The following is a 144179-nucleotide window of genomic DNA, read 5'->3' on the forward strand; positions in this document are numbered from 1 at the left end:
TGGGTATGTTCTGACCAAATGGGAATCTCTAGGAGACTGTATTGTTGATGATGTCCATTAAAGTTTGTTTTCTTGCTTGGTGCCATATTTCATGCCAGATGATACCACCTGTATAGTAATTTTGTCATTGCACATGATTGGTTCAGGAATAATGTCTCATGCTCTAGAATGGGAATATGAGAAACTGCCTTATACTGAGACAGACTGATGGTCCATCAATCTCAGGGCTGTTAACACTGATTTGCTTTTGCTCTTCAGCCTTTCAGACTGGAATCTTTCTCCGCCCTAACTAGAGAGGCAGAGATTCAACTAGGATCTGAGCTACAGCCTTTTCCTACATATTGGAAACACAGATGAGCAATATGTACATAAGCAATGTCTTTTGCAATAGGAAGGAAGGTAGAAAATGGATATATTGACCAGGGCTTGGAGTTTGTTTTTACTTTTCACTTTTTATTTATTAGAAAGTGTAAGCTAACTTTTGTCTTTTGTACTGTGCAAATGCTTTGTTTGTTTCCAAAACTATAGATTTCCTGTTGGCTGCCCACGTGATAATAATAATAATAATGACCTGGTAGCACCACAGAACACATTTACCATTTCTAGTTAGTTGTAATGACTGACGACCTGCTTTGCAGATTTAATGATATAACTAGGACTAAGAAAACAGTATACTAGATTTACCTCTTCTTTTTCAGTGGAGAAACCTGGAGTTCAGATACTTATAGTTAAAATCCTCAAGATTTGAAATCCAAGCTGTTCTTCTCTCAAAACACAGTCTGGTATCAGTTATGGATTGAGTGAAGGAAATTGAATTGATACATAGGACAGGCAAGACACAGATGTTCTCTGTCAGTGAAAAGACAGGTCAAGAAATGGCTAGTGGCCTCAAACACTGTTTTGGAGGGGGAAAAAATCCCTAATTTCCTTTGCCTACATAATGGCATTCTGTTTAGTTTGCAGATTTTATCTATGCTGTGCTCTTTAGATTACAGATAAGAGTCACTGGTGTCTTCAACAGAGTAATTTACATAACAGGAGAAAACACTGATTGCTGGACAGCTGCATGCCATGATGATTTAGTATCAAGGTTTGCTCTAAGAAAGGCAGAAACTCATAAAAATAAGTCCTTCAGAGTTAGGCAGCATAGAAGTTTAGTAAATTATTATTATTAAATTATAAAAAATAGCGATGTGAAACTTACGATATACCACACTTTTCCTAGTTTCCTAGGTTTCATTGCTACTAGATTCAACATCAATTAAATTTCCTTAAATATCATAATCATAACCATACACCAGAAAAAGGAAAGCCTGCACTTAGCTGACTTGGCTGATCTTGGACATTGAGCAGATAGCCTTCATACTCAGATAGGAAACAGCCAAGAAATTCCAGGGCTATAGGCTAGGCTGGGAAGTAGGAAATAACATCGCAGAAGAAAGCCATGGCAAGCAAATTCTGTAAAATTACCAAGAAAAGGGCATGGATGCAGTTACCAGGGATCAAACTTGAGGGCAGCTTTACTTTGTTGCTGTTGTTGTTTAGCTCAATGATATAAACTCACAGAGTTGGAAGAGGTAAGGTGAGGCATTAGTTGCAAGATTTGACCAGAGGTGTGTCTTAAGCATGTGAGAATACAGATCTCCCACCCATGCCTTAGGTCACTGGCCACTGGGATCCAGCAGACATTGAGAAGTGGGCTGGAGAAGCTCATCTAAGAACCTGCCAACAATTAGAGAGGATCTGGCAGTCATTTTATTACAGCTAGCAAGTGACAGTGAGTCACTGGACACTATTAAGAACAACAAACTGGTCAAGCAAGTTCTTATATAGGGTTGCAGAGACGGAAGATGAACATATGGATATTTTTGTCCATTTAATAAATAAATTAAATAAAATGTTTTACAACTGAGTACAGATAAAGGAATCTGGATATTGCTGTGTCCAGAGAGAGAACACTTTGTCATACGGGATATGTAGCCATTGAGAAGTGTCAGTCAACTGTTTGACACTGTGTCCCACTTTAAACAGAGGGACATGTACCCATACCCATTATCAGTATCCTTGAGAATGTTACAGTTCATGGAGACATGTGCTTGTGAATCAAAGGCCATTCATTGATGTAACCAAGGTTACAACTCTAGGAGAATATATGCCATGAGGAAATAGTTGTGGCATGAATTCAAGGAGATTGTTAGCAATTAAGGCTACAGTGGCTAGATATATTAATCTTTACATTAAGCAGGCAAGCAAGGACAGAGATATTCAAGGACCATCAGTGACCTAGGTATGACCACGTTGGAGCATACAGAACCATAAACATTCCCTCTATGCCAGTCATGAAGGTCTTCGTGGGATTGGCTTCCAACCCATATGAATGAGACAAATGGATAACAAGGATATAGAATACAGGTTGGAAGTCTCAGTTTGACAATCCAATTTAGAATGTCAGTTATTTTTACCAACCTAGCTCAAGCTGGGTGGTGGGTTAAATTCCAGTGAAGTTCAGCTTGTACTGTATATCTTCAGGGAACAAAAGTAATGTGTAGAACCAACATCATGCTCTTTTTAAATGATCGGCTTTGGGAAGTTTTTTCAGACTTAGAACATATTTGGCATGCCAACTTCTCCAGCTATGATGGTACCAACTATTGTCCTAAGATGTATGACTCTTGCAGCTCTCCCGACATTGCTGAATTAAAATTCCTGGTAACCCCTGCCAAAATGCTAGCATTGAAGAATGCTGCAAATTGGAGTTCATCAACATCTGTAAATCCACTAAAAGGACTGATCATTCTCTTCTTAGGATCATGATTTCCAAAGCAGCTTAAAGGATGCTGATTGTTACATGCACCAGCATTTCTAAGAACACTTCTAAGTGATGACAAAATAGTCACCTTAAAGGGTCTTACTGTGGGAAGGGATCATGTTTCACATGAGCCCTTCCTTCCTTCCTTCCTTCCTTCCTTCCTTCCTTCCTTCCTTCCTTCCTTCCTTCCTTCCTTCCTTCCTTCCTTCCTTCCTTCCTTCCTTCCTTCCTTCTAGAAACATAATTGAGTCTGTCCATTAGAGGGCACCATAGGCTTAACTATGTTCTTGTAAGAAATGCATGAGACAAACCAACCATTTATAATTAAAGGGAGAAAGCAGGAAATTCCACATCCCCCCACCCCAATGATAAACCTTACAGTGATGTTTGAGTAGTTCAGAGGCAGGAAAGATTTGTTTTGGTATATATTCTCTTGTATTTTTCTTACTGGTAATTCTGTGTGGGGGAAAACAGAGATGATGATGATGATGATGATGATGATGATGATGATGATGATGATGACAACGACCTAGCAGGGTAGCTCAAGAAAAATAATGAGAGACTAATTTTATCTCTGCATGCTCATGTGTTTTCCTAGGTAACTCTACTGGTAGACCATGGGTAGAACATTTTTCTCTCAGTAAAATCCCACCATTATAGCATTGTTGGCAAGCTGATAAAATGTGATTTAGATGATAACAGTGTTAATAGTATAATAGCACAGCTACACTGTGGGAGCAAGCTGAGGAATCAGACCACAGTCAAATAATGTTCATCAATAATATTTCATCAGCAAGTATAGCAGAGGCAAGTGGACTGCCTCCAAGCTCTGTCCTGGAAAATGCTTGGATGTAATCGGAATGGATAGAATATCAACCCGTCAATCATAAACAGTTGCATTATTTGGAACAGTGCATATGTTACAGCAATATCTCTAGCTGTCCCAGAACCTTGGGAACCGAATCCAGTCAGAGCAATCTGGTAAATGGTATAAATAGCAACAGCAGCAACAACAACTTCCACAGTCCCACTCTCCTGTCAGTTTTCATTCCCCAGTTCCTGTTTCCAGACTCTATGGTTTGTGTTACACTTGTTCAGCCTGCTGCTGGAGAGTTGTTAGGAACACAACTATCATTGTATTCAGTCAAATGTTGCCAATGGCTAAGCTGGGTGAAGGTGATGGGAAATGAAGTCCTATGTTTTTGCAGGGCCCAAAATTAGATTAAACTGATGCAGTGCAACCATACTTACATATCAAGGTCTTACAGAATGTTTAAGTAACCTGCAAGCCATACTTGTGGGTGAATAATCAGAATTATAAATGCGGATTTGTTTATTCTCCTGCACACTTCACCAAGTCTGTTGATTAGAGGTTTAAAGAAAGAAAACCTTTGGATTTTTCTTCTTCTTTTTGATCTGTGGTTAGCTCATATTATTCATGGTTGGGGACTTTGTTTTCACCACTTGAGTCTGGTTAGTACTTGGATGGGAGACTAACAAGGATTGTAAGAATTGAAAAACATCCTGGACAAAGTGCTTCCATGTAGTCAAAGCCATCTGCTGATGTCTTTGTAATTAGAAAAAAGTTTAACGTGACTCAAGTTTGATATTACTCTGTTAGTAACACTACATGAGAAGCATCACCATCATTATGTTAAAGCTACTATCCATAGTGAATGACAAAGATTGGAAGTGTAGTGCAACACATTTGGGGAGTACCAGATTGGAGAAGGCTGTGTTGTAAAATTATGCAAATATTTGAGATTTACCATGGTAGAAGTTTCAGAACTTCTGCAGAGGTATGTGGTAAATAGGAAGAAATAATTGTTTTTGTTAGAAGAATCAGCATCTTCTGGGCCTAGCTATACACACATTCTTCCTATTCCCAACATTTCCAGTTGACAATTCTGAAGCATAAAATTATTCCATCTCCAAGATGGGACCGTTGCAGAGCATAAAGGGACCTTGAACAATGGTGCCTTCCAGGCAATCTGATGCATGGAATAGACAGCTATTACTGCAATGCATTAGAGGTGGCTCTAAGCAATATGATTGGTAAGTACAAGTGATTATGCTCCAGGTCTAATGGCAAAGATGTATGGCTGATCAGGAAGCTGCAGAGTCAATGCCTAAACATGCAGACATGGAATAGTGTGGTGGACAACTGAATGGCCACAACACAGATCCCTGAATGTCCAGCAATTTTCACTGGAATTTTCTACATAGGCAGCAGCCTTGTTCAAGCAGTGGCACCTAAGAAAGGTAGAGAATTAGAATGATGGCTGTGCCATCTGGCATTGGTGGATTAAAAAAGGGGGGTGGGAGAAGTATTGGGGGGAACTTAATGAGGTCCCTGGAAAAGGATCCATACTTATCCCTTCTTGGCTATTGAACTTATTTATTTATTTGTCACATTTCTGTAGCTGCCCATCTCACACAAAGTGATTGGCATTTGTCCAAGAAAGTCATATGGTGATGCCAAAACAGTTTGAAAATAAATGCTATATGTTATTGTGAATACACTATTATTTGTCTCTCTGTGTGTGCACGCCTCTGCATGCTAAGAGAAGCTGGATAGCTTCCTTTAGAAGTACATTACAATAAATATGAATTCACCCTAACACAGCAAGCACACTTTAATTTAACAGGATTTTTTGTGCACAGTATAGAATTCTAACCAGCCAAAGTTCAGAGTAATATAATTTATATTAGAGCTGGGGAGGGGGAGGGGGAGGGGGAGGGGGAGGGATTGCTCAGTTTTTAGATTGTTTTCACTTTCAGGGCTCCACTTGAGTGTTTATTTTCTCTGTTAATGTTTGTTTTGATAGCATTTTTAATGTGTTTGAATTACATAGTTTGATTTGTAAACTGCTGGGAATATCATCCATTGGCAGAAAGGCAGGGCACAAATTCCCCAAATATATAATTAACAGGGTCATGCAACTTTGAGTGCACCTATTCTTGGGCTGTCGAACTACGCCAAAGCAGCACATCTGTGAAAATCAGTATCTTGATTATTCAAGACAAACTAAAATAAGTTCAAAATCTTTATTAGAATTAAATGCACCCACTCAGCTGAGGAGGTTGATAGATCAGAGGAAGTGGATCATACAGGAAATAAAATAAAATAAATATATATATAAAAAAGACAGTAATGCCACAAGATCCAGGGAAAGCAGTGAGCAGTTTGAGTCAAAATGCATCTGTGGCATTTCCGCAAAGGATGTGCATATGGATATTTGGGGGGAGGGAAGGGATTTAAGGAAAAAAGATGTCAAAATGGTGCCTATTATCAAATGAGGAGTTTTAGAAAGTGGAGCAGCTGAGAGTATAGAAAGGACTGCCCAACCTTTTGAGAGTGGTAAAAAGATAACATCTCCCTTGAATCAGTCTTGATGTTTGGTGACTGCATGGATCCATCCAAGTTGCTTCCTTGGCAGTAGTATGGAACAGGGGATGGATGGATGGATGGATGGATGGATGGATGGATGGATGGAGATGATGGAGATGATGGAGATGGAGATATACTTCCCAGTCTAATCTACAGACTGATATTTCCTGATAGTTTCCTATCCAAGTAGTAATGAAGAGATGGGGAAAAGAAAGACTGCCTCACTTTCTCCTAAGGGAAGACGTTGAGGAAACACTTTGACTGCAAGTTCAGTAGGGCTTGCAGATGCTCACTGTGCGTTAAAAGTATAAAAAAAAGATCAGAGGTGAATTGGCATGTGGATTAACAGAAAAAAACAACAACAAACCAGAGTTAGTGCTATAGCATTTCTGGATTTTTCTGCTGGCTTGGTACCGTGGAAGCTGGCGGACAGCAAGAGGTGAACTTTTTTTTTTTCTGGAAGGAAAGATCCTTCCTTCCCATATCCTGGGAGATTAAATTAAAATGAAACCAAACGGAGTCTTTGAGATGGCCCATTGAATGTGGGATGTCATTTGTAAAATGTTTGTCAGGAAGAAGGAAAATGCTGTTCCTTTCCTTTCCTAGGTTCATAGCGAAGAAGAAAGAGGTGATTTAGCCTGCAGATTCAGACAGTATTTACCCTTAGTATTTATAATACTAAATATTATATTATATTAAATATTATATTAAAAAATATATAATATTATAAATACAGTAAATACCCTTAGTATTTACCTTAATCAAAAGACTTTACAAAGGTAACTAGATAACTTCTAGAGTCATCCAAGCAATTGACTTCAAGGAGGACATATTTTTGGTAGCTTAGGGACAAAAGATTGGGGCAACTTGCATTCAAAGTTCCTCCTTTCTTAGAGCTTTCCAAACTCAGGATTTTCCAAAATCAGAACTAATTTTGAAGGATGGGAGAAATTTGGAGTAGAAACAGGCCATTACGTTTCTCTTCCCAAGTTACAAATCAGAAGGTAGCCCCTTTTCAGACCCACACATTTTATTAAAAGGCATAAGCTTTTGTGAGCTCTAGCCCACTTTATCCCTTTTAATAGAATGTTTTAGTTTGAAAAGGGGCTCCCAGACTCCTCCTGATGCTTGGCTTTTCTCCAAACATCTTTTTCCAAACTGAAATCCTATATCTGATTTTAGAATGGGAAAACTGAAAAATCCTGTGATATTACAACAAGATAGAACAGCCAAACGTAAAACAGTATTCAAAACCCAGAATAGTTGAGGTGATATTTTTATACAGCTTAATCATAAATACAGAAACAAGGGTACTAGTAATTTCAGGCTAATGAATCTACTGTTTTCAACAAACTAAGCAGAATATTATTTATTGACAGTCTTATAAGGCTTTTTGTTATGCTGTTGGCAATGATAATTGTATTTACATTTAATTTTTTCAACGGTATGGGTTGCTGTTATTTTAATTCTGATTGTCTCTGGGATTTAATTCAACGTGTTCATAATTGTCTGAAGGAAACTTAAAACAGGGTCACAATTTACAACTAAGAATAACATAATCCAAATTATAATGTGTGAAGTATTCTTTTTTTTAACTGATGGTCATACAGTGGTGGCATATCTAACTTGTTAGAGTGCAGAATAACTGGAGAGAACATTGTCCTTAGACCTACAAACCTTAGCTCTAAAATCCAATTTCTTAGTATGAAAATTACTGTGAAGAATTGGAACTTTTCATCTGCAAAATGACAACAAAAATATTAATTTACTAAATGTAGCAGGTATATAAGGCTGGCTTGTTCTCCTCTGTAACATCAGCGACCAGTTTAAAGGTTGTTGTAACAATAGCCAGGATTATGTATGGATTGTAAGTTTGTAACACCAACCAATGAATTTCTAATTACGTGAATTTGGCGATTGTGTTATAAGGTTCCTTAGACAGGCTAGAAAAGTATTGGGCTGCACTCAGACTAAGAATGTCATATGAAATTAAATTTAGAAGAACTAAGGCATTTCCATGTTACCCAGCCCAAGGTTATCTCCAAACTTTATAACCAGAGTACAAGGAACAAAAATCACTGTTCTCCTCTGAGCTGTTGCACTCACTGCAATAACAAAAATCTATTTTCCTCATTCAGTGCAAAAGAGCAATAAAATCAATGGTCCACATTCTCTCCCCCCACCATCCATGTCCATATTGCATGCATTTGTCAAAATAAATTAATTTATTAAAAATCCAAGAAGTTCCATGAGGGGATGGAGTTGCAAAGCCCTCAAGCCAAGACCCCAAATCCAGGACCTGGGAGATGTGATGAGGTGTGATGAGGATTTCCTGCAGATGCAGAAACAGGTCACGTGCAAGCTCCATTTTATTACAACATTTCAAAGAGAAGGCAAATTCAATGGTACTTCAGCTACACCACAGCTAAGCCAGAAATAAATTGATTAAACTCTTCAGCAAATATTCTGGGATTACTGAGAGCTCCTTTCAGATTGCAGCAGACTCCTTAAATGAAGTGTCCTAAATTCCAGGCAATTAAACAGAACTTTCTCCCAGATCATTGAGCACTGGAATAAAATCTGTGAGTCATCCTGTAATCAATCAGACAAGTAACAAGTAACTTGCCTATCTTGTCCAGTGGTCTCTAAATGCAGCTAGCTTACTCTGGATCCAATGGGGTTGATGAAGACCCTCTATTGTGTCTTTGAGATGCTCAACTCCCATCTATCTTGAAGACCTTCCTCCACTGATCTTCTCCACTTGTATTTCCTGTTTTACCATCTAATCTTATCCAAGGTTGCCTAGTGTGTTCTTGAGAGAGGAGAAATGAACTCACACAAACTTTCAGTTGCTATGCTACACCAACTTGCACTTGAATGCTTGGATTTGCAACTGTTTTGTGACCAGCTGGAATAATTTCTTAACTTCGTCAGTAAGGAAAACACTGGCCTTACCTGAGTCACTTTGACTTAAAAAGCTGGATGAATTCATGGGAGTTACTCTGGTTTTTCCCACACTGAGAGGTAAACATAATATCTGTACACTGTTTCCTGAATTCATTAGGCAGCTCTTATATTGTATATTGCAGGAGTCTCAACAGTTTGGCTTTCAGGATAGTGTCACTAAATGCTGTGTACAATGGCAGCAGTCAGGTGAACATATTCTAAACACATGTTCAGAAAAATCTATACACTTTTGGGTGGGGGAGAAAAGGAAGTTATAAAATCAAGATCTAGATAAGGAAAGTATAGTGGCAAAGAATCATCAGGGGCCTGAAAACAGAGTTGGGTGGCTAATTCAAATTATTGAGGAGCTTCAGCTTAGGGTTCCAGAAGTCCAGCTCTCCTTTCCATCCATTCTTTCTAATGTTGCTTCTTCCCTCTTGAATGTGCTTTCTCTTAGTCTTAGTCAATGGCTGCATACAACAACGGAGAATCTTGGCTGTAGTGTTCCAAGTTGCTATCAACTGTAAATGTGAATGTGACAGAGGGGGAACCCTATTAAATGCATGCTTGGAATGTAATAATTGTAGCTGTAATTATGTTTAAAAACAGCCCATAAAACCCTATTCACTCAATCTGGGATTCATCAATTTTTAGATGAGGGTGCATGGGAGATGTAAGAGTTGGTCTCCCAACTGGTAAAGTTTCAGAAAACCATTCTGTAAACAACCCGGTGCAAGTTTCCCAACTTTCAGTGAAGGGACCCACCTTTTGGGTGGTTCACTGGAAGGCTGTTAGAGAATCAGAAAGCCTGTGTCCAGATGTACAAGGGGTGTATTGGTTCTAAATAAAAAATAGTCCAGTTGCTGGGATTCTTGTAAAATCACCACATCCATCTCAATAAGCCTCATTAAAGAAAACCTATTTGGCAACTGCCTAAAACAAAACATTATTCTTTTCCAAAGAACATGCCCAAAATTGGCTTCAGAGTGCCGGTGGGCAAGGGGACCCAACGGGAAGATTTTAAAATGATTTAGTTGAAACAAGAATATTCCATCTTTTGTCAAATTTAGATTCAAGGGAAACATGTAACAGTATCAACAGTTCAATTCATTAAGAGCTAATGAAACGGAATAGTACTGTCCAACAGCCATAATATAGCAAATATATAAAACTGTGGGATTTCACAAATCAAAATGCCTGGAAAAATAAAACATCTTCACCTGGTACCCCCAAAGTTGTTAGGTAGGAACCAATTATTATCCCATTAGCGACAGCATCCAAAATTGTTAGATGCTGGCTGTGAGCAGATAAATCAATGCCTCTTGCATTATCCCAAGACTGCTTTTGCCAAAAATAAACTCTTGACCCACATTTGCAAGCAACGTTCCCTTTTCCTTTTCCTTAATAATGACAAACAAACCTCTGCTTCTTAAAATGGTTTTACGACATACCTGCTAACGGTGCAAAAGAATGGGGGAATAAGTATCTGCAAGTTGTTTCTGTCATGGAAAGTAGCTTTATCTTTGGCTGTCAACTATGGTAAGAAATGGTATCTGCACATCCTATGGAAATATGTAACATGCAGTGAAGAAATGTGGAGATGTGTAAGAATACTTGTCTTACAGCATACACTGCCTTTGGCAGATATACCGGCTAATTTATGTGCTCTTCAACAATAATTCTCGCTTTGCTCAGAACGGAGACAAGGTTTTTAGACAGTTGTTAGATAAGAAGTGGGAACTGCAACAATATCTTCCAATATATTCACCTTTAATTGCACAGGTAATTTTCCACGAGTTTCCACATTCCTGCGTTCAATTTCTGACAATGAAACTTCTATGGATCCTGTAAACAATCAATTTTCATTTGATAGTGTTTTCTTTTTTCCATTCAGGGGAGAGGCTGCCCGCTTTTTTAGTTCTGCTAACTTTAGGAAGTTTGCAACTTGATGACTAATATCTCCATCTTGGTTTTGAACAACTCTGTCTTATAGGGTGTGCAAAACTTTGAAATAATTCTGAAAAAGTGCTTCATGTTTGAAGATCACTCTGGGGAATGTCCAGTTCAGTTTGCAGCCATATACTCTCAATCAATCCCTATTCCAGATCTGTCAGCCCCACCAGGTAGATCAGACCAGGAAATCAACTCCACAGGAAGGCTAAAAATACTTTTATTGAGGTTGGCTCTAATCACAGGACCTTGCAAGTCTGTTTGTAGTGAACCTCCTCCTTCTTCTTCTTATATTTTGGTGAATCAGGGGAACATCTGCCTGAGCCACTTCCAAATGTTACTTAGGTAAAAAGTATTTCAGCCCCTTTTGCCCAGGGGCTGGGCCATTACATCATGGCCATTTTTCTTACTCTCTACAGGACTAGAGAAACCCACTCAGTTCAGCTAGAAAACTATATAGCTTGATGTTTATTTACCAAATATTAGCAAGGCCAAAAATAGTTAGCTGGCACATGTGTACACATTAACTACAGGAAAGAATTAATATTATCTGGATACCTCTACATCTCTGTAAAGTCACAGGACTTTTCAGAGCCACTGGAAACAATCCTGGGGGTCATTAGCAATGGAGAGTCCCAAAGTGAATGGCCTTTGGAGATTCCATCTTTAACCCTTTAATATAGATAGCAGTAGCAAAATAGAGATGGCCAGTAGGACACTAAGCGATCCTTCCTCTGTTCTGCACCATGAATGATGAAAATGCATCCAATAATTTGGAAGGCAAACAAATTTCTGTCTGCAGCTCTTTAAATGAGTTTCTTCTTTCCTGAAGATTGACCATGGCTGCCCCCTGCAATATGGCTGATTATGAAGAACGCCAAGCTTCTTTGCAAGCTCAGTGTTCTCCCTCTCTTTTAAACCCTACATTCATGCAAGCAAATGTCTGCATAAGGCTGTTATGAAAAACTATTTTGAATGGATGCTGGTATCATTTAAAGTACCTGATCAACTTTTAAAGTTATTATATATTCAAGAACCTTGGTGGCTTAGCTTCAGGTGGTTGTGTATATATCTAGGTGTTGTTTTTTTTAATGAAATTTGCTTGAATTGTAAGAAAAGAAAAGAAAAGAAAAGAAAAGAAAAGAAAAGAAAAGAAAAGAAAAGGATAGAGTCAAATTTAACTCCTGGATACTTTCACATTGTTTTCTTGGCAACAGTACAGAAGAAAAATTCCATTGTGTTCTTTCAGAAGGTTTTCTTCAACTTCCCAATCTAGTCTATGACTTTGGGTTTTCTTGGTAGCTTCCAGTTGAAATGCTAATCAGGATGATCCTGTTTAGCTTTGTTTGAGGATCATCAGTGATGGCCAAATGCCACTGCCTGCTGGGTCCCAGCTGAATGATAACATAGTCTAGTATCTGGATTTCAGTGCTGAAGGGAGATCTCGGCAAGATCTGGAGTTATCGTTAAGGAGGGAAAAGTGTTGCTTCTTTATCTTAGAATCCCATGTGTAACTTTAGAGGTGCATAAAAGGTGCAGTTTACTCAGTCTGCAATCGCCATCTTCAAATGGGATCTAAATGTAGCTTATGAAACAGGAAAAATCAGACTATTGTAGGTTTGTTTCCCCACTTTTTGCTTTTTCCATCAATTGGCCTGAGCGCTTGTGTCTGATTTCATGCCATTCTGACTGGGCTTAATAAAATTATTGGCTACCTGTAGGTTTTGGAATCTGAAATCTTGTGTTATGCTGCCTGACCTGGGGATTGTTGGAGACAAGAAATGGTGGCATCTGAGTTATTTTAACAGCGATCCTAAAGGGCTACTAATACTATTTCATTAAGAGCAAGAAAATGCCAGCAAACAAGCAAAGGTCACCATTTGCTTAAAAGGCAATCTTCTTTCTTCTCTCTTTCCGTGAAATGGAAAATACACTGATGGGCAAAAGGCTTAGCATGCTCTGAGCTGCCAAAGCCAGGCTTTTGCTAAATTAATATTAATTACCTACCCTATGAGTTTTGTAAGGCAGCCTTCCTCTGTCTTTCCATCCCTTTCCACAAGTCAAGAAATCCTTTTTAATTAGGGATTGCTGAATCACCGTACGTGTTGGCAGTAACTAAACATGACCTCAGACAGAGCAGGTGGTAGCGCGTGTTGTAGCGCCTGGCAAGCAGAGCCGCAGTGACTGGATCAAGGTGTTTAGCCTCTTCTCAGGGGAGATCAGCTCCCAAAGGGCACCGGAATGATATAGATATCCCTGGTGTAGTTGTTACTTTTACCCATGACATCACAGACTTAAAAATAAAGCAGAGGGATGTATACTCAGAGCAATGCATCGTATTGCACTGCACCCCGAGCAAGGACAATGCCATATTCTGATTTTAAAAAATTCTGAACTCTCCCCAGGCAAATCACAAAAGCAAACCTCTCGTATTTCTTTTCTGTCTTTTGGGCCAATTTAATAGCATCCACAACTCACACAAATCCCCTCTTTTGCTTTTCCCTCATTTGTTCTGAAAAGCTTCAGACTGTCATTTGGTTGGCTTGGGTGGAACTTAAGTTATTTTGAATTTAGCACCCTTTCTTCCTCCTTCCTTTTTCAGTCCTTTTTTGTAGCTCTACCTGTGGGGCAGCTTGGTTTCCCAGACTGCCATGCTGCAGCAAATTTTGCAAGATCTGTACATCGATCCTGAGCTTTTGGCTGAACTGAACGAAGAACAGAAGCACATCCTCTTCTACAAGATGAGGGAAGAGCAGGTCAGGCGATGGAAGGAGAGAGAGCGAGGAAGCCAGGAGGGAGAGGTTGGCCTGAAGAGGACAAGGAGATTACAACAGAGTAAGCTTGGCTAATTTTTTTCCCCCTGTTCTCCATGGGTCATTCCTTTACTGTGCAAAGTTGTATACAATCTATATATTCTCCTCCCTAGCAGTTGCCCTTGAATTCCGTGAATACAACGGAGGGAAATTAAACGTGTTTAATTTGCTTGCTTTGGACACATTTAATTCCCAAAGTTAAGGTTAGCATGTTGGTTGGTCGACATACTGTTAGTTGTGACAGTTTTCTCCTCCTTACTCCCCTCCCCTGTTTGACTTGCACACCTACTTCCTAGACTGATTATTTGTTTGTAAGACTAGATACATAATAGATCTAAAACTATAGGAAGCTAGTGAGCCTAAGCGTGTATGGATGAAATTACGGGGTCAACTGAGCTGCAATGGGGCTGAAAGATATTAAATAGTGTCACTTCATTGAGAGTGCATTTAGACATGAATATATGGAGGTTTGATCCTTACCTGGCAATAATTATAACACAGGCTATGCAAATATCAAATCTTACTGAAATGGGGGTGCGGGTGGGGGTCAGGAAGAATTATATACAAGGCAGAGAGGAGTTAAGACAGAAGTGATACTAAGGAACAGAGAGAAAAAGGTTCTGGGAAATGCTTGATGATGAATTTGATGGTGTCTCCTTCATCCTATCTTCTGTTTCTTGCCGTATTTAAATAGAATGGGAAGGGATTCAGCAAGATTCTTGCATTTTTGTAGGTACTCTCCACCCACCTACCCCGCAATTGCTGAAACAAAGCCCTATTCCGCTTTTTAGTTTCTTGGACAGAGTTAAAGCACTGTGAACAAAGCTCAGTTCTGTGCAGCAAAATGACATTTATAAGATCTTGGGCCAAAAATGAACTTAATGTACACCAATGCTGAAAAATGTTGTTGCAACGTTTTCATAGAGTCATTTGTTCTACTTTTGACTATCACCTTTCCATATATAAATGATACATTAAACCTATTCTGCTTTCTAATACACAGTACTGTTTCCTCGTTAATTCATTTTCTCATTTGCCAAAGATGGTGAAAAGGAAGGAAAGGATTTCAGGAAATGCTCTACTGACTGTCAGTTAATTTTCCAGGAGTTTATGACTATTTGCTCCTTCCAAAGAAATGATTCCATCCTTAGCTGTAGGTTTATTTAGGGAAAGGTAGTGACACCTAGCTGAATTTGACTGGTTCAGATGCTAAGCAGGGTTGGCCATGGTTAGTATATGGATGGGGGACCACCGGGGAACTTCAGGACTGTAGGCTAGACTGAAAAGTTGGAAAAACATCCTGAAGGGAGGCAATGGCAGAGGAAATGCTCTGCCTTCTTCTAATGCTGCCAGGAAAAGTGTATCAGAGCTGTCACCATTGCTTGGGCTTGATTCGAGGTTGTCTTTATCTTTGTTTGGGAGAAAAAAACCCCTGCAGAAATAGCTCTCTTCTACATAACAGACGGGTAGTGCTGTGTGCCTGTGTATGCATGTATTTCCAGTGTAGGAGGAACACAGCTTGGTGGGTTCTATGTGAAGCTGAGTCAAACCTTTATTGCCAACTTAACTGTATAGTGATGCCAAGAGAGTTGGATAGGTTACAAGATAGTTCTGTATTTGCACTATAGGCTATATGGTGAGAAGGTGTTTGTCCCAGTCACAAGGAGGCCAGCATTGTGTGATGATGACTAAGAGGCTTACTATGTAGCTCTTGTTATTATTACTGGATTACTATTAATGAGCAACGCCCTGTTCAGCCATGGCATTTATTGGATGACTTCTCACAGTTTGTTGTGAGGCTAGAGAGAAAGGTTCGGAAAAGCCTCTCTCTCTCTCTCTTTCTTTAACCTATGCAATTGTCCAATCTCCTATCCATCCATCCATCCATCCATCCATCCATCCATCCATCCATCCATCCATCCATCCATCCATCCATCCATCCATCCATCTATCTATCTATCTATCTATCTATCTATCTATCTATCTATCTATCTATCTATCTATCTCTACTTTCTCATAGTCCTCATCTCTGTGTTTTTATACGTATGTAAAGCTATGAAGGAGATTGTGTTGAATCACCTTTTAATACTTGGATGGGAGACTGTAGATTCTAACCACTGCAGGTTAGATTGAGAAACAGCAATTTAAAAAAATCCCCAAAGAAGAAAACTGCAAACTTCTTTTGTACTGTTGCCAGGAAAATTGTATGGACTGAAATCACCAGAAGTTGAATTCAACTCAAGGGAAATTGCTTATGCTATATAATCCTTTGCTACAGCTTGCTACATTTTATTAGAATGATCTTTCTATGGCACATCATTCTGTCTCTACTGTGCAATGCTATAAATAGGATAAAAAACCTCTAAAAGAATCAAGTTATCTCTGGGCAAAGAATCCAAATTCACATGCCAAACACTGGTAGAATCACAGATGCAAGTACCTGGTTCTTTTTTCTTTTTCTTTTGTATTTATATTTCACATTTGTCATTGCCCATTTCCCTAGAAGCAACATTTTAGTTGTGTGGCTACACCATATGCCCCTTTCCTTTATATACACCACTTTCATACACATGCTACTCACAGATTCTCTTTCTAACAGAAGTAATGGGATTATCCAATTTTATTTTCATGTTAACCCTATGAGAGAGATTAGATGAGGTAGGATAGGCTGCAAAAGAGTGGTTAGTTCCAGCCATCATGATAAGTATGTATGTATGTATATTAAACAAGGAGATAAAAACTAACACAAACTAATATAAAGTAAGGAAGAAAAAGGAAAAAGAAAGAAGTCAAAGAAAAAGCAAAAAGTACAAGAAAAGAAAAGAAAAAGTTAAGGAAAAATAGAAAAGAAAGAAAAAAAGATATAAAGAAGTGGATTCTGATATTCTTCACAGCAGTTATAAATATATTTTAACCTCTCTCTCTAATGTTATATCACATTACCTTTCTTTCTATAATTATCCTGTCTAATCATCAAAACCATAAATCATAAGTTCATTTTTTTCATTTTTATACAAAAAGCCCATAAGAGGTTTCCAGTCACCAGTAAATGTAGATAGTGTCTTTTCTCTAATCAAAGAAGTCAATTTATCCATTTCAGCAAAAATCTGTCAACTTCACCAACCATTCCTCCATAGTGGGTAGTGCTGAATCTTTCCATCTCTGTGCACATAGTAATCTCACTGCAGTAATCATATAATAATCTTCCATGGTTTTTTTCTGTTTGCCCATTAATTCTAAAAGGAAAAGTTCTTTAACTGATCTTTAAAATCCTCTATCAAAGTATGTATTTGAATCCATTTTTTTTAGCTTTTTTACATGTCCACCAAGCATGATAAAATGTCCCTTCATGCTGTTCACATTTCCAACATACATTTGAAGTACCTTTATACATTGTAGATAATTTCTCTGGTGTCATATACCAACGATACACCATTTTATAAAAATTCTCTTTGAAATCATAACACAATGTAAATTTCAACCCTTTTAACCACATATTTTCCCATTGATCCATCTGTATGTTATAACCAAAATTCTTAGCACTTTATCATACATTCTTTAACCTGTTCTTCCTCTGTTTCAAATTTCAACAAAAGTTTGTACATTTTAGCAATTATATGTTTATCATCAGTACAAAACTGTATTTCAAATTCTGACTTACTTTGCTCCATATCATAAGTCTTTTTATCCATTTTAAATCTTTCAAGTAACTGTGTATGGGAAAACCATTGACAACTATATCCTTCTGCTATCAATTGTTCTCTTGATTTGATTTTAAATTCCCCTTGATATTTTCCAATAAGTCCTGGTACGTCAACCATTTTTCTTTATCTGCCATTTATCTTCTATAATATGCTTCTTGAGCTGAGAAGTTCCAGCCACGGTGAGACTGATGGCTGAGCAAGCCATGGAATATTGCTGCAACTGAAGTCTAATGCTCAAGATGCTGCACGGTTCTCAAGACAAAAGTAATCATTTGAAATAAATATGTGAAAGATTCCTCAAATTAATTGCTGTGTGTGAGTGGGCAAGACTGGCAGCATGTTATGGGGCTCCCATTGTGGGGAGAAAAATACTGAATCTGGTAAAGAAGTTGCAACAAATACTATGTACTTTTTAGACAGAAACCAGAGCTGTGACTTAAAGTTGAGAACTCCCAATAGAAACAATACTTAGAACTGTCCAAGGTCCTGAAGGTCATTGTTGAGCCCTTCTGGTATAACCTGTGTTGGGACTTGTCCAGCATGCTGCAATCCACTGCTTGAGAGCCCCCAGTACTAACCAGTACTGAGAGCTGACCCAGTACTAACCAGTACTGAGAGCTGACCCATACCTGTCAGTAAGGTTTCTGTCAGGCCTTCTGTTCAAGTCTGAATTCTTAATCTCACATCTCAAGCTGACCATGCCCCCTACTTAGAACAGGTTAAATCCTCTCTTTGCCCTTGCTTGTCTGCTTTGAATGTCGGTGGACAAGAACTGCCCTTTGCTTGATCATTTAAAACAGCCAGAAAATGTCTCCCTGCTACATTTTTTTTTGTTAACACACTAAATAAATAGAAAGGTTTGAAAAACCTGAAATCTGAGAAATGTGTGAAGGATCTTGCTGGCAAAATGTCTTTAAAAAACCACAAGTCGCCATGCAGCAGCTGTACAGAGTTGTCCTGCTGGGTGATATACTTGGCCAGGGCTACTCACAATTTCTACTCTGAAAGTGCTTGCCAAATAAGAAACCAAATGTGTCATAGAGAAGACCAAGACAAGTAGAAAATCAGGACAGCAAAACAATGTGTGTCTTCCCTATTTGGACTGAACACAAAAGCAGAGAGACACAGTGGGGAATATGAGCAGATTTTTCTGAATGAAAGAAGGAAGACAGAACAAGTGGGGACATTTCCTTTCTGGAACTGCTGTTCTTTTGAAATGCTGGAAGCAAGTTAGGAGTCTTATTATTGTATTGCTCTGTGTGTGTGTGTGTGTAAGGGTCAGCTTAGTATTGCATTGCTAGGCTGCTGCTTACCTATCCTTTGTGTCTTCAAATCTCAGGAGCAAGATGCTAATACAATCACAGAGACATTGCCCTGTACTTCTCCTGTGTTTAGAAGGAATGCTATGCATAATGCTTGGTAAATCTGTGAACCTCACATCCTCTGGCTCTTTATTCTGAAATCCATTCTTAATTATGAATAGCATGCCATTATATGAAATGCAATATTTTCTGGGGAAATACTTGTAAGAACAATCTAATTCTTACTAGGAGCCTACTTACAGGTACTTCACCTGCAAGGGTCATAATTTATACATGTGTGAGCTATTCATCAATAATGTGGTGTGTATTGTATATGCAGAAATTGGCTCCTCAGTAGGGAAAATAAAACACAAATTGGCTCTAAGCCATCTCTTTTAAAATACAAGTCACTTAGGAACTCTAACTCCCAAAGTTCCAAATGCTCTAATTGAATAATTTTGTAGGTATTCACAAATGATTCCTACTGAAAATAATAACAACAACAACAACAACAATGATATACAGCCAAGATATTGCAATGGAGCTTGGACTGGACAAATGTGCCACCCTTATCAACAGGGGAAAAATAGTGAATTCTGAAAGAATCAAGATGCCCAATGGAAATAACATCAAGAGTCTGGATAAGAAGATCACTAAAAATACCTGGTCATCCTTCAGGCTGACAACATCAAGCACACTGAAGTCAATAAGATTAGTAGTGAATACATCAGAAGAGTGAAGAAGATCTTAAAGTTCAAATTCAGTGGTGGAAATACCATCAAGGCGATTAACACCTGGGCAATTCCAGTCATTAGACATACAGCTGGAATAGTGGACTGGACTCAGACAGAACTAGAAGCCCTGGATAGGAAGACCAGAAAAATAATGACGATGAATCATGCCCTTCATCCACACAGTGATGTTGACAGACTCATGCAGAATACAGTCTGGATATTGTTCTATCATGCAGTATTTTAAGATAGGAAGCTAAATACGTTTGATTTATAGAGGCAGCAGGAAATATCAGCTCTACTGCAGCTTCTTACTGTCCATATGTCCTCACTCATTGAATACTCTAATTCCTGGTTCTGGTGCTGGTAGGGAGAAAATGGGAAATCAGCAAAATTGGACAAGGAACAGTGGATAGCAAGATCCTCCTTTCCTTCAGAATGGAAGTACCTAAGCAGTGAGAATGTGTAAATTTCTGCTGCAGCATTTTTGGGCTTTTGTATCAGTTCATGGGGGAGAGCGGAGAAATGGCTGGATAGAAGGGCTGACTGGCTGGAAGAATGAAGACTTGTTTCAATCCTTCATTTTGCCTGAAGTATGACAGAGAGGCACGATTAGCTCTGTGCTAGATCACTGAGTGCTGATGGAGGGCATGTTAAATGCACAAACAGCTCTCACAGAATGTTACAGGGAAAAATGCTTGAAACATTTTAACAACATGAATGAAAACTTGGCTTTATTAATATGAGTTCAGGCTATTCTTATTATATGCTTATTCATGTGGATCCTTAGCCTAGCCACCTAGGGCTCAGAACAGCTTGCATTTTTAAAAAAATACATAGACTATCCAGATAAAACTTGTGCTAAATATATGGCATAATAAAAATGTATTTTCAGTTACAATGCCCCATACTTTAAAAAGTGCATTCATCTTATTTCAATACTAAATTGTTTGGGTTGATAGGAAAAAAAGATGAGGTACTGAACTCTGGAGAACTAGAATAATTTCAACTGGGATATCCTTGATCCTTTTCCCTAATAATTTTGTGCAGGAATAGGACTTTATCTTGGAAGAGGTAGGGGTCCAAGAAAAACTCCATATTCATTATAGTATTAACAGCTATTACCCACATTTCAACGCTCAGCTGGGAGTTTGTATCACCAACACAATTGAATTGTAGCACAACTTTGAGGATATTGTAAAGACACAGGAATGGACTAGAGCAGAATAGGGCAGAAGCAGTAGGGATCAAAGAAAAATGCGTCACCTGACTTGAAAGTGATGCAGCTGTCATATTTCCAAACAGCTACTCTCAGATCAGACCAAGGGTAGGAAGGCTACAGACCATACTCTCTGTGTGGCTCCTGGAATACAAACATTCATGACAAAGTAACCTATTTTTACTAGCATTTTTTTTTTCTTCCCCCTTTTGGTCCAAAATTATGCAAAATAGATTTTAAGGCTCTGCAAGTATAATGGAGGACAGGGCCTTCATTTTGTTAGTGACTCCATGCACTTTATAGCCTCCACAAGTCTCAGGTCTTCTTCCACTTGAAGGCAAGGATGGGATTTAAGCTGCAAGGGACAGCTAGAAGTTTCCCCCCCCCCCCATTCCAGTTTGGATGCAGGTCCTGAGAGAAGGAAGGACTGGAAGAACCTATTTTATGACCAGGCCTGTAGCTGAGGTTCTCTGCCCCAAAGCCCTGGGAAACTGGAACCAGGAGGGTAAAGCTGACATGGAATGAATAGGCAGAACTGTCAGCGAATGATCTATTTCTTTTCACGGCTGCTTTGCTCAGTTGTGTGGTTTTGAGTTATTTTCTGTCTCTCTGTTTCTTTGTTTGCCTGTCTAGTTCCTGAGTTATGAATGCTAGCCTGAATATGTAGATCTAGAGCTCCTGTATCTTAGTTAAGCTTCTTATTCCCCAAGTTCTCCCTTTGTTTATATATATATATATATATATATATATATATATATATATATAAATTTTTTTTAAAAAAAATGTTACTCCAGTATTGGGTTTGGACTAGAACCACACCTACCTACAATTTATTCAGCCCGATGACCCTGCCTAAAGGGAAAAACTGGAGCCATTTTTTTGATAAGCCTAGTCCTAGGCTTAGAAAGTCCTAGAAAGTCTCCTGTTCTGCCCCCCTCTTGCTTCCAGGAAAATGTGAGAAAAGGGACGCGGTGGCACAAGGGCTTAATAACGCTGGAGTTTGCCGGTCATAAATGGTCGGCACTCCAGCGGTTCGAGCCCGGCTCCGCGGGACGGGGTAAGCTCCTGTCCCTTGTCCTAGCTCCTGCCCACCCAGCAGTTCGAAAGCTATTCCATCTGCAAGTAGATAAATGGGGACTCCCGTTTAGATGGGAGGAACCGGCGGGGCTGCGCGGGGAGCAAAATACCGGTGCTGGCCGAACTTCGAATGCAGCCGGCACGAGCGACGATCGATGCGAGCGGTGAGGATGATCTACGGAGGAGGAAAAAAGCCCGGATGACCCCCTAGCGACCCCTGCTGGTCACATAGCATAATAGCACTAATTGTAAGATTTCTCACTGTTTCTCACTGTTAGGATTCTATATGTACTTTGTGAGCTGGCCAGAGTTCCCCATTGGGGGGAGATGGGCGGAGAATAAAATCGAATGTATAAAATAAATCTTTCCAATCCAATATGTGGTAGAAACTTAGCTACTTGCCTCAAGTGAAACTCTCTGAGTTGATGAGACAAATACCCTAGAACTTTGGTAAAGGGAGTGGGAATTTGGAGATTTCCAGTTGGGTTCTGGCAGGCTTGTGCTATGCATTTGTGACTGATCCCTCATAGTGAGTCTTCTCCTCCTCAAAAAAGTTGCAATATGTTTAGCTTTACAACTAGAGATGTCACCACATCATCAGATATAGTATTTCCTCTGGCTCTTAGAGGTCAAAATACTTCAGGTCATGGTCAAAAAAGCAAGCCTGTTTCATTCATTCATTCATTCATTCATTCATTCATTCATTCATTCATTCATTCATTCATTCATTCAAATTATATAGCCACCCATCTCAGACCAGTGACTCTTAACTAAGTACTACAAAGACAATCATCATCATCATCATCATCATCATCATCATCATCATCATCATCATTTTTAATGTGTCTCTAGAAGGAGGACATCCATAACTGTGGAACAAGTTTCAGATTGCTAATCTACACATTACAGAAAATTAGATCGTAGAATTTGTGACTGTACACTTAGGAAATAATTATACATGTTTATTCTATTTGTGATGGATTGTCCTTATTCATAGTAAAAGAAGCCCTCTGCGCTAACAATCCCCGCTAACCATTGGGGATGGGAGGTGGGGAGAAGCACCACATTATATGAGCTTCCTGCATCATTTTTATCAGGAAACTCTATTAAGTCTAGAAGTGCTTTAATTTCTCAGAGATTCCTAAGTCACAATCTAGTTAAGCTGTAATTAAATTAGCAATTAATCTGCCATACAATAGGTTGATGGAAAAGTATCTAAATGCTGCATTTGGCTAAGTGTTGCAACTTTGTCAAATGGGAGGTATGTTTCTGAGATGCGATATCCAGTTGGGCTTGCAATAGACTTTCTGCAAAAAGGAATCAATTTCTAGAGGCAGAGAAGATGGCTAACAATTGGGATTTGTCAGGGGTGCCATAATTGCTAAAAACAATGATAAATGAGCCTGCTTGCAATAAGCTGATTCCAGCAATATTTCATCAACTGCAGCTCCAGTTATTTTAGATAGCTTTTAATTAGCAGCAGGAATGCAGATGAATGTAGGCATCAAATGAGAGATGCATGTCTCTTGTAGCCACTTGACTTCTGTCAGGGCTAGAAATAGGCTCGCTCACGTTGTCTAAAAATGTCTAATTATACTGGTGTTTGCCACTTGCCCACTTCCTTCTTTAAACAGAGAAGCAAACCGGTTGTGGGGCACCCTGGGACTTTCAGACTTCTGCACTGACAACTAGATATCAACACTTTATGTTCTGCATATGCAACAATTTGCCAATTTGTTTTGGGCTTGCTGTTTGCCAAATACATATATCAACCATGGAAATGGCCAGAGGGCAGAGTATAAGGGGCCATTAGAAATGGATACAATCCTATATAGCTTCTGGTTCTGCTGCAGCTCTTATTTCTGAGTACTGGGGGTTCAGTCTTGGCTATCCTTCCCTTCCTAGGAATCTGCGTTCAGTACTGACTTGCACGTCCAGAGTGCCAACATTTATTATGGGTTGTCAAGGCACTTCTTCTCACTTGGAATCCTTCCACAGCGGTTTCCATCGCTTAGAGGAGCCCTCTGTGCATGTGCAGAGCAAACACAGAGTTTTCTTCCAGCTGATTGAACTGCCAGAGGAGGCAGGCAGGCAAAGCAGCAGAAGACAACTCTTGACTTGTAGAAAAGTATGTGTATGCATTTGTGTGCACTTCATAAGCATATGGTTTTCCATATGATGACCATACCATCAAGTAAGAATGATGAACTTCTTGGAAAAATTCAGCAAACCATGCTAACTTGTCACACAGAGGTCCTTCTATTGCTTTCCTGAGTGAATCAGAAAGGAGTTGGGCCAAGTGGAAGGCCCAGGATGTATCTCATGGACCACAGGCTAGCGTTGAGTTTGACTAGATTCTTGTACAATCAAAGCTCTCTCTCCAAACAGGGCTTTATTAGATTTTAGCACAAGCTCCTTTCCTTCTTCTACAGCTTGTTCTGCTATTTTAAGGTTGAAACATTTTATTAATAATCTGGGAACTGTTTCATTCCATTTACTTACAGATACCTCTGCAGCTTTTCTGCCTAAAATTTTCAGTTAGCTCCTTCTCCAATTTTCTTTGTGCTTAAAAGGTCACTGACCACATCTGGTGGAACAAGCAAGTAAGTTTTAGTAGAAGGTGCAAGGAGTTACTTCTTTTCCTTCAGTTGAAGGAGAATGCTTGGAAAAACAATAGTGATTTGGCACAAAGGTGACTCCTTCCAGATGTGTAAAGTTGCCACGTGACATATCTAGATGGTGCTAATGGAGCGTGCAGATTTCCAGAGATCTTCATAAGAAAATAATCTGAGCATGGTCCATTGTGCATTAACCTTTGTCTTTTGCAAGATCTGAGATTTTAAAAGAAATCTTGGGGTTTTGAGAACATGAGCTTGGAAAGAACAACCTCAGCTTCTGGTAGGCACTGTATTACGCAGGGCAGTTCATTGGAGATGAATGATTCTTAAAGAGCAGAATCTTGAACTTGGTATTGCTCTCTAAGGCCTTGTTTCTGGAGTTCATTGCTATGAATTTCAGCCAGAAGCAGTTTCTATTAATCTGTCATAGAAGGCACTGGAAAAGCACAGGCAAATATTATGGTTCCAGCGCTAGGATTCTGTACATTTACAAGCAATGCTAAGGGTGCATTTTCCGTGTTACATTAGTCATAGCCTTGGAAAGCTGGTGCTGCATTTGCCACAGTGTTATTTCTGTGATATGGGCTAAAATCATTGTCACTCAGAGCAATTCATCATTAAGCAGATAGTTCTCTGTTTCTTCATTTTCCTTTTTATCAGGAACTGAGGATGGTTTTTTCCTTTACTGGAAGGCTCTGTGTGTTACTAGGTTTGGATATTACATGGTTAAACCTTACACGCTTGGATTACTGCAACTTTTAATTAGTTAGCTGGATTCAAGGTATTGGCTGTGATACCTGGGACCAGAATACCTGCGAGATAGTGGAAGAGAGAATCAGCATCTAGGCTGGACTAACCCAAAGATTAAAACAGGTTTCATGTGATCTGAAATTGCCCGTCTGTGACTTTGCTAACACATATTGGCCTTTCTTCTTTATCTGGATTCAGGTATAATGCCAAACTCCACATACCACTCTAAATCATTCCCCTTGAGATCAATGGTATTTACTCCTTCATAAATAGACGTAGGATTCCAGCCATGGTGGGAAACATTTACAGGTTTTAAAAAATTTGGAGAATTATGATTGAAAGGGAACTTTGAATTCCTTAGCGTATTGATAGTAATGTTTGCAAACATCAATATATGATTTTTAAATCAATTGTGAGCAAAGGTTACTTTGGAATACTGTAATTCCGAAGTATTATGTATTTGTCTCCAGGTTTTCTTGGCTGTAAAAGGAAAGAACCATTTCTTGAAAACTGCCTTCTTTGTAATTTATTTCAAAGGCAGGGAGTTTCTGAGAATACTGTCTTCTGAAAGAAGAAGTATCCAGTTATCAATGGTTTTCCCTGAAATAATTTTGAGATCTAGACGATTATTGAATATATTCAGAACATACAGTCAAACTCTAAACATTAATCCATATCCATTGTGAATTCTTTCATAATGTTCCAATAAAGTTCTGTTTCTGCTTATCTGGAAGTATTCATTCAAAATAGTGAAAATTCAACAAGCTTACTGGTACAATTCACTTTTTTTGGTAATAGGTTTCACTTAGCTCCTCTGTTTTAGAAATTGCATTATTAATGTTGTCATTTTTCACAGCCAGAGTAGGAGATGTGGAATACACCAGGACAGATCTGAAATTTACTTTCATACTTCCAGTACTGCTTAATACTAATCTATCTATAGATATTGTTCATTTGCAAAGCCATCTATAATGGCAATAACTGCATTATGAATTTCTATAAAGAGTCTTGTTCTCACATTTACTCCACTGTATAGTTAAACTATTTCCAGTTCTGTAAGTTTGCTCAAACCTACCTATTGTGTGACCCCCACATATTCATTGATTAGCCATATGTTTCCCAGATGTCATTTATTTATTTGAATCCAAACATTTTCTTTTATTAAGCAAACAAACAAAATCTGACAGGTTAAATGATAGTTTGAATGCACAGAAGCAAAAATTTCATTTAACTGGGATGGAAGTCCTAACAAACATTTCCTCTCCCATGGAACACAGTGTGTATATATATATATATATATATATATATATATATACTATCAAATATCAAATATTTCACATAATTGGCCTTATTGTTTTCACAGAGCTACTATATAGAGACTTCAAAATGGCCCAAATTATTCAGTGCATTGAAGATTTGCAAGTTATGGATGAAATTACACATATTTACTCTACACTGATCTTTTGTGATCTAACTCCTGCAGCCTCAGTCACTACCACATGAACTGCGGCTCTGTTCTACAAATTTCATAGGGGTTCCTTTTAAGCTCTTTTGAAATTCTCAGGTCAGTAACCGGAGGTCACACATTGCACAAAATTGTAAAGTGGTTTATTTGATGCTGGACTAGTGTCTTGTGCAAACATAGCTATCATGGTTTGAAAAACAGTTCATAGTTTAGTGCACTATGGAACCCCGCCATTGAGGCTTATTCAACAATCTGTGGTTAATACAGTTTTGGTGTTCACCATGTACAAACCCATGTAGTTTCTTCTTATTCTCTTCTTTATCATTTCCTTTCCCCTTATAACCATAATGCATAAGAGTGAGTGTACAGAAATAGATTCATTATCAACAGAATTCTGAAAGTGTCCATTCCTGTATTTCTAAACATGTACAGAAGAATAAATCAGTTTAAGAGTAAAGGAAGGTACAATATGAGAGCAATATAATATAAAGGAAGATATGAGAATTGTAGGAATAAGGAAGAAAAAGATGAGTGTGTTTGGGGAAAGAAAGTTTGAGCAACGATTAGAAGTTTGGAGAAGTACTGCTTGATTCAACTGGCAAATGAATTTTAAACCATAGAGCTAACTGTAGCTAACACAATCTAGGTAGGAAAACAGCAATGATTAATAATAGTCATAAAATAAACAGAACATATGGAGGAATGAAATTTTCAAAAGGCAGCGGGAAGGAAAACTGAAGGCAGTTCCTATGTACTAGAAACAGATTAACTGCCCAATTCAAAGAATATAAAAGCATAATTAAGGCATGAAAAGGAGCTCACGAATCCACAAATATGTCTCATCAAAGATGAAAGCTAATGAATCCTAAAGGTATTGGAAAGGAAGTCAGAAGCTGAATAAAGTAGATACACATGAACAATAATTGAAAAAAACTTGACCTACAGTGACATTATTCTTGGAAAAAGACATAAGAGGATACATATAAACGAGTCTTTTCCAACCTGTTGGCCTCCAAAGGTATTGGATTTCAATTCTTATAAGCCTGAGCCAGTGCATCTATGGTGATTGATTGATTGATTGATTGATTGATTGATTATGTACCTTCAAGTCATTGTTGACTCTTAGCAGCCACATAAATAGAGTTTGTGATGATCTGGTCCTTCAGGTCTAAGGCCATGCTGACTGGCAAATAGAGAAGTTGGGGACACCACATTTGCATATGGCTCTTCCCAGCAAGGTTCATCTAATCCACAGATCAGAAAATAGAAGAAAGTATGTAACTTGAAAAAGATGGCAGAAATCACAAATTGGCAAGGTGTAACAAAGTGTTTATGTATCTCTACAAAGCCTGGATTAATATGAAAAAGAGTGATAACTGTGTTCTTTCTCTGGGAACCAATTTTAAAGCAACCACATTTTTATATACAGGAAGCAAGTTTATCATATCAGCCTATATCCAGAAAAAGATTAGCTTGTGACAGTAGAGACAGTGGGGAATTTTATTTTATAATTTAAGAATGCAGGAGATAGTCACTGTGAGTCCTTATCAAGAGCCACTGCATACTTGGTACCTTGTTAATCCAAGTAGTCAAGTAAATACACAGACATGCACAATTACATCACAAACTGAAGAAAGCAGGTATTTTTAAAACACATGGTGGCCCATACCCAATCAGCACATAGCAGGTTCATTGCAGACTCTAAGTACAACTTGTGTTTTATTTTTCCACCCTCATAAATATGGACATAAATTCAAATCTCCCATACTTTGGGAAAGGTATTTGCAAGAACCTGAATGTGCAAATCTGGCAAATTTGGAAAATTTTGCAGTACCTGCATTTCTTCTGGTTATCAATAGTTGTGGTCCAGTCCTTTAAAGTCTCTTCTGGGTTATTCCATGTTCACTGCCACATATAGTCACAACCTATCCAGATTTTCTTGAGGGAAGAAATGCTATATTTAGATTGGAAGTATATTTAACTTTTAACTGTATTCATGTTTTTTAGTATGTTGTAAGCCGCCCAGAGTCCCCCATTGTGGGGAGATGGGCGGGGACAAATTAAATAAATAAATAAATAAATAAATAAATAAATAAATAAATATTTACATTGAAAGAGGAAACAGAGAGATTACAAAAGGAGTGGGAATAACTCCCTTCCCAACTGTGTGGTTGTCTGAGTTGGTGGGACCTTCCCAAACCTTTCCACAACAAGTCTAAGTTGGACAAGACAGGACAGGACAGTCTGAGCATCTTACAACAAGAAGGAGGAAAACTAGTACTCTCCAAATATTGTAGAACACAATTCTGTTGATTTCCTGCCTTTGACCATTCAGACTAGAGCTGAGCGGTAATAAAATATGCTGAAGGCTACTGAGTGTGAAGAAGATCATTTTGGCTGGAAAAAAAGGAAGCCAACTGTTGGGGGTATGGACATGCCCATAGTTACCTGTAAAGACCCTCAGTATGCTCAGCTTCTGTAGATAAAGGTATCTGCCTTTCAAAAGCAACAGTTTTCCACTTAGCTTTCCTGGTGTCCTCTTGGCTGGTCAGAAACCAGCATAATGTAGCTTCAGAGAGGTTAGCTGCCTATGAGGCATTCTGATAGCAAACAACTTAAATGGGAGCCAGGAACAGGAGGGAGTAAAGCTGACAAAGAGAATTTGGGTGTGTCATTATCAAAAGGCAAATGCTAGCTCACAACACTGAAACATCAGAGTAAATTCCACAAGGCCTTCTGCTGACCCTAATGCTTATTCAGTAGCGGTGTGACACTTAAATGACACAGGCAAGCATTGAAGCTAGCATTCCCTTTTGAGGTCCTCTTTTTTTCTGTGAAGCAACTCATGTGCTCACAAGGGCTGTGTGAGAGGGCATAAGTTGCCACCAATTGGTACTTTTGGGCATGAAGGCAATGGGCTTTCCCTCACTGAAATGCAGAATGGGCTTTGTTTTTCTTAGTCACAATTTTGGCAAAGTGTTTGAATGACTCTTCCAGGTAACAGGAAACACGTACAGTGGCTTCAGGGAGCTGATGGTGAGGTCTGGGTTTGGATTATGGGAGAGGCTCCTGGAGACAAGCCATATGAACAAATTTCAGAGGAGCTTCTTACAGAAAGAGCCAGACAGCGAGCCCAGAAGGAAGCAGAAGAACTATGGTGAGCATCTGCAAAAAATCACTTCTAGAAAGTGCTGTCAAAAATACCATAGAATGAGAATTCCTTTGGAACTCTGTTAGATAATGTTTCCTCTGAAAATTATACTCAGTTTTTAAAACCCAAAATCTCAGTTGGAGATAATATCTTACCAGGGTTCAGAAGCTAAGCTGGGTTGTGCATCTTTGGCATTTGGGTGGAAGACCATCCGGGAATCTCATGGCTGTGGTTTAGACTGCAAAGTCAAAAGAACCTCCCAGAAGAAGACAATGGCAAGCCATCTTCAACATGAACATGTCTGCGAAGTCACCAGGAATTCAACTGGATGGAAATTTTAATTTTATTCTGAATGCCTCAAAACTTTGTAGAACTTTTGGTCTCGCTCTTAAGTTATCTATAGGCACTTCTCATGCCTGACATGGTATAAAAATAATAAGTAGAATTGTTTGGTTTACATTTGAATATAAAATAATGTTGAATTATACTTATGTAAGTTAGAGGAAATGTTCTCAGTTCACTATATAGTCCCTGATGCTTCCATGGGCCTGTAAATGAATTGAGAGCATTTGGACATGTGGAAGGCAGTTCAGTCATCGTCATCAGCAATCTTCGGTGTCCTATGAACTTTAACGTATGTCCATGAGATTCTGTCACTATGATGATTGCTGGAAAAAATGCCAAGGTTGTCCAGTATCCATAGATGCTTGTTCTAAATAACAACTTGAGATTGACTTACACTTCCTTGCCTTGCCTCTTTTTCTTTTATTGTTTTGGTAAGGAAACAAAAAGAAGCTGAAATTACGAAGAAGTTCCGGGATGCTATGGCTAAGGAGAAAGCTCGAATAGTGGCAGAGAAATGGAAAATAGAGACAGAAGATCGCAAAGTTGCCAAACTGATGGAGGAGGAGAAAATCCAGGAGGAATTAAAGGTCCAGTGGTTCCTTGAACAATCCTGCCTTCCAGTGTTGGGTTTGGTATGGTGGGAGGACTTCTTAGAATATTGCAAAGTTTCATAAATGTGGAATGCTGCTTGTGAGAAGTTCAGTTTCAGATCAATGTTTAAGAATGCAGATTCAGGGTTGAATTTAATATAGACGGCTCTTGATTCAGGAACCTTCATTGTATGATGCATCTTATGTAATGTTCTGTACCCTTTCTTTCCCCAGATTACCCATAACACTTCCCTGGGTATTTCTCCCATCCCCAAATTGGAAAACTTTGTTTGCCATGACACAACTGACCCTGTTATGGTCTCACTTCTGTGAGCTGGTTGGACACTGGGATGTAGCTATTTTCCAAGCTACCAGCCATCACAAAGGAGATTGGGAGGCAATCACTCCCCACCCCCATTAAGAACAAACATACACACAGTGTATTGTCGAAGGCTTTCACGGCCGGCATACGATGGCTGTTGTGGGTCTTCCGGGCTGTGTGGCCGTGGTCTTGAAGTCTTGTTTCCTAAACGTTAGGAAACAAGACTTCAAGACCACGGCCACACAGCCCGGAAGACCCACAACAGCCATACACACAGTGGCTTAAATAGGTCTATCCCTTGTGGATAAGTCTTGGAAAGTTTAGTCCAGGTTAGTACTTCGATGGAATTGAAATAGAAAATACCAGGGCTACTAGGAAATGCAGAGAGATCCTGCAAGGAGACAGTCAGAAAGCAATTCTATATTGTTGCCAAGAAAACAGCATGAATGGTCCACAAAGTCATGAGGAGTTGGCTTCACCTGAAGGAAATATTATATTTTCAAGACACGCTATTGGACTAAGGCAAGATAATAAGCGAAGGTGAGAACTAGATGAGTTGATATTTGCAGAGGGATCCTAAAGATTCCTCTTGTCTACCTTTAAATCTGCCATCCACCCCAGATACAAGATAGGCATATTTCCTCTCTGAATTTTTCCCATTCGTTTTATGTGCTTCTCATCCACTTGAAGATGAATATCCTTGGAGTTTGACTCACCGCTGCAAAGAAGTACAAAAAAATTCTGGAGCATATGGAGAACAAATAGGCCTCATCTTCCCTTTATGTATCAGATTTAAAAGTGGAAGAAAAATGTCCAGATTACAAACTCTCCTGTCCTGTTTCTTAAGATTCAACAAATCTAAAACCAATGTATTTTTAACTTTTCCCTTTTGCACACCTGTCCTGTTCACTGCATTGCCACTATTCTTCATATGGAGACTGTGACAACAATGAATCAGATCTGATATCTCTTACGTTATATTGGTGACAAAGGAACACAACTGATGCACTGATGAGCAGGAAGTGAAATGTAGGAGAAGGAAAGTCAACTTATTTTGAGCAATAATACATGTGAAATTTATTTTCCCTTCTCTAGTAAATGTTCCCTGCATTTCATTTAGGAAAATTTGTATTTTAAAGTTTTCAAGTGCTCCAACCTGGACATTGCTATGTATACTTTTTCAGGTGTGATTATATCTTATGGTTATAATCCAGGATTATTTTAAGCATTTGTCCTTGGGTTTTACTAAGTTTTCTTGCAGAGGTATTATACAAAATTACTGTCTTTGTGTCTTATGGAACTAAATTTAGCTTTGAGAATAGAACTTGAATTATAGATGCTTCACTTGTAAGTGTCTTGAGTTGCATATTATTTTTGTGTACTTTTCTTACAACTATTTCCATTCATTAACTTGATGTTTGAATTCATACTTCCTAAATGCATCCTTTTAATACTGGAGACATTGAAACTTTGAAAATTTATGAGCCATCTCATGTGTTCACCATTTTTTCTTGCTATTATTCTATTCATATTATAATAGGGTTTGCTAGGTTCCCTTCATCTTTGGAAAAGATAGTCTGTTTGGATTGCAATAATAATTTCTGGGAACCAGGAATGCAGACAGTGATTGTGCAAGGATGATTTCTGAAAATAATTTTGCTCCTTCTCTCTCTTCAATTCTGCGTTGCATCCTTCATCTTGTTTTCCACCCACAATGGTATTGACTATGACTTTCTGTTGATGGGCAGGGAGAAAATAATTTTTTAAGCATTCACTTGAGTATTCCATGGCTAATCATATGATCTCTCTGGTTGTTAAAAATATTTTTAATTAATTAGCTCTACAGGTGAAACCTTGTGGCTTTCATGCACACATTTGAATTGTAGATGAGGAAGGAGGTGACTCTCGGTTCTTCCTTACTTGGTTTCTGCTCATTTCTCATGCTCTATGCCAGTGTTTCTCAACCTTGGCAACTTTAAGAGGTGTGGACTTCAATTCCCAGAATTCCCCAGCCAGCCAGCCAGGCTGGCTGGGGAATTCTGGGAGTTGAAGTCCACTCCTCTTAAAGTTGCTAAGGTTGAGAAATGCTGCTCTATGCCAATGGTGGAGTCCACCCATTGCATTAAGCAACAGCTTGTGTAACATGATTTGTTGAACAGGCCACAATTATTTGGAGCTCCACAACAGACTGTGTTATAAACAATTGCCTTTGAATCCTGGTGGACATGTTCAGAAAATGTCCTAAGCCAACATAAAATAAACCACTTTCTAGTGTAGTGCAATACGTGAAGTCAGCCATGGTTACTGAGGTGAGATCCCCCAACTTCTAAACTCAAGTTTTGCAAAACAATCACAATGATCTGTTTCTGCTTTGTGTAGAAAAGAGACTTATAAGAGACTCGCAGATGAAGAATTACAGATCCTCTAAACAGAGTTTGTCCAACTTCCCATGTCTTAGCTTGCAAGAATGCTTGCACTATAGAGCTTCTGTTGACATCGCATGCTTACCCAGGCCACCTGAGTCTTGATTTCTCAATATACCTGATTTTTTGGCTTTGTATGACATGTTGAATCATATGGTTGGCTAGTTTTTGACTCAGTGTGTTAAGTGAACACAGCCAAAACATTTAGTCCAGGATTATCACTCTTGGTTTATAATGTCATAATTAAATCATTGTTCTTTATTTTCCCTCTGGCTGTTTGGTCTATTTTGAGAACTCACTGAAAAGCATTCTTTTTGGATGAAGCCATGCAGATATGCTGCTGTGGGCTGAGAAGCTGAGGATTTTAGAAATGTGAAATAAAATTTGCACCATGTAATGTGCAATAATATTTAGGGTTTAGGATTGTTTACATTTATATGATGTAGTGTACTTTATCTTTTATCTTTCCTGGCAATGTCATTTCTGTATTTACTTTTTTTTTTTTTTAATGGTCTCTTGAGTTCTGCACAATCAGTTTATTTGCTTTAAAATGAGTGGAGACCTCATTTTATAAAACGATATTGTAATGCAAAAAACAAACAGACCCTCACTTATAAGCATGTTATTCGCATTACCTCGCACTTATTAGCACCTTCTTTCAAGCTTGGAGAATTTCTGATAGAACAGCTTGTTTTGAAGTTGGAAATAGTCCATGTTGAGATCGGAAGGGATACCAACAAATGTGTTGCAAACCTTTGACATTTTCACCCTACATTTACATGGGTCCAAAGTTAGTTTGGATATAGATTAATACTTCCCCCTCCTCTGTGATCAAAATTGTTCCAGGTATCCTTACATACTTACTATTCAACCTGAATGAACCATCTTTTTTTTCTCTAAATAGAACAGGTGCTGCCAATGGTGATTTTGTAGGCTGTATAAATCCCCTTTGTGGATTTTTGTCAATGAATTCTCTAAGCGCACCCAACGCCATAGGGGCCATAGAATACATTTTCGGTTTAAGAAATTTTGCCTTGGGTTCAATTTCAATTGCACAGTCTGTTGCTCAGTGAAGGGGGAGCTGGTCCAACTCCACTTCACCCATCACTTCTTTTAAGTTTCTATACTGTTTTGGGATTGAGCAGGTATTTTCAGTGTCACCCTGTCTGGGAGACTCCATGCTCACTGCCGCTAGTACCGACCTTGGTGTGCTGGTATCAGTTCCCTCTGGGACTCTATAATCACCATCCTGAAATGTCAGGCTTCCCACTTTCCAATGCACCATGGGTTTCCTCAACTTTAATCAGGATAGACCCAGTCTTAGAGCATGCCCATTTTAGAAGATTCAGAAGCAGCGAAAACACAGCAAGTGGGTAGTGAAGAAGTTCAATGATCTTTATTTAGAAGCAGGCATACATTACCAAACAAGCAATTCGTCTATCTGTTATCGGGAGCCCCAGGACGATAACGACGATACCCCAACACGGCCGGTATGCAGCACCACTCTGGACCAGGTCTGCATTGAAGCTCTCCAGATCAAAACTTTGAAGCTTTTTATGCTTAGCTGAGAGGAGTGATACATGCCACCAAGGATGGCAGCATCCTGATTAATTGCACCTGGTGTTGCATCTCTTATGATTTTCCAAATTCCTCCCCTTGATAAGCTAAACCTGAAACGAGTGGACAGCAGCCAACCTCATCGTGCCTGGTATCCTCCTTACATTGCAAGGTTGATACATCCTTATCTGGTAACTGGTGCAGAATAACTGGAAAATAACCTTGTGTTCTAAAAATTTTAACTCTTAATGCAGCTTAATATCTATGAGGGCCTAAAGACCCAGGAGTATGAAAGACATTTGTGACACACCAGTCCTATCTCCTCGATACAAAAAGTCTTCCGAAATGTTTCCTCTACAGCTCGGCAATCAGAGCTATTAGAAACTCTGAAGTCTCTCAGTGAGTCCCAATTCTCATTTTGATTGCTTTGGTACAGAATTCTACGGGGCCCTCTCCCACTTGCGACCTGTCCAATTGCATAAAAACAATAGGGTTTTCTAGCTTCTGCCCATTCACAATAACTGGATTTATTAAGCAACGTGCGCACCCAGAGTCTATTAACGGAGTTAAATCCGCTGTGCAGTTGGTCTTTAATGCCCTTAGTCCCACCTTAACCGTCATAGGACTCACCATTGAGTCTTCACGCCCCGAATCATCCGCCTGGCTTTGGGCATGTTTTAAAGCAGGCGGCTGGAGTTTTCCACCAGCTGAGGTTCATCCTCAGAAAACTCACTCTCCACCATCAATGGGACTTGAAATAGTTCCTCCGCTCATGAAGCAGCTGTTCCTCTCTTTTCCAGCTTGAGACCCTTCAGAGATTTCCCTGTCTGCTTGCTTCTCAATGTGGCCCGTGGGGTTTGGTTTTGAGGGAAATTCACAGCATAATGTCCCTCTTCTCCACATCTGAAACAAAAGCATTTCCCCTGTCATTGGTGCTGGCCACTTCCCTTCTGTCTCCAGCCTGATCTCCTCAATATCGGGCCCAATGAATTCGTGGGGGGTTGGCTGCTCGTGCCTTTTCTTTTGATAGACATCCAATCGGTCTCCACTCTCCCTGCAAGGCTAATCCACTCTTTCAGGGTTTCAGGGCTGCCCCTGGCTAGCGAGTGTCCCAAAAGGTCAGGTTGTAACCCCTTCTGAAAACACTGGACCTTAAACGCTTCAGGTCAGTCTCAGAGTTTCCCGGCTAGCTGCCTGAATTCCAACGTGTAAGCCGAAGCCATTTGATTCCCTTTTTAATTTGCTCGATGCTCGTCTTTGCTGTCCTGATGATGAAAGGATCCTTAAACGCTCACACAGAGCACTCAAAGCTTGTTAATTCTGCTGCTTCAGCCTCACGCATCTCCACCACCCATTCTGCTGCCTGGTCTTCAAGGGAACATGACACATAAGCTACTCTCTCCACATCATTCCGAAATAGGTGGCCACATCTCTCCATGTAAATTTGCACTTGTGTCAGAAAACATGGCAACTGACCTGGGTTCCCCCTGAATTTCATCTTCAGCCCCCACTGCTGTCGTGGGTTTCTTTTCTCTCTTGTACTTCTTCCTGGGGAAATTACCTCCTCCTCTTCACTGGGTACCGATTCCTCACTCACCTCCTCACTGTCCCCAGAGGTCGTTTAGGGATCCCCGGATTGCAGGTTTTGGTCCTGGCTGCCCAGTACGTTCCCTAGCATCCACGTCAATGACTTCATTTCACCTGCCATGGAAGTAAGCTGGATCTCCATTTTATCCATATGGCCCTCCAGTACAGCGGTGCAGGGTTCTGGCTCCCTCTTCTCCTGCGGACTTTGAGCCACCCTTACGTCGCCAATGCCAATCGACCACTTTGTCTTGGATTTCTTTTTCGAGGACGAGGCAATATCATATTCTTGCAAAGTCCTGGACTCTTGGGATTGAGTCCAGCATCTGCCTAACTGCCGTTCTTTATCCCTTACTACCAGTTTTGCTATTGGCTTTGATGTCTCCAGTTCCCATTCAGATTCTGGATCTTCTACAATGCCTTCGCCGGCTCCGGCCTCCACCTTGATAGTTTCAATGCAAATCCAATGGACAGTGAACTTTCATTCTGGACAAAATCTCAAAGTCAGTTCCAGCAATATGTAAGAACCATGATACTCAGTTCCCAATGAAAGCAACTCCCACTGAAACCAGTGCAGGTTCAAAGAAAAGTTCATTTATTGGAAAGCAGTGTACAGCTCTAAAGCATTGCAGGAACTGAGTCCCGCGTGTGCCAAAACTTAGTTTTACCTCCCCCCCCTCCCCCTCCCCTTTCAGTCTTGGACTCTCCTGTGCATGTCAAAGATGTCCTCAGGTTCCCCTGTTGGTACGGACTTGGGCATTCCTGGGAACGAGATAACAGCTCATCTGAATCTAACGGTCCACATTCCCATTCTCCCCCCCTTCTTCCCCCCTTCCTCCCTCTCTCTATAATGGCAGAAATGAAGCAAGCAACTAGCTGTACAAGTGATTGATTGCAAGGGTTCTGGCAGTTTGCAAAATAGGTGGTACCTACACAACAACTATGAGAAAGATATGGAGAAATAGTGACTGACCCCACAAGTGTTGTGACTGAAGAGGGACTGAATCTAGGATTCCAGTGCCCTTGGGGAATGTGTATTTTTTCCCATACATATCAATCAATCAATCAATCAATCAATCAATCTAAAACTATAATGCTATGCTTCATGAAAGGTTTGAAGATGCAAGAGTTTCTAGGCTAACCATTTCCAACCAGGCTATCTTGAAGTCATAATTCTCTATCGGGAGCACGCGGGTCAAAATCTGCAAGAGATCAAGCATGATGTCATGATAAAAACCTTTCTGCTTTTGGATGTGCCTGCAGATTTTCACCCTCCTGCTTGAAATTCTGGGAGTTCTAGTCCAAGCTAAAAAACTAACCCAGGTTTGGGAAGGCTGCTATAGCCAGTTTCCCATGAAGTAGACATCTCTTAGACTGGAATCCCTCTTACAACAGAATATTGTTTTCCAGGAAGAGAGACTAGGAGGCAACCCTTTGTTTGTTTGTTTGTTTGATTTCTCCCCCACCCATCTCCCCCCAATGGGGGACTCTGGGCGGTTCACACAAAACATTAAAACCACAAATACATATAAATACATAAAACATAAACATTTTAAAAAGATTACTAAAAAAGAGGAAGACAGTCCAAGTAGATGATGAAGGATCTGGGGCTGAAGACAGCAGGCGTCTATGGGGCTAGCCATCCCCACACCTGAAGTATTCCCTCCCTACCCCAGGCCAAGTGGCAGAACCAGGTCTTCAAAGCCCTATGGAGGGCCAAGAGTGTGGGGGCTAATCACACCTCTGGGGGCAGGATGTTCCAAAGAGCAGGGGCCACTGCAGAGAAGGCTCACCTTCTGGACCCCGCCAGTCGAAGTTCTTTTACTGAAGGGGTCCGAAGCATGCCCTCTCTGTGTGATCGGGTGGGACAGGTTGAAGTCATGGGGAAGAGGTGGTCCCTTAGGTAATCTGGACCCCAGCCATCTGGGCTTTAAAGGTGATAACCAACACCTTGAATTGGACCTGGAAGCAAACTGGTTATTGTTGTTGTTTAGTCGTTAAGTCGTGTCCGACTCTTCGTGACCCCATGAACCATATTGCGCCAGGCCTTCCTGTCCTTCACTGCCTCCCTGAGTTTGCTCAGTTTCATGCTCATTGCTTCAGTGATGCTATCTAACCATCTCATCCTCTGCCGTCCTCTTCTCCTTTTGCCTTCAATCTTTCCCAGCATCAGGGTCTTTTCCAAAGAGTCGTCTCTTCGCATTAGGTGACCAAAGTATCTGAGCTTGAGCTTCATTATCAATCCTTCCAATGAGCAGTCAGGGTTGATTTCCTTTAAGATTGACTGGTTTGACCTCCTAGCAGTCCAGGGGACTCTCAAGAGTCTTCTCCAGCACCACAGTTCAAAGGCAAAGCAAACTGGTACCAATTATATAAGTCTTTATAGTAGAGAATCATTGTATGAAGAAGTTGCACAGCCAGGAGTAGTTTTATCATATGGCTTTTTGACTGCTTGATGTATGCATGTGAGAAAGAGAGGTTTTTATATATTGGTTGATTTATAGAACGTATATGATAAAGCAAATATGGAGGTAAAGGTTGGTTGTTATGTATATTATGATGGAAGTAAAGCTTAATGGAAATAAATAAATAGAATGCCTAGCGAATGGTTCACATTGAGGAGGAAATAAGACAAGGATGTAGGATCTTCCTTGTTGTTATGTATAAGGAATGTTCTTGTGATGCTAGAGGTGTGTTGGTTGGGGATATGAATACATACGTACTTCTGTATACAGATGCTGCTGTGTTGTTGGCTGAGAACCCAAATGATTTTCAGTAAATGCTAGGTTATATGATGCAAATAACAGTTTGGCCCTAAAAATTATTTCCGTCATTTGTATGCTGCCTACCTCTCCAGACATTAATAAAATCTCCAGTCCTAAAATTAGCATACACCTATAGGACTACGAGGTCACTTAATCAACGAAAGCATAAAATTATAATCTTCAGGGTCAAACGTAACGACCATGATTTCATAAGCCTATCCTCCAAAGGGTTGATGAATGAGGATGATTTTTCAAAACGTTGGAGCAGTGATGGAGAAAGCCTTGAGCTATAAACCTATCAGAGACGAAGGCAGTTGAAGGGAAAAGAAAGTGAATGAATCCAAGCTATATCGAAAAGGTAAAAAGCTGTAACAAATAGATGAATCTTGGTAGAATGTTTATTAACAGTGAGAAAATGGAAGGAGAAATTTTGAGATGCACAGATCTTGATAAATTTAAAATGGGAGTATGAGGTCTGTTGTTGAATGAATGTTTATTGAAAGAAGCAAAAAATGGCTGTGTATAAGAGCACACACAGTATTTGCCTGCTTTATTATATGGGAGTGATGCCGGGAGAAATAGCAAAGTCAGATGAATACAGTGGGAATATAGTATTTAAGAAGTGGGTACAGTATGTAAAATATGAAGAGACTGGATCAAGACAGTATGGGTGTTGAGTGAAAGTGGACTGCATATAGAAATGAATGACATTACAAAAGAAGTACACTGAGGTGGTTTGGTAATATAGAGAAAGAATGAGAACTGAATCCCAAAACCAATGTGTGAAGGTAGAATGAATGGGATGAGAAGAAGGGGAAGACTGAGAAAGTTGTGGCTGGGTGGAGTTGATGAGATCCTCCGAGAGAGAAAGGGAATGTCAAGAGGCCACATATCAGAGTCAAAAGGCATCAGCATATGGACTAAGTGGAAACAAAGAGAGTTTGCAAAGGTACAAAGATATAGAGAGGTAAATGGTGATGTAATCTGGATTTATTTAGATTTTCTTTTATTTTCTCTTATCACCCATCTTTAATTTCATGGTTTACTACTATTTGATCTTTTTCTTCATGTTTCTTTTATTCCTAGAGGGAATAGTGTCATGGGTATATATTGTAAGATATATGCTATCTATTTGAGCAAAGAACCCATGGAGACCAAGATTTACACATGCATAAACTTATAAACATACATGACTACAAGCTATGAATAGTCTCCCCACCCCACCCCAAAAAAAGTGAGGGTGCCTGTGAGAGGTGCCTTAAAGGTTGGTTTTCTGATGTTTCAACTCTTTGAGATTATTTACACTTCTTGGTAGAGTCTTATGTGACAAAGAAGCATAGGAGAGATGGGCCAAGAATCAACCAGCCTCAATTCACTCAACATGTGTTTGGAGTGGTTTGTTGAGCTACAGAAGGAGCAGGAAACAATAGCTTGCAATCAAGATGTGCATTAGAAATGATAAGAAGGTTTCCCCCCAATTATTATGCAGTTTTCTATTTTGCTTTAATTAAAACTCTCTCCATGATTGAAAACAAAAACAAAAACACAGTTTTTTCACTAGGAAAGAATTCTGCAGCCCCCGAGGGATCTGCGGTAATTTCTAGTGATATATTTTTGCTTGATCAATTTCCCAAATATAGGAATCTGCAGAGGCATTTATATGATGTGACAGGTCTCATTATCCTCTGTAGCAGAGGATTGCATCTGTTTTATGACTGTGAAATGGGCATAATGCTCAGCTAGAGAAATGCTAATGTCTTGATAACTAAAAAGAGCTACTTTGTCTTTCTGAAGAGTTTTCATAGCTCATTTAAAAATACATTTTGCAGAAATACACAACCTAGTATTTCTGGGTCCCCCCCCCCCCCCCGCCATCTCTGATCTGCTTCCCAGAAGCCAAGCAATGTATTAACTTAATTGCAACTCCCCCTCCCTCAACTTTGGACCAGTCACTGCTGTCCTTTCCTACCTCATTGTGGGGGAAAATGAGGACAGATCCCATGTAAGTTGCCTTGAGCTCTCAGAGAAAAGGCAGGACACGAATGCAGTAAGTCTATAAATAAATGATTGGAAAAGGAAGAGCAGCGAAGGGAGAAAAGAGAGAAGTGGGTCAAACAGACAAATAGTAGGAATTATTCTGGCTTCCCTGTGCCATCAGGAGAATGCAAGTATGTAGAGCAGGACTGCAGAATGTGAGATTTTGAGCAGGATTTCAAGAACTGCACTCCCAAAGTGGATCAGTCCGGGATCTGTTTGGGGACTGGGGATTAAGGGATGGAATGAATGTTTTAAGCCTGTGCATGGCCAAAGCATTCATTTTGCCTCTTTAATCTCTCCTCAATGACCAATATTTTGGTTCTTTCCCTTCCCCAACACACACATGCAGTCTGTTGGCTACTAAAGGGTTGTGGCCTCTGTTGTGCCCCAGGGAATTAGTTTTATTTAAAGATGAATCTTTCACTACATGATCTGAGCCTTGCCATTTTTAAAAGTGTGTGTTGTGGAGAGAGAGAGAGAGAGAGACGAGGGCTTGGATATTGCAGATATCTTGACTCCCTCCCTGCCCCCCCACTTCAGATGCCATGAGAGAAAGGCAAGCACAATCTGGGGACATGGAATAAGAAAGAAGGATGAAGAGATGTGGGAAAAAATGAAAGCAAAATAGAAACAAAAGCAGAGTCTCCCAAAACTAGAAGTTAAAGGTAGGTCTCCTCATGGAAATGTTGAGGATAATAAACCTCAGGTTATTTTGGGGTCCATCCATTAAGAAACCAAGAACAGAGTTACTTTCAAACTTCTCATGGGCATAATCTAAATTAAACCATTTAAAAAAGGATTTCCTCCATTCTGGAGTGGATGGATGACAGGAAGGGATGTTGGCATCTTGCTGACTTGATGCCCAACCACATCTATGGGCTAGTTGGGTGACAGGCTGGGTGATAGGCTGCCTGGCTGAAGCGATGGTAATTCTCCTACTTAGTTTATTACTACCAAAGGATGCTGGTCACGCCTCTTTCTCTCTCTCTCTTTTGTCTTCTTCTGAAGAGTAGGGAGTCTGCATCAGCCCTAAACTAGCAAAGACTGACATCTATTTCCCAGGGGCCTTCTGATAGAAGGAATCAATATTGTGGATGTTGTTCCTTACCATTCAAAGCTGTTGAAATTATTCTTAAACTGGCACCTTGAACACAGAATTGCATCACTTTAGAGCCCAGGGCCCAAAGTTGGGCTAGGAAGAAATAAAAAAGGAGGAGGCCTCTTTCCTATGTAGAAGGAACGTAATTGTGGGTTACCTGAAAGAAGACTTAAATGCTCTGTGCGGTTCAGACAGAGAGCTATCTTGAGGGTTGCAAGATCCTCCTCAGATCAATATGAGTGTGTCTTTCTGTGCGTGCGTGTATACATGTTCATGAACATAAGAGACAGAGTTAGGGAGTGAACGTAGATTCTTACTTTCTATCCTGTTTTTATCTTGTTCCTTTAAAAGCACCATATTACACAGTGGGTCCCCAAGTTGTACTTCTATCAGTTGTTGGTTTTATATAATCCAGTTGAAAACACAAACAAACCTTTTTTTAAAAAAAGTCAGCGCAACTGGAAACCTGAATAACCATAAATTCTGTCTTCTCTTTACACACACACACACGTACGCATGGACACAAACACATCATTTTTATTAAAGAAATGTTAACAAGATAAAAATCATACAGATATTGAAAAGAAATGGAGTAGATGAAGAAACAGTGCATAGTGAGAAAAGAAAAGAGAAAAAAGAGAAAAAGAGAAAGAAGTAGGAAATAAAAATAAAAATAAAATAAAATAAAAGATTACAAGGAAATGGCTTTCAATCTTTTTGACAGCATTTATAAACACTTTTATATTTTACCCTCTCTCTCTAAGGTTACATCATAATTTGCTTCTTTCCATAAGCTACCCTTTCTAATTGTCAAACCCAGAAATCACAAGTTCATTTTTCTCTTTTTTCAGCAAAAAGTCCATAAGGGGTTTCCAGTCACTGATAAATGTAGTTGTTGATCTTTCTCTAATCAAAGAAGTTAATTTTGCCATCCCTGCTAGTTCTGTCATCTTCACCAACCATTCCTCCATTGTGGCTATTTCAGAATCTTTCCATTTTTGCCCATATACTAGTGTCGCAAAAGTAATCATATATAAAAATAATCTTCCATGGCTCTTTTCTAACCGGCTGTCCATTTATCCAAGTAAAGTTCTGGTTTCAGTTGAATGTTATTCATTGTATCATTATATGTATTTGAATCCAGAAATTTCTGGCTTTTTTTACAAGTCCATCTTCATGTTGTCCACATTTCAAGATAAATTTGAAGTACCTTTATACATTCTAGACAATTTTTCTGGAATCTTATACCAACAGTACATCATTTTATAAAAATTCTCATTTAAACTGTAACATAATGTAAATTTCAGTCCTTTCAGCCACATATTTTCCAACTATCCCTCAATATATTGTATTGAAAGTCCATTTTATTATCCATTCTTTCACTTGTTCTTCTTCCATTTCTAATTTCAAGAAAAGTTTGTACATTTTGGTAATTGCACATGCAACATTTGTGCATAATTCAGTTTCAAATTCTGCCTTCTGCTGTTTGATTCCAAATGTCCTGTTATCTACCTTAAATCTCTTACCTGTGCATATGAAAATCATTGAAAGCTAAATCCCTTTGCAATCAATTGCTCTCTTGATTTCATCTTATATTTTCCATGTTCCGATTCTAAAAACTCTCGCTAAGTTAACAATTTTTCCTTACCTGTTGTTTCTTTCCTGTAAAATGCTTCTTGTGCTGAGATCCATAAAGGCATTTTTAGGCACAGTTTGGGTTTATATCTGTTCCATCTGCTCAATATGGCACTTCTAATATAATGATTCTTAAAATTTACATTGGCATTAACTTTATCGTACCATAGAAAACCATGCCATCCAAACCTCAGATCTAGTTTTAAAATTCTTTTATTTCTCAGCAGCACCCAGACCAAGCAATAGGTTGCAAAATACAGTTTCAAATCAGGTTACCCCAATCCTCCTTGGTCCTTTGCATCTTGGAGAACTTTACGTTTAACCCTTGGCTTTTCCCCTTAAACCTAGATATATCTTTCTGCCATTGCTCAAATGGTACATCAGTTGTCAGAATAGATATTGTTTGAAACAAAAACATCATTCTAGGCAAAACATTCATTTTTATCACAGAAATTCTCTCCAACAATGACAATTGCAATTTTCCCCATCTTAACATGTCCTTCTTAATTTCATTCCATGTCTTAACATAATTATTCAGTCATAGTAATACTCAAGTATTTCACTTTTTTCTCAATCTGAAAACCAGTTTATCAGTTATCTATCAGTTCCATTTGTTTTTATGTTTTCATATTCTTTGTTAGCATCTTTGTCTTTTGCTTGTTAATTTAATTTAAAATCAGCTAATACTCTAAAATCCTTAAGTGTTTCCATTTATATTTTTGTTCGTGCCAGAGAATCTTCCATAATTATCACCAAGTCATCAGCAAATGCCTGTAATTTATATGTCTCTTTTTAATCCTCACTCCAGCAATACTCTCATCTTGTCTTATGTCTCCATGCAATACTTCCAAAGCTAAGATCAAAAGCAAATAAATTCTGTCTTCTCCATAGGTTCCCATGAATGAATAGATGAAGTGAGATAGGAAGTTTTTGCCTTTTTTAAACCACATTTAATTTTTTGTGTATTTCATTTCAAATGTAATATCTTTCAGCCATGCCCCATTAGGACATGGTGATGGACAATAACAGGATAAAATCATAAACAGGATGAAGAGAGGAAGATAAGATGAAAGCCCTGGGATCAATTGACTGGGATCAGTTAGATACCCACTGGAAGACAAGTGGGAGCAGATACTGCCAGGAGGAAAAAGCAGCCAGTTATTGTTAAAATCCCAAGATAACTGGATGATCTTTATTTCATGCTTGAAAGGTTTTTCTTTGCTGTTAAACCTTTTTAAAAAGATAGGAGTAATAGCACAATCCTAATGCAAAACATGTTTTGGATTTTTTGGCGGTGGTTGTGGTACAGCAATGAGAACCATTTCTCTTAAGAGATACACATTTTTATTTTTGTGCAAAAAAAGAATAAATTTCTTGTTGATCCATTTTCACCAGCTGAGTTGGGCTGCAAGATATCAGGCACGTATTTTAGATATTTTTCTCAAGGATTCTCCCCCCCTCCCCTTTTCTCCTCTAAGCATTTTCTTATATAGGAGAAACGAAGAGATGCACTTATCCAGGGAAACATTACAGTATTTAGAGTGAAGGTCAGATTTTGCTGCTTCTCAACTATGCCCGCAAATTAAAACTGAATTTACTTTGTCCTATTATGCTGGTCAATGACTATAATAAAGATGGATTTGATTTGATTTATTATGTCCTATATGATTTAGAGGGAGCTACTCAAAGTCAGAGTAATTTCTGAAATAACTTTATTCCTTCATCTTCATGTCTTTGTTGTAGATCTTGTTTTTTATTTGTACTTTGTTATAATTCTGATGATAATGAAGTGTGTTTATTAAGGAAAGAATTATGTTTATAAACTGAGTGCACAATGGCCATACTGTTCAACTAACACAAATGTTGTGTTCCCAACCCAGATCAGTTTTCCTATTCTTTCCCAGCTTGAATTAGGAGAGATGTAAATAATACTGAAAGCAATGATTTCTTAATTATGGGCCAGAGCAAACTGTAATTTGGGCATTGTATTTATTCATTTTATATATGTAATTGAATCTTTTGCCCACTGCAATTAAAAGATGGAGTTGCCATGTTAAGTAGTGGTATCAATAAATTTCAAAGGCAAATTGTTTTTTGCTCAGCCTGCCCTTTTTCAAGATGCAACCACTTCGAGAATTCTTGGACCAACATTGGAAGGCAGGGTCAGAACAACCTGGAAATATTTTGAACATGAAAAATTTTGCACAGCCCTAATGTTGGCTGCATCCTGCCCCATATGCTTTTAGGAGTAAAGAAGCTACCTGAATAAATCATTCTTCCAGCTCTCTCATGGTCAAGAATTATGTCATTCATGAGCTCTGCAGATATTTGCAGGTGACAGGCTATATTTAGAAGGCAGATTTTTGGGCTACCATCCAAGCCAAGGAGGATGTTCATCCATAATTCTCAAGCTAAACTTATCTTTCACAGCATAGCTGGGTCTCCTTTTTTAATCCAGGAAAAAAACTATGAAAAGCTTGGGTATAAAAAGGCAAGAGGAGGAAACCCTTCTTTAAAAACAGAAACCCTACAGAGATCTATGAATCACGCTGGGCCTTATGGAGCAAATTCTCTGGGGTGGGGTGGGGGAACCAAGCCTCCAAGTTTCCAACTAGTATAAATAGCAATACCTACCTTGCTTAGTGATAGGAACCCCACTGCAGATTAAAGAGATGTTATCCTGATAAAATTTTTCAGACCGCCTGGCAAAGCAGCTTGATTTTGTGCCAATGGTACCAACCTGCATTCATTCCCAATTTTGTATTCCCTGCATATGATAAATGCTTGTAATTAGCAAATTGCTTCCTTTCTACCAATTATGTTTGAAATGTCAATGGACAAAAAGCATTTTGAAGGTCGTCCGCTGACAGGCTGTGCTAAGTAAGCTATCTTTGTGAAACCCAAGACACCTGTCCTTGTTTATTTACACTTGAAAGAGCGTATCTGTTCTCTCCCCTCCTTGCTAACAAGAAATGCCAATTCCTTAACTGCACCATTCCTTTAAAAATACATCTGGCCTCTGAACCATCAAGCCATTGGAGCCTTGCTGGTATCTTAAAGGTCATAGAGACATACTGGAGAATCTTCTGAAAGATTGTCAAATGTTCAGAGTCTCCATACTCCCACTATACACATTTGCCAAAGCGCAATGAAGCTAGCTATCATAAAGAGACAATTCAGTTCATGGATCAAAGTGATTCCTTAAGTCTCCTGGGAAGCCTTCTGAATCTGCACCATGTCAACTGATCTGCTTCTGTGATTAGTAGAGAACTTTATGAAAAAATGTGAAAGGGGTTACAGGAAATTCTTGATATATGAATTTACCAGTGATAGCTGACATAAAGCTAGAAAAGCATCAGATAAGGGACTCATTGCTTTAGTTATACATATCTTTACACAGTATGTGGCACTTCGATTTTTTTCAGCGGGACTTCTTTTTAAGTACATCTAGATAGGAGAGGCTTTCTGTAATAATTCTTTGCAAATGGCAGGTTAGTTATTCTTTTTGGAAATTTTTGAATGTCAGTACTTCTCGGGTGCACCCATTCTATCTCCATTTTGTCTTCTTTTCATATATTTATTGTCTGAGCAAACAAGAACCTTTGGTCCATCTACTGTGTTTGAACTACTGTTTAAGCCTAAACTCCTTTATCAGATACTGAAATATTGGGATTAAACAGTGTTTTAAAAACAAATACCGCCCCAAACCCTTGCATCTGCTTACCAAAACTGGGGAGAGGAAAATTGGAATATGATAACTGCCTTGAAGGTTGAAATATTAGAATGACAGTGGGGACACAAATTCGGGACACAGGTGTGTGTTTTCAAGCCTAATTTCCTCATCAACAACCATTTTCAAGGCTTCAGTCTTGCCAACATAAGATACAAATGACCTATTCAGACATTGGAAATGCACACAGGCTTTCCACATGAGTAGAAGGAGTAAGAAAAGCACGGGTGGCTTTGTTTCTCGGTCACTGCTGCCATCAACATTCTCTACAAATGAAGGGCGACTCTGTGTCCTTCAGGTACCTGAGGCCTCCAGAGAAAATCAGTGTCATGGACAGGCATGAAAAATTGGGTCAAGGTACATAAACGAATGACATATATAATTAAGGCAGAGGTCCTTAGAGAATAAGGGCAGCTGAAAACAGGGCCCTGGATAACCCCAGCTATGTTCTAGTGCTCATGCTTTGTTCTCTCCTTACAACAGTGCAAGAAAGTGGGAAAAGCCTGCAGAATATGGCTTCTGCAGTTCTTAAAAGTAGTTTGGATGTAGGTGACATGACAGTGTGTGTGTGTCTGTGTGTGTGTGTGTGTGTGTGCTTAGAATGGAGGAGGCAGCCGCATTCCAAGCCACCACCCACCTTTGTTTCCCATAGGGACACCTTGGGAGAATTATTCTGGACTGTTTTTTTTTTCCTTTGCAGTTCCCACTCAGATCCAGCCCAATTTTGAACCTACCTTTCTAGCTTTTCCTCTCATACCAAGGTTGTTCCTATTCTGTTCAGTTTTTGGAGAGTAGGAGGAAGGAGAGAATCCCAAGCTTCATTTCTTTTGCTTAATTTCTTTCCAACATTTTGCTTGATTTCTTTCCAACATTTGGTTGGGTTGGAAAAGATAAAATGGTAACGCCAACACTCTTTTAATATCAATGGGAGGCTTCTGTAGGCAGCTATCACTTGTAAGATGGTTTGCTTCCCATCCTGAAGAGAAATTTTCCTGATTATTGAGGAACTCCTGATTCTGCAAATTCAAATATCTGAGGCTAGAGAGATCATTTACTGGGGCTTGATTCTCCTGTAGCAAGACTGGACCTGGTCTGGTCAAGCAAGAACTGGCTGCCCATCTTTGAGAGAAGCAAGTCTGACTCTTAGTCTCCTCAGACTTAACTCCATCCTGAAAGGTCTATGGACTAGAGGTCTCAAATCATGCAATACAGAGATGCTTCTACCATGATTCAGAGCTTTTACAAATCAGGCTTTTGAATTTTGCAGAGAGCTTTCACAGCTAGAGCAGAGTATATGAGCTCTATCACTAGGGGCGGGTAGCTGTTTCTGTCTCTCACTCTCAGATCAAAAGTTGGGATCCACATGCCATGACTCCATTCACACCCACACAGTCTTTTCTTTACATTTCCTCAATGGAAACATGAGAGAGAGAGATAAGAAAAAGAATAATTGGATCCACTCCTCTTCAAGTGATCCTGCTTATAGACTGATGGCTTCTTGCAGTGACAAACAGTAATATGGAGCTATGAGTAGGGTGTTTAGCCATTTTCTTCTTGAGCAAGTATTCCAAGAGCAAAGGGAAAACCATGAAGGGTTTTCTCTATCCTCCTACAGATTTTCTGCAGACTGCTCTTCTCCCCCTACTCATTAGCCTCAGGGAAGAAATGACAGGTTCCTGAAAATGACTAGCAGCCCCGGTTGATCAAGTACTCTTTGGAAACACTATGAAGGATTCCCTCTCACTTTGCTGACCACTCTATTTACCATCAAAGTGTTCATGTGTCCAATGGATTATGGTTTGATTTAAGCATTAAATGATAAAACCAGCACTTTGAATCAAGTACAAATTCTAATACTCCAAATTGGAGGTTACTGTAACTTATATCTCTGCCCTTCTAGCAATTTCATGGCTGAGGAAAGTTAGAAACCCTTCATATGGTCACACCACGTGCCTGTTTGTAAAAGGAGATATCAGCTCCTGTTGGTTCAATTCAATTCATTGCTCACATTTGTTTTTCCCAGTTTCTCAAACTATCACCTATAATAGTGCAGGTTGGCTGGTGAGCACAGCTCAGCTTTCAGAAATCCTGACAATAAAATGCTTTGAGAATAGCCTTGCAGAAAGAGGGACTTTCTTCATGTGCTCTTTCCCCCTAAATTTCATGTTCTATTCATTTTGTTTAGAGAAGAGAAGAAGAAGAAATGCAGAGAGGAGAGGAGCAGATTCGAAAGCAGGAGGAACTCAGAGCTCAGGAGCTGTACATGAGTCTCAAGGAGGCCCACCAGTGCAGCAAATACAGTGAAAAGGAAGACCATGAATGGAAAGAACAGTGTGAGTAAACCAGAGGCTAAAGAGGATTTTAAATTATGCCAAGATCTTGATGCAGGTTGAACAAACATTACATGATGCATGAATTAAGCTTTCCTGAATGAAAGCTTGGTTGTCTCAGAGCCTTTCTCCACTTGCTGAATTGAAGTGCTCTTCAACTTGTTTTGTGCCTATCCTTGAGTGGGCACAAAGTAATAATAGCATGCCTTTTTCTGTACCCATTCTGTCCCTTTTATCCTACCTCTGCTCCAAATGCTGAAGTCCCTTAAGGGACTTTCCTCCAAGGTAATAAGTGACAAAGCCTAACAGCTTGCTTTGTATGGAAAAGGCAATGTGTGTGTGTGTGTGTGTGTGTGTGTGTGTGACTATTTTAGCCCTGCTACAGCTAAGAATGACTTAAACCCATCTATCTATCTATCTATCTATCTATCTATCTATCTATCTATCTATCTATCTATCTATCTATCATAACAAATTTAAATGGCCTCCCAGCTCACACAGGGTGACTCTGGGAGGCTTACAGAAATCAGACCCCAAATACAAAACCCACTACACCCCCAACCCCCCTGGCAACAGCACATTCAGACTAGCCATTTGATGGGCTTCATTTCAACCTGGGATTCCCAGGCCCACTGGCAAAAAAGGGTCTTTTGGAAGAGTATCAAGGTGGGGTCTAGTCTTATATCTGGGGGTATGTTGTTCCATAGGGAGACAGCCACCACGGTTTCTCAGTCCCACCAGATGAACCTCCTTAAACATATCTCACTCATGGGCTGGGGATAAGAAGCAGGCGGTGTCAACAAAGGCATTTTGCCACCTTTTATGAAAACTAAGCAAGAAAAAGTAACCGTCTGGTAAGCATGAGAAGCTATAATGTAAAGGTACCATATTTCACACTGATGCCCCTTATGTCAGATTTCTAGCATTGTGAAGCTGAAAGCAAGAATACTTTCTGTCACCCTTCTCAATGTGTTCCCCAATTATGTCAGATTTCATAACTCCAATCCACGTGGCTCTGCTGACCATTGGCTCACGAATGTTTTCATCCACCACAACTAGAAGCTTCCACATCTGGAGGGTATACTTTCTATACCTTCCAACAGTAGATGTGCATGTATTCTATGCAGATGCATCTGCTCCTTTCTCAGAGACTGCTTTCCCAATGACCTTGAGGAAAAGGCTGTAATTTCATCAATTGGCAATGCTATTTCTCATGGAGACACAGTAGAACAAAGAGGGAAGGAGCACTCCTTCCCAAGACCTGAGAGAAATAACAAATCATCAGAGAGATATAAGAAGAGAGGCTGCACTCTTAATAAAAAGAGGGCAGTTGAGTTGTATGTTCTAATTTCATGGTTATCTTCCTCTCAGTTCTGTTTCACGTTTTGTCCATTAGCAGAGCTCTCCGAACTGATGATTTAGAGATACGTCTGAATCCAGGCTGATGCTTTCTTGGATGACAGGATATTTAGTCTGACATGTCTGGGGGATACCAGTTGGAAAAGACCATTTTAGATTATTTTTTGTACAAGGATTTGAAAATTATCTCTAATTTTCTGTGACATACCTAGAATTCTAGAGTGTTAAGGGATTTGTGGTTTTAAACATATACTGTATTTTAAAGAGCTATTTAAACTAAATTTATCTATTGACCATGTTTTTTAACTGCCGATAATGTGGGCTTTTTTTCTAAGTGCATTGGATCCCTGTGGTGGGATCGTTTTCAGCAGTGAAAACATGGGATATAATTTTATAAATAAATGCGTATAATTAATAAACACTTGCAGTTATGTAACTAAATGCTGCATTATAGAGGGCATTTGTGAAAAATATTCCATCCTACTTCCCCTCCCTTCTGATTTTTTTTGGGAAGGGATCCGTCCCTTTCAAAGAGCCAGGTGCCATCATGAGTGAACATGGTCAAATGTCATTGGACATATTTTAGGATCTGCCCCCCCACCCCCTCAAGTTTGCTTTGCAATTCTTAACACTTTTGCACAAAGGTGGTATTATCATTTGGGCTACAAAACTGAAGGCTGTTGTCATTAAAAAATACATAGGTAGTGAGAACTCTTCTTTATGGATTTCACTGGTTTCCTATCCTGGGGTGGAGAAAAATGGGCTAATTCTAACTTTAATGTGGATTTACACATTCTGCACTTCTGAAAGCTGTGCACAAACCAGAAGAAACTTGTCCAGTGCTGCTGATTAGTTTCCTGGGTTCTGGGATGTTATATGGAAATGGGAAATTGTCAATATTAAGGAAGAATGAAAACTAGATGCATTTTTCATTCATTTGTTTATTGTGCCAGTTTATATTAGTGGAGAGCACACACACAGATGCTTAAACTGGTGAAAATAATGTGAACTGCCATAGATAGATAGATAGATAGATAGATAGATAGATAGATAGATAGATAGATAGATAGATAGATAGATGTTCATAAAGATCCCTGCAGTTTTGTGCAGACTTGTTTTTATTTATTTATTTATTTGGGGGGGAAAACACAGATGCAGGAATCAGAATGAAGATAGAGAAAATGCAGAGCAAATAAGATTCTGAATCACACAGATTTACCCACCTCTAGTTTTTAGTACGGTCAATGTGCTCTATGAAGTTATTCTTATATGCTAATTATCTAAAAGGCTGTGACCTGTGTTTGATATGAAACCCTGTCATTTTGCACTGAATTAAATTTGCATGGGATAAATGATATTCCCATTAACCCTGACTGTACCTGACCTCTCACATTCCTAATAAAGAAAATCCTGAATAATTAACTTTCATGATAAAGGGGAGAGTGGAAATTGTGTGTAAAATTAGCTTATTTTTCAATTGAAATAGAAGGCATGATCCTTTTGAACCAGCTTCTGAGTCCCCGTGCAGACTTTTGACCCAGGCCTCCTTTTACATGCACACATCCAGATTTTTCAATTCTATTTCTGCAATTGCATTTCCCACAGTCCAACTTCATCCAGGACCAACACTTCACTTTTTCTTTCATGTCTCTAAATACTTACTTCTCATCTTTGGCTATTTTTAACAAAACATTCAGCCTGAACAACACTGTTGCAAACTTGCTGGCTATTTAGAAACTTTTTGATCAGTCCTTGTAAGCATTGAAACTTTCCAAGAATGAATGAATGAATGAATGAATGAATGAATGAATGAATGAGTGTGTGTGTGTGTGTGTGTGTATGTATGTATGTATGTGTACACACACACACACACACACACACACATATATATATATATATATATATATATATATATATATATATATAAATTCCAGCATGTCAGTGTGGTCTCAGGTATTTTATAAAACATCAGTTCAATACAAATTTTCCCTTTCTGGCCTTTGTAAAGACAAAAATATATTTGTGTAATTATAGAATGCATGGACTAGAAGAGATCTTATAGGGCATTCAGCCCTCTGATCAATGAATGAATGCAATAAAATATTTGTGAGTGGTTGTCATTGAGCCCCTACTGTTCTGGGCAGATTGTGCCACTGATTAGCAGCTCTTAGCATCAGAAAAGTTCTGATATTCAATACATTCTTAAAAGAAAACCTGAATTATGGAACATGCAGTTTGGTGTTTTGATTGCATACAAAAGGTGGATATTGTCAGTTAGTCTTTATTGCCCTAAACTCATACTCAGGAAATCAGGTAGCTCTTTTGGGACCTCACCTGCAGCCGTGTCTACATTCATATAACTTGTGCAATACACAAACCAGCAGGAAACCAGCAGGCCAATTTGGACTGCACCATACCACCCAGGCCCATACAGATATGCCATTCTGCACAATTACCCACGCAGAGCAGAGACCGAGAACTTGCTCATAGCCCTGACCCTTGTTCTATGTCCAGGGTGCATTTGTATCAGGTCTGCCCCATTTCTACAGGCCAAGTACAGATGCCTTCAAGATGAACTCAATTCCTTGTGATTATATGGACATAACCATGACATTTTTCTGGCAATCACACTGAAGTAGTTTTGCTATTGCCTTCTCTCAGGATGTGATTTCGATTCTCTGATTTAGCTTAAACCTGGCATTTTATTGTGGGGTCCTGTTCAATTTTTTTTTTAAAATCCCATTCAATTAAAAAAAATAATCATCCCACCTTTATTATTTTTTTATAAATAACTCAAGGTGGAGAACATACCTCATACTCCTTCCTCCTCCTATTTTCCCCAGAACACCAACCCGGTGAGGTGAGTTGGGCTGAGAGAGAGGGACTGGCCCAAAGTCACCCAGCCGGCTTTCATGTCTGAGGCAAGACTAGAACTCACCGTCTCCTGGTTCCTAGCCTGGTGCTTTCACCACTAGACCAAACTGGCTCTCTTTTACTAACCAGATCATTAGGTTATGAAGCCACGTAAAGGTAGCCAATTATATAGGAGTTAGATGCATACATATGCAATAACAACTCTATATGTGAGAGAACATTGCAACAGTTTTAAAAAGCTTTTCTAAACCCCACCAATACTCTTAAATCCAATTCTTATGAAAATATGCTTCTTGAATCATTCAGGGTGGGCTTCCCCAGCTGGGTGTCTGCCAGAGATGTTGGACTCCAACTGCCATCATCCCTAGTCAACAAGGCGATCACATCTGGAAAGCAGCAGGTTGATGAAGGGTATCCAGGAGAGGGTATCCAGGTTGATGAAGGGTATCATGCTTTTGACATGATTCTTGCCCATGTTTACTGGAGTTAGCAGCTCTGTGCTGTGTCTGACCCAGGCCAAGAGAATGTGGCTCAATCCTGCTATGTTCCCCCCTCCCCCCCCAATTGTACAGACATGCTAACTTGGCTTTTCTCAGCCAGAATTGGTGATCAAAAAGATGCACAGATGTCACTGTGGGCCTCAATTTGCTATTCTGTGCTGCCAGTAGAAGCCTAATTTATCCATTAGAAGCACAGCTGGTCCCATCAGGTCTTGCAACCTTCACGTCAGCCCCTCTGCTCAGCACTGCCAGGGGTCAGAAGAGGTAGTGTTGGACCGAGTGCAGCTGCTGTGGTCAGTGAATGTTGCAGTGATGTTGAGGATGCAACTAATTTAGCCAGTGGATAGAATTTCTAAATGAATGAGGGTTTATCTTGTCCCTCTGCTACATACTGCCAAGTCAATAGGCGAAGCGTTACTAATTTCAGTGTTCCGCTTAATTCACTACTGTGGTCCTTTTTGCTGAGCCGAGCAACTAATAACACTGTTTTCTTGTAGGTAATTGAGATAAACCCTTTAATCCTCTTTTAAAAAAAAAAAAAATAATCAACATTTTTCAAATCCAGCTCTCCTCTGAATTTCCATCCAAGAACCGCATCACCAGGCAAACTAAGATCTATCTAGTCCAGCACTTGGAGAGGGGCCCAGTTGGATCCCTTTGTCTTGCCCAAGGAGGCATGATGACTTTGGTGGCTTTTCCTTCTTGCTGGACTCAGGATCTCGACGGCAGGGGAATTGCATTCTGCTGTTGTGTGTGGAAATTCAATTTAGCTGCCATGACTAATAACCACAGAAAGAGCTCCTTCCATGAATTAGTCTAGCCCCCTTTTTAAACAAAGCAAATCAAACTTGAGGGTTTGGGAAGGGAGAAAATATTCCCTCTTCCCCTGGACTATTTATAACTTTATAAATATTTCTTGTGCTGTTTAACTTCAGCCAGTTTGTTTCTTCTAAACAATCATGCAAACCAACAGGAATAAACCTCTTAACATCCTTATATTCTCTATTAAAAAGGTCTATCGGCAGCAGCAGCCTTATACTGTGTTGGTTATATTTATATCCAACTTTTCTTCCAGGCGCTCAAAGCCACATGCACATTATCCTCTCCTTCTCCACAACCTTTTGGGGTAGATACTGCTGAGAGAGAATAATTAGCTCAAAGTTTTCTAGTGAGCCTCCATAGCTAGGGAAGGGTCTCCTTAATGCAGCTGAACTCGATCTTACTTCTCAGTGAGGTGACATTGATGCTGGGATTGCAAAAAACCAAATTTATGTTTAGTCAATGCGTATTGGGCATGGAAAACCAAAATGAACAGGTTCCCTGCTCAAAAGATATAATTTGCAAATAGGCTTTTTTGGTTTTTTTGGTGGGGGGGGGATTAAAGCTGGCTCACTTCTTAAATGCAAGAAATTCCTAAAGGGAGACTGTTTGGTCTTCTGGTTAAGCTGATGGACTGGGAGACTGTGTGCTCTAGTCCTTCCTTGGTCATGATGGTCACTCGGGTGACTTTGGGCCGGACACTCTCTCTCAGTCCAGACTACCTCACAGGGTGTTGTGGGAAATTGGGAGGTGGGAACATTATGTACTCACTTTGAATTGTAAAAAAAAAAGTTAGGAGATGATGATGGGGTTGATGATGATGAGGAGGAGGAGGACGATACAAAATTGGTCACTGGAGGGAAGTTCAGGAAAATTCCATATGTAGACAGATTCTGCCACTACAGTGAGGGTGCCACTGAATCAATAGCTCACATCCTCCTTTAATGTCACCTCAACAGGGATACTGGCCTCCATCCATATACTTGCTATTAACAAATTATCCTCAGTGCTCAGACTTGATTGACTTAAAAAGGCTATTCTCCAATAAGAACCCATCTATTTCTCTGAATGTGGCAAAGCTTTTTTCTAGAGTTTGCAGATTACATGTGGGCCAGATGGACTAAAGTCTGAGGAAGCACTGGCGCTTCATAGTTTATAGAACTTGGTTATTTTACTGCTTTTCCTGTTATGCTTTATGCAGTTGGGCTGTTGAAGGATTTGAACTTGACTCTCTCCTGTCCTAGAGTTTTTCCCCACTTGCACATCATGGTGGCACCAACATGTCCTGTCACTATTTTTTTGCCTGCCATGCCTCTATGACGTTGCCTGAAACTCATCCTCAGTCCAGAAGTGAGAGAGGATCATATCGTCTTTGGTTGTACTCTTTATTCTGGCACCATCCTAGGACATCTTCTTTCTTGCGCATTATCTTGGAGGGAGGTCAGGTGACTGCCCTGCATTGAAAGAAAGGCAGTAGGGCTGGATAGGAATCTGCCTTTCAGGCTGGCACTTCTTTTCTGGTGACTCAAGGATAGGTGGAAAACACTCTCACTCAGCAGTGGGGAGAGACCCGTGGTGTAACACCTTAACCATGATAACCCACTGGTTCCCACATCCCTATTGAACGTGCTGTTTGGTGAAGAAGTGCTTAAATTGATCCTCAGTTATATCAAGGGGAACTTTAATTATCCCATATTTACACCACAAATATATGGAGGATTGTTACAGGGAGTGTCAAGGTTTTAATCAACATTTTAAAGGTTCTGATCTCTTCTGAGTTTAAATCTCAGAGTAAGGGTCCAAGTTCTCCATCCATTAGAAGCTCATTTTCCTTTTCCATCTTGAGCTTCCTACCCTTTTCTTTCTTCTGATACATGAATATCAAAACATGTATAAGAAATAATGGATTGAATCAAGATTCACTCATGTTTATTCTAGACTCGCTGAAATCAGTAAGGAAAAATAAGGCATGGCTGATCTAAGCCCCTTGGATTTCAATATATCAACATAAAGCATGACTAAATCCTGACCCAGGCTAACAGATGTTGAACACAGACAGAACAGAAGGTGATCCATCTACACAGAAGATTCACATGAAAGCAAGGATTGAAATAACCTCTTGATAGGTTTCTTCTCCTCCAGCAAATGGAGCTCCTGGGCCCCACTCTCTAACTTGAAGAGTCTGAGCTTCAGAAGACTAAAGGAATTCTTCATGAGGCCCTCCACAAAGTATGTTGCAATTATTCCCATTCCTCATTTAAGCAAGTGCTTAAGACATTTGCTATGCTTATTAAGACTCCAGTTCCCCACTCTACTCATGGAACTGCTTCGGAAAGTCTCCTTGGTTCCCAGACTGCCTTGATAGATGATCTTGGATACAGTAGGGCCATTCTTTGAAAACAAGCTGAAACATCTGAGAACAGAACCATTACATTGCTACACCAGATTGGGCTTCACCTTTTATAACTGATTACTCCATACTCCTTTTTTATTTCCCAGTTATATGTCTTTACTTTCCATGATGTCAGTGAACAGCATCACTGCTGCCTCTCCGACATTTCTATGGAGAATAAGGAAGCCCTGCAGGTGGACACTAAGGCAAGGCTATAACATGGCTTCTTCAGCTGGAATCTCCTTTGTCTTCACTGGAAATGTTCACATTAAAGTGTGTGTATATGAGAGAGAGAAGAAGGAAGAGAGACCAAGAGAGGGCTCATAATCTGCTTACCAGGTTCATATCTCAGTGGAACTCAGGGGGTTCTTTTGATCCAGTCATTTTTTTTTTCCAACCCAACCTACCTCTCAGGGTTGTTGTGCAAAGAAGAGTTAGAGAAGACACCCAAGGAAGCTGCTTTGAGCTCTTAGATGAAAAGTGGGGCTATCAATGTGAATACTCATCAGCACAGACACGAACTCTTTGTGCATAATCAGTATTAGCCATGTGCTGCTTAGGTTTTCATTGATAATCTCATATTTGAGATTTTTCAAGAGTCAGATTTTGTTTTATGGCTGAAGAGAAACATACGATGGAATATTGGCAGTCAAGAACAATTTGAATCTTGATTATTTGTTGCAACTCATTCCCAATTAGCTACAGACCAAAGAGTATTAACAAGCAAGCAGCTGGAGGAAATAATTAAAAAAAAAAAGGAAATGCATATTCATAGGACCGCTTTATGATATATATCCCTGTGACTCACAGCTCTTCAAAATAGTAAATGAAGCCGTAACATATAAATATCTTCTAATCTGTCCCAAATGATGCGATTTTTCTCAAATTCGGCCCCAAGAGCAGGAATTCATTTCTGTTTTTATTTTAAAAAAATGCAATTGGATATCACATCAAAGCAGCTCATAAGATTTGTTGTTATATAGAAATAGAGTAATAAAATGTTTGTGTACTCTTTTTTAATGTAGTACTTTGTTGTGGACATTAAGGAGCAAAAATGAAGTACACAGAATTCATCCATTTTTCTATTTTCCAGAAAGCAAGAGAAGAAGTTTAGGATGAGCAATAGTTCTTCTGCCAAGGAAGACATTTGGACTCGTGAATCCTCTTCAGATATTATAGTGTGGGCAACATACAGGCTGCCTGTAGAAAGATCTGGAATAAAGATGATCCAGCCTGAAAAAAAAGAGATCTTAATTCATAAAAGAAAAGATGCAACTCATTTCATTAAGGGGGGGGGGAGCATTCTGCAAAGCACTTTCATTTTATTCTGCAATTGGCGCCCTCCTTGATTACTTTCCTTTACACTCACAATTATTAACCATCAGTTCTGTGGGGATGTCTTTGCAATAGAGCTCAAAATCAGCTACTGTATGTTTGAACAGTGTCAGGACCATTGGCCATTGTGCATTGAAACTGATGCTTTAGCTCCGTTGTGGGAGGTTTGACTTCCATCTCATCTGGTGCCTGACTCAGTGGCTTTTTGGCTGGACCTTACTTTGGGGAAACATGATTGCCTTGACAAATCTTAATGTGGTAGCTCAGCATGTATATAAAACAAGTGAAGTTTCTGTCAAGATCAGCTGGAGTCACACTGATGCAGTTTTATTGGCCATCTTCTGTCAGTGGTTTGCCCCGGCATCCAGGATGCTTTTGACCTCCCTGTCTAGCTTACGACCCTGGGGTTTCCCATCCAAATACTAAGGAGGCCCAACCCTGCTTAGTTACCAAGCCCGGGCAAGGCCAGTGAGCAGTGCTACCAAGCGGGTTTTTGCATATGTAGATGCTGGATCTTTGAGGCGGTCCAAGCAGGAAACTCAAACCATGAGTGCTAACACTACCTTTACTGTAAGCTTACAGTAACAGAATCTTGCAAGCCTGAACGCAGTTCTTCCTTTCCTCACCTTTACGTCCCAGAAAACTCTCCTGAAACACTTCCCATGCCCCCATTGCTTCTGTGGGCTGAGATATCTTTTGTCTGCTCTGCTGGTCTGAAGATCTCCATAACTTTAAAAAAGTTCCCACTCTAACATGCTCTAGAAAGTGGAGTGGGTGAACTCAGTGTCCTTTAAGCAGGCTCCGCTTGAGGCTTCCTCGGCTCCCGGTGCTGTACCTGGAAGTCCCCTGCAGGGTCCCTCTGGATCCTGTGGGTTTACTCAGAAGGAGCTGCCTTCCAGAACACAGATGTGTGATCTCACAGCTTCTCCTTGTCCAGAAAAGGTCTGCAGATCCTGGCTCACTGCCCAGCCACCATTCTCCAGCTGAGCATTGTCTCTATGATGTGAAGGCGTGTTACTTCACCATTTTTTCACCCAGAAGTCTGAAATATCTCTTCTCTGACTGTTTCCTAGGCTGCAGCTCCTCCTCCTCCTGTCTTCCAAGGTTATTCTCACAGACCATTACGGTAGCTAATGCAAAGACATTTATGATTCTCTCCTTTCTTCCTGCCTGCCTGCCTGCAGTACGTCGTTCCAAAGCTGCAGATGAAGAAAGGAGCCATAAGGCTCGCCAAGCTCGTGATGAGTATCGGCGGCAATCCTTGCGGCTCATCCGTAAAGGAAAAGTGGCTGGCCTAAGCAACCTGTTCCAGGCAGCTGGTCTGAATATCGAGCCAGAAACCAACCTGGCCAACTCTTGTACCATTCCATCCTTGAATGTGGAGACACCAATCAGGTTTGTTTGTTTTTCCCACGAAGAAATGTAAAATGTAGAGTTGATTTCCATATTATATTCAGCAAGGTTATCTTGAATGGTTTCCAAATAAAAGATGATTTGGGCTGAATAGTAGGAGAGCTGTCCTAATTGGAAGAGCTCTTAAGCAGTAGAACAACTGGGAAGCTCCTCTTATTGACAGTTTCCAAATGGGTGCTGGATGGCCAACAATCAGGGATAGGTGAGTGAAGTGAGAGGTTAAAAAATGGGAGTATGGGACATGCAATCTGCCACTGTACTCCTTGGTTGTGATCCTAACAGCTATGGAGGATCCCAGCTAAAACTACTCCAGGGAGTTGGGGCTAGAAGGAGGAGAGGTAGTACTCTTGTGCCAATGGACTCCAATTGTTAAATTTCAATGGACAGATATACCTAGCAGCATATTAAGCTTTGTTTGCATATTGTTGGATAGCTTTATGTGGAGAGATACTCTATGCCATAATACAGTGTTGTCCAAACTTGGGCACTTTAAGATGAGTGGACTTCAACTCCCAGAATTCCCCAGCCAGCCATGCTAGCTGGGGAATTCTGGGAGTTGAAGTCCACTCATCTTAAAGTGCCCAAGTTTGGACAACACTGCCATAATACAATCAATGACATATTTGGAATCCAAACAGTTTAAAATAGATGTATAGATTGTTAGAGCAGGATGCTGGACAGCCAATAGTGTGGACAGTGAAGGGTGAAAAAAGGCAGTGAAAAAAATGTACGTTTACTTCTGTTTAATAATGGATGGGACACAGAACAGGTCAATTTTGACTTGAGATTTAAAAGAAAAAGAGATAGCCCCATAGCCAAATTCTGTGATGGCCACTGCAAGAAACGAGTTGCTTTATTAAAAATGGGGAGCTGAGGAAGAAGGAGGTGGGCCATCCATCTATTTCCAGTCTGTTTCCTTCTGAATGCATAGATTTAAAAGTCGATTCTGTCCACTTCCATCAATAGTTTGGATCTTATTTAAAAATAGGCATGTTACTTTCAAGAGTACGCATTTGCAAGCCAAGAACTGGAACATGATGAAAAGGCAAAAACAGAAGGATAACTAAATTCAAAGATGCACTTCAGATGGGAAAAGACAATTTAGATCGTTCTGTGAATTTTCAAAGGATCCCTATTAGGAAGTGAAGGCAAAAAGAGAGATGGGGCGTGGGTATTCAAAGCCTAACACTTAAGAATACAGAAGAAGGCAAAGTCAAACCCCTTCCCTAGTGTGGTTAGGAAACCCACCTGGATGTAGGCTTGAGTTGAGCTGGACCTGAAGGAGGGTTTGTTCTGAAAGGTTGCTAACTTACTGGATTTCTCAGCTTTTTTATTTTTCCATAAAATAAACTTGCAAGGAAGTTCATAAGGAGAGGGTAACCTCCACAGATTAATTCTCTGCTAAGCTAAGTGACAAACCTGTTTTCAAGGTACTTTCCTAATCCATTTAAAAGAGTTTTTGCTCCGGCCCACCACAATATACTGCAGGAATGCTTCCCTACCTTTCACTTTCTTGTAGTCTTGCTCTCTGTCTCTTTCAGCAGTTATTCTCTTGGATGTGTTATTTAGAGAGTGTTATTATTTCCCTGTAACTCAGTCTCTCCACACCACTCTTAATTTCAAACATCTCTTACCTCCCTCCAGGCTGCTTCTTTTCTAAATTGAAACATCCCAAGTGCCTGGGGACATGGTATATTCCCAGCAATACTATTAGTACCTGCCAGACCTCTCTGTGTAACAGCAAAAGGGTTTTCCCACCAGCATTTCTTAATGGATTACTTCCCATAAGAACTAGTGCAGAATCAAAGTATTCGACCCATCAGTTTTCCTAAGTTACAGTGGACAGAATTAGAACTGAGAAGGCTTCTCTAGCCTGTCATATTTATCATATCTCTTTTACATTCCTATTTAATTTGCTTCTCCATTTTGCTTGCAGTATTTTCTGTAATTTTATCAGCTTTTCATAAAATGCCTTTCCTGTTAAAGAGCTCAGATTTGGGGAAACACATATTAAGAGCTGCTGATACTTCCATGCGGATAGCAAAAAGAAGATCATCAAAGGAGCCAGTGGGAAAAAACTGAAGGTGGGGAGGAAAAATGGGGTGGGTGGGGAGAGAAATCAGTATTAGTATTACAGCTGTCTCAAGTAGATGTATGAATGGAAAGAAGATCCACCTCTAAGTCTGTGTTACCAAACTTCAATATGGTTGTCTTTCTGATATACGGAAGGAAATACAGCGCAGAGCTTTTAGCATGAATAACTTACCACTTCATGCAAGAGATTATGAAAGTAACAGAGACTGAGATATCACGAGTCCTTCTCTCCTTCCAACCTTTCACTTTCAGACCCATCCCACCCACTGAATCAGGGATGAAAGAGATGTCAGAATCGATTTTAAATGTAGTGAGTCCTGATAATCACTTGAACACATGTTTAAAATGCTTTTAGTGCAGTAATATTAAATATGTACAAGCTGAACTTCGTCTGGGCTTAAAAGCTAATGTGGGTATTCCCTGGTTCGTAACCAGATGGGACGTGGCTAGAGAATTTTAAGGATGATCGGACCTGGCTGTTATTATTTGGGTGGAATGTCAGCAGGGAATTTCAGGATTGGAAAATTGACTGAAAAATGCAACAAAATAAAGCCAGAAATAATGCAGTGGCAAACAGTATCCATATGGTTGCCCAGAACAATAATGTGTGTTTCCGCAAATTTGATATCTTTAGTAGAGAGGGCGTTTTATGAAAAGGTGATAAAGTTAGTCGGAGCCTCATTGGAGGCTATTTCTGAAAAACTCACATTAAGAGAAAAGGCTTGGAGGCAAGAGATGAATAATTGAAGCTCACTGTGGTCTAAGCCATAAATGGATCAGATGGAGAAATGATCCAAGTCAGTAGAAGGTGTGTCCTCAAAATCAGGCCTTTCATGCCACTTATATTGGTTAAAATGCTAGGTATTCCTGATGAGTGAAGCAGAATTTAGAGCTTTAATTAAATGATGAGGATGATGATTTTGGCAAAGGATTTCTTCCCCAATTAATTCTCAACTCTACTTGTGAGAATTTCGTTTTGTTTTTTGAGGGGAGAACAAACTAGTATTTTCTATGAATTTTTATTGATTTTTCTCCTATGTACTCAGTTCTGTGCATTTCCAACAGTGGAAAATATATAACAGATGGAGGAAAAGGAAGCTTTATCAGTAGCTCCTCCTGAGCTTTCATGCACTGTATGATTTTATTAATTAGTCTTAAGGTCATGAAGAAGCTAGTGAGAGAATGTGCTTCTTTGTTGTTGTCGTTGTTTAATACAGAGCCACCCATAAGTTATACCAAATGAGACCATGTCTCTTTCAATTCACTTGTATTTTGTTTTTTACTGTCGGGACTCATGATTGTCAACATTTGCTCTTATAAAGTCTGATAGCCCAGTAGGGAAAAGAGGAGGGAAGGAAGGAAGGAAGGAAGGAAGGAAGGAAGGAAGGAAGGAAGGGAGGGAGGGAGGGAGGGAGGGAGGGAGGGAGGGAGGAAGGAAGGAAGGAAGGAAGGAAGGAAGGAAGGAAGGAAGGAAGGAAGGAAGGAAGGAAGGAAGGAAGGAAGGAAGAGTTCTTTTCTGTTTAGCTTGGGCAGAATCTTGACTCTAAAACTCCTTGATATTCCAGTTGCGGATGAACCCTGAAAAAATTGATTTCTGTACATTTTCTTATGGAAGCAATATTCTCATTATTTTGGTGAACTGCAAGTCATAACTGTGGTTTCTCTGAAATAAAGTCATCAATTTACTGATACCTTTGAAGGGCTATTGAATAGAAGAGAACAACAAGTTCTAAACCTTCTATTGTGGTACTATTTAATACAGAATTCAGCAATAACAGTTAGACGTGAATGCTTTCTTAATTATCAATCCTCAAAAATTTCCCTAAAAGACTATGCCAGTTACCCTGTGCTTATTCAAACTGGTAGCACTGTTAATAATTCTGGCTCTATGATGACTCTCTTTGCATACTGACACAAGTAGCTAAGGAATGAAGTTTCGTTTCAATAATGTCATAACTATTGCAGTTAATTTGATGGCCACTGGATCATAGAGCCAGTTTTATTACATGTCTATATAGGAATAGATTTTCTCCTTGATTTAACTGAAGATTATCAAATATTTAATATTTTACTCTACTCCATACTGGAGACAGTGAATCTTTGCATCATTTCATTATATTACTTCCCTGAAATACGTGGAAATGTCTTAGCTGCTGTTTTAAAGAAAGGTCTTAAACCAGTATCTGCTGACTAGGCTTGTTAAAACTGGGCCTTATCTATCAAGTAAATAAAGAGCATTGGGCAGACTGTGTATATCTTTGAAGAGGCATTTTTTTGAGGTTTTGATTGAGGTGACCTTTCAGAACTCCCTATAAGCTTCTAGTGCAATTCCGGTGTGGTAACACCTATAAAGCCCTACATGAACAGGACTGGGTTATTTGAACCATCTTTCCTCAGTTCTTCCACTCATTCCACACCCTCTAATAGGGTGGGCATGCTTTGAGTTCCTTCTCTGTGTGTTTGATGAAACCTAGGAGGCATGGTGGTACCTATTTTTTGGAACAATCTCCTCCTGTAATGGTATGTGGGAATGATCTTGGGAGATGGGAAAAAGAGATGCTGCCTAGGGAATGGTCTGATAAGAGGGAGCATAGCCCACACTGCATAGTGGCTGGAGCAAAAGGCTCAGAAGAGGCCCTCCCTAACTTCTCGGGGGTAAAGGACACTGTGAGAGAATTGTACTTTGAGACTTGCAAGATTGATGTCAGCCTTCCCAGGTAGATCAGACAGGAAACATGACCAGATGAGCTAACTCTACTTTATTGTAAGGCTACATTAACAGAAACTTATGATAACTGGGCCCCAGCGGTGTCTGCAAGGTGTGGTTAAAAAAAAAAAGATAAGACCCATGATGGCAAGACTGAAGCTTCACACAATGCATATGAAAAACAGGTGGAGTTTCAATCACATGGTTGGGATCACCATTTTGACTGTTTTGACCATACCCTGCTGTGTAAGAGGGTCATCTTAGTTGTGTGTATGCATATAAGATAACTTAGGACATAATTGCTACCCACTGCTGTAAGAGAGAGTTTTCTTTTCAGATGCTATTGTTTTCTTACTGCCCATCAGGCAAGACTTGCTTGTCACAGGGACTCCATCCTTAAACAGCCTTCTTACAATAACTTTCATATGTGTCAGTCAACCCTTGTGTTTTAAAAGCAGTGGTATGAGAATAATAGCAGAATCGACTTATTAGAAATGCTCAAAAAACTTTCTCCAGGTGACCTTGCCACTCCTGACTTACCTCAAGTCTAGATTTAATACCCAATTATAGCTTCATTTTGCTTACAGAAGGTGGAAAGTATTATTGTCACCTTCTGTGAACAGAACAACAAATTGCTTGTCTAACTTTTTTTTAAGTCCCTCTTATTTTGTAACTGTAGTGCAATTCCTTTTTCAGGCAGCTCCTCCCTTCATGGTCTTAACCTCCATTTCTTTTTAATTTAATACAGCAAAGCGTGGGAATGGCCCCGGAGGCCTTCGTCCAGAGAAGTCATAATTCAGTGGTTCAAAGAGGAACAACTTCCACGGCGTGCCGGTTTGGAAAGGAATTCTAATGCTGTTGCACCTTGGTTCCATGGTAAAAATGATCTTTATTGGCATTCTTAAGTTTGAAGGTCCCCCACCTGCCCTTTCAAGAAACTCTGGCTGATGCTGAATTTCTAGATATACCTTTTTTCCTGAAGGGTTTGTGGATTTGAAATGTGCTCAGCATAAGTCTATAAGAACTGTCTTTTTGTATTCCCTTTTTATAAAGATGATATGAAGCTGATATATCTCCAAAAGGTGTATCATCAGCTTCACACATACAGCATTTATTAGCTGGAGTAACCTGGTAGCTAAAGGACAGGAATCATGGTGGAAAATCTATGACTGAGCTGAATTTCTTCAGACTGCACAGGTTCATATTTACTTACCTGTATATTGACTTCTTTACTGTCTTTGTAAAAAGTGGCCAGATAACTTTATTCTCTAAGTAGTTTACAGCATGAAACAATAAACTATAGTTTAAAAATATAGTAACATATATTGTCTAGTATAAAAATTTCCACTGAGAAATAAAACTAGATAATCTGGAAATATATTGACAGTGGCACAGAGTGCTCAAACTACATTTAATCAAAAAGAGGAAATAGGGTTGAAAATACTTTGAAAAAATCTGACCCATTCAGGTACTCAAACACTCCTAAAAGCTTTTCCCAGGTGGCAACTCTATTAATAATTTGCATCTCACCAGAGCAGAACTAGAGAATTGGTGGTGGTTGTGTTTAATATCAGGCACTTAAAAATAAATGACTTGGAGCAAATTTAATTGTGGGGGGTGGGTGGGGGGAGGAAAGGATGTGGGGGGAGAGAAGGATCTTGGAGAAGAACAATCCACATCTGATCAGAGATATCATATGTAAAAGAGGGAAGAAATTTCACAACAAGATACCAATCTGAGAAAATAGCCTTTCTGATAGGCATCAATTTCTGGAACAGAGAATCTCAAGCTTAATCTGCAGGGATATAAGGAAAAACAATCTTGCAGCATACCAAGCTATTTAAAAGATGCCTTAAATACGATTTCATGCAGTCTCACCTCACTGTTGCCTTGAATTACTAATAAGTTTCTAATGATAAGCACTGTTCACTGAGTTGGAGAAATCTGGATGTTGGATAAAAAAAATATGTGACTATATCACAAATTCTTTCAGAATCCTAGATGCTTGTTCAAATGTACTTTAACCGTTTAGTACTTAGGGATGAATGTACAAGCAGTTCTTGTGTTGATGTTAGAAGTATATGTGTACTTTTGTGTATATACAGTATGATGATTGCTGATTTGCAGGGAATGATAGCAAGAGGAGTACGGATCTGAAAATTAATGTATCAAAGACCCAAAGAGTTGTGTTTGACGGGGAAAGTGCAGTGAATGGTTGCAAGTCATATATAAATGACAAAAAAAATCCTATATCAAGTAGATTAATTTCTATATCTTGGTAGAACATTTTCTAAAGAATGGAAATTGGAGTAATGTTAAGATGTACAAATACTGGCAGAAACAGAGTAGGTAATATCTAGTCTGTGGCAAGGGATAAACATTTATTGAAGGAAATTAAACTGGATGGGACTAAAATGTGTTTCTCCCTACTTTGTGATATGGACTTAAGAGTTGGGTATGCCAGGATAAACATCAGAATAACTTGAATGCCATGAGAATGAGTTACTTCAGAAATGTGTAAGGTAAATCAAGAAGAGCTTTAATTAAGTTTCTGTTTAAGACCATTTTTCCTCCCTCCACTTCATTGGGTCCTCAGTCATGTTTGCTAATACGGAAATTTAATCTTATTGGTTGTGACAACCCATGAGATTTGTCAAAAATGATGCAGGGATACCATCTGGAACGCTTGTGAATAAGACCACATAGCATGCCCAGTCAGATTCCAGGGAAGGTTGATCAAAGGAAGAAAAATCAAAGTGGGAAGGAGAAAACTTGCAGGACGCTGGCAAGAAAAGAACAGAAACCTGTTCAATTGAGTTGAAATTAACTCCCGGTGTCTACATGAATAAAACCATCAGTTTTCTTGTACACACTATGGAAATGGTTTACCACTGCCTTCTTTGGGGATGTTTCTCAATTTACCAGTATAGTATAGCCTACAGTTCTGGGCTTCCTTGGTGGCATTCTACCATTCAAATACTAATGAGGTCTCATTATGCTTAGCTTCTCCCAGTCAGCTAAGCTTGGTGCAATGCTGCCACATGGCTAGTCAATTAGGACCAAATCTGAAAGTTCAGCACACACTCATAGCCACGTTGTGTGGCAATAGGATATTTTCCCATAATATTGAAATTTTAGTAGCTCACAATGCTGTCTGCAAATGACTATGGCCATTTTCAAGGTCCCATCTTCAATTATATAAAAAGAAGCAATTTCCTAGATCGTTTCCCCCTCCTCCTTCCTCAGAAATAATTGCATTCTTCAAGCAGTGTGTTGCTTCACTTTAATTTTGAATAACTGTTTATGTCTGTCCATCCTTCTGAATGGACTGTTATTCTAGAGCTGTTGTAGCTGACAAAAAGGGAATCAAGACATTATCAGCCAACTTGATAAATGTTTCAGAGCTGTGCCTCCCAGAGGAAGCAAGCAGAATATCCAAGTGAGGTAATGCGAGCTGGGGCATATGGCAAGGAGAAAGGAAGGGAAATATATATATATAAAACCACCAGCTTTGCTATTACCATGAAATAAGAGAGCTAGGATCCTGAATAATTCATACTGACGATCTAATTGCTAATGTGAAAATAGGTTTTGCTAACCTCCTACAATACGACAAACATCTTTGGTTTGTGTTTAACTCAGAGTCAGGTGCTTATGCACTAAGACCAAGGATGAAATTGCTTTTTTGGATAGTGATTAGTGATTCAAAAAGGAAAAGCCAAAGAGGACTGCGTATGATGTTAGTGTAGATGTAGAGAGGGGTTGGCTCGCACAAGTTGGAAAGTTTATGAACTAGAAGCATGTTTCTGACTTGGGGTACCATTCACTCAGTTCATGATGATTTTCCAATTCAGTGTAAGCTTTTCATGTAATATCGTGGTTAAAGCAACAGAAGACTATCTTCTCATCAGGCAATGGGACCTTGAAAATGTCCATAGTCATTTGCAGAGATGTTGTTGTCCATATTGGCCACACTTGATATAAATATTTTTCAAATTGTTTAGGAGCATCACATTGATTGAATGAATTGAATCAACATTGTCCAAAGATCTAATAGGAGGGTTTTTGTACAAGTGTTTTAGTGGTCCAGAAATGAATTAAATTCAATACAGAGATTCACTCCACATGATCTGGGCCTCCCGAGCAAAAAAGAAAGATTTTCTGAATGATTATGAACATCCAAATTAGACTCAGTTTGCACAACTCTAATATAAATTGAAAGCCACATTGATGAAGCATCAAGAATCTTATCAATTCATTTGACTAGTGAAAAATCCCATGTCATATGATTAGGCTCTTGATTTAATGCATCCAAGATCCTTTCTTTAATGATAGCTTCTCTGGGGGATAGAAGATGTTTTCCGTTTGGTCAAGGTTTAACAAAATCAGCATATTTCTTTATTAAAAAAAAAGACGGGGGGGGGGGGAATGACATCCAAAAGTTTGAATGTGGAAGAAAGTAAAATGGATAATTCTTCTACCCCTAGCTCCGTGTAGTGGTCAGGTCTGCTTGCTTGTTGATTTGTTTACGTATTTATCACATTTATATCCCTCTGCAATCATACGAGGACTCTTGGCCGCTGACAAAAAAGAAATTAACCACAGTGACTGAAGTAACTGTAAAGAGCTCTGTGTGCATTCTTGCAACACAAATTGGAATTAACAAGTCCTCTGATTAGAAGCTGATTGACCCCAAACCTACTGAAGTTAATAGAGGATTTCCAATGGCAGTTCCTCCTTTGTAAAAAAGCTGCTGGGTATTATGGAACTGACTGTTAAATCCCACTGGTCCCCAGAGGATAAAAATGTTGGCAAGGTCATTTATAGCCAGAGAGTGGTAGAACATTTCTACCTTTTTTTCTTGGTGTGTTCCTGAGATACAGGGCCAGCTTTGCATGCAAAAGATACCAGATGCAGCTTCTGGAATTTCTAGGTAGGCATGGGATCAACCCTAGAGTACATGGACCCAACATCATCTGATTTGCGATATGATAATTTCCATTGACTGCCCTTTTCTTGAAAAACTCCCCTCTCATAGGTTTTCCATCTCCTAGTAGAAAGGAAAAGGGCAGTGAGCAATGAAAATAATTGCTTAGAAGCTTTAAGTCTCCCTGTGAGCTTGACACTCTCTCAAGCATTGCTGAGAATTCAACAGGAACATTAAGGATGTCCAGCAGTATGAACATCACTGATGCAATGGGCCCGAAACAGATGTGTACCTGTGGAATTTGAAGAGAAATTTCAGTTTTTAAATGATGTTAAATATTTAAAGTAAATTTTCAAAATTTAAATAGGGATAGGCAACACTTTTTTTACTCCATAGATGATGACAGTGGAATTTGACAGCAAAATGGCTGAATTTTGGTGGCAAGGGGTTTTCAAGAGAGGGGGGTTGATTTTCTTTTTTCTTTTTTATTGTTTCCAATTTTTAAAATGTTTTATTATTTCCAAAAATAATTGTGTAAATTAAAGTATGAGGCCTTTGGGAGGGGAGGCAACTATTCTCATTCCTACTGATAGGACATGTAGATGGTTGTTGATATAACTGTCATTCCTGCCCTGAAAAATTATAGCTTCCAATGTATCTCTATCACACTTAATTGGCAGTCCAATCTAGTAGGGATCATATAATCAATAGATTGAATTACGCTATTTCATAATCACCCATGGAGTGACGTCACTGAAATAGGGAAGAAATTTTCAAAGTTGAAAACGTGCTAGCAATTAATTGCATAAATTTAGTCCATCTATATAATAAAAGTTCTGAGTCTAGAGTGACAAGTGTTAATATCTACTTCCTCCAATACTGAAGTTTAATTCTTTGTTTTTCTTTCTCATTTGATTTAATTGGAATACTGTGAACATAATGGCAAAATGTTGACCCTTCAGGCAACTTTCTTATAAATGGTCTTCCTCCTAACTCACCTTGTGGCTGCACAAATTACAGGGAGTCCTTTATTGATTCTGTCTGTAGGCAGAAGCCACTTAAACTGTCAGTCTGAAATCTTCCTTGGCAGGGTGAAATTTCTGAGGCTCCTCAAGGCAACATTATGTTCATGATCAGGCCCTCACTGGATTTACTTGCACTTGTACAATCATACAAAGGAAATGGATGTGATTATGCTGCACTATAAAGAAGGATTAGACAGCAAAAATGCTGCCACTCAGGAAACAGTGGGAAGCTGTACTTAACCTACTGACATTTCAGTGGAGAAATAGCAAGATAACATTAGAAAATAGAGAAGGCAGGTTGTGTGTGCGTGTGTGTGCGTGTGTGTGTGTGTACATGCTCTATTTAATATACAGAATTCATGAGTTCATTTTTGTGGACAGCAGGGATCAGATATGAAAATGGGAAGGAGTGGGCTATTCCTGACTTCTGGGGAAGAAATGAGGAACTGAAGATGGCTCCATAATAAGCAGAGCTGATGACTGGTGGAATGAAGGGCCGGTGAGTAGACCGGCTCTTCGATAATTATCTCTGGACAAGGAGAGGACTTGAGATCACCCACAAGTGCTCCAGACAGCTGGTCCTTGTCAGGAGACCACAAGGCAGTGGTCTCAAGCAGATATAGAGCTCTGGGAGACGAGGGAATAACCATCTTGCTCAAACTGTGGTTGGTGCCTTTGAAAGGACACTAAGTTCGCATACTTCCTTTTCTAATCACTTTCAAAAATTGCTTGTTAACTGGTTTTCAGCTATTAGGAACCTTTGGATTGACACGATTTACAGCACCGGATGAGTTTCCTTCAATCTTGGGGGAGATGGGTGGCATACAAATTTGAAAATAAATAAATAAATAAATAAATAAATAAATAAATAAATAAAAAAATAAAATCCTTAGCAAAAGAAGTTTTAACTAAAAGTTTAAGAACTTAATTTTTTTTTTAATAAACAGCAGAAGGGTGATTAAAACTTTGATTTTAGAAACTTACAAATGGATTAAGGGTCCATATAAATTTGAAAGGAGATTTTGGAATTAATCATAAAGAATCCTTCCTATGGGAAAATGCTTTTGTTTTTAATTCTTTTTTTAAAAAACATAAGGTAAGACTTCAAAAATTGGACATGAGAGGGAACTAGAAGGAACTAAAGAGTACAGTTACAGAAGAACACTTAAATTCAACTTACAAATATAGAATGAAGCAAAATATTTTAAAACATTGGACATATTGAAGGATATTTTTGAACAAAGGACCCAGAAGTTAATTTTAAGAGTGTCTGCCTTTATGGAGAGACTGTGTCTAAAAGATGCTATAGAAGAGGAACAAGTTCTATCTGACAAGATCGAGACTGAGTTGAAAGTGGATTTACAAATGACAGGCTACAAGAATGATATGGGAAAAGATGCTACACTGGACATACAAAAGGAACCAGCTGATGTCTTAATAATTAAAAGGTACATACAAATAACAAACCAAGAGAGTGACCTGGATAACTTTCCTATATTGGATTTATAAAAGAGGCTTGTTAAAGCTTTGATGAATGTTGTGAGAAGGGACAAAGAAAAAACGAAAAGAAATCAAATTGTAGGACATTATTTGAAGGGACTAAACAGCAATATTGTTAGAAGTAATATAAAGTTGGTTTATTTGATCAAGGTTAAAATAGGTGTGTTGTTATCTCTGGTAACCCTTAATGGACTTTGCTGATATCAGGTTTGAAATGACAAGGCTTTAAGGATTTGTTTATAGATAAGAGATGGGATATGGGAAGAAGAGATCATTTGTTGTATTTTAAGAGAAGGTGATAAGTTATTAAAATTGTTTATATTTGTGATGAAAGTGGGAAGTCACTTATATATTTCTTTACTATATTCTTATTTTTTCTTTCTTTTCTATTTTTCTTTCTATTTTTTCTTTCCTGTACCTTCTTTTTTTATTCTTTTATTTTTTAGTTTGTATTCGTTTTTACTGTTGTAACTGTAATTTTTAATAAAATTACTATTTAAAAAAAGGAATGCGTGAGCTATTCGTGCTGATTCTCACACACATTTTGAGGGATATCCAACAGTATTTCCATTTTGCTGGCTTGCTGGCTTTTCTCCTACCCATTGTAAAAAGTCATCTGTGCAGAATCAGCTGTCTGATGCTTCTTTCATGTATAGTTTGCTAGTTAACTTTGTTAAGAACTGAAGGCTTATCCTAATATATTATAATACAATCAGCAAAATTGCATACTGCAGCAGCACAGATGTGTGAAACGTTCTAGTTGGCAAGGGATGGTCAAGCTCATAGAACCTTGAATGAGAACATAGTCCAGGAACTTGGTTTAAATAGGGAAAGAAGGTAATTCTTCTCTCCCATGTCAGAACATCACTTCCAATGGAGTGTCTACTTTATGGCCACCCTGAGTTTGTTGATATGCATCATATTACACATTTAAAGCTTTCTTTCTTACCAAAATGTTTTAAGAGAATAACTACTAGTTTCAATATCTCTTGGTTTTCACAACCTCTTGTTCCTGGTTTTACATTCAGAACAGATTGCCTTTTTTCTAATGTACTTATATAGTTTATTAATGCTATTCAGTTTGGATCACTGGTATTATAGTAGATGATCTTCTGAGATTGAATTAAACAAATAATGCCCCCCCCTTTTTTTAAATTCCCTTCGTTCAGGCACATACAAAATCACTAATTAAATCTCGATATTTATTCACTGAATTTTAGTAATTAAGATTAAGTGGTTGGCAGGCTCTAGAAGAAGTCTTCTGAACTTGTGATGCAATCAGAATCAGCAGATGGAAAACCAACTTGATTCTGAAGCACTGACTGAATAGCTTTCTTGACAATATTTGAAAGCAGTCAATAAAGAGGCAGCCAGGCAATCAGTCTGATTGTCTCTGTTCAGTTGTGCACCCCAAATGTTCCTGATGATTTGGGGGGGAAAAAAAGCTTCTTTTTTTAAAGTGATGTAAGTTGGTTGAACCCTGTTTTACATTACCTCAGTTTCTTCGTGTCTGACTTAGTTGTGTATCCATGCTTTTCATTTTCTCCATGTTCCCCAGTACTCAGATTGGGCTTTCTTCTCAATGCTTCTAGAATAAGCAGTTATTTTCATATTAACAACAATTACCAATTAAACACAGCAGATGCAGATCTCTGTAACTGGCTACCTAGAGAAAAGCAGTGAAGGGTAAAGGATAGGAATCAGCAACTGAGTAACTCATCAATGACAGTAATATGATATTTTGTCTTTTACCAAGTTGCCCAATTAACCTTTAGACAATTCAATACCCATACAACATGCCAGACTTTTTATTCTTCCATCACTAAATAATTGAAACTATGTCAAGAAAATGTATCATTGAATAAATTGAAGTTGTCAACAAAACATTTATACTCTGTTGACAGTAAACTCAGAAGAGAGAGGAAACAAAGTCAATTAAATCAATATTATCCCTTCTTTTAATTATTGATGTTGGCATGTCCAATAGAAGAATTAATTCACACAGTGTATCTGTAACACAGGGAATTTGCTACTGCAAAATATCTTCATGGCTTCTTGCAATCATAGAATGGTTGGGAGATATCTTGGTATCTGATCTAGTCCAACATTTTTCTCTCTACAAAATCCACTACCAGAGATCTTGGTGGATCAGACAAATCCATGGAAAAATAGATCTAACAAGAGAAATTAAAATGACTTGGAAACACAACAAAACTTTCTCCAAATGAAACCTTATTATGAGAGAACTTTCTTCCTCTAATAAACTTAGAATATACAGTATATTCCTCTTATCTGAATAGTGTTGGAAAATAAGAGATGGAGGGAGGGAAGGAGGGAAAGAAATGTGACTAAAGACAATGGTGGCTCCTCTCTACTCTCTATATTAAAAAAAAAAAAATCAACACTCTTGATAGGATAGCATCTTCCACTCTAGAAGACATAGCAAGGGGGTTCTGTGGCAAACCTAGTTCTGTCCTCTAAAGTGGTGAACATTTGGGGATATTCATAAACGACAACTATGAGGTTTCCATGGACTCTTAGTTATTTTTCACCAAAGACAATGTTCACATTCTGCTTAGTAATGGAGCCAACGCCAAAGTTTCTGGATTAACTTATCCAACTATCCTTGTGACATTCTCTGGCAAAGGCAAAGTTGCATTAGATTGGGACTAAGGTGCACAGACTGTCAACTGCTTTGTTTTGGTCAAAACTCAAGTGGAACACCCCTCAAATCTGCCTCACACCGTAAATCTGCATGATTTCTAACGGCAAAGTGAAGTAGCCACATTGTTTCCTTTGCCAGCTCTGATCCAACCAGTACTTGTAGAACCCAGAAGAGGTTTCTGCACACATGTTGGGCATGTATGGAAGGCTGTTCCAGTGCTTCCAATTACCTACTGGAAACTTCAGAAGAGGCATTTGCCCATGCACAGGAAATCTGCTGGAGTCTCTCCTAGCTATTGGAAGCAGTGGCTCAAAGCTACAAGGCAACCAAGAGTAAGTGGCCTCTTCATCTGCCAAAAAATTGTACCACCTCTGGTATGAAAGCATTTTATTAAGGGACTTTTATTGTAAACAGATCAAAGTGGGTCTTAAAGTAAGGAGTGGTTTTATTTATTTAAATAAATAAAAGGAGGCAGATCAAAATTGTCTCCTGCAGACCTGGCTGGTACCTGTGTGGAAAACCTTATAGTAACAGGGCATCCAATTAAAAGCTGCTTATTAATGTGGTTCCAGTCGAACTCTAAAACTGGAAAAAGGCCAAAGACGTGGAGTTGAATGAAATCAAGAGGGGGACAACATTTTATTAGTTTTAGACAAATTAGTTTCAGTATAAATTTCTGTATGCATATATGGGCTAGAGTTTGCCTAATTTAGGAAAGATCATGGCCTGGGAGGATATTTTGTTACATATATATTGTATACCTAATATATTCATAAATAATGGTTGTATGGTTCAAGATATTGTACGTGTTCATGAAGGTGGAGTTCTATTACAGTCAGGGGATACCTCAATATTTCAAATGGCCTTTTACAGCAGCTGAAACTATGTGAAAGTGAAACAAATTCTGGAATGTAATTCATTCCTTCTACAAGGGTTCCTTTCCAGGTCTAAATTTACTTCCTTGTATCTGTAAGATATCTGCCTTTTGCTTGCTATTCCAAAAATGCCATGTATGTAAACAGTGTTATATCAATAATATTTAGGTCAAGTATCTGGACAAATTCTCAGAATCTTTGCTCACCAATCTTTGGATGATGAGATATTCCAAATCAATTTGGACATATCTGAGTGTTTTCTCTACATCTGAACTAGTCTGAATTAATTCCAGTCCAGTCTGAAGATGTTGTTCAGAACAACTTGATTTAATCTTCCAAACTGAGGTGCATGTTTGAATGAAACTGGATCTGATTCATGCACTCCAATTATATGTGCTTCCTCATATCTTCTAATAATAAGTCCGGAGGCTATTCACCCTTGGAAAATGATCAGAAGAAATGTTTCAGACCTGGCATGAGCACAACCCCCTCCACTCTTCATGAAAGCAGCCTCTCCTGTTCCAGGTTTCCATGTATGCTCTAAAAAAGGTATGACCCCTTCTCCTTAAAACAGCTTTATTAAATAGCAGAGAAGTTCTGTGCTCATCCAAGGTCTAAAGCATTTCTTCTGAACCATTTTCAAAGTATGTACAGCCCCAATGAGCACCATGAAAACTTGACTTTAGATACTTTTAATGGCAACGTTATTCTAGATCCTATCCAGCACAGCCTCCAGATCATCACACCAACACTCATCATCTCCCAACTCCCAACTGGGAGTCATTGTTGACATGTAGTGGGTATCAACTGGGGGAAAACTGATGCAGAGAATAGGAGCCTTATGGTTCATAGCATTTCAACAACTCTCTCTCTCTGTGTATGCAAAATATTTCCCAAGATAATTGAAATGAGAAGTTCCAAGCTGGCAGTATTATTTATCAAGGATAAGAGATGGATCCATCCATTTTTAAAGAACATTACTTATCCTGATTTTGTGGAGCCTTTTTAGGAGGTGAATTAGTTTATTCAAAAGGAGTTGGATGCAAATTGAAGCAAAACCCTGAACAGACTTTAAATTTAAATGCCATCTTATTAATTCAAAATTGCAAGATTTACTTAGAACTCGGGGAACTTGGTTTCATGTTGAATGCTCTTGTAATGAAAAATCCATGAAGATCCCTCAGGGGTGATTTCAACTTCCTTGAACTTTTTGTAAGGAAAACAGCCTGTCACAAAACAGTCTGTTTTGTTGAATTAATCTACTGTGATGGAGCAGTAATGCAGCCCTGAAGTGTGAAGGGACAGTGGTGCTGAAATATACTTTTATAATACTTTAATATGTCCCTGAGGATCTGAAAAGAAGAAGATACTGCTCTCAGTGGGATTTTCTTTGATGAAACTTCTCATAGTTATGAAGAGTTTAGGCTAGGCTTTTGTAAACATTTTAGTTTCCGGCTGAGAAAACTGCGCTAGAAATACTTAGAAGGGTTTGTTAATCAGGTAAAAGTGAGAAGTGCACGCATTACTAAGAAGCACATTTTTATATTTGTTTTTAAATATGCTTTATTTTTCTTTTTATTAATACAGTTGAATATTCCCTGCTTTGGGTCCTTGAGCATTCTTTATGATGGCATATAAAATGGTATACTAAAACAAGTAAAATCACTTAAAACACATAGAACAAAACAGAGTTTGCATTGTTACTGCTTTCTTGGCCTTTCTTGGTTTATTTTCTCATCCCGTTCCTTCCAGAACATTTTAATCATCATTTTAAGTGCTAAAAGTGGGTTGATTTTATTGATAACAATTACTATAGTCAACAGTCCATCTTAAACTTTATTAGCAAGTTTAAAGCAAGTGAGGAAGACGATTGCAGAAACAGCAAATGCCTTATGCAGAGAGACCAGCAATAGCCTCCCTAGTCATAAAACCCTATTAGGAGCTTTGAGAACAACCCCATTAGCACCTTTTTCACCCAGACCGTTTTCAAGTTTTGACACTGTGGTAGTAAATCTATTGATAAGGAAGTCCCGCAGTATCCCATAAGCTTTTCATATTGCAGCCAAAGGCAGCAGTACATTTATCTGGAAACATATCCCATGGAATTCAGTGTTGCTTAAGTTTGACTAGATTGCACAGGATTGTACTGTAGATCTGTCAAAATCATAGATTTGCAGAAGATAGGGTATGGATGGAATGAGTAGACCTGCCAGGAATCCCCCCACATGTTCCTCAGTTGGGGAAGTGGTGGTGGGGCTTCAGCCAGTGTATCTGCTGCATGTTCTTTTATCTGTACAAAACTTAGCCTCATTCCCTAATGCTAATGTCTAATCCAATCTAGACCATTGGAGGAAGGCATGTATTGATCGAAGCTCTTTGTCCCATGCTAGAAGGGATGGTAAGCAATGGCTTCCTGTGTTCTTGTTCATGAGGAGTTTTATGGCGTCAGGAGGTGGCTTAAGACTCACAACCTGTTTTAATCTCACCCACCAGTTCAGTTTGGGTACTGGATCTGGCTTTTTGGGCCTCTTCAGCTTTCCTCCCGGATACACAGCATTGATGAAACAAAGTCTCATCTGATGAGCGGATGCTCACGTGTCATTGACAAAGGGGGAATCAAAGCAAATGCTCCTGTGTTTGCTCCAAATGTATGAGCATCTACAAGAGATGGAAGTAAAATGCCCATTTTTCCCCCTGCAAACTAATTAACTGGAACAAAGGCTTTGTCAGCTTCCCATGAAACGTAATAGAGGTGGCATCACAAATTACATATTTTTCTTTACAAGCCTGCATAATATGGAGCACACAATGAACCACATGCTTTAGGTTAATAACTAGTTTCACACTTTGAAAAGAGCTGTGAAATGAAAATCAACATTGTTCTCCCCTTCCATGTATCATTCTATCTGAGCTCGGCCAGGAGAGCCTCTGTCTCTTTCTCACTTTCACAACTTCTGAAACATTTCCCCAAATGTTTATTAATGAAACAGAACAAATATTTTCTTAATCTTTAAAATAAAATAAATTAAAAGAAAAAAAATGATAGAGGTATTGGCTCCGGATAGGCTTTTATGCACTGGACTCTGCTACACCTTCCAGGTGAAGATCCCTTTCTATGTGGAATTCCTTTATTATAATCACTGCACACCTCTTTTTCTAGAAGTTTCTATTTTTAAGTGTTTATAATTAGGCTACACTTTTTGCAGCTGATAGTCCCAGGAAGCTTGCAGTTTGGCACTTCTCAGGCAGATCTGTGGAAATTTTACAGACATTTCTAGCTGATTTTCCCTTTTGTTCTAGGATTTTATATCTTCGCAACTCAGAAAAGAAATATGTATTCAGCTATGAAGGAACTTGCACCACTCTTGTGTAGCTGACACAGAACATGTCCTATTTTTCCACAAAGGAAAAAAAAATCTTACAGAACGATGATGGTAACCTTTCTCTTCAGCTTTACAATAGATATATAAGATATAGGTAAAATGACCACTCTGTTTTTTAAAACAGGTTTTTAATGAGATTTTCTTGTTAAATAATCTGATTTTCCAAGGCATTTTCTTCCAGTAATAATAGAGATCCAAAGAGATATACAGTTTACTTGAAATGCAAAAATGCTTTAAAAACAGCTGAATAAATGAGGCTAAGTTTTGGATATTTGAGTAATGAGTGGGTTCCCTCCTCCCATAAAATGATTTTTAAAAATATCTGTGTTTTATGATACTACTGGAACGATGCCAATGTTTCATCCTATTTACACTGAAGTGAGTTTTAATGGTTCCATTTTTAAAAAAAATCCGTATCTCATTCCATTAGAAACTTGCTATATGCTGACAGTCACACTTGCTTGGCCTTAAAATACATAGGACACACTTTTTGAGGAATGACATTTTTCTTCTCAAATGGCTCCCTCAAGCATCAACAGAACTTCACTTAAAATATCTACTCTACCCAGAAGAATTCTTGTGCTTCCTAGCCCTTTATGGAGCTGATAATTTTAGAGAGATTTGTACCCATACTGGAACTAATCATGTCTAGTTCTATGAGTCTTCTTAGAAAAAAAAAGAAGAAGAACAGATTGTGTGGTAAATAGGATCGAGTTTATGGCCCTCGGGCAGGAGATGTTCATCTGTCCTGCATCCTTGCTTCTCTCACTATTGCATTTCCGACTAAAATCCCCTCTTAGTTACTGTTTCTCCTGAGTGTAAATTCCAGATAGGCACTCCATGGGAATTTCCCTGTTAAAAAAAAAAAAAAAAATGGGGGGGGTTGGTATTTTCCTACCTCTAATAGCACTCTTTATCCACTCTGCTGTCCATTTATTATCGAAAAAGGAGTCATGGAACCCAGAACAATGTGCTTAGAAGCAGCGAATTTAGTCTTGATGGGAACAGTTTCCAGTTCCAGCTTCCACCTCTGACATGTATTGAACTATGGTACTTGCTACCCACTTCTAAAATCTTTGTAAGTTCTTTCCTTGAGATTATGCAAACCAAAGCCGAACACATTTGCATTGATTTAATTATTAGTACTGGTGAAATGCCCATCTGTACAGTGTGTAGTCCAGCAAATATTATAATACCCCTTCGCTCGTACAATGTATTTTGTACAAGAAACATGAGCAACTCTCTGCTGTGTTTCCTACATCTCACCAAAAAATATGGTAGAGCTAGAAAAGTAGTGGCACTCTGAAACCTACCCTCCCCAGCAAATTTAAAATTAGACCCCATGAAGTGAAGGATATAATAATAATAATAATAATAATAATAATAATAATAATAATAATAATAATAATAATAATATTATTATTATTATTATTATTATTATTATTATTATTATTTAAAAAAAACATCAAGGGTATAATACCTTTAGATAAATCAGTATCATGCAAACATACTTGAAATATGTTTAGAACTGGTTGTCACATCCAAAAAAGGTAGAGCTGAAAAAACTGTCTACTAGAACTGGAGAATCCTGTCTGGGCTATTTTATTTGCAAAAAGTCAAGTGAGGAATATGAAAGAGATGTATAGAAAACATGGATATTGAGAGGTTCATCCCCCGCCCCATCTCTCCCCATGGTCTTCAGAACACAGGAAAAGAGAGACTTCACCAAGTTCATAGTTAAGCTATGGAATCTGCTATCATAATGTGTAGTTCAGACCACCAATATACAATGTTTTGAAATTCAGACCAATTCCTAGGAGATAATGTCATCAAAATGATAACTAAATGGAACAAGGCTGATTGACCATCTTCTGGGAAACAACCATTGAAGAAATAGTTCTCATTTCTTTCTACTCATCAGAATCCCAGTTGGTTGGTCACTAGATAGCCTTTTGATCTGATCCATTTTTCTATCTCTCTATCTCTCTATCTCTCTATCTATCTCTCTATCTCTCTATCTCTCTATCTCTCTATCTCTCTATCTCTCTATCCATCCATCCATCCATCCATCCATCCATCCATCCATCCAATCTAATAGAGAGGGACTGCCCTAAAGGCAAATATTTAACTGAAGAGAAGACTGACTTTAAGGTCAGGAACAGATGACATCCATATGAAACTGAACACAGACACTGACTTAAACGTTGAAATCTAATTCATCAAGAAAACCAATGAGAGATTGGAAGAAAGTAATTGCAATAAAGTCACTTAAAGCTAATTTGGAAAAGGCTGAACTAAATAATTTAAAAGAGACTGAAGCAAAGGCTGATAGAGACAGAAGGTAGGTGATCAGAGGAAAATGCAATTAATAAAACAGATGGACAGCAAAGCTGAACAGGGACAGATGTGGGTGGAGAAGAAAATTGGGAGACCCATCAGGGTACAGATGAGCGAGAAAATAATTTTGGTTTTATAGAAATTTACCACCAGTCATAAATTTCTTCATAAATAAGTTAGAAAAAAGGAATTAGGTTTTGAATGCTTGCCTTGTGTGTTTGTTTGTGTGTGTGTGGCTGTGGCTGTGGATCCCTGTGTATTCATCCTAGAGTATGGTGCTGAATTAGAGTTAACACATATTATTATTCAGTCCACCTTTTACAGCTACTTGGTAGTAAGATAAAACAAAGCTTTCTGCAAGTTGATGCTACCAATACCTACTGAGTGTGTGGGTTCCTATCTATACCTCCTGTTACATTAATGTACCTCATGTTAACATTTTTAATTACATCTATCTATCTATCTATCTATCTATCTATCTATCTATCTATCTATCTATCTATCTATCTATCTATGATGGAATGGAATTATGAAGGCCAGGCTCGGGGAGAAAAGCGTGTTCTTAGTTAACTGGAGGAGTTTGGGAAGTTCAAGAGGATGAGGCTGGCACCTCCATGAGGAATTCATGGTGCAAATTCAGTTCTATTGTGTTTATTAGCTACAACTTCTAGAGAGAAAATCTCCCCAAACTGAAACCCCAGCTCCCAAGCCAGCCAGCCACAACACCGTGAATTCCTCATGGAAGTGCCAGCCTCATCCTCTTGAACTTCCCACACTCCTCCGGTGAACTAAGAAAACGCTTATCTCCCTGAGCCTGGCCTTCATAATTTCATTCCATCACACTATATTCCCTAATATGCATAGTTTTGTACTTAAATATCAGTAATCTGCACATTCTTCTATGCAAGTTTTCTATGTACATTTTTCTGTACAAAGTCCAGGCAATTGGGGAATCTGGAAGATGATCTAGACAGTTTGCTTAGAAGTTTGCTTAAAAATGGAAAATAATTTTCTCCAGCATTTAAAATCTGTTGAATCTGGCAAAGAGGGGTTTGCTGTTAAATTAGAAAGGGGGGGGAAGAGTTGACATCTTTCGTTTGTCTCAGTGTGGGATTTTTTTTTTTTAAATCAGTTCAGCCATGACTGATTTTTGGAGACTGCCTGGACTTGTCCTTGCAGTTTTCTTGGCAAGGTTTTTCAGAAGTGGTTTGCCCTTGCCTCCTTCTTAGGGCTGAGAGAGAGGGACTGGCCCAAAATCACCCAGGTGGCTTTGTATCTAAGGACTAGAACTCACGGTCTCCTGGTTTCTAGCCTGATGTCTTCAGCACTCCACCAAACAAAATACAGCCAACTAAATGATGGTGCTAGGTCCTTATGGTAGTTTGTGACAGCCAAAAGGAAAGACAGAGGAGAGGGAAAAAAAAAATAGAATCAGAACCAACAGTTGGTTTCAAAGAGGCATTAATTTGCGACTCCACTTTACCAACAACATGCATCGACAATTAATACAGCAGGCTACCTTTTCTGTGCAGCGTGGCTTGTTAGTGAACACAGGGAAAATATTTTGACAGCAACTTGAAAAGTGCTCTGCAGCCGTTCACTAGCCTAGATGCAGCAAAAGTTCAGGGACAATGGGAACTTAACCACGAGTCAACAGCAGTGCAGCAACTAATTTGCAGGGAAACTGCTGGAAAACTAAGTCTTGAATTAGAGAATTCCTTCTGGTCCTCAACCCTGGACAGAGAAGTAGCATTAGTGGGACCAAAGGCCTGGATAAGGACCATAGTATGGCTTCAGCTTTGATTCTACTTCCACCTCTCTTTCCAAGGCTTGCCTCTCTGGTAACTGCTCTACAAGCACCCAAGCTGCAGCCTTTCCCAATTGTGTTGGACAACATCTCCATAGTTCTGATCCAAGAGGAAGAAGCCTTCCTACTGGCACAGGTTTATCTCCTGGGTCAGATGCAAACATTCAGAAGGTGTGGTTCTTGTCCTTCCATGGATCCTGGGGGAAAGAGCTAGCTATTGAAACATAAAATGGGGAAAATGAATTCACCGATGCATCATGGTTTAACACCAGAACATTTGATGCTCACCTCTAAGAATTTTCCACACCTTTCCTTGGGAAACCAAGATGATATTTTCAGAAAAGCTGAAGTTATCCCTGAATATATAGCCAGCAACTTTTTTTTCTGGGGTCTCTCTAAAATTTATATGTTAGACTGCCTAGGAGGATTTCTTTCTTTTACCTTGCATTCATGTTAGTTAATCCTCATTGCTTCTTCCCAGCTGCAGATTGCACTTTTGCCAGTAGCAGAACAAGCACGTTGGGTATCATTTCTTGCTGGTGAGTCTGTGAATTCGGCTTTTTGTACTGGCAGATGGCACGTCCCTCCAGCAGTTTAGTTTCCAAGGCCAGCTGTTTTTGATTTACTTTGCATTGCTTTGTTTAAAAAGAGGTTTTTAATCTTCTTTTAATGCTTCAAGTTAAACAATAGAAGAGCCGTAATATTTAGAAAGACCATTTGTAGTGTGGTGGACTAGATTCATTTTTCCACCTGTTCTTCCTTCCTCTTCCCTGCCACCTTAATCAAAAGTGACACATCTGTAACACTCCAGGGAAATACAGAGTCATTTTGTGCATCACAGAATTTTTGTAAGAATTTACCATTTCAAACAAGTGAACAAGTGGGCTGAGTTTTCTGAATACTCCAACATGTATTCAACTATAGGACTCATCCAGAAATGGCTGTCTTGTCAAGCAGTTTCAGCAGTGTCTCTCAACTATTTTCTTTGGGCAAGTAGTTAAAGATTGGGTAAATTTTCCCAAGCACTAAAAGCCAGGTTTGCTTTTGAGCTCCTTCTAAGGTTCAAGACGTCAAACAATATCTGAAGATAGTTGTTCAGGAAATTGTAAATAAAAATAATAATAATAAAAAAAGAAATATGCTCAATTTTTAATGTGAACACGAACCTGTTTTGTTTTAAAGCAGTGGTTTACATGGTTTTGTAAACAAAATGTATAACAAAATGATTTTTTAAAACAATCTGTAGGGACCATAAAAAGGAAAAGGTCAGCCTTGTTGATAGCCTCAGACATCAAAATTGTTCAAATAACTCAAATAACAGCAACAGTGATTCAGAACAGAAAATCTCTGGAGAAAGAGTGAGGAAGCAAGATCACTTGATTTCAAGTGTTCAAGTAGGATTTTCACAGATGTTGTTTATTTTTCAATAACCATCCCGAGGCGAGCAACAATACGTTTGTGAGTTTTCTCCTCTTCTGTCTTTGCTTTCTTGTTGCCATGAAAACAGCACAGTATTTCTCTGAGCCCCAGAAGGTAAGGTTTCCATTGCTGTAAAAGACACAGCCTTGGCAAATGGTGGAGCCAAGCAAAAACCAATTGGAGAACATTTTCTCCAGCTGTGGGGAACATCAGGAGCTTAAAATACACAAGTGATTTGCATGTTGAGAGATGCAATAATCAGAGGCATGGAAAAAAGTGACAAATTGACAGCAGAGTCAGAGTTATTGTAGAGAAAAGCACTGTTAGTCACAGCTTTAGTGAGAGTCTTACTAATAGGCCTTATTTATCTGAGAAGCTATTTGAGAACTTATTTCAGCTTTCAGGGCAAGCTAATTCAGTGTTGTACACACTCTTTCTCTCGCTCGCTCTCTTTCCTAAATCTGACAACATTTCTCATCTTCACCTTCACAATGGCTGACTAGGAATGAAATTAAATAAAAGACGCTCTGGTGAGAAAAATAAGCTGAGCTTAAGCCAACAGTGATTTTCCTGCAGTGGTAGTATTTGAAAGGAAGTGAACAGCTGGTTTGGAATAAAGAAACAAGATTTAGAGCACATTCGGTGTGCTTTGTCTATTAATCATGGCCAAAGAAAAGCTGGATGGTTTTTTGTTCAGTGTTCCTATGGTAATAGCAAGTTCTAGTGTTCAAACAGCCTGGAATGGGACATGGATTAAATTCATGACTTTTCTCACAGCTTTTCAGAAGGGTGAAACTGTTAATTGCACACAACTAGAAAACTGAGTTAGCCTAAACTGATGCGGAGAATCTTAAATTCAGGATAGGAGGAACATTGAGTATATGTATATGTATATATACACACACATATATACAGTTTATATATGCCAAATATTAACAACTAAAGTCATCTTCAAATTGAGTTCTGGTGACTTCATGGACATATGATACCAGTTTCCTTACTATGTATTTAATTATTTATTTAAACAATTTATATGGCCCTTCATCTCATAGCATTGACTTTGAGCTGCCTCTAAGAATTAAAACCAAACAATAAAATTAAACCAACCATCTGGATAACCAATGTCTGAGGTCAAAACATCATTACCAACTTACAACAGAAAAAAACAACAGTGAAACCAGTCCGCTTCCTGGCCCAAATGCCTGTGGGAACAGCCAGGACTTTGGTGCCTCATGAAAGGCTAGCAGAGTCAGGGCCACCTGGATGTCTGGAGGAAAGCTTTCCACAGGGGAGGCTCTGCAACAGAGGGGGCACAAGTCCTGGGTCCAGCAAAGTGGCATTGCTTAATGGAAGGACCAGGAGCATGTCCTCCCTCTTAGTTCTGATGGGATGAGCAGAAACAATCAGAGGCAGGTGATCTCCTCCAAGATGTTTCTTGGTAACCTCATGGAAGTAGTTTGTCACTGCCACATTTTGAGATGCCTTTTCACCTTCCCAATTTAGCCCTGTAATTCCTGTTGGACTCACATCCAAGGACTATCCATGTCTACCTCTCCTTAGCTTCAGATATTAAGGCTAACATTTTATTTTGTTCCGAAAATCTTCAGGAGCCTTCCATTTTTAAATGATAATTTAGCAAACTTTGCAGTTCTGTGTTTGGAAGAAACCATTCTTCTTGTTCTGTCTGTCCCAGGTTGCATTTTGCACACCACCATTTAATCTCAGTAATTGCAGTGATCCATGAGATTCTTTTTAAGGGTATCATGCTGATATGTTTCATACAGTGGCATTTGGTAAGAAGTCATGTGGATCCTCAGAGTCATTGGATTAAACTGCTGATTAAACCAATGAAGCCAGAGTCATTGGCTGAGCAAAGAAGGATGGAAGGACAGAGAAGCTGTAGACAGAGAGACCAAAGAGCATCGAAACACCACAGATGTTTGGGGAGTATTTTGAGGATTATCTGAAATTTGTAGTCAGAATGCCATTTCATCTTTATTTAGGAAGATGAATACTGCTCTCTCTCTCTTGCACATAGCTTAGATTTTGGCTTTAATGGAATGCAAACATTTTGAATGTTACTTGGAAAGCAGGGAATGATGCTTCAAAGCCTAAGAACACATTTAAATCTTTTTAACAGCCCCCTCCTAGTTTTCATGCCCTTCACTCATACTCACAAATACACACACCTCCCCAGAGAGATGGTGTTTGTACATTTATTTAGCTAGGTAGTGAAGGGAGACAGCAATTATCTCTGAGTAATTACTGCTTGGCCCCTTCTCCTTGTTTTTCAAAGCAAGACTAGCAACCTTGGGCTGGTGGCAGAACATCTTTGAATATGCAGGCTGAATCTACTGAGTTAAGAATGTGGCAAAACATGGCAAATTTTGATTAATCCAGAAATAAAACACTTTTGAGAGCAGCAGGCAACCCGTATACCGACTCCATATTCTACACCCTGCAGTACAAAAAGTGTCAAGCTAAAAAGCAGACTTAATTTGGCTCCACCCAGTGGCCAGCAAGGCCTCCAATCACTTTGCACCAAGAATAATTGATTATACTCTTCAAGCCATATGAGTAAATTCTTGGAGATAGAACCATTCTTTCTGGATGTGTGAGCGTTGCTGAGAGCAGGGATCTGACTTAAGCAATGATCAGCGAAGCAGATTTTATAACTAGAACAGAAAGGAGAATTATTTCCAGAGACATTACAGGCAGCACCTAGCCCTTAGCGAGCTACAATCTATCAGGATGAGAGTCCAAGAGCATGTTCTTGGGAAGAAAGGCAGAAGGAAGTGATGTCATCTTAGGAATCTCTTAGATAAAGAATAGACAGAGAGCAAATGCTGAATTATCTCTCTACACTCTACTACCCCCTTGTGGTCAGAAGGTGCTGAAGAGTCAGAGCCATGGGGTTTCGGCCTCCAACAGAATTAATCCTTACCCTGATTCATTGACCTTGTTTTTCCAATTTCCTGCATTGCTATACAAAATGAAACATATGCAATGATGCCCCTTAGTGCAGCAAGCATAGTGTTACATCTGGTAGCTCCCAGCCCTTATGATAAAGTGGTTGGATATGAATTTTGGAGACAACGGAATTCTTAAAATCTCCATTATTCCAATATTTGGCCTGTATGAGCAACAATGCATGAAGGCTGGTGTGGGTCTTCCGGGCTATGTGGCCGTGTTCTGGAAGTTTTGTTTCCTAACGTTTTGCCAGCACCTGTGACCGGCATCTTCAGAGTGTAGGAGCACAGACAGGAGCAGTTCTCTCTGTGCCCAGGGTGAGGTGACCCTTTTGTGGGTATTTATAGAGATCTGAGGGGGGGATTGGGTGTGTGTGTGGGGGGGTTACTGAGTGGCTGCTTGTTTTGGTGTCAGAATATGTGTGTATCTTCCTGGGGATTAGGCAGGGTTTTTTCTTCTATTGAATTGTTAATGAGTGGCTGCTGGGGGTGATTAGTATGTTCATTGTGTGAACTGTTCACACGTCCTGGTGGTTGAGCTGAGTTCGTTGACCTTTTGCAGGCTGTATTTTTCAGGACTGGTAGCCAGGTTTTGTTGATTTTCAGACTCTCCTCTTTTTTATTGAAGCTGTGCTGGTGTTTGTGAATCTCAATGGCTTCCCGGTATAGCCTGGTATAGTGGCTGTTGGTGTTGTCCAGTATCTCTGTGTTTTCAAATAGGATTTTGTGTCCAGTGTGCTTGAGAGCATGTTCAGCTACTGCAGATTTTTCTGGTTGCTGTAGTCTGCAGTGTCTTTCATGTTCTTTTATCCTGGTCTGGATGCTTCGTTTTGTGGTCCCGATGTATACTTCCCCGCAGCTGCATGGTATGCAATATACTCCTGCGGCGGTGAGGGGATCCCTTTTGTCTTTTGCTGATTTTAGCACATTGTATTTTTCTGGTGGGTCTGAAGATTGTTTGGAAATTGTGTTTTTCCATCAGTTTTCCCACGCGGTCTGTGACCCCTTTGATGTAGGGCAGAAATACTTTGTTGGTGGGTGGCTGTTTCTCTTCTTCAGTCGCATGTTGTTTTCTTGGTTTGATGGCTCTTTTTATTTCATTCTTGGAGTAGCCATTCGCTTGTAGGACCCAATTAAGGTGGTTAAGTTCGGAGTTTAGGAATTGGGTTTCGCAGATCCGATTGGCCCGATCCATGAGGGTTTTGATAATGCCTCTTTTCTGACGTGGGTGGTGGTTGGAGTTTTTGTGTAGGTACCCGTCTGTGTGGGTGGGTTTTCTGTAAACTTTGTGTCCTAATTTGAGGTCTGGTTTGCGTATGACCAACGTGTCTAGAAATGGAAGTTGGCCGTCCACTTCTTTTTCCATGGCGAATTGTATATTGGGGTGGACGCTGTTTAGGTGGTTCAGGAACTTCTCTAGGTCATCTCTGAAGATGCCGGTCACAGGTGCTGGCGAAACGTTAGGAAACAAAACTTCCAGAACATGGCCACACAGCCCGGAAGACCCACACCAGCCATCGTATGCCGGCCGTTAAAGCCTTTGACAATACAACAATGCATGAAGTTTGATCATAGTTGGCCTGTTGGAAAATTCACCATGAGAGAAGCAGAAGGTTTGTCCAGGGATGATCAGTCATTACAAAAATCTCAGCATCTGCCTTTGAACTAATGGCATCATGCTGGACTCAGGACAAACATGTTTGATCTGTTGGTGCTTTTAGCAGAGGAGTTAGCAGTCATCAATAAAGGGGAACACTCAGCAGCTAGAGGTTGAAATTTTTTACATTAACTAAGCGAGAACTTGCTTCAAGGAGGATGATATTGATTGAATGCATTTGATTCTGAAGTATTCCCTTTATTGATGACTGCTTAATTGTCTTGTGTGTGTGTGTGTGTGTGTGTGTATGAGAGAGAGAGAGAGACAGAGAAAACACCCCAGTTAGATGTAATGGTTAAGTTACCAATCTAGAAACCAAGAGATTGTGAGTTCTAGTCTCATCATAGGCACAAAACCTGTGCTTGAGAGATGTACATAACCTGAGGTAGTATCATCTTCTCTCCCAACCTGTAAATTTTTTTGTGGAAAACATAACTATATTCTCTCTCTCTCTCTCTCTCTCTCTGTCAGCTTATGTAGCAAAGTCATATCTCCAATATCTGCCTCTGAAAACCCTTCTTTTCTCTGAGTTCCTCTGATATATCAGCAGATAACAGGGTCGAAGTTAGGAAAGGCAGACAGGTCGCATTCTATCAAACCAGCATTTCTTCTTTTCCCCAGAATCCTTTTTGTTTCGTCGGCTTACGTCCAGTTTTTTCTTTCTTTCTTTCTTATAAAGGTTTTCTATTTGATTCACTAATATTGCCATCCAAATTAATTCATGCAGTGGTGCTTCCTCTCTTATGGAAGACAAGTTTTCCTTTGCCTCTAGCAATGGGAAACTAGAGAGATACTGAGCTGTTCTCCAGACATTTTTGATTAAGATTGCTGGTTTCCTGCCACTGAGGGCCATGGGGAAGTGTGGCTCATTACTAACATTGCTAGGAGACAGTGGAAAGCAACAGGGCTTCCTTGTCACTCCTAATTATCTTGCGCAGGGCTGCTCATGGTTTATCAGTGACTCTGATAAGCATTATCAATTTTCTACAGCCTTTACTGTGCTTAGTGAGAGGGAGTGAACAGAACTGTGGTTTCTTCACTCCTAACAATTCTGCTATGTCCCAGTGGCCAACTGATTGGCTGTTGCTTGGTCTACAGGAAAATAATTGCTGGTTTTTGACCACTAATGATGGTAGAAAACTAGCAATTTCTTTTCAGTCAGCTGGGCATCTGGCCCCCAGGAAAAGCTTGATAGCTCTAGGAACTTGTAAAAGGTGGCTAAGAAGTATCTGTGACCCACAAGCTGCAAATTGACCATATATTTTATATAGGATTAGAAACCGGAAGGCTGTAGAATGATTCTGTGTTCAACACTCCCTGCTCCCTGCAAAACAAATAAAATATGAATGATAAAACCATTGAATATGAAGTGCTGTATGTATTTAAAGAAATATATACTGCATTTACAGGTTTTACAGAATGGAGACCAAACTTACTCTCAGGCTGGATTCATAGCCTGGGAGCATCATAAAAGAAGTGCTATGTGCCAGAAAGATATACTTCTGAGGCATATTCAAAAGGGCTTCTGCTACAGATTTTAATTGCCGCGAATGTTCACAACGGGAAAAAAAATCATTCTGATAAGCTGTTTGGGGCTTTAGAAGTTAACAGCCACACCTTAAACCCTGCTGGAAAGCAAAGTTCCAAGCAGTAGAAATTTGAAATGGCCCAAGAGGAGAGACTGGATCAACTACAAAATGCTACCAACAGAGCTTAATCCTACCGGACCACCATATCAAGCAGTCTAGAAGAAGTAGCACTGCTCCCCACTCAGTTTCTAGCATAGGTCATCCCCAAGATGACCAAAGCAACCCATAGTCTGTCCCAAAGCCTGATTAAAACTGATCTGATCTCCAGTAACCTATGAGTAATAATTTCTTTTGTGCTTTCTCTCTTTCTTGAAGGCCAGAACCTGCCAGAACTGCCAGCTACATGAAACACTTTTGCTTTATTTTGGTAGGTATTATTACTCGGCAAGAGGCAGAAGAACTGTTGATGAACAAGTCTGAAGGAACATTCCTAGTGCGGGTCAGTGATAAAATCTGGGGATATGCCCTGTCTTACCGGCATCAGAATGGCTTCAAACATTTCCTGGTGGATGCATCTGGAGATTTCTACAGCTTCCTGGGAGTGGATCCCAACCGTCATGCAACACTCACAGATCTTATTGATTTCCACAAGGTATTATTCACTATGGAAAGGCCAGTCACTGAAGCTGAGAAATAAATAATTCAAAAGAAAGGAGTGATATATTGAGCATTTGATCTACTGTACAAAATTCATATTTATAGATAGGGTCAGCTGCCGCAGGCACTAAATAAACTGGTTCTAGCTCTGTTTGTAATATTGCGTAATGCCCAGAATGGTTTTTGCTAGGGACATTGTGGGAAACTGATATATATAGTAGCTCTATTGCTCAATACTGTTTATAGCACAGTACCACGTATTGTTTGTAATGGAAGGCTCAGAGAAAGCAACATCAATAGACTTGCAACTCAAGTATTGGACTCTTTGAAATCCCCAGTGCAATGGGAGAGAATTAATTCCAAACTATTTCTCCCTCCCCCTTTTCTTTCTTATTTGTATTGAAGTGCATTTGAATCCTGTTCCTATAGAAAGTGTCAGATAGAGTCAGTCAAACATATGGGGAGGAAGTAATCTAAACACACCCCTAGTTATTGGAAGTCTCAATAGAGACTTCTTCAAATAGTCTGTCCTTGTGTGATTGATACATTTCTTGAACAGTTGGCATGAGGGAAAGCCAGATTGAGACCAAGAATAATTTAATTTTTCCTTATGGTGATTTGGAATTGTCCTATTTAATAGGAATGGGGAAAAAAATCCCAATTATAGGTTTTGGGTTTTTTTCCCCATTGCAGATACTCATCACCCTGTCCTTCTAATCAGGAGAACATTCATGATTTCACATGTTTTAATGTTTCTCTTGCCTTGTTTTTATCTGCAATATCAGCTGTTTTGAGAATACTGTGGAATGAATGGTAGAATTAAATAAGCAAACAACAGATGAAAACCTTTCTTTACCATGTCATGGTTCTAACTACATCTGGTTGTCCTTTGTGCCAGTCATTTATTTAGCACTCCCACATGTGCAAACACACTTGTCCAAAAAATATGCAATAAGACCACACCTAGTTTGGTTCTGAGGTTTCACCAAGTTAAACATGAATGTATTCAAGTTGGGTCATTTAGCCATAGAGGTTACAATTTTGCATTACAAAAAAAAAAAAAAAGATTGTCCAGAAGTGGAGATCTGGTCCCCTCCCACCTTCTGCATTCCCACAAAATCACTGCCTAAGTGCAACCTTGAACATACTTGCAAAGAAGAAGCAACATCAAGAAGACCAGTTAACCTCAGAGATCTGAAAAATCACAAGCGGGGACCTCAACAACTTTGGTGCCTGGTTTCTTTACCCTCCAGTGGTCCAGCTTGAATTAAATAAGTAGGAGAAAAAGGCCCTCTTTCTAGGGAGGTAGCACAGAGAGACTTGTCTGAAACAAAATGCCCATTAACTTCTGACATTCAAAATAAAAGAGATTGGGATGTCTCCTGATTTTCTGAGGTGGGGGAGAGATTAAGGGCTGTAGCTATGACACACCAGTTAGAGAATTTTTCTCCTTGAATTGAGCAGGCGGCTCTAATGTGGTCATCTGGAGAATAGATTGAACAGTGTCTTCTTGAGATATTGTCTCTTCCTTATGTTTCCAGCCTTTAGTTCCAGCATCTTTTCCATCTGAATGGACTGGAACAACACATTCATGAAAAGGGAGAAAGAGAGAGGGAGGGAGGGAGGATGGGAGAAAGTCAGAACCAGTTGTGGCAATTGCAAAAGAATGCAGCAGTGCACCAGCCTGTCTAGCCTGTATTATTCAATTCAATTTGCTTTTTAAATGTGATTCCAAAAACAAAGTTTGCCTACATCCAACTGCACCACAGGAAGCATAACAGGAAACTATCATGACTCAGAAAACTCTGTGCAGATAGATTGTTTAAGGTGAAGATTCACTGAGGATGTCACCTGGGTCTCTGTGCTGTGTGTGTGTGCGCCTAAAATTGTATTGTCAGCTTAGGGCTAAGTGAATAACTGGCACAGATATATGGCACACGCCATTCATGCCAGTCTCAAAACTTTGTTTTCTGTAGCTGTCTTAGGACCTGAACTCAATTTTGATCCCCTTTTACTGTAAAGTATAGTTTGAGCTCAGTTATTATGGGACAGGTTAAAGGGAATTATTATGAATAACAAATATTTTCAAAATCATGCTCATATCCCCTCACCCCACTGCTTTATTCCTAATCAGCAATGCTCGGACAATTTTGCAACATTACAACATGGTCTTAGATGGACCATGACCATCTAAGTAGACTGAGAAGCACTTCAAATTTCCTGAGATATAGGTAAAACTGAAGACTTGTTCTAATCAACAATATTTTTCATGCCGCTGATGACATTTATTTTACATTGCAGGAAGAAATAATAACATCTTCTGGTGGAGAGTTGCTTCTGGAACCTTGCAGACAGACGAAGAGTACTCCTGACTATAATTTGTTATTTGAATGACTGCTTTTATGGTTTCTTCTCCTCCTTCAGGACTCTAGTAAAGGTTCTGAAGAACCAAAATTATTAGGAAAAGAGCCCCTCTCTGAAAAGTAAGGTACTTATTATCACCAGCTCATCATTTGCAACCTTTATGAACAGATGCCTTATGTAGATGATCCAAGTTTCTCTCTGCATGCATTATTTATGTCACACGTAATACAAAGCTGAGAGCAGATGGAGCCAATACTTGTATAACTGTACTCCTAAATACAGCTAAACTCCCAGTAAGGATCAGTCCCCTTTGATTTTTCAAATGATTTTCAGCATTAACAACTGCAAAATGACACGATTGACCCTAGTGCGTAGCAATGGTCCAAAAGTTCTTTGAATGGTATTGTCTGTTAAAAATTATGAATGGTTCTTTGTTGTTCTGATACACTGTATATTTTTCCTAAGACAATAGAGTTTAAAAATACTTGCTGTCAACAGTGAAACTGCCATTGGGAACCTGCAATGTAGAAGATTTTGTGACATCTTCCAGAGTTTCAAGGCAGTAGGTGAGGATTTCATGACATGTCCCTTCACCCACACTTTCCAGTTTGGGGGGGGGGGCGAAATGGTTGAAATACTTCAAAGGTTAATTTTTGGTAAGGGTGAGAAACATACATTTGTGAAATGGGCTTGTGGGATTCTCTGTAGCATTCTCTGGACTTACGGATCATGACTGCAGAATGATTTCTTTACCCTCAGGTATTTCCTGATTATATAAGGTTGGAGGAGGAGTGATTTTTTTTTTAAAATAATCTATCATTTTCATACGGCAAGAAGAATGAAATATTGAATAGAAATCTTCTGGCATCTACTCCTTTTCTCCCAGATGACCTCACTTCTTGTATTACTGCTTGGTTAGAGCAAAAGCAGCAATCCATGGGGTGATGGATGAGTTAAGTACCCTCTATTTATCCCTTAGGTTCCCAGAAGAACTGCTGTGTCCATTATTGATTTTTAGAGCAAATCCAGGTTTAAACTAATGAGGTAGCTGCCAATATACTTAGTCTGACCTTATGTGACTAGTAGAAAGAGATGTTGAAGGCATAAATTCCAGCAGTCCAGAAACACTGTTTAGTAGCCCTCTTTAAGACATTAGCAGCCATTAGATCTTCTTTCTTGTTTCCTCACCATTAGCCCATTAGCGAATTGTAAAGGAGACTTTTTTCCAGTGGGCCCTTCATTGCATTCTGGATTAAATACAAGTCAAGAAGTTAATTTAGCAACAAGCACAATCTGGAAAGTATCTTTGATAAAGAAGAATATACAGTGAAGAAAAGGAACACCCCGTGGATATTTTGGTTTCCTCCACCTCCAAGCCTTGACTGCTGGCTAGATCAATGTTGGATTTTATGCTAAAGCAATGTTATGACTGTTAGATATTGTAATGGGTTTTAATTTTGAATATAAAAAGGAGCGATCTTATTTTATTTATTTTTATTTTATGTTAGCTTTCTAATCAGAAAAAACTCTCTTAAAATATGAGCACAGATGATAAAACATGGGAATAAAGATTTGACATTACACCTCCAACTCTTGTTGGTTCTGGCTGCTTTTCTAAAAAGTTATCACAGAACTATCCCTGCAGATTTTCTGGCAGAGTAGATTAACCAAGGAAGCTTCTATAATTTCTTGTAGAAGACATCATTTTAACTTCTGAAAATGGAGATGAGGTATCAAGGTCCTTCTCTGGAGATGATTGCAAGGAATTTGAGAAACACTACCCATGACCTACTCAAAACAAGGGAGAATTGTTTTGGTCTTGGAAACGAAGTTGAGGGTCTTCTTTTTGCTATCAATGTCAAGGAATCAGTGCAAGAACCATTGAAATATTCTTTCCTTGCTTCCACTCTGCTAAGCTCATTCTGAGTGGATTTTAAATTCCTTGGAGAATCATCCACCCTGGAAGGTAGGATCACTTTCCGTGACATGAGACACTTGAGTCTCTTTTCACTTGCTTCATTGAATTCTTTTTGTCACTGTATTTTGAAAGATAACATCTGTCACTGTGAGGCTGAGAAACATCTTTTAAAGCAGAAGTTATCTACACCCAAATGAACCAAAGCTGGTATGTTTCCTGCTTGTTTCCCAACAGCAAAGAAAATAATGGTTGTTTATGCAAGAGAGTTTAATTTCAAAATTTGGGGTAAGTATATCCTTAAATACTGTAAATATCTAATATATTAAAACACACACACATACACACAATTCAGTTAAGCAATGAACACTTTAAGAATAAACATCTCTACAGCCAAATGCTTTAAAATGTAAAAAAAAAGGATATTAACAAAATGGTAAATGTGTTGGATTTCTTCTGTAGCTAGCTGGGTGCGAGTTACTCCCAAGAACAACTGCTTCAGAGTTCTGATTAGTAAGATGTATTAGGAAGAAAGCAGAAGTAACAACACAAGAATTTAACAACTTTCCAGTCAGAAACCAATATTTCCTGCACATTGGACAGAAAGTTTCTGATTCTTTTTCTCCTGGTGTTTTGAAAGTAAAGATGAAAAGTCTTGTTTCTCCTACAAAATAAGGATATCCTGCATTTGTTGATTATTTTCGAAATGGTTACCAGACAATCTGAGAATCAGTTTTCGCAAAATGAGAAAAACAAAGGTAGACTGAGTGATCTCTGCCACTTCAGAAGCCCTCCTTGTTTTCTTCTTAAATTTTGAATACCTTTGGCGTAGAGACTTCCACAGAGTTGGAGCCATGCTACTAAAGAAATCCTTTCATTTACCTGCCTCACTTCCAGAAGCTGAGTCACCTGTGGAATGCTTTGCCTTGTGACTTGAGCACATGGGGTGATGAATACGGAGACCTTTGTAGTCTCAATTCTTTTAAACTTGGTAGCCATTTTCATCGGACTAAGGGCATATCTAGGAGGCAATGGAGCATCTTTCAAATGAGCGGCCCATGTTCCTGCAAATATGGCCAATCACTGCAATGTTGGATAGGCTTCTGAAACGGCCTCGTGGAAGGTATTTCATAGAATAGTCTACCTGGAGCAATTGCAATCATACCCTACTCCTTCAGTCATGATTGCCAAAAACCAATGGTGTGCTTTTGCTGTATGTTGAGGTGAAAACACGTACACATTTTTTAAAAAAACTCACCCATTCTTACCCATTCCTCCACACACACACAGAAAACCTGGTCTCGCTCGGAAGTGTGAGAAAACCTTGCCTACCAAAAAGGTTGCAACCCAAAGATTATCCATCCTTGCAGTAAACCTCTCAGGATATTGCCAACACGTATGAAATGGCAGGTGAATAGTTATCCTGCAGACTGAAGCTATTAACTGGCAGTGTTCTGAATATGGGATGCTAGCTGAAATTTTAGCAGCAAAGCACAGCTCTGGAACAATTTCTAAACGGGCAACAGTTTATAGGTTATTATATGATGCTGGAATAGAGGACAGAGAAAAGCTGGCCTTTGGCCTGTCTCCCCTACTACTTTCTAATAAACATATATAGCCCAGCAGTGTGATTTTTCATCCTGCAATCTACTTTCTTTTCCTTTTTAGTGGGTACTTCATGCATACCTCATATTTTAGGTTTTACCTGGCTTTAAAATAAATTCCTTCTAAATTCCCCAGCAAATGAAATGACTGGGTAGAAAATTGCAATTTCATCTCGAGAGTTTTATTATGCTAATAAATGTCAAGATTTTCAAATAAAGGAATTGCTTTTTTTTTTTCCAGAGTCCCACAGAAATAATGAAAAACAGTCAGCCAACTCGTAGAGTACCAGCAAGGAAAACCTTGACCATATATAACCAGAAACAGCAACCATATAATAGAGCAGAACTTAGCTGAAGATAAATTTACAGGGAAACAAAAAGAGATCATGGCAGAGACAAGTTTAAAAGAACAGAAGCCTCACCAGGAAAAGAAGATACATAGCCACTTTGGGAGATGAGAAGCAAATCAAAATGAATGGGGGGAATTCACTTCCTAAGCTTATAAGCACGTCTGGCTGAATTTCAGAAAAAAAAAAAAAACAAAAAAAACAAAAAGGTCATTAAAAGATAAATTTTGCATGGGAGGAGAAGGAGGAAAATGATGCTGGAAGCATCTAGAGTTGACCAGACATTTTATATTATGTCTTTGTAAGTGATGACATTTATTTGTCTCAGTCTTTGGCCACCTGGCATCTTCTAGACATATTGGAAATATCAGAACGAAAATTCCCAGCCAGTTGAATGTTCTGACAGTTGAAGTCCTGAGATAGAGATAGAGATAGAGAGAGAGAGAGAGAGAGAGAGAGAGAGAGAGAGAGAGAGAGAGAGAGAGATGGTGAGCAACTTGTTGGAAAAGATTGATGGATCTAGTTTTGACCTCCCTAGAGACTCAAGTAAAAGTTTTTCTTGGCATTTACATCAAATATTTTATTTGGTGGTGCTGAAAACAGCCTTGGATATTATTCAGGCCACCCATTACTGCTTTTTCTAATAGCAGGTTTAGATGGGAAGAGGTGTCAGAAATGGAGGTAAAACAAAGCAGGACAGTAAGAAAGAAGAAAGAAGGATCAGTATGCTTGGAAGATTCCATTATTGTTATATTATTAATATTAATATTTAAAGGCCACCCAACTCCAGGATGACTACAGGTGACTTATACTTTAAAAAAATGTATAATCAGGTGTGAAAATGAGCCAAGTTGCTGATGAGGATCCATGTTTAAGCATCAGTAACTTGCTTTTTCCACAACATTCTTATTTACAATAGCCTTTGACCACCTCCATCCATTTCCTTTCTTTAAAGCATTGCCAACTTAGTTTTCCTCCCATTAATCTTCCCCATATATACACAAAAACTTAGTCATCAATTACGAATGAATTTTTTTTGCTCTTTAAAGAAGACACACTGTTTGACATGACAATCATAGCTTACAGTTTCTAGAAGCCAGAGTTGTTTCTCACTGAGAAAGAGTCTCTTCCTGCTTCACTGACCTTTCTCACAAGTATTTACTTTGATCTGCTCTTCTTGGTCACATTGAACAGCATCAGAAACATGGCCCTGGTGCCACCCAACTTAGCTCAGCCATCTAAAAAAACTCTAGCTAACCGTACTTTTGCAGAGCTATGAAAATCTGGTGAGATCAACGACACGTTGAGTACTGAATATCCTCTACAGCTGCAGAATGTGATGTGAGACTTCATCTGGAATAGAAAATTGGGGTGAATATAATCATTTGAATACCAGGAAAGACGTGACTGCTGGGTGTAACCCTAATAAGAACACTTTCCTTCCAACACTACCATTTCTTCTGAAAATTGCATGTAAAGGTGATACAAGTGACCTACTCAATTGTACTCCAGTGATTTGTTTTCATATTTGGTCTCACTGTCAAAATTTTCATCAAGATGATGGAACTGGAGTTCAGATGCCCTACAGAATTCAGTATGAAGCCATGTTCTTTGCCCTCATCTCACTGCTTCATCACCATTTTATGCACCTGTATGCTCACTGTATGCTCCATTTTCTTAATTGTTTGGGTTTCCAATATTATCACAGTGACCTTCACATCTGGCTGCATAATTTACTGTTAACTTTATTTTAGAGGAAAATTCTATTCCATAGATTTCTATTTACACAGTTTTCTTGCTAGCGGTTTTTGTTAGTGAGAGTTTTGGGAATATAGTACAAGTGACTTTTATGTTTATAGAAGAATAGGCCCCTGCCCTAAGAGAAATACGTTAATTCTTATTAGCCCAGATGATTCGCTTCCAATTTTATTTATGTCACGGGAAGGTCATAAATGTAAAAATAGAGCTGAACACTAAGAGTGCAAGCAAAACTTACCCTTGTTAAGGTTATAGTGACAAGCAAATGAGTTTTTGTTTTGTTTTTTAGATTTTGCCAACCACTTGTTTTGAAAAAAGTATTTGTAATAAATCAATTTCATTTGATATGCTTGTTGTGGGAAAAGCTTAACACAGTAACTTCTTCCATTTAAATCTACTTTAAATGCATGATTTACAGCTAAGCTAGTCATCTAATCAAATTCTTTAGCAATTTATGTAAAAAGTCCATTGTTATTATTGTTTCATCATCTAGTGTAGCCTAATGTCCCAACTGAGAACTATGAAGAAGAAGATGATGGTCAACATGGCTTCTTGACATAGAAGAGTGGGCAGTCTGTGACCACAAGCCACATGTGTTTTTGTCCTCCCCTGTAGTGCCCCCAGAGCCAAGTGGGTAGTACTCGTAGATCCTCAGTAAAGATGGTAGGGCTGTTTGCAAAAATCAAGAGATATTTGCTGTTACTGATCAAACAGTATCAATAAATGGGGTAGTCTAATAGAATAATGCAGTTACAAGAAGAAGACTAATTTTTTTAGATGTTTTTATCCCACCTTTATTATTTTTATAAATAACTCAAAGCAGCAAACATACCTAATACTCTTTCCTTTTCCTATTTTCCCCACAACAACAACCCTGTGAGGTGACTTGGGCTGAGAGAGAGGGACTGGCCCAAAGTCACCCAGCTGGCTCTCATGCCTACAGCAGAACTAGAATTCACCACCTTCTGCTTTCTACCTTGGTGCCTTAACCACTAGACCAAACTGGCTTTCTTGGTCCTGTGGAAGCCAGAAACACAGTTCCCATTTTGTGACAAAACCTGCTGCAAAATAGAAATAGAATAATTACTAAGATTGAGTTCATGCAAATACTAACTCAAAAAGATGAATAACAAAGACCCAATCTAGCCCAACTCAATATTTTCTTGATGTTGGGTTCTTCTTGTATTCTGAATTTGGTTGGTTTCCTACAGATGTTTTATTATCAGACTAGGTATCATCACCCATCTGTGGGACAGTGAAGTTTGTTGGTTGTTTACATATAGTAGCTTGCCCTGCCATTCCTGGTTGGACAATGGTTTCTTCCTTGATGAGTTCATGGACTATCCATGTAGCTCTCTTGACAACAATACAGAAGTGGCTTGTCACTGCCTTTTTCCAAGAGGCTTCTCAGTCATCTTCTGAGTGACATAAACCTTTGATTTTTTCCCACATGAATTCAATAACCTTTAGACTTTGAAACAAAACAAAAAAATCATCTGGAGTTTGAAGTCAGTTTATTTTGGTCTTTGAGCACCATGAAGTATAAAATAAAACAAAATTAATCCAGAGGTTTGTTTTATACCTATAATGCTAGGTGTTATTAACTTAAAATATGTTTACCAGATGATACCAATGCCATCTTTTCCCCTTCTACACAGCATTATCTACTGGCAGGACAACCAACCACCTCCTGAATGTATGGTGGGATGGAATTGGGTGTTTTATTAGTTTTTTGTTTCTGAAGGTATTTATTGCTATGGAGATATTGAACTTTTGATCTCTTGGAAGATATGGGAGATCAAGAGATCAATAGTCCTTTCAGGAACAATGCCTATAGGGGCCACCTCCTCGCTTTCTTTTATCCAAAAGAAGAATGAGGAAAACAGATAACTTAGCCATTTTGTTGATTTGTTTCACTGGCAGTGGTGCTTCTGGCTTCTTCAAGTTTAGCAAAGTGATACCTGAAAACTCAGCTGTCAAAATGGCTGAGAAGAACAGACAACCCCCGAATACCATGAAGAAATGGGGGGGGGGGGGGAATCTACCAACTCTGAAAGGAAATGTCAGCTTAACAAACATCCCCCAGGGAAAACTCCTTATTAATGAGGTCCTAACCTTTGATAGCTAATACAAAATAATACATGCTAAATAATGCAGAAGGCTCTTTTAAGAACCACTCTGGGATCACTGAAAAAGCTGGTAGCATTTTTACATCAGATCGTTTGCAAAGTTCCATCAACAGTTACTGATTGCTTCCCCTTTTGAATGGTCTCTGGGTGAATTCATTCTAGATTAATGTACTTGGAAAAATCAAAGATCTTTCTGAGTTGCTGTTGGTAGAGGATTTTTGTTCCCTTGATAGCTACTGCATTTTGGACATTTTATTTAGAAGAAACTCCTCCAAATCCTACAGAACATTTTAACAGGCAAATACTTTTTTAGTTTTATTTTCATTTACCAATGGGAATGTCAACTTCCTGCATTCATATCTACATTCAGTCAAAGCCCAACAATCAGATGGGAGGGGCGGTCCCACACCAGACCTGTTGGGCCAAGTGGGGCCCAGTGGATCACCAAACTTCAAAGACTCCTCTTCTATCCACCCTGAAATATCTAGATGGGAGATCGTCTGTTGGGATATGGGAGAAAATATCATTTTCATGCGGGAACATTTGAACTGACTTCTGGCTGCTACTTCAGTGGGCTCGTGGTGAGATGAAGCAATATTGTGAGGACATGTCCTGTACAAATGTTTACAGGAGTGTGGAGGAGCCCTAGATGGACACATGGCAATAACAAAAATGTAGTTTGCTACTATCTTATTTCAGATTTTTTTTTTTAACTTCACAGTCTGGTCTACAATGCTTTCATCCAAGTATTAAGTAGGTCCAAACATGTTTAGCTTTTTCAATATCCACCAAGGTGACCAGGTTCTCCCAATTGTTAATGCAACACAATATTCTACCTTCTTTTTGTGGTATATAATGGAAAGTGTATATAAACTCTAAATCTATTAACCAAAGTGGCATGATTTAGGATGTAATTCTCCTTATTTATTTATTTATTTATTTATTTATTTATTTATTTATTTATTCTTTTCCTCTCTCTTTCTCTATTAATGTTACATTGCACTGTTACCAGATATAGGTTGGTTTGCTGGAGATAATAAAGTTATGTTGTTGCTGTTGTTGTTTTCAAAAATAAAAGCTGATGGTGATGGAGAGTACATGTTTAATGAAGGTTCCTTTAATAAAGCATTGAAGAGTATTAATCTACAATTTACAGAAGGTGTTCAGCTTACAATCACCTACAAGTATTCCAGCCAACAAAAGTCAATCAGAGTGGATTGCAAAGGCTTGACTGTGTTATCTTTTAGTTGCAGTTTTCAGATAATTGACTTAATTTTCAATCCCCAACCTCACCTTCCTGATTTACTAATAATGAATATATTCACAACAACGAAGAAATTTACCTGTACTGCCAGTAGGAGACTGTTTGTTCATGATAGCTGACTGCTGATAATTTTAACAATGTTTTATACAGATATTTTCAAGAAATCAACTTCTACGTGTTTCATATTAGATCATGACTGAATTGATGAGCATTTAATGGAAGCAAACTTGTAGTTCAGGCCTATAACTTCTGTTATGAAAAGCCCTACTTTGCAATAAGAGTTCTGTGTTATTCCCTTCATATTGGGCTTCTTTTTTCTTCATTTTTTCTTGAAAATAACACAATGCTTTCAAAAGTGGTTGAAATGATATTTTCTAGGGGTAAATGAGATTGATTTAACAGGGCTTGACCCTGGTCTTCTTGGCCATAGTCCAATGAAATAAAAGACAAGGAAAACATATACAGAATGAATAAAAGATTCTCTGTGTGGAATTCAGAACTGATCCATGGGACTCTGTTATTCACAACATAAAGCTCTATTTCAGGTTTCAGCTTTGTCAACTACTGTATAAGCTGGGGGAAAAAAAAAAGCTGTAGGTAGCTAACTCATTATCTAGAATATTTCTGTCAGAGAAAATGATGAAAAATGTGGTGAAATTCTCATTGGCTTGATAAAGACAAGCTTCCTTGTATCTGAAATAAATAAATAAATGAATAAAATACGTGCCAGGAATTTGCAAATGTCCTTCCTATTGATGCATATTGCAGACCCAGTTATTGTAAACACATTCTTAGTTTTCAAAGATTGTTAATGATCTTAATGAAGGAGATATAGGCAGTTGCTGTAAAAATATAGCAACGAGCCCACCTTGGCTGGCCTAAGCAGTTTAATATTTAATCAGGAAACTACCAGGACATCCCATTGATGTGGGCTCAATCCCCAAAGAAGATAATGAGAAGCTGCTTCTATGTTTCGTCAAGAAAACAACATGGATCTGCTTTGAAGTGAGTTCCGCTCAAAGGAGGGTTGACTTTACTAGAGAGATTCAACCGTTTTTTCACAAGCTGAACAATCTGAAGCCAGTCTGGAATGTAACCAATCATTTAGCTATATATAAATTAGAAGTAGCAGGATTTTGCTTGAAATTTAAGTCTCTTCTTAAATAGATATCTTCTATTTTCATGCTTTATATTGAACATTGTTTAAAATGTTGTTTAAAAAGAACATGATCAAGGAATGGAAGAAGAGGAGAAAGGTCAAGACTACTTCATCAAACTTCTAAAGTAAGTTCTAGGTATAGATTTGAGGTAGCAGAAAGTTTTAACCATCAGGAAGGAATACTTTGCTATATCCCTTTATGTCCCTTGAACGTTATTTGAATTATGATTATGTGAAGCAATTGCCTTCATTAAAAAGCATCAAAATAGCTCCCTCTTTGTTTGGTTTACATTTTAAAATAGAGGTATGTAAAATTTAATTACTAATCACAATACAGTGGTACCTCGGGTCACGAACGCTTCTGTTCACGAACAATTCGGGTCACGAACAGCACCGTTTGCTAAATTTTGCTTCCGTCTGCGAACTCCACATCGGGTGACGAACAGGATCCACGGCCATTTTCCCTGCTGACACACGTGGTTGTGGCTTCCTGTAGGGAGGGGGACTCCCCCTCCAAACAATAACCGCCTCCCCACCCGCCTTCCTGTCCTCCACACCAGAAGTCGCCTCGAGCAAGGTTAGCGTTCTCTCTCTTCGTACTGTACTTTGTGTCATATTTTTGTGGTTTTAAAAAAAAATACATATGGTTCAGAATGGATTAACCGTATTTACATTGAACCTTATGGGAAAATTTGATTCGGGTCGCGACCAATTCAAGTCGCGACCAGAGTCGCGGAACGAATTAAGTTCATGACCCGAGGTACCACTGTATTTTTAAAAAAGTATCCTCTACTGAAAAATCCTGAGAATCTACGATTAGCCAAAATAGTATACAAATGATCCACAGGAAGATAATGGATTGAAATACCAGGCAGTAAAATAAATCTCAGCATGAAATAATACCAACACCATTGTTATTTAATGGTTGGGTGGAATATTTTGCTCAGTGCAGATATAAAAGAAGCTGTCTCATAAAAAGAATGTATATATATTTGAGTAATATAATAGCACATTTAGCTGTGAAATAATAAATGCATCTAACCACCTTTGATATGTCTTCATTTGCTCATTCTCTTTTTTTTAAACTCTTACCATTAAAGCATAAGTGATATGCCTATGGAACCCATAATCCCCCTCCACTCCTCATTTAAACTAGCTGTGAGGCATTCACCCCACTCAGGACACAGGAAAGAACCTAGATATGCTGTTGGATAGGCAGATATTCATAGAAGTCCGTCACTTCAATAAAAACTGGGATGGAATACCTCTTCGGATCTGCTTTATTAATCAACACTGGTCAACCCTCCTAAGAATAAAGTGAAGGAGTGCACAGCTTTGCAGCTCCTTTAGCAGTTGTAGTACCCAGAAAAAGTGCCTAAGTGAGCTTTTCCAGGAAAAGACTACAAGGGAGTTGTGCATTGATGAAAAGTGCTCATTGAGTCAAAGTGCATTACCTTGAGGAAGGGAATTATATTGCCTCTATAGCATAAAGCTCTTTTTAAAATCTAAATTACTTCAAACTTAATGAAGCACGCCTTATATCAAATAACCTATCTGCTTTGAATTAGGCCCAGCAAGAGTCACTAGTACCTCCTCCTTTCCCTGTCTTATTCTCTCCCTTTCTCTTTTTCACATATTTTTGGGAAAATGTAAAAACAAACCCATGGAAGACTGCTTGGCTCATCTGAGTGCAACTGTTGGAGAACACTGCAAGAAAGACAGAACAAAATGTAGAAATCTAAAGTCCCAGAGTCAATAACACTGTTGTGAGTCAGAAACTAACAAAATGTGTTTGTTCGTTTCAATTTATATGGCCATCCATCTCAAATTCATGACTCTGGGTGGCTAACAATGTTAAAAGAAAATATAAAAGCGTTAAAAAAAAAACAGAGAAGGAAAAAGAAACAAACACAGAAACATAGAAACATCAGCCAGGGTAAAAACAGACCCACCAATTACAAGTTAAGATAACCAATGTATGGGCTCAGCCTAACTGGTGACAAAATAAGTGAATTCTTCTAGTCCCCTAAGACGATTCAAAAGCTGCATTGAAAAAATTTCCATCATCCTTTAATTTTTCATTGGACCAATAGCCAGATAAAAGAATGGTAATGATAAAAATGAGATCAGTCAATGAGCATTGCTAAAGTTAATGTAGCCTTGAAATCAACACTGGTTCTTAACTTTTAATTTTCACTGCATTATATTCCCCCTACATTCTACTTTAATGCTTTGTGGGTAAATGAAATCCACAAGAAGTGTAAAAAAAAAAAAAAATTGTATCACCATTATTTAGAAATGCTACATGTATAGGGAAACATTGCCTTCCAATGTTATGTTGGAAAAGGCTGGTTAATCGGCTGAATTTCTCTCAGGGATCAAAAAGAAAGATATTGTACTAATTTTTACTTGCCTTTCGTAAAGTAATTGCATCATTGTCACTGCATCATCTAATCAAATCTAATGGCATAATCACCTTAGGAGGTTATTGAATGTGTTCTGTCAATGAACATCAAATATTGTAGGAAAAATGGATGATAAAGCAGTAGAAAATACTGTGAAATGGTTATTTAAACAAATTTTAAAGAAGCTGAATTTTCATATTTTCAGGTTGGTTTGACAGAAGACCTAGCCCTGAAGACTTTAAGATTCTTTTTTATTTTTTTAAAATACATTTTTATTGCTTTTTAATTAATAACAAAAGAAAAACAAAAACAAAAACAAAACACAATGAAAGTGACAAAAATACCACAAAGAAAATTTAAAAATAGCATAATATATCATAACAGTAAATAGTTACACATCTATATATCTTTATCTAATGCAAATATTATTCAGATGCATATATATTTCCAATACTTTTATATGATTACCTCTTTTTTTAACCTTCTGTATTTTGTATAAATCAGTCCCTTATTTCATTATACTTGTCCATACAAAGTCTACATCTATAGGCAATCTGCTTGTAAGTGGCAAGTTCAATCCACTGAGTGAACAGGGCCATAAATTTATCTTTCCAATGTTGCAATATCAGTCTTAAGGCCATAGTAAGGGCACGGAGAATACATTTACGTTGTCCAGTTGTCAAATTCCATGTGCTAGGTATGTAATTCAAAAGAGTATTATCCTCTGAAAAATTTTAGCTTTTGTTGCACAATCATATTTATATAGTCCACTACTTTCTTCCAAAACTTAGTAAGTATAGGACATTGTAAAAACAGATGTTTTAAAGAGGCATTGTCCTTATTACATCTCCAACAAAATGCTGTTTTTGATCAACCTTTTCTGTACAAGCATAGTGGAGTCCAATTAATTCTAAACATTATTTTTTATTGTATAAGTCACAGTTTAAGGTCCATTGACACTCTTGCTACAGAAGTTAAGACAGTCTCCCATTGTCAGGCAATATAGAAACCTCTAATTCTTTATTCCACTCATCCCTTAGCATCTGCATATCAAATTGATTTATTGATAACAAACATCTATAAAAGCTAATAGGGTTTTTTAGTTCTAAAGGATTAAACAAGTTATTCTAATATCTTGGGTGTCTCAGAAGCTGAAAATGCTGCTGATCCAAACAAGGTTGTTAAGAAATGTTGTAGCTGTAAATATTGCCATTGGGTTACATCTGATAGATGATACTTATCTCTTAACACAACATATGTTAAAAATTCATCTTCATCATCTACCAGTTGGTCCAGAGTCAATATCCCTGCTTCCATCCAGCTTTTCCATGTCAACATCTTTTCCCCAATTGTTAATGTTGGGTTTCCCCACAGAGTCAATTTAGCCTGGGAAAAAGGATCAGATCTTTTTTTATGTGGAGTTACATTCCATAGCTTTCTGACTGACATAATTGTTTCCAAAGATATTAGAGTTCTGTTGTATTCAGATCCTAATACTGTCCATCCAACCAAAGGTGCTATAAATGTATATTCCAGTGTTGCCCAAACTGGAAAATTAACACCAATTGTTGGCTTCCGGTATTTAATACTTGACAATAGGTAAGCTTGTTGATATAGCTCCAGATTCAGAAAATCGAATCCTCACTCATTAATTGGTAGTTGCATTTTCTGTAAAGATATTTTTGGAATCAAAGAACCTTATAAAATTTTTCTAAACAAAGAATTTATTTTCTGAAAATACTTTCCAGATATCTCAGAATATAAATTAATCTGGGAATAATATTCATTCTGAGAGCATTCACCTTTCCCCAAAGGGTGAGGTTTAATGACTCCCATCTATCCATATCTAAAGAAACCTCTTTATAGGACTCTAAGATCCTTGTTACAGTGTATGGAGACCTTACATGAGGATACCAACCTATGGAGTATCACTTGTTTTCTCTTGAGTTGGATCAGATAGATCTGTTTCTGTATTCCAGATGAATTTGTGATCTTATTAAAAAAAAAAATCAGAAAAATCATTGGAATCTGTCTTTGCTTTGTAGCTCTTCAGAACAATTTTGCTAGGATCAGAAGTTTAATACTTCTCAAAGATATTGCCAAGAAGTTTCTGTATTCTAAATGAACCTCTGAACTCTTGGAGATTAACCAAACTCAAATAAAAAACAAGTCCTTATATAGTTTTTCATCTAGTCTGACAGAAGCATGGTATGAAGTTGTTAAATGCTTAATATCTCTTGGGAAAGCAATCAAATGTCAGATTGTATAATATCATGCCATTCTTCACAAAACCCAGGCGCTAGTTTATATCTCTCCATATAAAGTAATGCAGGGGGAGATCATTGTGGATTACAAGCTTTGGAAAATGTCAGTTGCAAATTGCAACAAATCCCATTATTATCAATATCATGGCATTGATTTAGAGTAAAAAGGCATATATGATACATTTAAATCCCTTTGACTGCAAACATTTTATTTGTAGCAATCCCATCAGATCCAAGAGTGACACACGTGGGATCTTTAACGTTTTAAATGATTCCTGGTGTACAAATAGGGAATTTGAAATGGGTTCTATGAAACTACAATGGTGTTTTTCCTTACTGTTGGACGTGAGAAGAAATGTTGCTCCCTTTTTGCTCAGGCCTGAGGAATGGATCACTATGAGAAAGGAATGATCTGCTTTCAGTTTGGAAACCATCTCCTGCAATGGAAAGTCATTTAGGGGACTGTTTATCCCAGTTTGTGTTGGCGATTCCGATGCTATGTTTTCTGTACAGGAACAGATTGGGCAGGCAGGCATGACAGCTTTGGAAAGATTACATGTAGCTGTATGCACCAGAGGGCAATGTCACAGGGAAAGGGTTAATGCACACTCAATAACCTTGATTTACTCATTCCTTGTAGGAAAAGATACTGGGAAATGCCTGTATTAGGTTAATCCATATATTGTAGGCTTATGGAGAGACACAATCATAACTGTGCTGTTTCCTCACTCCAGAGAAAATAGATATTGTCCATGACATCAGAGATCTCTACAAAAGCCCTCCCTCCCTTCCCTTCCCTTCCCTTCCCTTCCCTTCCCTTCCCTTCCCTTCCCTTCCCTTCCCTTCCCTTCCCTTCCCTTCCCTTCCCTTCCCTTCCCTTCCCTTCCCTTCCCTTCCCTTCTTCCTTTCCTTTCCTTTCCTTTCCTTTCCTTTCCTTTCCTTTCCTTTCCTTTCCTTTCCTTTCCTTTCCTTTCCTTTCCTTTCCTTTCCTTTCCTTTCCTTTCCTTACACACACACACACACACACATATGGAACCAACCAATATTAGATTTTGTTCACACATACGAAGCAATTTAAATGAATAAAAGGTAATTGTATTTGGTGGTTCAGAAATAAGTTGGGTGTTATCAACATAAAAAATAATAAATTGGTATGTCTGCCTAGTTTTTTAAAATACAGTTTGAATTTCATATTCTTTTTTACAGCACACTTAACAATATTTGCATATTTGTGTGTGTATAAGTTCCCCACTGATTAGAGACTCCACATGTGAAGCTTACTTAATCCCTGAAAGAATTTGTCTGAAGTCTGAAATTATTTTTCTGAAAGCTAAAGAAACAATACCTATTGTGAAAAAGGAATAAGTTTGGGGAAATGAGCATTGTAATGACTGTAAAGAAGAACTTTAGAAAGAATTCTCAGAATGATGCCTGACTGATATAAAAACTGGAAAGGCACTTCTAAAACTGTAATTGTCTCGGTTTCATTTAAATATTGTTTTTCCCCCTAGCTGATACTATAGTTGCTATTTTAATGTATCCCATCAAGGACTTTTTAAAAAAATCTTTCCATAAAGATTGGTGAATCCATAGTTTTGTGGTTTTCTAATTCATATTTTGGTGACAATGGGATACTACAATAATCTTATACTTTAATACACATTTAAATGCATATTCTTGGTGCATACACAAGAACAGTTAACATCAGAATATGTTATGCAGATATTTGTGACATTCTTCAAGCATTTTATATTGATTCCTCCAGCTAACATTATGTGTTGGTACCTTGATCACAGCAGCAAATGATGCTTCCTTCAGTAATTTCTTCCAATATTCAATGAATAAAATTTCAGTGGAATATTAATCCATAAAAAAAAAAGCATTTTGAAGTGACAAGAAGTTGAATTTCCTGAAACATCTGCCTCCCCATGAACCATAAAAAAGAATGGAGTTATCTACTATTTTAAGATTAAATTGTATAAGGAGAATAAAAATTGCTTTCCTTCTTTGCTTAGATCTGCCTGACAAATGCTTTAAATTAATGTTGCTTTTCCTGGCCCAATTCTGATCTTGTGATAGAGACCAGCTGAAAGAAAATGACTGAAATACAGTACCAGAGCTTGGTGAAAAAGGTGGTAGGGTTTTTTTTTGGGGGGGGGAGATGTTATTTGCATATTCAACATGAAATAAACAGATGACCTTTTTCCTAAATATTTGCACGTTTTGTTTAATCGTTAGTTGTCTCTCACCTTTTTCTATTTTGTATCCTTGGATACGATGCAACTGACTCTCTCTCATCTTTTTTCTCTCAAAAGCCATAGATCCTGCATTCACATATATAAAAACAAACCAGCAAAACCTAGCTCATACTTGTAATGAGTGGTACATCTTTGTTTCCGGTACTTCACCTTGAAAATTTTAGCTCGGTGTTAAAACAAGAAAACATCTATTTTCAATGACCGTATCAATGAACCACAGAAGATGCCCAAAGAGGGAGAATTTATTTGTCCTACATTCAGGATCATGAAAATTACATAACTCTTCGAGGGGCCTTTAAAAAAATAGTTTTGGCACGGGGGAGGACTGTTTCTTTCAGACAAAAGCAGCAACTAGAAATCTTGCTTGGCACATCCCCAAGGTCTTCGTAGTGCTAAAAAATAACTCGTTCAGAACTAGCTTAAATATATGTCCCTATATCTCTCTTTCTCTTTCTCTCCCTCTCTTCTATTTCCACCAGGAGCTCAAGGCAATATATATATAACTCTACCCTAATTTCCTTGTCAGGACAACTCAGTGAACTTCCATAGGTGTACTTAAGGCTACATGAGCATCTTAACCACTACACTACATTGGTTCCCATAGGACTCCACCCTTTGAAATCTGGGATGAGAAATAATTGACAGATGGAACCAGTGTAAATTCACCATCTTTCCCCTCACCTGATCTTTCTATCAGACGGAACCCTGAATAAGCATTTCTGTCTGTCCCCTTGCTAGTTTGCTTAATGACTTCTGACTTCAAGCCTAAAGGAAAAAGAAGTTACTGGACCATTATTCACTCCAAATCATGTCTAATTATTGCAATTAATGGTAATTCTGAAGGAAAAATCTATTAAAAACTAACAAACAAAGCAAAACAAATTGATGAGAGCCATCAATTTGAAGCACAGATGGATTAATGCTGTTTGGAGGACTTGATTAACCAACTCCACATTATTATTTTGAGATGTTAAACTTCTGACTCTTTTGCAAGGAAATGTAGTCACCATAAAGATGATGATGGTGATGATGATGTATTGCTATTGTGACTAACCAGAATGAAGTAACTCACAGTATAAAACAGAAAATGGCATTCTCAGCAAAAGCTTTCTGAATTAGTTGTGAGTCTGGTTACTAGACATTTTTAAAACTGATATAAATAAATATAATTTATTTATATTTTATATATGTATAATTTAAAGAAGGAGTATATATGTAAATTACATGTCTAATTTAAAGGAGACCCACAGAGTTCATATGAGGTAATATGGAAAAAAGTAGCCTTTTGGTTTTATACTTCTTCCAATAGTACTTCTTCCAATGGTCCAATATTATTCCTTACCCAAAACTCTGTATGAGATTTTCCACAATTTATTTGCGTCTTTTTTTTTTTTTTTTGACGCCTTGGTTCTCTCAATTCAGTGAAGATTTCTCCAAACTTCACAAGCCACTAGCATAAAATTGCTTCTGCCCCGGGCTCTGTGGGATGTTTTTTCCCCAGCCAAACTGAACTCCCACTTCCCTCACAGTAATTATCAATTTCTGTAATGGTATGCGGGAATGACCTTGGGAGACAGGGCCCAGAGATGCTGCCTTGGGAATGGTCAGATAAGAGACAGCATACAGAGAATTACAGAAGACCTGGCCACCACCTTGGTGAGCTGTGAGAGTGTTTCTGCAGCCTGAGTGAGTGGCAATAGGATGTACTTGGTAACCAGGGAGCAGACATGGAAGCTGGCAGGCGAGGGTGCTGGCAAGACCAAGATGTAGTGTTGGCTTCATCTGCAGCCTTGTTTGGACCCTGTTAGCCATCTGGGCAGGGTTTGGGGTGTGGTAGTTCCTTCATGTGTTAGCCAAAAGTGGAGGTGAGGAAACAAAGTTGGTAATTTTGATTTCATCACTGAGAATGTGGGGGAATCTGAGGACCAATGGCAGTGGACTCCTTAGCATCCATGGTGTTTGGTTTTTCCAGGAAGGAGCAGTGAGGGAGCTCACTCAATGGGGGCAGCAGAGTTGGGTGAAGCGACTGCTTGGATTGACCTGAGCTCTGTGGCTCCTCAGGTGTTTTGTCCTATGAGCCCTGGCCTGGACTCTTGTTTGTTGGAAGTGTCTCTCCAGTGTCTGTCCTGGATATGGATTGGGGCTGTCAGCAGGCTGGTTATCTGTCATATGATTTGTGACCCATCCTGGATATGTTTGTTGGGGACCAGAGAGTGGTAGTGAGGAAGGTGGATGGTTGGTGTACCTGCAACAGCCTAGCACCCCTCGGGCTGCTGAGTGCCTGTAGGCAAGACTAATCAAGGGGATTACTTTATTGTTGTGGGGGGGGGCAGTGTGGTTGGTTGGGGGGGTAAGGTTCAGTCAGAGTGGTTGGACGCTTGGCTGGGGGAGGGTTGGAATGGAGTTGTGGAAAGGGGAGAGGGCAGGCAGTGTTATCAAGGCTCTGATGGGCAAGGGAAGATATGGAAGGAATCTGAGGGTCATACATGGGATAATGAGACCACTGGTTAAGTGATGTCCTGCCTTCCAGCCTTCAGGATTCATCCCTGATACCGGATCACTGGGTCCTCAGTGGCCCAGGGTGCTGGCTGTTGTCCTTGAATGCCAGTATATAATAAATCTGTCTTCACTGTGGATGAGTCCACTGACCGGTGTCTATAACCAAGACTTGGGTGGATGGGGAGGGTTCCTCTCTTGGAGAAATATCCACCTGCTTCCATCTTGATTGGTACTAATGTACATAGCCAGAGCTTTATAGCCGGCACACATCCATATACTCTACTTAGCCTGAGGAAGGTGGACAGTATAGACTACTCTGGTGGATTCTGTATATCCTTTCCTGCAGTGCTGTTGAGCACCAGGACCTGGGATAGCTCCTAAAGTTAATGCCCTGAATGTGGTCATCTAAGTGCAAAGGTCTATGAGTTCGATTTCCAGCAGAACCTTTGAACCTCATAGAAAGATCTAGCTATATTTCTGATGACTCCTAATAAAGGATGAAACCGATCAAGTACTGCCTTCTGAAGGTCAGTATAACTGAAAACACCATACGGAATATGCACTAGGTAAAAATAAATAAAGAAATTGGAAGTCATGTAAAACCTCATACATGGGAATACAATGTACTGCAAGATAAAATCCATATCACTCTACTCTGAAAGGTTAAGGGAAGGTGGACTGTATATATCATTCTCGAGAATTAGAAGTGGTTCATGGTTTTCTGGATGTGGCCTATTCCAAAATAAATGTCTGCAGATTTCCTACCCACTTTATTGTTTATCATGTTACAATTACAGGGTCATATTTCTGAATCCATATCACACAGATTAGTTTTCCTGCAACCGGGCTATATGCTCACTGGCCACTGTAGAGTCTCCTGGAAGACACCCAGTCAGGTCATCCAATGCATTGATTGGTCCATCTGAACTCCACCTCGGTGAACTTCCAGGAGTTGGTGGAGAGTAAAGGCCAAACCCACCTATGGAATTCCAAGATATCACCCTGCATGTGTCCTCAAACCTTGTAATTCCTGCTAGGCGTACAGGTGATACATTTTAGCAGGAAGACTGTATTTTACTTTTTCTTCAAATCACAACTGACCAGTTCTGTCTCCTCTGTGCTGGATTCTTTAATATGATATTGAATTGGCAACTGGAGTTCATTTAGTCTTTTTGTCTAGCCAGGAAAGTGATTTTACTCAAGGACAGACAACTAAGTCTGTATGTTTACCTGGTTCTGAAGGATAGAAAAGGAACGCTCTGAAAAAAGAAGAACTGGTCTCTGTGCAGGTGCCACCCTGAACCTGGATTCTCATGTATTTAGGCTGAGATTTATTAATGGATGTCAAACCCATGAATGGGTTGCAGCATAAAACCTCAAAAATGTATATTAACTCTCTCTGACAGAGTTGGAGATGCAGACATTCCTCTTGGTGGTCACGGTTATCAGTTTCTGGGGGATCTGAAAAATATTATCCTTATGTTCCGCATGAAGCTGTAAACTAAGGGAGCTCTAAGATTTAGTGTTGCAGATATGAATATTGGCAATTATTTGGAGAAAAAGAGTGATCTCTGTTGATACGACTTCAGGCACTTAAAAAAAAATAGAATGAGATATTATAGATGTAGTTAATTTGGCTTTTCTGTGGCTGTGTAGATAAACCTTCAAATCTCATTAATTGTTCTGTACTGAGCAGGAAAATATATCCCCTAAGAACTGAGCTGAAATTGGTATCCTTCCTGAAATGAAATGCACAGGGGGCAAGAAAAGGGAAACAAAATAATGTACAACCTCACAGTTAATGTTAGTGTTTAATTCAGATAGGATATGTTCTGTGTATAAAATTCCAGGTGTTGAATTAATATTAAAAGTGGCAGCTCTTCACTTTGGAGCCTCTTTTTCTTACACCTTGCTGAGCACCTATTCAACATGAGTAATCATTCAGAATGATACTTGCAGACTAATAACGCTCAACAGCCCTTTGGTTAATTTTGTGGTTAGTGAGTTGAGAAATTGGGGAGATGCACTGTGAAAACATTGAAAAAGAATATATTTTCCTAGACCTACTTTTGGTTAGAATTCAGGAATCTAAGCCTATAATTCACAGAGATGAGCTTTAAACAAGTTGTGAGAGACTTCAGGACCTTTTCCAGCCTGGTGCTTCTCAACAGGTAGAGATTCCCCTCTATCTTCAGCCATGTAGAGGGCCCTGGATTGGCCATGCTGTTTACAAATCAGGCAGAAAATGCCTGATCCTCTCTGAAATCATGTATCAAAGCTTCCCAAAACCTTTGGTCTACTGTGTGAGCAGTCTGATCGGATTCAGGGCTCAAAACCAGTGGAGTAATTTGGAAAATTATTTGGAGATTGGAAAATTTGGAGAGCTCTGCTCTCTCATAAGAAGGTATGTAAACTTTTCAAACTGCTGTAACAGCCATCAAAAATAGAATAGCGTGCTACATTTGGGCACTGCCTTTGGTGAAACGAGCCAAAAGCCAGAGAAATAAGATCTGATTTTTTAAAAAAAATGCTTGGAACAATATTTTGAGACAGAATAGGCCCAAATCTGTAGAAGTAAAAGCCTTTCTAAAATTGCAGCCAGATATATTGATGGGCTTCTATGCAAATGGAAGGAATGATTGGAAGGAGTCTTGATGGTTCCCTTCCAAATACAGAATTATCAGGGATTTCAGTACAACTATAAGAGATTAGCTTTTACATCTTTTGCATATAATAAATCTGCTGAAAGGCCAGTTCAGTTAATTAGATGTAATGGAATTCCTAGGGCCTGGGAGCAAGAATAGCATTTGGAAAAAAAAAATTCAGAACAAGAACAGATGGACATTCTGTTCATATCTCCTAAATGGCTAGCTAGCTTCCCCTTAATCAAGAGACAGGTGAGAAAGAGGATCAAAGGTGCACTCACAGAGCTAAAGGATACACTTACCTGGTTTCCAAGTTTCGGTATCCTAATCCCTTTTCCTTGCCATGGATCTGACTAATGAGATTCTGTGAGCATCTAACTTCCTTGATTGCAAGTAGCATAAGGGCTTGGCAATGCAGGGCAAAAAATAATTTAGATGAGAAACATTACCCATTGACGTGTAGAGGAAGTGTAGAGAAACTAAGTTCTGGCTTTGAGAAGGAGGTGGGAGAAGGGAAAGAGCTGCTCAGCCCTGGGAAAGCATGAGAAAGAAACTAACAGCCCAGCCTTGACTTTGATGTCCTTCAAAAGGGCAGGGAAGGTTTTGGATAGGTTTTCAAGATTCTGTTAATAGACTTAACAATGAAGTTCATTTCTGGAATCCCTGTGGTGTCTGTTTCTTGATCTGGTTTAGTAGACTCAGTTACGAGCTTTAAGCCACACTTCTGTCACATGGATCATCCTCTGATGAATCTTTCTGTTATGAAGTCAGTTTCCCACTCTCAGGAACACACAGCCAAGTGTAACACCTCAACGTCCTCCAGTTATCTCAAACAGGGATTCATATACAATAGATTCCAGTCTTCTGGAAACACAGTAACATTCCATGTAGATGTATATCTTAAATTCCAAACATTTTGAGCTTGAAACTCTCCATTCCAAGCTTGAAAATAGCTGTTTTGAATTCAATCAAGTGGTTTCAATCTTACTGGAAATGTTCTGATCCTTTTCTGATATTACCAGAAGTGTTTGGTAATTCAAAACAGACCCTGCTAGAAGCCAGATCTTTACTATGATATGTGTTGTAAACTATTGCCTGCTTTGAGAATTATAATATCAAACATACCCTGGGGATCATAATGAAATGGTAATGCTTTATGGATTTGTTTATAGATAAGAGATGGGATATGGGAAGAAGAGACCATTTGTTGTATTTTAAGAGAAGGTGACAAGTTACTAAAGTTATTTATACTTGCTATGATGAAGGGAGAAGCCATTTCTTTATATATTTCGTTTCTTTTCCTTTACTATATTCTTATTTTTTCTTGCCACCAGATTGATGCCAAGGGATACACACGCCTAGACTCATGTGCATATACACATACACATAAGAGAAAAATGTACATGCAAGCACACACACAAACATGCAAAACTATTTTAAACATTAAAAATGATGATTTCTGTTCCCTGCCATGCAAAGTCAGTTACTAGTTGCAATAAAATGTTCAGTCCTGGAAAATATATTTGGGCATCTGATAGAACAAAACAAATATTGGTTAGTAACCAACCATTACTATTTAATTTTAGACAGAAATGTGTGAGCTACAGCTACAGAATTTTTTGGTTCAGAGATTTTGTTTGAAGCCGATTCCCCTGAACCCTTTTTTTCCTTGCCAGCTTTGAGGATGTTATAAAGTTCTTTGAATTCCTTTCTGAATTCTTGTACTTGTTCCATCATGAATAAAACTCTCCAAATGCAACTCAGGCTTAATTTTAAAAGGAAAACACACACACAGACACACACACACACACACACACACACACACAACCAGATTTAGCCAACCTCATGTGCTGGAAGTAAATACATAAGTAAAATTAATGTGACTGAAATATTTCCAGCATCCTCTGTAATATCCTCAGCAGGACCATCCAAATGGTCTAATTTTGCTGTAGGTAAAATTCAGTGACAATACCCGTAAGAGATGAAAAATAGTGGCATGGCAAACGCCTAGTTATTTGTGAATGCTACAAGTTTAGCTGGAACCCACATTTTAACTCAGGAAAAGAAATATTTCTACCTTGACAACTGTTTGATTCCAATAAGAACTTCTGCCTTAAATAAAGGCCTATGTTATTATACAGGATAGAAATAAAGAGTCACTGTGACCAGAATATCAAAAAAGGAAGACATGAATTGCCAAAGTTTTAGAATGATGCAAAGTAAAATAAAATAAAAGAGTGTATAATTGGTGCAGGGTTAGTCATCTTTTAGATCCAAGAAATCTTACGTTATCTTTTTTGATCCTACGGTCAAATTTTTTAGAACTGAGCATCCTTCATATAAACCAAAGGTGCCTAGTTTTAGGAGTGAATGGAGAACATAGATATAATTCAGCTTTATGTATTTCTGTAATGTCATTCAATTCACTAACCAACATTAGTTGTCTTAAAGCAATAGAATTTCATACAATACAGTTTTTAAAAACCTGTTAACTTCCATGCTGACTACCTTTAACTATACCAATAAGAATACTGTCATGAGTGAATCTTTGGTGGCTTCTAAAGAATTGAGCGTGACAACTGGTTTCTCATTCAGAAAAATTCCGGAAGATAATGAGAGTAATTGAACTGCATCTGGACATACAGGCTGATTACCCTCCATAGGGTTGACTAATAGGAAAGGTCTTGTTTAGATATACCCAAACCAAGGTTGTGGAACATTTAACCATCCAGACTTGAAATACCAATTGATACCAATGAGAAGCATTGGCCTCGTTTGTCAGTTAACTTTGGCAGAGCTGAGATGGGGTTGGTTGTCCATCCTGGTAGCTTTTAAAGTCTCAGCAGCTTTCAGTACCATGGATCACAGTATCATTCTGGACTGGCTCCAGGGTTTGGGAACTGGGGGTCTTGTATGACAGTGGCTCTCCTCCTTTCTTTGTGGTCTGTTCCAGTCAGTGTGATGGGGAAGGAGGAGAGGTTACATCCTTGGTCCTTTATCTGTGGGATGGCTTAGGATTCAGGACTCTTCCCTCCCTATTTCACATCTACTGTACATGAAACTGTTGGGGGAGTTTCCATCAGTTTGGGGTCTAGTATCATCAATATACTAATGATACCAGTTATACATCTCAACAGCACGCCAACCAAGTGATGCTATCAATGTCCTGTCCCAATGCCCGAAGGCTGTGCCAGTTTGGATGGGGAGAAATAGACTCACTGTCACTCCTGCCAAGACCAAGTGGTGGTGGATATTAGGGCTCCCTAGATCTAGGGAATTTCCATCATCAGGCATGGGTGGGGTTGCAATTCTTCATTTGAGATGGGTGACAATCTGCAGGTGGTCTTGGGCTTACGGTTCCTGCCTCAAAGATCAGGTGGCACCTGTGTCCAAGAGGGCCTTTGCACAGCTCCATCTTGTGCATCAGCTGTGCCCATTCCTGAATCAAGAGGCCCTTCAGACAGTCACCTATGCCCTAGTCATCTTGTGGTTAGACTATTGCAATGCCCTCCAAATGGATGGGGCTGCCTTGAAGACCATTTGGAAACTACTGGTCCAGAATGCAGTGGCATAGGCAGTGATGGGCATGCCTTGGTATGCCCTACTGCTCTCCAAGTTGCACCGTTGCCAGAGAGCTTCTGGGTGCAATTCAGGGTATTGGTTTCTTATAAAGCCCTTCATGGCACAGAGCCAGGTTGTTTGAGGGACTATTTAATGTCTATGGTTTCTGCCTGTCTGGTAGGATCAGGCAGACTCTGTGTGCTACAAGTCCTATCTATTGAGCAACGTCATTTCTTGGGACCCAGGAAGTAAGTACACCTTTTCAGTTTGACACCCGCCATCTGGAATCTGTGAGGGTGTTCCAGAAGTTCTGAAAAACCTGGCTATTCTCCCAGGCTGCATCGTAGGGTGGTTCCTGATCCCCTGATGGTATATTTTATGTAGTATATGCATTTTGTCTTGTCTGGACACACATGGCTTCTTCTGTCTGTTTTGGTTGTTATTGTTTCATCATATAAGCTGCCCAGAGTTGTTCTGGAGTCAAGGTTTAAACCAAGGAAGGAAGGAAGGAAGGAAGGAAGGAAGGAAGGAAGGAAGGAAGGAAGGAAGGAAGGAAGGAAGGAAGGGAGGGAGGGAGGGAGGGAGGGAGGGAGGGAGGGAGGGAGGGAGATTGTGGAGCAATTGTGGTTAGTTCTCTATTGCTGCTAACTTCTCACTGACAGAGCTCATTGCTTTTTGGGGTAAATCTAGCCCTAAAGACATATTAATTTTATGTGATTTTTTTTAAAAATGAGCTTTATGCAATTGTAAGATGGGAAATGTTATAATGCATGCATGCATGATTGATTGATTTTAATCTTTGCATATGGTTTTCAAACTAACTTTTATTAGTTATTATTTGCATGTGACTGATGAATTTTGAAATTTGTAAGTCAACCTGAGAGGGCTTTAGGCATCCTTAAATGAATAAGATAATACTCGGAATACCTGCATAGAATCATAGAATTGGAAGGAGATATTTAGACTTAGCGCAAGGAGAAATTGTATTTGGCCTTTGTTACTTCAGAAAATGCAATGTTATACGTATACATGTTTGTGCTTGTATGCATTCTGTTGTTTCACACACATTAATGGGCAGGGTGGGAAGAAATGAGCAATTCATTTAATATTGGTTTAAAAGTGTTTTTTTCTATACATTTTTGAAATTGATTTCTATGTTTTCACTAAAGCAGTTTAGTTGCTTTTGCACTATCACGGTAGTGTTTTGAAAGTGAACTAAATGATTGTTAAGCACTAACTGAAAGACTGGAAAAATAAACACTGCTGAAATCATGTTGTCTTTCAATATGTGCCAGACTATGCTTTCATTTAAGTGCTATTGCACATACACATTAATGCTTTTAAAAAAGAGGCAAGAATTATTTTAGTTTGCATTGGAAGATCAGTTAAAGAGAAGTGTTTTTAAGTAGGCCAATTTATATGTGGTGACAGGCTCAATTATTGTTAAGCATTTTTTAAAAGTTGTCAAGTTGTTAAGAACATGTATGTATTTATGTATTTATATTTTGGTGTATGTATTTCCAGTACTTTTGAGTCCTTTTGCACAACTACCACATATATATCACATTTTTCTTTGTTGTGGCATTTCTAATGTTTATTGTTGTATGATTTATCCATCTCGGCAATCACTGACAGAATTCTATGTCCTCTCTAGAACATTTTGTACCAATTTCCCCTCAAACTGTGGGTTGGTGTAAATTTTATTGATTTTTTCCCCCATAGTTCTTCCCATTACTTGTTATTACTTCTTTGAAATTTTGCATCCATTTAATCACACAGCTTTTGATTTGGTCTGTCTTCATGTCATATTTAAGTAACAATTTATAAATGATCTTGATTCTGTATGAGTATTTCAAATTCTGCAATCTTTCTCAGAGTCTGTCCTTCTTCTTTAAGATCACTTCTTTATTTTTCCAGTTATTAACCATGGCAGGTTCCTTCCTTTGTTAAGCAATTCTTGTTATGTCTTTAGTTGCTTTCCTGAATCCAGATCTATCATGCTGGCGTATGCGATCAGATCTTTCTTGCTCTTATTGTCCTTGGGATAAAAACCGTGGCATTCTGGACCACCTGCAGCTTCAAGGACAGCCTTAGGTAAAACATGTCAGAGTAATCCAACTGTGAGGTGAGTAGGACATGGTGCAGTGGTACAGTGACCATACATCTCTTTATTATAAAGGACAGTCCTGTATTTCAGAAAGCTGCCCTTTAGATTAATTTAATTAATTAATTTATTTTCTTGGTTTTGCTCTTGAATTTTCCTTTGCAAAGCAAAGTTATGAACATTTTTTATTTTAAAAAAAACCCTTATGAACCTCTTTCAGATTTGCCCCTTTTCCAGGTTTGTCCTTTATTTTTTTCCAAGAAAATATGGTCACTGTAGGCATGCATGACTGTCTTGGGTGGGAGAGAATAAGAAATGTTCATCCAACTTTGAAAAAGAGAAGGCCTGGTTGAGGAATTTGGTCTTCCACGGGTGCCTAAAAGACATAGTATGAGGGTATCTGTTGAGTTTCAGGATGGAGAACATTCCAGAATGAAGGTGCTGAAGGAGGCCTTGATTTTAGGCTTTTGATTTTATCCAGTGCGGAGGTGTCTCTAGGGACCATCTAGGAAAATAGTCTTGGTGGCAGCTGCAGAAAAGAGTGTAACTAGAAATTATTCTGATGTAATCTACTTCCTCCTATTCAAGCAACATTGCATTTTTGAAATGTAATATTGGTAAGTGAAGACTGAGTGCACCTAGTGCACAGCAGAGGGAGTGGTCAGGGTGTCAATAACCTTGTGTTTTCCTTTCAAAATTATATCTTTTTGCTATTATCTTTTTATATATCACTATTTTAAGCTTCAGGGGTCAAGAAAATAAGAGGAAGCTTTAATATCTTGATTCAGTAGCCTTAAAAGCATCTGTCACATTAACAAGTGCTATATAAACCATCTCTGATCAAAGGAAATATAATGAATGTTGTAGTCCATCATGCTGTGAACTCACTTTGTTGCTGTTTTGTGGTTTAACTATCCATAAACAGATGGCAGGCAGGGATTATAGTCGTCAGTTGGAAGAGATTTCTGTGATGTATTGTGCACAATACCTAGGACAATTTTAAAATATCCTCTTTGACATGGGGTAATGTTTGCAAAAACCACACACATGGCATCCAGGCTTTTAAAAATAACAACACACATGATATTGCTGTAGTTTGTGAGCAGTGGGAGAGCTCAATTTGCTAGAATCTGTCTCTCTGTATCGTGATCCATTCCAGAAACTCGAGCATACATATTTTAAGGTGACAGCACTAAAGCTGTGGGTAACTGTCAAATTTAATCTCATGTTTTGCCAACAAAAATTGTCAGGTTGCTGATCTAGATCTTTTTCCTCCTTTCTTTTTCTGAGATGCAGGGAGGAAAGGAGCATTTTTAAATCTTTCCTATTTAGGCAGGCTGATGGTTTTAAAAGAAAATACTTAAAAGGCCTAGTTACCGGAACTAAAAATCTTATTGATTGCAATGGGTGCAGACTAAGTGAGACCCAATCTAAATCCAGACCATTATGTGATGGCTCTCAAACAATTTTACAATGAAATTAAAAGTGAAATAATCCTACATAACATCTATTTCCCTTCACCTCTTGTGATGGAATGGACTCATGAAGGCCAGGCTCAGGGAGATAAGCGTGTTCTTAGTCCCCAGCAGGAGCATGGGAAGTTCAAGAAGATGAGGCTGGCACCTCCCTAAGGAATTCATGGTGTTGTGGCTGGCTGGCTTGGGAACTTGGGTTCAGTCTGGGGAGACTTTCTGTCTGGAGGTTGTAGCTAATAAACACAACAGAACTGTATTTGCATTGTCTCGTGGAGTTCTTTGGGCTGAACCTGACATCAAATTCCTTAGGGAGATGCCAGCCTCATCTTCTTGAACTTCCCACGCTCCTGTTGGGGGCTAAGAACACACTTATCTCCCTGAGCATGGCCTTCATAAGTCCATTCCATCACACCTCTCCAGCTGGTTGATTTTTTGTCAGCAGCCAAACTTTTCCAGGGTAAGATTATCAGAATTTTGTTTCCCTAAATCTTTAGTGCAGTGCACCAGTTTCTGAAAAGTGGTTGGGAGAAAATAAAACATCTAAGTCTCTTGTTCTTAGGGTTTGGAGCTTGAGTATGTGAGTGATTAGGTGAACATTCTTCTCTAAACCACTGATTTCAGGTTCTTTTTTGGAGAAACTTTAGGAGCCCTCAACTCACCTCTGAGCCCTTGGAGAGTTTTAGTTACAATAGACAGTACTTCCTTAACCAACAGGATTTTGGCTGATTTGCAGCCATCTGGTAGAGATAAATAATTACTGCATTGATTTTTTCCCTCTTACATAACTGGGATGTGTGGAATTGCAAACAATAAAACATAAATTTCAATCTAATTAACCCCCCCTACACACACACACCCAACCCAGTGCATTGTTTTATTGGCTAATATAGAAAGCTAACACATAAAAGTCAAGATGCAAGTCTGTGATAAGTGGGGACTTGCTTTCACATGATATTAGAAGTGGGAGGAATGCTAACAGTAACTCACCCAGTTCCGTAAACGAATTCTATTAAACTATAAAATGAGACACTTTTCCTAGGTCATGCTGGAAAAGAGTGCTGTAAGCATTTCATAAATTATTTTAAAGGTACAGTGATGGTGAAAGGAAATAAAGCATTACTGGGCTGTGATTACTAAACTGCCTTACTTGTGAGTAAATTCCATTGGAATTGATGTGGCTTACATCTAATAAATATATTTTGAGGAGTGTGCTCCTCCACTTTCAGGCATAAGCAAACTGATTGCTAAGGCATTTAATTTTCATATCAAAGATCATCCCACGGGTCCAGATTTCCAATGATGGGCCTTGTGTACTGTACATATTATCTCAATTATGCATTGGATTCCCCCTTCTTTATTGCTCTTCTATGGAACAGGTTTTGGGGTATATGTGGGCAGTCCTGCAGGAAGTAAGATCCTTCCTGCTAACACTGTCTGTTCTGCTATTTAAAACAGTATGGAATTCAACCCACTGGGGTCAGTATCTCCATGGGGATGATTACATTTATTTACTCTCCAGTGGCTTCTTGTCTTCTGAAGCAGAGTGTATTTGGAAAAAGATCACAGCATCAGGCTTGAAAATCACCTGCACACACAGGCACCAACACACACATTCAGCTACTTGCCAATGGTGAGCAGTTGCCTCTAGGCAACCCAAGAGAGGTTTCTCTAATAATGAGAATTGATTTTTGTTTCTTTATTTCAGGATTTTGATGTCCCAGAAATGATTTGCATTGATCTGCAAGGGCAGGTAGCAGCAAATTTGAAAACTGTATGGATTTACTTGCAACAGTTAAATATAGGGGTAGAGGAAGAACAAAACAGAAAGAACAACACAGAACCTCTTTTTCTCCAGTAATACTTAACCTGGTCACTATTAGCTTCTCCATTTCCCCATTTAATTTCCTTCTAATCTCCTGCTTTCATTTCGTCCTCAACTGTATGGTTTATCTACAGTTGAGGACAATTCTTGTATTCTAGTCTGTAATCTATTCATTTGTTTATTTAATAGTATTAAGCTACTGTGCTCCAAAAGAACTCTGGGCAGCTAGCAACAAAATTCAAGCAAATTTAAACCTTAAGCTAGATATATAAACATTATAAAGCAATAATATAACTAATAGTTCCTTTGATAGCTACCCTCCATCAACTAGGGCTAAAGGTATGGACTTAACAGGCCATATCTGTGGTAGCCACAACTCCCTAGTTGCTTGCAAAATGCAGTTGCTTGTGTTATCTGGTCTACCTCCAATGAACTTTTTGAGGAGTGAAGAACATCAACAGACTCTTTCTAGAAGGGTGGATGCATCTATGGCGAGGTGTTTTTCTCAAAATAAGTTCTTGAGATTCTACAAAATACTTTGCTTTGATTGCTGATGTGAATTTGGATACTTGTGAGGGTACTTATAATAGCAGTTGAACTGGATTTGTAGGCACTCCTTTTTGTGTATGTATGGAAAGAGCAATGAGAAGTTTGGAATAAGACTGGAAAAAGGTTGAAAACAGAAAGACAAATATGATGGGAAAAATCTGAGAATGAGGAGGAACCTGGTTCCTGGAAGAGTACTGACCAGTTTCTGGATAGGCAGAAGGGCCCAGGCAGAAGCAAGAGGTTCCGTATGATCTCTTTGGAGTAGGTACCACTCAACAGAATGCTGAAGAGTCCACAATTGGATGGGGAAATGTACAGTAATGGTGTGTGAGAATGACCTTGGGAGACAGGAGGAAGAGCCATAGACTAAGCAACTGTCATGCAAAAGGTATCTCAGTCCATAGAACCAAAGGGGGCATGGGAAATGTTTCAGAAGGGACCCTCCCTAGTTTTTTGGAGAGTAAAAGAAAAGGAGGGGAGGAATACTTTCAGACTTGCAAAATTCTGTTAATGTAACCTTACAATAAAGATAGAGCTCGTATTCGTTGCTGTGCTTCTTGTCTGGACTACCTCAAAGGGCTGACGGGAACAGAATAAAGAAGTCCCTCAGGATCATCTTGACCTCAGCCAAACTGCAATGAGCCTATCTGTCTCTTTTTGCTCCAAAAGCTTTTTGGGGGTGCTTGTGTCTGTGTGAGAATATTATATCGGAACTTCAGTATTGCATTTATGCTAAGTCATCTCTCAAAGTAAATAAATTTATATCTGTCCCATAATACAGCTTGCAATATATTCCAATAATATAGCGTGGGTTTAATATTTGACTTGTCTCTTAAAACAACCCTGCAGAGCAGGCTTTGATCCCCTTCTTTTATTGGGAGAACAAATTACCTCAGTAAAGGTTGAGCAGCTCCTCCACAAGGCCTATAACACTGCAACAGAGTCACATCTGTGCAGTTTCTTCTGAACAGTTCATCCAGAGCTACATGATTCTGTTTAAGTATTTTATGATACTAAATGGAAAGCAGAGTTAAGACTGCTGGGGAGGTAATATGCGGAGAGTGAATATTTGTTGTTTGGGCCAAAGGCCAAAGCATACATTTGCAGTCTGGGAGAACAAAAAAAATCTTTGCACATCAGTATAATTGCTTTGAATTCACTGCAGATGTTAATTTTGCAAATGTCTCATCCCCCAATAGTGCTGATTCATATTGTAAGAGTCACTTTCAGGCATTGTATTTAGATTCCCTTCCCAATACAGTTACAAACGTACATTAGCATATATTTCTTTTATTACATTTTGCACTGACATTGTGATTCTTACCCCTTCATCCAAGATAGTTGCAATTCTTTTAAAATTGGAATTAGTCATGAATGCTGATAGACAAGCCCTTATCATTAACAAAGATGTTGAATAACACCAGACCGGAGTGACACTTGCTTCCCCTCCCCCCCCCCCTTCTGCCTGACATTGATCCATGTACTTGCCCTTGCTTCTGGCAAAGTGAGCTCTGGGTTGATGCGGTGCTGGGCCCTGTCTTATGAAAAGGATAAATAGTATTAAAAGGCAATTAAAATGGCATTACTTTCCTTTTATCAGTTTTCCCAAGTGAGCAATGTTGAGTGCTTATGAATGTAAGAATCAATGTTCTGTGGGCATATAGCATTTGCTTTTTTTAAAATCTGTCCATGAACTAGAATCATCTCCTTCTCCTTCTCCTTCTCCTTCTCCTTCTCCTTCTCCTTCTCCTTCTCCTTCTCCTTCTCCTTCTCCTTCTCCTTCTCCTTCTCCTTCTCCTTCTCCTTCTCCTTCTCCTTCCCCTTCCCCTTCCCCTTCCCCTTCCCCTTCCCCTTCCCCTTCCCCTTCCCCTTCCCCTTCCCCTTCTACTATAGAACGGTAAAATAATAGAAGTAAGTTGATGTTGGGAAGAGGAAGTTTTACAAACTCCTTGGGTTTTGCCTTCATTAGTTAATTCTGGAAGAACCAAAGGAGGAACTGTGATAGCAGGGAACAAGGATCTCAGGGAACTGATAGTGAGTGAGGTTTGAACTCCTTAGCATGAATTCTGATGATCAGGAACAACAAGGGGAATCTTTCAGTTCCTCATGAGAGGTCTCCCAATTCCAAACATTAGCGGCTTCACAGCTCCCTGGTAGCCCTTTGACAATTACTCCTGGCAGCACAGTATATCCTTATGGAGGGAAAACTATATCAGGAGTTGCTCATTTATCTCTTCTTCAAACAGACTTTAGCTTTTAAAACTGGACGGGGTTGCTAAAACCATATTGTTCTTTCTGATGTTTGTGTCCCTTCTCTGCTCTGGCGATATGGAAAATTTAATGTATCCCATAGCACTTGTAACATTTTCCAGAACATAGAATTGTCCTGGAAAACATGGATTTTTTCTTCTTCCCCACTGTTGAATACTGAGTGGTGTTTTCTTTCATTCTTTTATTGATAATTATCATAATTATCATCCATTATCAGCTCAACAGACATCCACTGCATCCATTGTAATTATGCTCTTCTCACACACAAGACATACACGCACACAGACACAAATTTCCTGAAGTATTTTAAAATCCACAGCTTCATTTATTATTGTTTTTAACCATCAGGACTTTTCATTATAGTAAATGAACTGATGCTAGCCCCAAACTTCTGAGGAACCTCACTTCTCATCCTTAACTCCAGATTGATAATGAACAAGTTTCAGAGTACCATCCTCAAGAGAGTTCCTTCCATAGTGAAAAATGTGCCAGCAGCTCATTTATGCTTCCTAGTAACCAATTTATGAAAGAACCAATTTTATTACCTAAGTGATATCTTACCTAAGAGGTACCTTTTGGTAATGGTGCCCCCCTTCCTTCCTTCCTTCCTTCCTTCCTTCCTTCCTTCCTTCCTTCCTTCCTTCCTTCCTTCCTTCCTTCCTTCCTTCCTTCCTTCCTTCCTTCCTTCCTTCCCTCCCTCCCTCCCTCCCTCCCTCCCTCCCTCCCTTGGTAGAGCATAAATGAGCAGGATGGAGACATCCTGGTTTCTCTCCACTTGAGTTTATTTTGGGGGAAAGCCAGTGTGTGTGTGTGTTTCTTTCTTAATTAAGCCCTAGTTCAAGCCTTTAATAGCACGTACACTCAAGAAACACTTGGATTTCTGGAAAGATCTTTAACAGAATCTTGAAAGCCTACCAAAGTAATTCTCCTGCACAACTTATACCTAGCGTAATTAGGATGGATTTACTCTGAGCCTCTTTCTCATGCTTCCCTGTCTTCTGGACTCACAAATCTCCCTTCTAATGGCCCTGTTTCCTCCCTTAACAGTCTTGCTCCCACCTCTGTGTTCCTATGGTCTGGTAGGCATTCTATCACTGTGTGATTCCTGTTTCAAGCTGGTGGGAAACCTTGACCCTGATTTTTGGAAATTGTGCTAGATGGTGACTCTAGCAGCTGCAGAAAAATTAGTCAAAGAGATAAGTATAACCCAGAACCTTGAGACTTTCTCCTATTTCAGCTCATGACCTGCTGTCCTTTTGGTTCTAGTGAAGATTTCATTTGATAATCCATGACCATTGCTTCTGCTCAAAAGTATTTGGTATAGAGCTTTATCTATTGTTATAAGAAACATGGCTATGTTTTAGCATAATCTGCACCTGGCTTCTATCCTTAGATGTGTCTATCAGAGAGCCTGATAGTCTCAAATATAAAACAAAAGGCGTTTTTCTAAGCAGGATGGAAACCAAGCTATACAAATGAAGGGGAAATGATCTTATTTTCTCTTTAATGCTAAAAGTAATCAGTTTATTAAGGAAAGTCATAGATAGGACTAATGTTGTGTTAAATAAAATGGCTCGTCAGGCTATAATAGAGAAAGCCATTCTCTCCATGTGCCCAATTTAATATGCAATGAAAAGGTTTATCTAGGACATCATTTGATATTCCCATTCCAGATGCTCACTTAAATGCTACCAAGATCCGATAATGCAACTTTTAAAATAGCCTCCAACCAGCAGCCAACCGGAGTAGTAGTAGCTGAGAGACCTGGCCTTTTACATGATTTGAGAGACATTTAGAATACAGACTAGTTCAACCTGTTTGCTATCTTCTTGTTTAAACAGTAAGTAGGTGTATTGCCAATTTGTCAGCAGAGAAGATCACACTGTAGAGCTGGTTTTCAAATCCTGGTGTCCTTCAAACTTCAACTCTCATAATTCTTAAACCACAAATATATGCATGGAAATGACTTGCACTGAAAATAACCTCCATGATTTCAAAGATATTACACAAATCTTTTGTTATCAAGGTACAGTTATCATTTACTCTAAGAGGGCAGAAAGTGAACAGCTTCATGAAACACCCATAAATGCAGATATTAAACCTATGAATGTAATTGAGAGCAATAAAAAAATAATCCAAACATTAAGACAACTGAAGAGCATTTGTGGATAATCATTCTGAATCCACACATGTGGCTGGAGAACGCTGCTTTAAAGCCAACCAAACATTTTACAACAAGGCCTTTGTTGCAAGAGACAACGAAGTCAAGTCAAGTTAAAATTTATTATGGGTCCTGACTCAGATTTAAATAAAATAAAAAAGTAACAAAGTACACTGCAGCCTACATTTTTGCATAGTCTACTTTATTGTTAACAACACACAGGTTGTGGACTCCTTGGGATTCTCTGAGCTTGGCTGTTTTCTTGCAAACATTTTGTTACCCAGCTAGATAACATCTTCAGTGCTAGAATGGAATGGAGTTTGCTCCCTGTTTATATACAGTGGCATGCCCTGCCAGTGTTGGTGGGGGTGGGGGTTTTGTTTTATTTTTTCTTTCTGGTAGTTCCTTGATTAGGATATTGTTTACTGCTTGATTGGATGTCTGGTGATACACCCAAATTCTATAGATATCTTGGAATCTTTATCTGCTCAAAGAAGCTGCACATAGAATTCTTCTGTCCAACCTGGAAATGGGAGAATGTCTCAGTAAAATTGCAGTATAGCAGGACATGGGCTCATGATTCAAGGCTTCTGCCTTTGTCGGAACAAAGCCTTTCAGCATAGTAGATTCTGCAGTATATACTCTTTCCCTGTTGATGGTAAGGTGCTAAACCTTTGCAGGGACAAAATTCTCTCCTAGAAGAAGATTTATCTGACCTCTCTCTAGCTTCTCAGAGCTAACCCCTGGATTTAACTGAGCTCCATGGAGGAGATGTCCAGCATGTTGGCAAGAGATAGTAGATTTAGTCATAGAGATGACTACCTAGTCAGTAGAGATGCTGGGTATAGAGACATAAAGGCAAAGGTGTGGGAGAAAAAAAATATTCTGAATTATTAATAGATGCTAAAATGTACATACATGAAACCATCTGCCAGACATTCTTATAGGCTGGGACTGAATTTATAAGAAGCAACAATCAAAACTGGCAACTCAGATTACAGTTAAGATCTGACAGAATTGCCTATCCATGCATCAAATATTCGTTTAGCAGCTTTGTTTTCTGTGTTTAGCTTTTTGATAATGGTTCCCATACGGCAATAGGCACCATGTAGATAAAGGTTAGGGTTTATGGCATGCTACCCTCTCAATTTCTCTAAGTAGTAGAAGTGCCATTTTCCCCCCAGAATGAATTCCCTGGTAGGGAAGGTGCACTATTTATTTGTAAATTGTACAGATGGAGGATGGGGAAACAAGGACCCTCACCTCTGATTCCAAACAGCAGTAGTGCAGCTTCTTAATATCCCTGAATATGAATGAATCGTCTTTCAGAAGGCTGTAGACTCAGACTGACTGCGGCTGGATGGGTGGAAAAACAGAAAGCAAAATCAGTTCTGTTCCATTCAGACCTTCCAGTGTGAAGCAACAATTAGCCATCACAGACCATTAGATCCAATTGCAATACACCACCCAAAGCCAGGCTAAAGACCGTTTTGGGAAAGAGTAATTCCTCCTTCTCAAGGATTTATCGTTTAAACCAATATGTAAATCACAGCAACAAATGAAGACATATGGACTTGAACTTTTATAAGCAAAGGAATTCAGTCTATAAAATATTGCTAGCCATGTAATAAGTAATAAATTTTATTCCAAGCTAACTGTATTTACTGCTGAAAATGGATAATGAATGTGGTTCCACACACTTATGGGATTTGGTTCTTCCTCAGCTTCCCAGGCAGAATCAGTGTGACATTGATTTGGGCATTTAATTGGTTGTTAGGTTACACCTATACGTGCAGTAACTTACGTTAGGAAAGTTTCACTTTCTCTGTGTGTGTGCTATCTGATTCCTAGCAAATCACAGCCAATGTTCTCAAATTTTCTTAGCAGTTGAAAGGGATGGAAAACACACCTGTTTAAAATAAAATGGGCATTTTCAGAATGCTGCTCATCTACTCCGCTTCACATGAATACTAGGAACAATAATCACAGCCAGTTATGCTGCGTTTAAGGTCATCAAACCTATTTGTGAATTGAATGGAAGAAGAAGAGGGAAATGTTGGTGTGCTAATGATGGGAGAGAATGTTATGACATATCCAAATGGTCTTCTCTTGCCATCTTCAAAAGCAACCAAAAATAACCCTTTGCAACTGGATGGAGAGATCTACACATTTGTCTGTATCTGTCATTTATAAAGTTTGCCACCCCCTCCCCTCCCTCCCTCTATGTATATGGATTTATTTTTATATGCAGATTTTGCTTGAATATCATTTTTTGAATGTATAAAGCATTTTTCCCCTAATGGTAATTTATGGCTTTGAAAACTAGATGCTAACAAAGAATGAAGGAGAAAGATATATCCAACTCTGAAATTTTGGGGATAGTTGCTAACAATACCAAGGGCTACAAGAAGAACTAACCAGTCAGTTCTAGACCAAATATAGGCTAATTGCTGTCTTTCAGCAAGGAAAAATTCACATCGTTTGGGCATGTGATGAGCACAGAAAATGAACCGGGGTGGGGGTGGGAAGATTATGCACTGTAAAGTTGAAGGAAGTAGAAGACAAAATAGGCAGCAGGGGGACTAGATGGATGGGATCAAAGAAAATACTACAGTGTCCTTGAAAAAGCTCTGAGTTATTACAGGAGACAGGTTGGGTGGTTACATATAGTTGCCAGGACTGGAACTCTGCTCAATGGCACCTACAATTCCACCCAAATGCTTTCTTTGCATCTTTCTATAACATTAAAAAAAAAGAAAAAAAAATTGGGATGTACTGCAAAATTTGAAGAAGTCTTAAAATTAGGTCAGTACGATGGCTGGTGTGGGTCTTCCGGGCCATCGTATGCCAGCCGTGAAAGCCTTCGACAATATATTAGGTCAGTACCCTTAAAAAAGAGAGAAAGCTGAACAAAATTATGCAGCATTTGCACTGAATTAAATTGTTTTCCAAACTGGCTCTCTCAGATCCTTGAAAACAACGTCCCTCAGTCTGATGTACTCCAAGCAGCTGCAGCCTCAACACATTTCAAGGTAACACAGGTTGAGAAAGACCATCATTTTTATTCCTTATTTGTTTTATTTAGCATCTTGAAGAATACCTTCTGAGCTCAATGAATACTCAGAATGATAAATGACCCAGGAGCCAGGATTTTTTTTTTTTTTTAATCATGCTATCACACAACAACAGAAGTGACAAGACAAAACGCCATCTTTAAGAGTAAGGATAAAACTCAAAGAGCAATATTTAGCACTAAGAGCTAAATGGAACAATATCCAAGCTAAATTATTCGGCCAAAAGTCAATGCCAAAAGACCACACTGTCCCGGAAATTCCACATTTGGGAGGATACTGCCAAGAAGGCCCTTTGGTCTGAACAACCTGCAACACCACCTCTCTGGGTGATGGGACTTAGAATAGGAGCTACCAGTAATGGACAGTTTTGAAAGTTTCATTCAGTAATCCTGCCCAGCTATTTAGAGCTCCTACTTTCTTGAGCTTGGAACTGGATCAAGTCCTCACCATCTACAATTATAGCAGCAATGACAACTCCAAGACCAGAGGACTCGTTTTATTTTTGCACCACTAGAATTTTCAAGCCGATGGAAACTGGCAATGTTACTAAAAGTTGGATTTCCATTCAAGCTTGGAAAAAGAAGCCTGAGAGATGTGTGTGTCTGTGTGTGTGTGTGTTTGGGTATGCGTGTGTGTGTGTGATGTGTCCTGATTTATTAACCTACCTGGGAAATTTTCTGTAATCTCTCCTTCTGTAAGTAGGCCCTGGAAAATGAATTTCATGAATAAGCTTTCCTAATTCAACGTTATCTACCTATTTGTGCTTTTTTGCTTGATTTGGCTTGATAGCATTGTCATTGAAAGAAAATGACTTTGCTAAAATATAAATTCATTTCGTCCTGCTCTGTCCTGGCACTCAACACCAATCATTCTGTTTCTGAAAATTAAATCACAGCCAATCCATGAAAGATGACAACTTCATTTACGTATTATTGCACTGCCTGCATTATTTGGCAATGTTTTTTAGATAACATTTCGTTAGGAAGAATACTTTTCCAGTGGGATCATTAATTTCCATTTCCTGAGATGACACATAGATGGAAATGAGTCCCCATTCAGATGTTCAGAATACCTGACTGAAGTTTGCAGAAGATATTTACACAGTATGAAAAGAGGTAGAGCACAGATTCAGATCTAAAAATGGTCCGTTTGACACAGATGGTGCCAGAGATCACATTGTTTAGCTAGGGATATCAGAAATCTGAATTCTTATGTGCACTCTGACACCAATTACCTTGAGATATGTTTGGAAAACAAAATCACAATCTCTAGTACATATTTGCATTGCACTTTTAAGTAGGCCCTGCCCTGTTCTGTGGCCACCTGGGCTTTCAAAAGGCTTAAGAAAATTGTGTCTGCTTTTGTAGTAACCTGTTGGGTGCTTGTTCCAGACAACTAGCCATAACAGCCTTCCATGGGAAAATTCCCTTCTGTGCCAGGAGAACAATTGCCACTTTCTTTTCTTTCTGTGAGTAGGTCTTACAGAGCACACATATTTTAATCTGTGTGGGTATGTGTGACTATGCGTGCACTCACACACATACACACAAATAAGTTTGCACAGTTAAATTAATATATGTGAACAATTTTAATCATTGAAATGCTCATATAAGCCAGCTTTAAAATATAAACTCCTCAATTGCATTTTGTCATGTTTGGCTCAATAAGATTTGCTTTTTGCAAACTTTTAAATAGTTCAGTGATTATATGCAAAAGGTCACTAAGTCATAACCAAGCAGAATGGTGTTATTACTATTTTCCTTTCCCTGAGCTGTCCACTGTACAGGATTTTTTAGTAAGACCACTGGTGTACCTTTTCATTATTTTTTCAGTCACTTGTGATAGAAGAGTTTCACTTCAGCTTCCAAATAACTCAGATGAATAAAGGCAATAGTACATATTCATTTGGGCTACTTGGGAGGTGGAGTGACTGGGAGAATGATGAAACAGTACAGCAGGGGACTTGTTAAAAGAAAGGAAAAGAAAGGAAAGGAAAGGAAAGGAAAGGAAAGGAAAGGAAAGGAAAGGAAAGGAAAGGAAAGGAAAGGAAAGGAAAGGAAAGGAAAGGAAAGGAAAGCCCAGCAGAAAATAATGCAGCTTAGGAAAATAATAAGAATAAAAATGTTTCTGCCAGATTTTGGACCACTAAAGCTCTGCATGTCATGAAGGATTATAACCACTATGCTATTGCAATTTCATTGGTAGTGGTACATGCAGCAGATTTTAGAGAACTACTGAGTGGTAACCATTGATCCAGGTGAAGGTGTGTTCTTGCATCTGCACTGTAGTCAATCAAAGTGCTGGGAGTTGCATAGAAAACAGTAAAGTGCAGCAGGCAAACTGGATAGCAATGCTTGAGCCAGCTCAAGCTAGAAAACCTACTTTCAACATCAAGCCAGAAAACATGGGTAGAAGGCCTACAACCATTTCTGGAAGGCAGAATGGATAATACTCCTCTCCATACTCACAACATCACAGTGGGCTGGGGTTGAGTAGGGGACAACACTTTCCATCCATGCCCTCCCAAAATGGTTGGTGGCCCATAGTCACCATGGGCAATCTGCCTATACTGTAGAAGAATAAATTGCCTTAAGATATGTTCCGTTACTTTTACTAATGCTGCAAGAACATACTGTGTCTTGCAGTCTTCTAGAACTTTTCCCCAAGCTTCATAATTGGATCTTAAACATTTTGCTATGAAAAATGTCAAAGCCCTGGAGAACTGGATCCTGTAACTAGAAGCAGAATCTAAGATTATGCAAGGCTGTTTGATTTGCTGTGACAAGGTGCTTTGCATTGCAAAGGAGGTACAATTTGTCTTGCTGGGATAAAGAGATGATGTGACTTGACCCACAGCTTTCTTATAGCCACCTTCAATGCTTGTAAAAAATGGGAGAAACTTCTGCTTCTATACTTGTACAAAAGCCTCTTCCAGCTATTGCAAGTATTAGATGAGGGTGGCAAAATGAAGCAATAGACCACTCTGCATTTACAATCCTTGCTTCATTAAGCTGTTTCTAAATGCCCTTCTCAATCACAAGTTAGACATGAACCAGCAGTGTGATGTAACTGCTAAAAAAGCAAGTCCTATATTGGGGTACATGAACAGGAATACAGAGTCCAGATCATGGGAAGAGTTCCACCCTACTTTGCCCTGATCAGACCCCATTTGGAGTACTGTATACAGATTTGGGCACCACCATTCAAAATTGACAATGACAAATTGGAACAAGCTCAGAGGGATACCAAGGTGGTGAGAGATCTGGAAACCAAGAAGAAGGAAGTGAGTTGTTGTCAGAAATAATGAGATGGGCAACAAAGAAAAAATCAGAAGAAAGGAGCTTCTACCGAGGTTGCTTTAAGGGTAATACTTTGTGAAAATTTCCACTTCTTTGGCCAGAGAAAGGAGATGTCTGAAAAAAAAGTGGTAGCCAACAGCCAAGCAATGAGATAACTTTGGCTCTGTCTTAATGCCAACACTGTCATCTTGGCTGAAAAATTAGTCATTGTATTGTGTTGACTCTGGACACTTCTAGCTTGATGTCAGGAAGGGCTATAGAGGAAGTCCATAGCAGAGGCCTGCTGTCTCAGTTGCCCAGAAAATGGATAATTTTGACAGTTAGTACCTTTAATTCAGTTTGCAGAAACATGATCATTGTTATTCCTCAACTCCCTCTTCCTCCCTGTTGCAACACCTCTCCCCAAAGTCCTTTTAATGGAGCTGTTTCTATGCAAGCAATTCTTACCACTTAATAACCAAAGAAACAAAAATTGAGGTTATTGTGTGTTGTGTTGTGGTTTAACATCTTGCAGACACTCCAACTAATGGTCTCATTTGTGGATCCAATAGACTTTTAAGAAGATCTTTAAGAAAACAATGCATTTTTTTGTGCACAGAGGGTCAAGAATCTTACTGGTAACTTTGATGCTATTATGCTCTTAGAGTTAATTATATTTCTTTAATGCATCCCGCTTCTTGATTTCAGCAAACCATGCTATTAATGAATTCTTAATGTGCTGCAATTCTGCTGAGTATTGCTGGAGTGTAGGAGATGAAAGCAGTAACTTCCTTTTTATCACCTTTATATGAAGTCAGTGTGACCATTCAGAGGCAACTGACTTTCCATGTAGGAAGTAGTTAACAAATGAAGCCACTGACTCAGAATTCACAGGGCTCTAGGTACAGTTGCCCTGTACATATGAGGAAGGAGAAACTAGAATAACATGATCACTTTTGCTACCTCAAAGATATGGAGGAGGAGGAGGAGGAGGAGGAGGAGGAGGAGGAGGAGGAGGAGGAGGAGGAGAAGAAGAAGAAGAAGAAGAAGAAGAAGAAGAAGAAGAAGAAGAAGAAGAAGAAGAAGAAGAAGAAGAAGAAGAAGAAGAAGAAGAAGAAGAAGAAGAAGAAGAAGAAGAAGAAGAAGTCTCTTTTGGGCCATGCTTAACTCCTGATGATTTCTTGGACATGAAGTATGGAAGTATCTATCTATCTATCTATCTATCTATCTATCTATCTATCTATCTATCTATCTATCTATCTATTTATTTATTTTCTCCTCCACTTGCATCCTTCCACCATTGGTTTGCAGCAAATGGCATGAGAAAGCCAAGGATGTCTCCAGCAATAAAGGCAGGGTTTTCTCCTGTGTGATAGACCTCATTATGAAGTCATCTTGATCCAGGTCTTGCTTCCTGCTAGATGAAAGGATCTATTTCAATCTGCTGCCATGCTAAAGGATCAAGCACAGCCTTTCTGAAGGTGACATCCTTCAAATATGTTCGAATTTCAACTCCCAGAAATCCCAGGCAGAAAAATGAAATGTTGAGTGGGAATTTTAGGAAGTGTAGTTTCAAAACATCTGAATGATGCCAGGCTGAGGAAGGCTATATCAAATTTCCATGCTTTGGGATTGATTTAAAAAAAAATATATGAAAAGGCATGGTGGAAGCATAACAAATTTTACAGATGATCTTGAATCAATTTAACATTTTATGCTTGGGGAATTTTCCCTCATTTTTTTAGGCATGGTGAAGTATTAGGAAAAAATTTCAATGATCACATCTGCTTTGTATACCTGGGGTCTCAGGGGCAGCATTTGTCATAAAGCTGGGAGGATGAAGCTAGGAGTTCTAATAGAATCAGATTTAAAATAATAATGTTTTATTCATCTTTCTTCAGGGAACAAGATCTGGTGCAACATCAGTCATTTAGTGATAATGAGCGTTTACTGATATATTAACCGTTACATGATGCCCTCAGTTTCTGTTATTCATTCATTCAGTTTATACCCCACCTTTCTCTCCAAATAGAAACTCAAGGCTGGCTACTAAAGTAGCAATAAAATTACAGTAAAACACATAAAAACTGATTGAATCCTCTCATTCCCTTCTTCTATATGAGCTTGTGAACATTCAGAAAGCTGCCAGAATGAGACTATTGAAAGGAATTTGCTGCCTTGAGCTATTCTAAGGAACGAGTTGAACTGAATCTGAACTCCTAGCCAAAAAAACAACAACAACAAAAAACACCAAACCAATCTGGCTTAAAATCCCTGCCAACCCAATGTGATCAAACTGAACCTGGATATAAAATCTTTTGATTGCCCTTGAACCTGAATCAAAATCCAAAATGCGCAAACATGTGTTTGCAAGAAGCCCTGGTGCTGAAAACCCTATTAAACTGAAGAACTTTATTGAGCTGAACTGAAATCCAACGATAAATGGATAATATGATTGGGTTTAACTAAGTGTTTCAACAAGCAGAAGTGTGATAATTAAAAAGATTTCTCCCTCTTTTTCCTTCATCCTTAGAACGTCATTTTCCCAATAACAGTTGGCAGGGAGGAGATGGTGAGGAACAAGAGAGTGAATTTTGCACCTGGTAATTCTCCTGTCTCCAGCATTTACTTTGATCCTACATACAAATTGCTTTTCTCAGCTGAAAACAAAGAAAAAAGTGAATGGAATGAAACAGTGATTGGTTTGAAATGCTTAAAAACAGTAGAAAATATCATTATTGACTCCAGTAATGATTTTCAGAGTGCTAAAAATTGTCGGAAACAAGAGGCAGCTTGATCGCCTAATTGGCGCCACTCTGGAATGAGGTTCATATCTCTAAAATGTAAATTAAGAACTTAAAAATTACTTTCCCGTTTTATATAATGGAAAGTATTTCCAAGTGCTGTTGTTCACTACTTGGACAGACAAGAAATGACATACTTGAAATGAATTAAAACTGTATTTTTGTTCTTGCCTATTAGAGTTGATATAAAAAATATATTTATAAACTGTAAGTCAATTAATCAATTCATTTATAATAGAAGATTGTTAGACTTAGGGTGTTAGTGGTGTATATGTATTTGGTGTATAAGACATAGAATGTGATGGGGAAAAAATCCCTCTGTAGGCAATTGTGTATAAACCAGTTCAAAATCATTGTCTTATAGTTAGTGATTGAACTGGAATCAGATTGGACACTTCTGTACCAATAAAGTACAACTGGAACAGAATCTAAATTTCTAATGTCTTTACTCTCTGGGTCAAAGTATCAGAGGCAGTCTATATATTACTTTAAAAAGAAAGCCTGAATGTTTTGGATTTGGGCCTCACACAGATTTCCTGACCAGAATTACCTCCTAATGTTATGAACATCTGAAGGTGTTTTGAAATCCAGTGCTTTGAAGGACTAAAGTCACAGGCTTCAAGGCCCTCCCTGTCTTGGATTTGGGCCCCTGCTGGATTTGCTGGGTCATTACTGGGTAGCAGAGTTGATTTCAATTTTATTATTTATTTTCTTAGAAATTTCTGTCGTGCCCAATCACAAGAACCTCTGGGTCTATTGTGGTGTAAATGAAAGTGCTCTAGATGTAGTTTGCAATGTGAACATCAAAGTGGTGGGGCTTGGTCTTTTAGTTTCACTGGGAAGACGTGGGTGTGTCATTAGAGGCAGGCATCACGATAGACACTAGGGCATGGTTTGGTCCACTAGAGCTTTGAAAGAGACTCATGAAAGTCAAAATATAATTTATTTGACATATGCAACATATGCATTGTTGAAAAGTAGGTAAAACTGTTGTCTTCTTTCTGTTGATAACACCAGAGATTGTAGTTGTATAGCCCATATCTAGATACTAAATTATCCCATTTTGGTTTATTTTTCTAATCATCATTATCATCATCACCATTTTCATCATCTTCATCATCATAACCTGGAGTATTATTTCCCTTCAACCACAACACAACATCTTGTTCAGGAAAATGATTGAGTTTCTTAAGAGTTTTTGACTGAAATTTTGTCTGTGCTTTTGAAGGCAGATATGCTTCACCTGAAGTGAACTTCTTATCTTGTAGCAGACCTTGAACAAAAATGTATCGCCCTCTTTTATATTTCTGGGGACTTCCATCCCATTTAAACAAGATGTCTACTTGTACCTTTTTGACAGAGTCCCCAAGACTTCTTACATTCAAAGAAATCAGCCATTCACAGTAACAATATACCTCACTGCCATTGTTCTTATTTCAATCAATCAATCAATCAATTTTATTTTGGTCATAGACCAGCATATAACCAATGACATAGCTCTTACACTACAGTAAGTATAAAAACAAAAATCATGTTAATGGCATAAAATAGGATGAAGATAAATTACTGAGGTAAAATTGCAGTGTGAAGATATTATAAACAAAAGAATCCTTTGTGGTTACAGTTAATTTTACAACAAATAATCTAAATACTGTAATTGACTAAAACAAGTAACTATAAAATGGTGTAAATAATACTAAAATTTATAAAAGACTACAAGAGTAATAAATTTTTATACTAAGTTGAATTAAGTTGAATTATACTAAGATCAATTATTATTTGGTCACAGAGTAGGAAGTTAGACATAAGATTCACACCCGATTAGGGATCTTATAGCATATTGTACAGATTGTAAAGCAGAATTTAGCTGAGGACAATGAAATAAGATCAGATTGGTCTGATAGGAGCAACTTGAGATAGAAGGAGTCCGAACGATCTGGGTGTTTATCAAAAAGCTGGGATAATAGTTCCTGGCGAGCATCTGCATAGAGAGGGCAATATAAGATGACGTGTTCCGTTGTTTCAGTTATTCCTCTGCCACACGGGCAGAGTCTTTGGTTGAGGGGAATATTTCAATATCTGCCTTCAGTGATAGCTGTTGGAAGAGTCTTATTTTTGGAGTGTAGTGTGTGTATTTGAATGGCTGTATAATTAAATTTGTCTCCTAAATGCTCAACTCTGGTACTCCTGTTTTTTCTCCTCTGCCTCCAAACCTGTAAACATACCTGAAACAATTATTCCCCTAGCTAACTGAAGGATTGGCAAGAGAAGCAAACCGCTATTCACAAAATGTTATTATTCACAATAGGAAGTAGGAAAAATAGAAGGATTTGATGTTATCCTGAGATGTTTCCCAAACAAAGGAAGGAAGGGAAAAAAATGTCTTAGATAACCTAAACAAAGATGAAAGAAATATTCAGTAAGTAGTGAAACAGCTTGCTGACTCCTCACCTTATTTGAATGATCAAATCTTTACCAAACATTTATTCCATGCACTGGCTGTGCAGGTGGGCTTGAAAGAACATGAACATGTGTTGTGGAATAGGTCTCTTGGCGTCACTGGTTCAGACAGATCTTTACTTTATAAACCAATTGTTGCTCCCTCCAGTATTTCAAGCTTATTCAAATCTTGGAATATTGCAGCCCATTTTGTCAAGCAGACATTGCATAACTTTAACCTTCTTTAAAAATGGTAGGTGTAACTGCGAATTCTCATCCATAACAATTGGAAATCTAATGCAGTAATAACATATAATCATTGAAACCCTGTCTTTTTTTATGTTTCAGGAGACAAGTTTTGTAAAATAATTTCTTTCTCATCTTTATATATGAGATCTGATTTTTCTCTAAGAGTTATCACCACTCTTCTTTATAATGGAAAATCTATCATATGTTAAAATAACATCTGGAGGGGACAGGAAAATCCTCAGTTAGGTTTTCTAAATATCTTCAGAAATGCCCTCTTGTGTAAAATCCACTACAGCCACCAATTCTTTTACCCAGCTGGTAAAAACTGGGGAGAATTTCTCTTTTCTTGATCAATAAACCCTCTTCTCTTTATGTTTAACCATCTTAACCTATTAATATGTCTCCGAGTTCTTTATTTGTAGAACTTCCATTTTTGTATCTGGAGCCTGGGCTAAATTCTAACACTGAGAGTATTCTGTTATCTCGTACACCTGCAGATCAATTTGTGATTATCTATTTCTTGAAAAAGGAAAAGAAATTAGATGGTAATACTAGGAGTTATTTGGTAGGACAGATTAGTTTCAAATGGATTATGTTACTCAGATACTTACTGTAATAACCTAGTAGTTTGAAACTTCACCACAGGATGATTCATTACACAAAGATCACTTTATCTACTTGGGGGGGGGCAGGGAGGAGAGAGACCTTCATAAGATAACCACAAGGTGATGTTGTCCGGAATTGATCTAAATTCCCCAAAATTAAGAGAAGGATAGTTTGAAGGATAAAGTGATACCATTTTACTTCAGTTGTCCTATAAAATAGATTCCTAGTCATTATGGAAAAACATCAATATGAAAACACCCCAATAACAATTTGAATAACTACCTGTCAGAATAACTTTCAAGAGAGTAATAGACTAAGGCTTTGTACCATGTCCAGATGACTGTCAAATATCAGCAATTTAGAATTATCAACAAGATGGAAAAATGGAATGGAATCAGAAGATAAATATTTGGGCTAACCGCCTTCTACACATTATACTCAGCAGGAGAAATGTAGTTCAGTCTATTTAGAATTTGAAGGATCCTCTCAAATAATCTGTCCTTCAGACAGGATGGAAATATTTAACACAGAAATACATTAAGTGATAAAAATAAACTCAAAACTTAAGATTCCACCCATAAAAGAATTCA

The 144179-nt window shown here is 38.8% G+C and overlaps 1 protein-coding gene across 1 annotated transcript; it reads left to right on the top strand.

The window, feature by feature from the left end:
- Positions 1 to 13747: 13747 nt before the first annotated feature.
- Positions 13748 to 94979, top strand: SH2D4B (SH2 domain containing 4B). The gene is made up of 8 exons (XM_088130187.1): positions 13748 to 13931; positions 29772 to 29931; positions 30707 to 30857; positions 50198 to 50345; positions 60806 to 61016; positions 66584 to 66711; positions 92360 to 92580; positions 94887 to 94979. Exons 1-8 carry the CDS (start codon positions 13748 to 13750, stop codon positions 94977 to 94979), a joined length of 1296 nt encoding a protein of 431 aa, XP_087986313.1.
- Positions 94980 to 144179: the final 49200 nt, after the last annotated feature.

Source organism: Python bivittatus, unplaced genomic scaffold (assembly GCF_059951505.1).
Source record: "Python bivittatus isolate LINGU-HERP-01145 unplaced genomic scaffold, Pbiv_v1 ctg000050_np1212, whole genome shotgun sequence".
NCBI classification, from domain to species: domain Eukaryota; kingdom Metazoa; phylum Chordata; class Lepidosauria; order Squamata; family Pythonidae; genus Python; species Python bivittatus.

Excerpts from the sequence above, each read along its gene's own strand:
- SH2D4B (XM_088130187.1), top strand. The coding sequence starts at position 13,748 with ATGCTGCAGCAAATTTTGCAAGATCTGTACATCGATCCTGAGCTTTTG. Across the intron at positions 30,858-50,197 it reads AAATCCAGGAGGAATTAAAG|AGAAGAGAAGAAGAAGAAAT; the intron begins GTCCAGTGGTTC and ends CATTTTGTTTAG. Across the intron at positions 66,712-92,359 it reads TGTTGCACCTTGGTTCCATG|GTATTATTACTCGGCAAGAG; the intron begins GTAAAAATGATC and ends TTATTTTGGTAG.